Raw genomic sequence first — 144179 nt, 5'->3', positions numbered from 1 at the left:
GTGGTATGGTCCCTTGTTTATTTTCTCTAAGGTACGAGTGTCCCATCGGAAGTAAGCAGATATCGCAAGGATTTGTATAACTTGGATTGGGCTTCAATACGGAAGTATTTTGGTTGCTCTTAACTTCGATACGTGTCATGAATTTGGTAGACACGACGACCCGCTATAATCTTTGAAGCCTTATTATGACGATCCAGAACGCCTCAGAGTGGTCTATTCGAGGATTGGCTTTCGAGTAGTCAGTAGCCCCCGCTCTCCTTCCCTTTGCTAACGACTGGGCTACTAGGGTATGTGCTTTAACCTAGCTAGCGGCTACATTTAAGATTTCTTCTGGCACACAATCTATGGGAGCATACCCATGATATCACGCTTTATAAACAATAACCAGGACAGGAACGACGTTTAACTTTTACGCCACCTTCGCGCCCCCTAACGTATATCACGGCGACTTTCATGGTGGTGTTTGCACACAACACCAATGATTGAGCACCCGGGGAATATTACGGAATGTGTATAAGGGATGCCAGTTTACCTTCATGTAATTTTCAGCGCCCATTTAGTAACTATATCCAATCATTAGTGAATTATTCCAGCACGTAGTTATACCCTACGGGGCAGATGTTCTTCTGCAGGATGATTATTTAACCTTTCTAACGCGCAGCATTGTTCTTCTCTTCAGGTGCCATTGAGGTGGAGATGTTAAGCATATATTTAGCGTTATACTGAGGAGCATATGATGTTGAGGGCATTAAGAAATACATATGCCCTATATATATATAAAAATAAGGTAGGTCCAACTCACGGAAGTAGTTATTGGACCATTTATTTCATTTCCAAAACGTGTGAATCCCTCGTTCTTACTATCTCATGGTTGTCCCCTTGCAGCCAATGAGACAGATGCTTGCATCTTGAACTTGTACTGATCTTATGACGTGTTTAGAAGGCCACGCTACAACATTTGGGGTAAGATATGTTTCTACTACTAAATAGTTTTTGGCCCAATTATGAGGTGACTTGATACCAATGGTTGACATTTTGGTCTTCCAATTTTTAGGTAGCTCTTCCTACACTCTATAGGCCTATAGACTGTATACTATAGCGGGATCAAATCACTGAACTCTATGATTTTGGATAAGAATAGTTGCTTTTTACCTGAAGTAAGTATTGAAGTGTTCATTAATTATGTAGGCTATGTGTTATATAGAAGATTAAACTCAACACCTTCTGGGCATATGGTTGTTATATGTATTTTTCTATTTATGTTTCTTTGCTTTTTTCTTCATGTTCTCTTATATTTAACTCTCATTGAGTAGGTGTCATTTATGTTGGCTGGTCACATAGGGAAGCTTGTGTTGTTTCTATGTTAATTATGGTGTTTTAAATTCCTCCTCTTTTCGGAGATCATATGTGGTGACATATACTTAATGTATTTATAGGTCCCCTGGGCAAGTGTGGTTGTATAAATCTGGAAGAGGTCCTGAGGAAGGTCGCTTTGTACCACCGAAACGCTTGTCGCCCAAGTGCGGAATCTCATACTGTGGTCTGAGATTTGTCTATGGGCAGAGACTTCTCTGCTAATTAGATCTAGTCCTTATACAGATTTTGTCTGAATGAGTGTAGTGAGGGTAGGACTGTGTGAGAATGACTGATGAAGAGTGGTGCTATCCAGGGGTCATAATTGCTTCATTATATGCAATTTGTTTTGTATATTGGTTTTTATTATGTGTATATTTGAATGTTAAAAAAAACTTCTCTTGTATGAATTTGTAATGAAATTTCATGCTCAATATTTATGAATTGCTTATGAACTTTGACATAAGGTAATACAAACCTTTATGAGAGAAAAAAATATATACATTTTATATGAAAAGAAATAAAAAGGAATATCCTGTAAAAAAATAAAAAATACTTTTATAAAAAGGATAAAGTAATATTGTGTGTTTGTCACCCATGTTCTGTTTACATATATGGTTAAAAGTATATTAGAATTATATCTTTACTAAATTACTATGGTCAATGAGGGAAATGTGTTTTTCTTGTGTTTCTTCATTCCCCTCTTTCCCTGACCGGCTTTAGTTTTGAGGGGGTCCCATCAATTTTGCTATTCACACAAAGCCACCACCCTATGGCCAGCAACGCACTGAACGTCCTAATAAAAACTTACAACCTGGATACAGCTCATTCTGTCCTCTTAAAGAACAAACCCAGGGCTTTCGTCGCCCCAACATATAAGAATCATACAACAATTGATTACATCATTTTAAGCGACAAATTACAGCCCTTAATGTCAAACTACAAAGTGCATCAGCGAAACGAAAGCGATCATGCTGCCTTAACAATTACACTAAACCTGACAGCAGAAATTTGCAATAGGATACAATGCATTGGGGTCTCAACTGGGTATGAATTGACAAAGCTTCCTAGAAGAATCAAGTGGGGGCCGGTATCAATCACCACGTTTGACAAATGGACAAAAACTCGGGCAGGCTAGCCACCGAACACCCACAAGATGGGCGCAATTGAAGAATGGGATAGAACCGCCGGGACCTTACCATCTCTACTCTGAGGAGGCAAGCAAGAGCCAACCGCTGGCATCCACCATCAGTACTTGGATTCGTTTTGGCAATCAAAGAAAGCGCCAAACATCTGAACGCAAAACGAAAAGCATACTGGAAAAATGGCACATCATCGGACAAAAAACCTCTACAAGAAGCAGCAAAAAGCCATTCTAAGAATGTGTGGGCCAAGAAACGCGAGTATTCCGAGGGGCAATGGCTGAAAATCTTTGATTTGCTGAGACCTTGCAAGTCGCAAGAGTTTTGGAGTTATTTAAACAACCTCACTCAAGGCAAAAATCACAGAGAAAACTCCCTCGACGCACACACCTGGGTCGCCCACGTTAAAGCTGTATACAAAGAAGATCTAACCAGACCTCATTCAAATAAAGCAGCCGCAGCAAGGGAAGAGCTAGATCTTACAGCACACACGAAGGCCGCTCATGGAAAATACTCAGTATCCAAAATCCTAAAAAAAATCTGACAAAATGGTGCACCGGGCCCCAATGGCCTCCCGGGCTCATTGTTCAAGGCGAACATAGAATTCTTGAATCAGTTTGTTTGATGGATCTTCAATGAAATATTTTTGCTTGTTCTTCAGAAATTCTAATAACAGCATTTCTGTTCCACCAACAGCGACCCTGTAACATCACAGCCATTTTTGAAACATTCAAAATTTTAGCAGGCACTGAAAATTTTGATTTACCGTTTGTAACTCTTATTGGTTTCTTTATGATTACCCAATCACCAGGAGACAAAGAAGTAACTTTAACATGTTTTCTTAAATCAAAATTCTTTTCATGTGCAGCTTGTTTACGCTCAACCTGTTTTTTGACTTTGTGTAAATCTACATTCGGACTTTCATCTCCTACTTTACTTTTTAACCAAGCAGGATTAAGAGATGTAATAGGTTTTCTCCCTCTAAGGAATAAATAGGGAGAGACATCCGTGGTAGAAAGGGGAGCAGTGTTATAACTCCACACTTTCTGACTAAGATCCTTGCAAACATCTAAATTATTAGAAACAGCGGTTTGGATACCTTCTTTTAGCAACCGGTTAGCTCTTTCCACCAGACCATTCGAAGAAGGACTGTACAAAGGTACTAAAACATGTTTGATTGAAACTTCACCCAAGAAACTTTCAAACTCACTTGAGACAAAGGGCCCGATGTAGGTCGGTCGGTAACGGCCGAAAATCGGTATTTTCGGCCGTTACCGATCGGTATACATGATTTGACATGTAGGTGCACTATTTTACCGAATCGGTAACTTTACCGAATCGGTAAAGTTACCGATTCGGTAAAATACCGATTCGGTAATTTTACCGATTCGGAGCCACCCATATGTAGGTGGGACTCTTCAGAGTCCCAGGAGCCTTAACGAATCGGTATTTTACCATCAAATCCTATTTGATGGTAAAATAACGATTCCGGTGTGCATGCACATGTGTGCATGCACACCTATGCCATGTGACAGGCAGACCTGCCCTTAGGGCAGGTATGCCTGCCACATGGCACCCGTGCCTGTTTTGGGGGTGCCAGAGGGTGTCAAAGTGACACCCCCTGCACCCTTGAGAAATTCGGTATTTACCGATTCGGTAAATACCGAATCGGTAATGTCCATTCATTCCTATGGGCTTCAAAGCCCATAGGAATGAATGGGCATTACCGAATCGGTATTTACCGAATCGGTAAATACCGAATTCATCCGATTCGGTATTCCAGCACATCTGGAATACCTACATATCGGACCCATTGATTTACCGATTTTAAATTACCGAATCGGTAAAATTCGGTAATATAAAATCGGTAAATCAATTTTACCTACATCGGGGCCAAAGTGAGTTCCATTGTCCATCACAATTTCCACCGAAAAACCTTCAACCATGAATAAGTGTTGCAAAGAATTGACCACAGAACCAGAATCAGGCCTCTTAACAAACACAGAATAGAGCCATTTTGAAAAGTAATCGATGACTACAATCAAAATCCCTATTTTCAGAACTAAGCAAATTAAAAGGACCTGAAAAATCCAAGCCTAATTTTTGCCAAGGACCAGACGGCCAATCCACCGGACATAAAGGTGAAGTAGACAAGCGCCATTGCTTATCTGAACATAAAGATTCTGGACATTTATTTACAAAATCCTTAACTTGTGCATCAATGCCAGGCCACCAGTACATATCCTTTATCTTCCTGAAGTACCTAAATGCCCATCATGAGCAAGTGAAACGATCTTTGTTCGAATACCCTCTGGAGGAACTATTTTGTCTTCCCTAACCAAAATATTGTCTACAACAGACAAATCTGCCGCAACCTGCGCAAAACATCTATCTTGCATTGACATACTCCTATCACAGGGCCAACCTTGCACTAAAAATGTCTTAACTCTTTGAAGACAAAGATAATTTTTATCTGCAGTCAACCAGTCATTTTCAGAAATTTTACCACATTGTGTCAGATCACTTATGTTAAAAACAACATCAAAATCATTACCTTTCACATCAGATGTAGTATCTGTTACTTCCAAAGGAATACGAGATAAACAGTCCGCCCTAACATTCTTTCCCCCTGGAACATATTTAATCTCAAAATTATATTCCTGTAACCTAGCTAACAATCAGACTAATCTAGAAGAAGCTCTATTAGAAAAGCTATCCCTAGCATATAAATCAGAGGCTTATGATCAGTAAAAAGTTTAAACCTAGAACCCCAAATGTACATGCGGAACTTTTCAACTGTCCAACAACATGCCAAAGCCTCTCCTTCTATTGTGCTATAATTAGACTCAGCACTATTTAAAACTCTAGAAACAAAAGCTATAGTATATTCTTGGCCATCAATCATTTGGCTCAACACTCCTTGCATCGAATAAAAAAAATAATCCAAATATTGTAGAGTAGATGTAAGATTTATTCCATACAGAAGACCCACGACTGAACACATCTCGAACTGCCACTGGACTGAAAGATGCATCTTAACAATTCTAGAATACAGAATACATAGATACAGAGCAACATACCTTCCTTAAAGGAGTTCACTCTCTACATGTGTATTCAAGGGATTTTCAGCAGCAGAACCTACATTTGATTTGCAGTGCTTTGTCTGTCACAGTGACAGGCACACCTTCATCAGGATAACCGCGATGGTATTGGCATATTAATACCATTTACGTATTGGCAGTGTGAGAGCAACAGTGGCATTTTTGTTTTGGGGTACTTTCAGTGCATAGGTATTGCGCTGTGTTTGTGACAGTGAAATGAATGGTTTCATCAGGAACAGCAACGGTGTGTTGACAGTGCAAGAGAGCAGTTCAGGAGCAACAGGGTGCAATTTTACACCATATAAGAGCAGCAACGTTTACAAATGCTTTTAGAGGTACCTCTAACAGTCATACCTTAAAAGGTTTCTACGAGGGGTACTAGCAACCCGGTGATCATTGTGTACACTGACGTTGACATATAAGCACAGCAAGTAGAGGGAAAAGCTGCAAATGTTGTTAATCACAGTGACAGACACACCTCTTCATCAAAGCCTGACACAGTGACATCTTGTTTCAATATTTTAGATCTTTGATGTTTGGATTGCTTTTGACTGGATATTTATAAACATTTGTTAAAATATCTAAAATTAACAACAGAGTAGAACATAACAAAGGAGCATACACAAAGCAACATATTAACACAATTAAATATAACTGAGAACGTCACAACAAAGCTGTGAACCACAGTACAACATAACAAAATCACATTGCAAAAATGCAGCACACATTCCTACCAGCACAAACCGAACACATCACTAACATAACAACATGTCAGGCAAGAAATGTGCTCAAACTTTCTCATCACACATTAACAAAAACAATGTAAGAGGGATGTTTGGATAATATGATGGTGAAAAGGTCCTTTGGCAAGCATTGCCTTAAGTTACCATCAAGGACATGAAAATCGCCGGTCAAAAAAAAAATGGAATCGGGCATTAATTCTTATTTCACTTTCTCACAGGACAGAAATAGGGAAAGTTGCCTTATTGTTAATGTTTAAGTTCTGTGTTTCACCTCATATTGTTTCCCTTCGAAGAGACACTGGGATTTCTAAGCATATCTGTAGTCCGGACAGGTGACAAGAATGAGTGGGTTCTCTGTGGACAGTAGTTCATCATATGTGTCTTGTTATGTTTTTTTTTATTTCTCTGATGGGAATTGTGGCTGTAAGTAGTTTCATCTTAACAAATTACATTATTTCTTGTTGGGCTCGAATCCCGTTGAGAGAAAAACAAGTGTTTAGCAAATGTACTTCATCCATGCATTACAGGCTTTGCTATTCCATCCCTGTCCTCTTTCTTACGTTTGGCAGATAGACCTCTAATCAGTTGTGTTTGTCTGGGCAGTGGGCTCAGGCCGCAAATGTAAAGGCCACTGGATAGCTGAAAGAAAGGCCGCATTTCTAAAAACATCTGGACGGGGGAGGCTGGAACAAGTGGCCTAGATTTGTGAACACTATTCAAATTGTGTAAGTGCGTTAAGAACTGGGTGACTCATCTTGGTTATCTAAATGGTCTTATGTTTTTCTATAAAAGAAATGCTTCTCACTGTGAGTAAATCCTGACGGCAGCTTCTAATGAACATTGTAATTTCAAAGAGGTATGGCAGAATACATAAGACGAGAATTTTTCTTTCATTAATACATATTGATTTTTTTTGCAAAAAAAAAATATTTGTAAATCGCACTATACACCCACCTCTAAAAAAGCAATTGCATATGCTTTTGAAGAGCTGCATACCACATGTCTCTGCTCACATTTGCATTTCAAAATGCCAAGCTCCCCATTGGAGTCCGTCGCCATTGCACCACTGAGAGTGAGTTAGCAGGAAGAAAAAAACACGCCATTGTGTTTTCCGTACAGAGTCCTAGGACGAGAAGCGCCATTTCTTTTTTCATTAAATAAAATATGTGCGACAAAAAAAGCAGCGTCTTTTCAAAATCCACAATCGGATGCAACGACGCGCCATTTTGCCTTCGACAAATGTACCATTCAGTGCTTATAAAGAGGTGCCCTGTGAAGAGCACGTATGGAAGTAAGGTAACTTGCCTCTTTCCTGTTATCTTTTTGTTGAAGAAAATGATCGTGTTATCCTTTGTATGCCTCGCGCATTTGTAGCCATAAAGGAGTGTCCATTCACAGCCACACAATTATCCTCGGCTCTGACATGAACGGTTCTGCTCCTGTTGGCGAGCTAAGGTCATTCCTGACAGTTCTCTGCCAGGCAGTAAAAAGCCCTATTTATCCATCAGGGATACTTCATAACAATGTACCAAAAGGCCCAGAAATATGAGAGATTGGGGTGAAAATGTCAACCCTCCCTTTATTACTGCATAACAGAGTTAATGTAGTACATCTAAGGGTTTTACTTGTGCAAACAAAAGGAGTGCAGACTGCAGAGCTCAGCAGTTTTCGGCAGCTGTAACAAGAAACCGACTTGTACAATATTTCCCCATGAGAAGAAAGTACTTCGGTGCAACGTGGGATGTATTTAAAATCAATAAAGCCCGCTGTACGTTTCGAACGTGAAGCCACCGAGGTGGAACAAATGCAAACAGTCCTGCCTGCTCGTAATATGCGCCCGTTTTGCAGATGAGGCAGGGCGGCGTTAATAAAAATGTTTCACAAGAGTGTAAGCAGATTTATTCGCATCCTTTTTTAATCTTGCATTTTGCAGTTCTTACCTTACGCTTAATTGCCATCGTGTTATGAAGCACAGCAGGAGGGAGTCCGTTATAGAGAATGTGCGTATGTGCGGAAAAGAAAATAGGAGGTATGGGAAATGCCCCAGTATCATAAAAAACAAAATTAATATTCTAACTTTTATTAACTGGTATGAAACAGTGCTTTGGCTTGTGTAATCTTATACTTTGAATTGCTAAAAAAAGATATATAAAATAAACCTCCAAAGTTAGCTACAAGTGCATTTTGACTACTTCTGAACAGCATCGCTTTAGCTCTTGGTACCACTGAAGTGAATAGAGATAAGCAGCACGGAAATCAATTTTGAAGAAAGGTGGGTCTTCATTGATTATATGTACAAGCCATTCCACTTTTTATACACTTTAAAGTTTTGGCCACAACTTCATTCCTGAACTTATAACTATAATTGCTCATCAGCAGTCCCCAAATAGATATTGCCTTTTTGGTGCTGCTTATGCTGGGAATACGCGACACATTACTGTAATTACAATGAAACCATTAATAATTGCTGTTGTGCATCGTAGACATTACCAAAGAGTAGTTGAAATAGATCATCCAAATGAACATAAGCAATTTTAAGAAATGCTCATACGTAGTCTGTAATGTTGGTATTAATTGATATTGGGTGATTTGTTGTACACAATCACATATCACTGCAGCAAACAATAGCCCAACAGGTCCCAAGGCATTATCAATGTAAAATGCACTTTGTGGAATAATTAAGATGTTCATCAACTTCTCTCTGTGAACGCTTTTGACGTGCTAAGCTTTCCTATAAATAAAATATGGTACAAATAATAACTTATCACGTATTGTCAAGCCGTAGAGCGCCTTAAAATGTGCCCGACTAGGTCTACGTTTTCATGAACCTCAAGTCCATGACGGCCAAGTAGTTCTAAGAAATTATTACTTTTGATTAGGCTGATGTGCTTTATCTTCACCAGCATTGGTCTTAAATATGGTTGTTGTGTTCACACATGTGATCTGATGGGAGTCTCACTGTTAGGGTGAAGGTAATTGAAAACAACACAATCTAGGAACCAACTTTCAGCAGCTTTTTTTCCTTTACAAGGACCATCTGCTCTAGAACTGATTAGTCTCCGCGTAGCGTGGAGGAGTTTTATGGTCGCTTGTCAAGAAGCAACTTAGAGTTCCCACATATGGATAGATGTTACAAGATAAAATATGGCCACTAATGTATGTTAAGAGCTGAACAAGGCTTTGCAGGCCTGCACCAAGCAAATTTAATGACTAAACCCATATTTGTGGAACAACACTCACTGTATTTCACTTGTTTTTGTGAACCATTGAAAGAAAGCAGGTTATTGGTTGGGGGGGCGGGGGGGGTGGAAGCCACACTTAGGCAACAACTAGAATACTTATTAGGGTGAACCACAAAAACATTAAATCCACCTGTACTTAATCCCCTGGTAGTTTAGCACAGAAGTAGTCGAAGTGCAAAATATTTTTGCAGCACTCCCACAGTAATAAAGTGAAACACAAGACAAGGAAAACGCCTCACCAATTTAGAAAAATAGAAAACATTTTTATAAATAATTTGATACAAGAACATAAAACATCCAATCAACTGAACCTAGGATATGCAATTTAAAAGTTTCAGGTAAGTATAGCACCTAAAATATTAGGGAAAAATTACAAGTGCAGGCTGAGTGCAATAGAGCATGGGTCAAATATAGGAACTAGGTTAGCCTTGCTGAAAAAGTAACCTTCTCAAAGTCTGGCGTGAAGAGTCTAGTTTGTGGTGATAGAGGCCGCGAAGAGCAGGGAAAGTGTCATAGATGGTCTTTGCTGGAGTGCGAAGAGAAGGCCTGGCATCACAGATAGCCATTGTTGTAATGCGAAGCTCCAGTTGAGCATCGCAGATAGTCATTGCTGGAGCTTCGAGTTGGCAGCCATCGTGGGCTGTTGTTACTGTAGGGCGAAGTTCAGATCTCCTGTTGCTGGTCATCACTGGCGGTCGCTGTAGTGCCAAGAGTCAGGTTCAATGGAACGTTGCATTGGCTCTTGTTACGGGCAGCAGAGTCTTGGCATGAATGGGTCTGTTCAGAGTTACAAAGAGGCCAAAACCTTAGGATTTTACCTTTCTTCACACAGGAGTGCACTCTGATTCGAGCCAAGGGACCAGGACCTTATGATGCACCCCTTCAGGACCAGTGTCTCACTCTAGCAGAAAACAGCAGAGCTCAGGCAGGTCCAGTTGTAGATCCAGGAAGGTCTGATTGCTTGCAGCAGGTCAGTTGGGCTGTTGCAGGAACGCCTCTGAAGTTTGTTGTGTCCCTGTAGCTCAGAACAGGAGGTTAACCAACTGACACTTGGAGTCCCTCAGGTTAGCCTGAGATGATGAGAGCTGTTCCAATGTTCCTTCTCAGAGAGAAGGAAGGCCTCAAGCAGTAGGACATTCCCCCTGGAGAACATGGCAGGCCTTTAGCAGAAGTAGGGCAGTGCTTTGGTAGCAGTAGGGCAGTCATCTGAAGAACAAGGCAGGTAGCAAGCAGCAGAGCAGTCCTCTGGGGAACAAGTGAGTCCTTCTTCTGTAGTTCACTGGTGCAATAGTGTAATGAAGAGGGGCTCTGGTAGTCCAATATTATACCTGTTGCCAACCTTCGAAGAGGAGGGGGCATTCCCTATACCACCCTCATATCTGGTTCTGGAAAGTTCTTCCCTTACCCTGCAAGGCTCCAAGTAGTCTGGGGTGAAAAAGACTGATCTCAGCTTTGTTTGTGTCACGGTGGCAGCTCTTTGCAATGTAGGTGGACAGGGACTAGCTCCCCCAACCCATCCAGGCATGGAAGCCCATCCTGTCAATATTTTCTCACCCCTTTTTCCCACTGTCTAGGAAAAAATACACAATAGCCAACTGCCAAGATATTCACAGTTGTGTGACCTAGTACACAAGCAGCAGTAAATGGTTAGGACAAGAAAATGTCGATTTTCTAAAAGTGCCATTTACAGATTTGTGACTTAAAATCCAACTTTAATAAAGTAATTTTTTTCAAGATTTGAAACAAAATCCACATGAATAGTTAAAACCAATAGAGAGATAAAAACATATACTATACATTTCATCACATGATGTGATAAAAAGGGGACTTTGACAGATAATATTAGGGCCTATTCATAACACATTCATAACACATTTTTCAAAAACATGAATATAAAACAATTCATTGGTTGGAGTGAACATTAAGTGAAGGGCTTGAGTAGTTGTTGGGCATGATATTTAAAAAAAAAGGTTTTAAAAACTTACAGCGATACAAAATCAGTGCGGGACAGACAAAAAGGTAATGGTTCAAATGCAGGACATCATTATTACATATATTGTCAATTTTTACTGATTTATGTCTTTTTGCAGTTAATACGTTGAAAGGCAAACTATTTATGCATACTAGAGTCCAGAAGCAACTGACCCCATGGTCCATGTTCAATGTCAAGTATTACTGAGGTTTTCTCGGTGCAAAGCAATTCATTTTGACATCATATCTCTTTTTTATTGATAGCATCCATATCCAAATGCATGCTTAGATGAAGAGAAGCTTGGGAAAGACAAGATTTTGACTGATATTCCCGACCAAGCACATACTCCCAGCCTTAGCTCAAGCCTTTTATATTCCTTTATAATAAGGACTTGACTTTTTTTTATTTCAAAGATATTAATGCACATGTCATTCCGTAATGTGTTCATATCACTTCACAAAAGCTGATAACCCCATTGAATTACTGCCACAAGACTGTGCACAAAGGCACTTTTTAATCCAAATTCTAATTTTAGGACAAGAATAGCCCCCATGGGTGTTAAAACTGCAGGATATCCTAATGCGTACAGAAAGGTGGAAGGTATTTTAGCCCTATAAAACAACAGGAGATGGACAAAGTGATTTCCGCCAACTGCTTTATAGAATGGACTTAATCCATTAGTTTGTGATTTGGCCTTACAGATGCTGAGTGACCTATGTTCAGAAGAACAACTGATGGACAGAATGCTAAACAATGTCATGCATTCACCCAGGTACAAAGATTTGGGCCTAAAGCCATAATTAGTTTTCTCCCCATGCCATTTCAGTTTAGACCCGGCTATATCCAAATCAGTCTTGACCCTGTTCCCCATGGGAATAGTCCTGTCGGAACTACCAGGCCCACTACTCCCTGGACTGGAAACAAGAATCATAGGACCGTTTTCGTAGTATCACCCGTCATCACTCAGGCTAGGTTGTTTCTAGTGGCATGGAGAGCACGGAACCCTCATCTGGGCATACCTGTCCCACTTGGGGTGACAAATGCAAAAAGAACAATTGATGGACAGGATGCTGTACAATGTCATGCATTCACCCCAGTACCGAGATCTGGGACGAAATCCATAGTTTTTTTGCTCCACATGCCATTCCAGTTCAGACCCAGCCTTGTGCAAATCAGTCTACACCCTCTTCCCCATAGGAACAGTCCAGCCCAAACTGCCAGGCATAGTCCTTCCTGGACTGGATACAAGCATCCTAGGGCCGTTTTTGGGGTATCACCCTTCATCAGCCAGGCTAGCTTGATTTCAGTGGCATTGAGAGCTTTAGAACCTTCTATTGATAAATTATGCAGAATCATTTCAGAAGCAACCCCATCACATGGTACTGTCCATAAGCGCCCAAATAGTCTACAGTAGCACACTCATAGCCCTAAAAATCCACTTTACTGCTCAGAAAGACCCCCACACAGTTTTCTGTTATTTTACAAAGGCCTTAACAGATGCACGTATAGTTTCATAAAACCAGCACTTTACTCCTTAAGCTGCCATCTGCGGAGACAGCACCTTTTCCACAGTGATGTGTTCTTGGTAATGTGAATAACCCCTAATACCACAGGTTTTGCTAAAACATTCAAGTGACTTGGGTCACTGGGCATATAGAATGTCTTTGTATACTAAAGTATCTTCTATTTTGGGACAGTTCACATACTCAGAACATTACAGAAACTCTAGAAGCAAATAACACAGGTCCATCCAACGTCATTGACAGACCTATAATGGTCTGGTGTTTTTGGTAGTGGTGCAGTGGGCAGATCGGCTGACTCCAGAGTACGGGGCTCACGGTTCGAATCCTGGCACCCACAGCAAGTCAGCTCAGCATCATGTGACTCTGGGCAATAGTACACTTAATCTCCTGGACGGCCCCTAGCGCCTTCAAACCTTTAGGGGATGGTATATTAGCACTTTACAAATAGGAATTATTATTATGGCAATCTCATCCAATGCAAAAATGTTCGCCTTCTGTCTCCAAACTACATGGGGAAATATATGTGACACAGTTAGGGCTAATGAAACCATATTCCTTTCAGTTATCAGTTTGTACCATGGCGTACCTCTGCTAGGTATATATATGTCTTCTATGATAAATAGCTCTGTTTGGAACCATGAGACACTGTGAAACAGAATTTTTTTTTTATTGAGGTACATTAGGGACCCAGAATCTAAACTAATTTCTAAAATTGTACATAAAACCTTCCTTAACACCTTGGCTGCTAGGCGTTTTCCCCCTCCTGTGCTGGAAATTACTCTTTTGCTATATTCATGACGAGCTCAGCTCGTCATCAGCACAGCTCAACTGTGCATCATGACGAGCTGAGCTCGTCATCAGCATCGAAAGGGTTAAGCAAACTGGCTAGAAACCTGAGGAACTGTTGTACGAACTAATTAGTTAGATTCTACCATGTAGAATAGCTTTTCTCCCCATTTCATATAATGCTTTGATTTTCTCTATTTAACTTAAAACTATTGCAGTTCATGTCATTGTGATGTCTCCTTCTAGTAGGATGAGAATTTCTTCCCGTTCCAATTTGACTGTATGATTTATTTTGTTGACCATTGTGTATATTATTTGACTGATTATTGCAGGATATATGGAACCAAGAAGATCACATAATCAAAGCCGGTCAAACAACAAAGACATGGACTACACATAGTTCAGATGATGGTCCGTAGCTAATTAACCCATATAGGCTAATACAGAAATTCAGACATTCACAGACTATGAGGATACACAAAAAGCACAGCACACTTAGGAGCACCTACCATACTAAGAGAAACATCCTTAACATACAAAGCCCACCTTACAAGTAGCATGAAAGCGGAGGATTCATCAGCCCAATAGAAATGATACCACAGTCATCGCTATTCATTGAATCTGAGAACAAAAAACTTCTATTATCGGTTATCCTCATCCAAATTGAAAATAAAAAGCACATTTTGGTCATTCATACCATAATTTGCATGTACTGATATTTATTGTGCATTTCCCCTAATACATTTCAGGCAAGCTTAACCTGAAAAATGAACAGGGAAAAATTTAAGGTGATATGTTATTACCACTAAACACGTAAGCCTAGATTTACAAATGGTTTGCAATACTTTTCTAATGCTTCTCTGAAGCAAAGTGTTACGGTTGGAATGCCAATTGCACAGGATAGTAACCCAAAGTAACCGAAAAAAACGTGAAGTTGTACTATAAACTATCTTGCATTACTTCCATCAAAGGGGGTATGTGAAAGGTGCATGGGAATTCCTATGCAACCACCCATTGATTTTGACACGAAGGGGCCGAATACGATGTTGTTTGGAAATTGTTCTGATCGAATCTATTTCAGAATCGCCTCAAACCGAATCCCGTTCTGCGAGTCCAACCTTCCAATTACAATGCTTCCCAACATCATTAGGTCGAACTCGCATTGATTTCAATGTGCTCCGAACGAGAACACAGGTTCCCATTGAAAAAAGAGGTGGTTGGGGAAAAACTTGCAGCCTGTGGCAGGCATCTTATGGTGCCGCCACACTATGCATGGTTGGAAAGAGGGGTCCCATGGTACCCCCAGAGGCCCCTACCGGAGGCCTACAGGTGAAGGGAGGCCTGCTACGGGCTCCCAAAGTCAGATTCTGACAGCCGTTTTGTGTCTGGCAAACCCATTCAGAACTGCTATCAGAATTGGCCATCTTAATCTCTCGGTCGGTAACTGTGTCCATTGAGCTGTACGATTTGGCTCCGAACGACTCAGGCTGTCTGAATGTCGATCAGAACCGAATCAGACAGCCTGAATGGTTTCTTTGCATAGTAATCGGTCATTTGGAAATGTATCCGATTCAGTCAGAAACATAGGTTCCGAATCAGAATTGGAGAATCAGAATTCCATTCAGAGCCTTTCCGAACAACATCACAATTAGCCCAAAGTATTCTCAAGGCAGGTGTAGCAGGGAGAATGTTTTTAAGTTCTTTTCATTTTTCCCACTTTTTATGTATACTTTATTGTGCAGCACACACACCAAGTGGGAAAAATCTAAAAGTATAGTTCTTGTACTGGAAGAAACACCATCCAGTACAAACAAATGCCTTGGACAATACAAAAAATCTTACAATATGATTCAAGCTAGTCTGCTTAGGCACATGCCTGCCTAAAGTGTACCAGCTCAGAGACAGGGCAAAATAGTACCACATGTTAGAATATATGATGCTATTCTGCTCTCTCCTTTTCATGCAACTGTATTTGCTTACCTGCGTTGCATGACTTCTTTGTAAATCTGGTCCATGACTACAATTCCTGAGCAATCAAGCAGGAATAAGAAATATAAAGAGCTAGGGCTAGTCTCTAAGTGAAATCCAAGGGCACACACGCACATGAACGCATGTTGGTGCACGCACACACACACACACAGATCAACCATGAGCTTTCAAGATGACTGGTGTAGACCACATCACTGATGAAATCCACGCATGCAGACAACTACAAATGAGAGTCACAAAAGCATCAAGCAGAAAAGTAATTTGCGGTAACACACTATACAATAACCACATAACCGAGCATAAAAGTAATAAAATAACAATAAAAAGCCTTTAAAACGGAGATGAGTAACATAATAGAAAACGTGTCCTGTAGTCCGGACTTCATAGAGAATCTGGAGAGAGAAAACTAATGAAGACTCATCAATTTGACTTATTAATGTAAGAGAATGAATGTACTTCCCGGTTGATAATTGTCGCTTGCTCTGTGAAATTAAAATTCTGTTTAATATAGATCCTCATCTCAGCAAGTTAATAAAATGCCTTTCAAAAGTGCAAGTTAACTAAGTATGCATATGCCTATATGGTAATCAAGATGTTGATGTCATTATTAGGGCAATAACTTTAATTATATTTCAGGAGATGAATGACAATTAGGAAGCACATAATCTCGGAGAAGTATGTCTTGCCACATAGCTTTGCCCTGAAGCCAAGCCAAAGACGCATTCATCTTCGTGCATTTTAATGCCTGGATAAATGCACACCTAAAGAATTATTAACTAAAAAGGATAACAAGCACGGGAGGCTAATTTTAAGATGGAATATCATTTCTTTTAGGAGGTTAAACTAACACTCAGTAAAGTCGGGCTATTTTGTTTATTAATTTTACAATTGACCAATTTTATCTGGTTACCCTGATGCATCAGAAATCTTCATAAAATATTAAATTGTGTGCCTTTTGGTGGAAAGTTCCATTATGTTCTGAGAACTTTGATTACAATTTTGAGAAGATGTATTGGCCAATCTTTATCTAAAGTTCAGTAAAAATAAAGGTACTTGGTAACAACCGTGATAAAAAAAATTATAGTAATTTCTTTTCTGGAATGGTCTGTTACTTAGCAACTTGAACATTGTTTCTGGTGCAGAAGAGCAGTGATACAATAACCAATAGGTTCATGTACTCCACTACACATTTCAATTGTGGATTGTAAAATTAGGCTTCACACAGCAATTCTGAGGATTTTCTTCAAATGCCCTTCATCCCTTAACTGAGTGCCTACCGTGAATATTATTAGATTGTAGTCATAATTCTCCATTCTCTAAGAAAGACAACTTATCTGAAACTCTAAATATGATTGCAAACAGACCCTTAAGCATGCTGCCATCTTCCCAACTTTCTTCACATTTTCTTGTTCCTCAATAAATGTTAAATCTTTGACAGAAACATTCTACACCACTTCTGGTCAACCACATATCCACTATTCTCCAAAGCATACCACACACCAGTAACAAAACACGCTATGCGCCATGCTCATCAGACAGACTGACCACACCTTCCCACCGTGTTAACTTTTAGCATAGTCTTCCTGGTTTCTCTGTCACTGACACCCAACAACTTTCACCACAATATGTGCTCATTGCGCTGGGAGTGAATGTTATAGTTTGCTTGTGCTTCTCACCATACATTGCTAATTACAGTGGTTTTTAGTTTTAAGTTGTAACCAGAATTGCACTTTATCTGAGATTTTCAGATGACTTTCAGAATTTCTAAGGCTTTTTTAAATGTATGTTGAGCTGTTATAACCAATGCTAACCATGTAAAGATGTAGATCTAGATATAGCCACAGTGATCGTCTCCATTGTGTAGTTATGATTTAGACACACTCTCCATTTGAAAGGTATTTTTGATTTGCCTTTAGTGCCTTTAGTTTTTGACCACCTGGACCGAATTGTACAAAATTTGGCAAATCATTTGGCTAAGGTTAGGCATGCTAATTTCCATGTAGATGGCATGAAATAAGTATGTTCTTGTATTAGCTCCCCTAAGAAAATTTGCTCACACATTTAGCCCAAACAGCTGAACAGTGTTTGCCAAACTTGGCATGAAATTAGAAGTTTACCCAGAAAGCATGCTTTTGTTAGCTTCCTATAAATCTGTTCTGTAGTTTTGGGGATATAGGCATTAAAACAAGCTGTGGAGCAGTCTTTAAAGGATTAAAGGATTACCAACCTGTTTGTATTCATGTTGTTTGGGGTTCGCAAATTGTTTGCAAATCTGTGAATTAAAAAAAAAAGGAATCTGATTGCATGAGGTAGCTTACTCTCCCATAATCCCTTTCGGAAATGTTATTCCAAAGCACACCAAGTTACAAACAGTTCCTATTGGCTGCCAATTCAGGAAGTGGTACACAGTCCCAGTGTCCTGAACATTATCCAAAAAGGCTTATAAAGCTACAAGGTAGGCACATCATGAACCTCAGACCATAGTGGTAAAACCTTCAAAGGATCGCCCAAGGAAATTCATTTAAAAAAGCAATAACACCTGCAGTAGTCCCATTTCAAACTTTTGAGTCCTCGTCACCCAAAATGGTGTTTGGGGACCTCTGTCCAATATTTGAGGTTCTAAGGATTCATGAGTTATGAATTTGAATCTCAAGTGTGAAGCAATTTTCAGGGCATGAAGATTGTATTGGGTTTAGATATCCAATTTAGGATTCACAAATGTGTTTTTTGTTTTTTAAATGAAAGGCCCAGGCAAAGGCCAAGCACTGTAAGTTAACTTTTCTGTTTAGTGGGGTTTGTCCACCCAACCTCTGCTGCACACTGGTGATTGCCTTGAGGATCAGAGGTTGTCTGCCTGTGAATGGTTGGGTGCTTAATAGCACTTCATGGTCTCTGAGAGGGGCAGTGTCACCTTGGTGGAAGCAATGCTGCAATTACGGGATTGATAAAGCGCGGTTAGTTTCTCAGAAAAAACAAACTGAAGTTTATGCGAGCGGGCAGGTGTTTGGAGCCTTGCTCTCTCATTTTTGATGGGAGAAATGGGTTGGTTCACTTACTTCCTACTCAGCAACGCCGCAGATTTTGGGCTCATTTTTTTTCATAGTATGGGATTAGTCACCTAATGGTGTTAGTGTGTCTAGAGGAAGTGGACTACAATGCACATATGTTAAATATGCCCCTATGGTTATGTAGCATGTCACTGCAACATTTGGTACATGTTTACATATTTCAAAGGCTATACTGCTTTGCAGAGTATATTGAGTTTCAGCATTTTGGATGATGTCATCTGTGATGTTATCAATGTTGTCATCAATGATGTAATTTAAGATGATATCAATTATGTCATCAATGATTGCATCAAAACTCTCAGTAGTGATGTATCATGTGAGGTGATAAGCAGTACATTGCGAGGCTGCAAGTTATACTTAACTAAGAAAATCCTAACTGGTGTCTTTAATTTAACATGGTATTTTGTTAAATTACTTTTTCACCAAACTATAGCTTCACTCTGACCTTTGCTTTTTTTCAGTACTTGCTAATAGCAGTCTCACTATAGTTATAGTTAAGATTCTGAAACATAGGATTGCCTTGACTTTATGATTGGTAATAACTGTGCAACTATTTCACAAGTCTCCACTAAACCTTGCAGACCTATGCCTTTTTCCTGCAGTTGCTGATGATGAAAAGTTTGGTGGTGACTAGTTAAGTGGGGGGGACAAAGAAAAAGGCGAGGTAGCAACATACGTTTTTCCACCATTACACTTGCCATGCACTTTTTAGACAGACATAGTGGCACACTTAACAAATAGAGTTCTATACAAATTGGCAGGAATCTAGATTATGGAGGGGACAGGTTCCTTTTGTTATTTCATGAAAATTTGATTAGTTTTGAAGTAATAAGGGACAAAAATGTAGTGAGATATTGGCGGTATTATGCAGTGGTAACTTTGAGGCACACTGCAGTATATGACTATGACAAAACACAGTATTATTGACTAATGAGACCCTTTAAAAACTGTAAGGCAGCCATATTGTCTACACCCCACTTTGCCTTTGTTGAGGTTTAAGTCTGAAATATAAGTTATTAGTGTAGTTTTAGTGTACAGGATGATATGAGGCAGTTTGGTGAAGATAATTAACAATAAACTTGAGCCTTCCCCATGCGCTGCTTGCATCCTATCATGCTACATCACTTATAGCATGTTAAATCATAGCTTTCATAAAAACACTCGCAACATCTCAAATTACATTATTTATGAGAACAGTATGCATGGTAGAAGGCAGAGTTATAGTCCGGGCTCAAATTATAACTTTAAGTCATAATTTTAAGTTGTAAATATAACTTTTGAATTTTAATGCCTGCGTAGAGTAGGTTGGTTTTGCTAGGAAATAATACATGATTAAGTTTTTCTAACTATAACCTTACTTTACCCTTATATATGTATATATAGCCCAGATGTCTGAATTGAGACCAGCACTAACTGACATACTAAGCAGTATACTGGTATTGTCTGTTGTAAATTCATGACTTTTGATATTTTCCTGGGTTCTAGGAGACCTGGAATTTGTACATTACTGAAATCACCTACACTACTGAAGCAAACGCAGGGATTCTTTCCTTGTGGGAAATGTAAAGCCTGCCCCCACAGTAACAAAGTCCATACATTTCAAACTCCAGGTCTCCTATAACCCAAGAAAATATAACAATTCATGAATTGAAACACACCATGCACCTATACTGCTTAGTATGTCCCTGTGGGCTAAGTTATGTGGGAAGCACCATGCATCCCACAATAAGTAAACAAGATGCGTCCTACCCAATCACAAGACACTTCAAAATTCACCATCAGAGTAACAGAAAGTTTTTCTTTGTGAATCATGTACCACGCAACATCATATTTATTTATTTATTTATTTAAATGCCTTTAGAGCGCCAGAATCGAACCCAAGGGTTATCTCCGCGCTATGGCCGCAAGCACAGGTGACTGAATAGCAACAGTACCGGTGAACTGATGATGCGTAGTGAGGAGGTGGAAGGCTTATAAAGCAGTGAACAGATTGGTCTTTAGTGCTTTCCTGAATGTAAGGTGGTGGGAGATCTGTCTGAGGCTAAGGGGCAGATTGTTCCACAGAGTTGGCCCCACTGAGGAGAGGGCGCGGCCACCTTGTCTGGTCTTTTTAATGAAAGGAGAATTAAGCAGGAGCTGGTTGCTGGACCGTAGATCACGTTCCGGTCTGTAAGGATGAAATAGTTGGGCTAGGTAGCTGGGGCCATTTCCAAAAAGGCATCTGTGGACAGTACAACAGATCTTGAATTTGATCCGTTGGCGTACCGGGAGCCAGTGAAGTTCTCTCAACAGGGGACCAGAAGGAGTTCTAGGGGGGGCGTTCAGAATCAATCTGGCCGCCGTGTTCTGGACCACCTGCAGCCTATTGATGGCATCCTCATTGGCTAGTATCAGGAGCCCATTGCAATAGTCAAGACGACTTATTACAAGGGTCTGTACCAGTGTCTTCCTATAGATGTCAGGTAAAAGAGGGAAGATACGTCTGAGTAAGCCAATGGTATGGAAACAGGCTCCAGCAATCACGTTCGCGTGATCCTTTAGGGTTAGGTTTTGATCCAGTTTCACTCCTAGGTTTTTTATAGTAGACTTTGGGGAAGGTACTGGTCCCAGGTCTTGGGGCCACCAGTCGGGAGACCAGAGCATGCTAGCTTTACCGAAAAGCATCACCTCTGTCTTCCCGACGTTGCACTGGAGGTAGTTGGAGGCCATCCAGTTAGAGATGGCCCTCATGCCTTCCGCAAAGTTTTCCCTAACATTAGCATTGAGGGCATGGAAAGGGAAGAGGAGTTGGGTGTCGTCGGCATACGACACTGGTGTGAATCCGTACTTCCTCACAATCTCAGCAAGGGGGGCCACATACACATTGAACAATGTGGGGCTTAGGCATGAGCCCTGTGGCACCCCTTTGGTGAGCTCCCTAGTGATGGAATGATAGGGGCCCAAGCTGACAGATTGTGTACGCCCAGATAGGAAACTCTCCAGCCATGCAAGCGCCTGGCCTCTAATGCCCACTCCGTGTAGTCTGTTCAACAGGATCTTATGTGACACAGTATCAAAAGCTGCAGACAGGTCTAACAGCACCAGAATCATTGATCCTCCTCTATCCTGTGACATCTTGATGTTGTCGGTCACGGAGAGGAGAGCAAATTCGGTGCTGTAGTTGGGCCTGAACCCAGATTGAGATTGGTCCAGGCCCCCTGTCGCTTCTATAAAGCTGGAAATCTGAGAGTTAGCAAATTTCTCAGCCAGCTTAGTCAGGAGGGGCAGCAGAGAAATAGGGCGAAGGTTGGAGAGTTCCGTCCAGGGGGAGGTGGTGTTTTTGCGTATCGGATTCACAACTGCCTCTTTCCACCGTTGCGGGAGTTTACCCTCTGTGAAAGAGAGATTGAGGATCTTCATGATGATAGGACATAATAAGCTGCTCAGGTTATTAGTTACTCTGGCAGGGAGAAGATCACGAGGGGAACCAGATTTCACATTACTCAGAAGGGTAAGTATATCACTTTCTGTGACTTCTGGGAAGACTTCAAGGGTCTCGGTAGGAGTTTCTTTGCACAGAGTGCTAGGGACTTCCAAATTGTTAGGATGTTTGATAAGAATTTTATTGTAAATGGTGTCTATTTTGTCCTCAAAGAATGTGGAGATGTTGTTACACAACTCTTGTGTGAAAGTGTCAGAACTTTCACAGGCCGGGGGGTTGGCGAAGGTCCTAAGAATTTTATACAGTTCCTTAGTTGAGTTGGCCGCTCCATCAAGCTGAGACAACAGGCAGGTTTTCCTTGCCTTTTTAATGTTTTTATGGTAGGAGGATAAAGCCTGCTGATAAAGTTCTTTGCTCAAAGTTCATAGCTGGTGATAGGGAGTTGAAATTGTGCAGGTTAGAATCCAGGCATATAATAGACATTCAGACATAAGCACCGTCTATGATCACAATACACTTTGAGGAATGAGGCCATTGAATTAGAAAGCCCATTCAGGGCAGGAATATTAGATACACATTGTGAACATGCATTGCGAAATGCTAAAACTGGTAAATGAATTTGAGAGGCATAAGGTGGCTTGAGAGGCCAATTCAGGCAAAAGTTTCTGACATACACAGTGACCCTGCATCGGAAAACAAATCTCTTTATTCAATCCTTAATCATAAAGATCATAAAAGTTCAAATATACAAGTAAAAACCATACATCATTATAAAATATATCATAAATTAAAAAATCTTATTAAAGACCATGGAATAAATAAGACATTCTGACACAAAAATAGACCATGCCATAAAAACAATTTAAAAAACGTATAATTCATTATAAATTAATATGTAGTCCCCTAGTCCTTTGGGAAAGACATAGAAAGGCCTCAACACAATACCATACACAGAGATCTGACACCTGCTGTAAAAAGAACATCCCTAGGCGACATTGCCTAAAGTTTCATTTGCACGTAATTGGGAGTATGAATCTATTACGCTGTTCCAAATAAAACTTATGGAATAAAAAAATGCAGGTTAGATTGTGTCGACACACCATCACATGGACATGGTGGGAGCTCTTGCATAGACACAATTCCAGCTGGAGAGGCCAACATGCAGAGGATAAGATTTAAACAAAACCTGAGTAATATAAATCTATTACGTTGATTTGTCATGGACAGTAAGTATGGGGCTGTCCCTTCATCCGTAATCAGTCCCCTCAACATCTTGCTTAGGCTGAGATAGCCTGTGCTGCTTAGCTTGACAACTCATCAGGGGCGTCCACATCTTTTCAACCTGGTGGCACTGTGCCTTCCCAGGTAATCACCGCTCAAGTAGATAATAACCCTGCTTATCTGAATGGAACCTTTTTTGTGCTTATGCAAGCAGAATTTTCTTTCTTCTGAGACAAGCAAGGCTGCACAGGACAGGCTTTCCCAGGATCATAAATGCCCTCTTGGACCGTAATTTATTTTGTAAAAACATGTTCCTAGTTTTTTCTCTCTTCTTTGTTTAGAAAGAGAAGTTGGGCCCGATTCACAAAGGCAATCTAAGACAAAAGTCTAACTTTACAACTTTTGGTATTCACAGAGGTCATTTACGAGTTCCATCTTTGTGTCCACAATTGGGAAGAATGTCCTGCTTGGGATGTATTCTCCCCACCCGGCCTATCCTCTCCACACCCAATCCGTACTCTCCAGCTTGGGCCTGATGAAGTGTAATCAATGGGCCGGAATGCAATTTTTACAAAAAGGAACATTAGAAACGTGTAATCAGTTTGGACATGAAAAAGAGTTTTGGCAGTGCATGCCAGGAAGGTTTGCTCCATTGTATCATGGTACATGCAGTCCACAATTTGTGCTCCCTTCAGTGTTGACTGTAGTGTTACACCACACTCAGTGTTGACTGTAGTGTTACGCCAAACTATGAAACAATGACTACTGTACAGTCAACAAGTCCAGAACTCTCAATTACAAAGATTGACAAAGTCTATGTGAATATGCTACAGATCAAGTCATCTCCAGGTTCTACAAAACCTGCTGCGTTGCCAAGAATAGACTGTACAGTGTCTGGTTACTTCATGCATTATGATTACTTCTCATCTGAATCAAGTGAACCTGAGCTGCCACCACAGCCTCTCCCTATCAAGCTACAACAGTCTGCTCTCTATCTTTGGCTGAAAAAGACTTAGGGGCCGATTATGATCGCGGTTTTCCCGCATCCTCCGGGTCGGCGGAAGCCACCGCCGGCCCGGAGGATGTGGGAAAACCGCTGCGGAGCCTCCAAAGACCCACCGCCAAATTAGGATGGCTGGTGGGTCTTGAATTCCGTCCGCAGCTTTTCCGCCGCGGTCGCCTTCCGACCGAGGCGGAAAAGCACTAACATGGCTGGCGGTGTCTATCAGACACCTCCAGCCATATTAGGATGGAGGGAATCACATGTTTTTCAACTGCGGCTTTTCCACCGTGGAAAAGCATACGGACATTCACTTTGGGGGCCCGTTGTGGGCCCCCTGGGTGAAGGCGGTGGAGGGTGCACATGGGGGGTACCTATGGGACCCTTCTGCCTAAAAGCCGAACGGAGCCAAACAGCAAAGCGGAGCAGCAGCGGCTCCCAGCTCCTAGCATTAGGCACGGTAGCGGTGAGAGGGAGGCAAAGGGAGGAGGAAAAAGGAGAAAGGTGGAGGCGGGTGGGCAGCGAGAGGAGAGAAAGTGGTTCCCCTGCCTGCAGCGCCGCGGCCGGCGACCCCGCCTCTCACCTCTGTCAGTGCGGTTGAGCTCAGCGGAACCCAGCGGGTTCCAGTGGGGCCCGAGGGCAGGGCTTATTTCAGGAATCCACCCTGCCTTGTTTCTTCGTCCCTGCGCTCATCTGCGCACACTATATTTGCATATTACACACCATTATTAGCCCACTGCCAACTGCCTCCATTTTGGTGCACTTACGACCTTTCATCACACTTCTGCTGAATGACTGCTTGTCCGCCATAGCTGAGAAGCCTAAAGTAGATCAGTGTTTGACCGCCGCCCACTTGCAGCAGAAATCTTAAAGCTTAATTCTTAAAGAAGAGCAGCGTCTAGCACCAAGTGCAAAGGACAAAGTTTGAAGGAGCACATCTTTCAGCATAAAGTAAAGGAGAATAGCGCTCAGCCAAAAGTACAAAGGAGAGTAGCGCTTAGCATAAAATCACAAAGGAGAGCACCGCTCAGCCAAAGTAAAGAGAAACAGCACTCAGTTAAAAGTTTAAAGTTTAAAGGAGAGTAGCACTTAACACAAAGTCGATGCAGCTCACTGGGCGAGGGGCCGTTCAGGCCTGCAGGACGTACTACTTCTTAGCACGCCGGGTCGTACTCATGGATCTGTGAGGGGCGTCGAGTTCTCGGGCAGACGGGTGCAGCACCAGGGTTCCGGTACCACGGTACGGGGAGGCCTTTCTTGAGGTGTGGCACGAGCCTTGGTATGCAGGAGCACAAAGCGAGACAGTCGGGTATGTTACGACGTACGGACCGTCCAAAGCTATGGAATGCTCTTCGTGCAGATTCTGGCTGGAGAAGATGAGAGGCACACCGCGCGCTCTGTAAGCGGCGAGGTGACAGGAGAGCAGGCGGCCCGGCACTGAAGCGGAGAGCGACTCTGGGATGAGCGGGGCTCTCTACGGCGGGGCGACTAGGCTCCGAGCTGTCACGACCTGGGAGGGGGAAAAGGCACCCGAGTCACAACTCTGGCGAGGGAATAAGAAAAGAGGCCCAACAGCAGACGGGCACAAGCAGATAGAACCCAATAGTCCTGGGGTTCCGTTCAGGGGGCAAGCTCTCGACCAAGCCCTTGGAGATTGTTTCAGGCACAAGTCTACAAAGTCCTCTGTGGTCCTTTCCTCTCCGTTCTCAGCAAGGCACCACTGCAGGCCAGTCTAACAGGATACAGACTGGTTTCCGTCCTTCAGCTTGTCTTGGTCCTTCTAGTCAGGCAGAGGTTTGTCGTGGTCAAAACTGGATCTGATTGGTAAGGAGCGGAGCTCCTATATTTATATATTTATACTGCATTTCTTTTGTCTTTGCAGGCCAGGGGGCCTGAGCCTGGTTCAACCCGGTTTTGAAGTACTTTGTTGACAGGACGCTGCCGTCTTCTTTCAGGGTGCAGGGCAGAGACAACAGACGCTCCGCAGGAGGTGGAGCCAGCATTGTGGTGGTGGATCACAACCCTATTCAGAGTCAAGGACTACTCCGCCCACCCATCCTGGTGTAAGCACCCCATTCACCACCTGGAGCACCCGACTATCCCCGGGAATCTCCCAGCCCTGTCACTCACAAAACCCATACAGCAGATACACATCCTGGCAGAAGCGGGCTGGACAGTTAGGCGAGCAAAGGCTAACTTTCTAAAAGTAGCATTTGCAAACACAGGATATTAAAATAAACCTTACTAAAGGAAGTATTTTATTATTCTGAGTTCAGGCATACTAAACTCGACCTGCTACCGTGTTCCCTGAGCCTGCCGGGACTATAGCGTGTAATAGCTCCGACAGCTCATATGGCCTAAGAGAACAGGTAGCCCTTCAATAGTGAAGAACGAGAAAGGTCGGTAATTCACTACTAGGACATGCCACATTCTAGGCTTGTCCTACCTTACGCTTACAATGCACCCTGCCCGTAGGCCTACCATAGGGGTGACTGATATGAAGGTGAGGGAAGGTTCTGGGACTGTCAAGTGTGGGCACTTGCATAGTCAGCGTGACAGTACGAGACTGTACGCGGGGTCAGCAATGGCGGACCCGAGACATATCTTACGAGGCCGCTTCTGTGGGTGGCGCAACCGGCGCTGCAGGCCCACTAGCAGCATTTGTATCTACAAGCCCCGGCACGCCTCGTGCACTTTACTGGGGACTGACAGTAAACCAAATAATCCAATCGTGGAAATCAATTACACATATGCTTTACATTGGGAGCACTTGCACTGCGGCACGGATCGGCCGTGGCGCAGTGCCCTGAGCATCGAACACCAGCATACATCTGAGGCACATCAGCAAAAAGTGAAAGGGAAACTCACGCCAAGGTGCCAGGTCTAACAGGTAGAGTCAAACAGCCAAGGAATAAATTCACCAGATAGTACGGGGTGCCTTAGCACTTCCATGCAAAGCAAACAGATGTCACCAGAAATCATCCATAAGAAATCAAAGAGAGACCAGAATGTGGGAGTACAAACTGCAAACAATATAAAGGTAGAAAAAGAAATCAAGGAAAAAAGGTCAGCATATAAACCAGTAATAAAAAACATGAAGGAGAAACAAGATTACTGGAACATAAATCAATACCAAAAAACCAAGATGGAATAATAAACAGGGAGCAAGTAAAAACAATCACAAGGAAATTAGACGCTCAGATATCAGACCAGTCAAAAGGGCATCTTCAAAACCATTGGAACTGCAAACAGAATCGGCTACAAGTATCGATAACCAAAAAATAATTACCCTGGACAAAGAATGCAGGGCATGTAATCTACCAATTGGCCAGATATAAGTCAAAGAACAGCAAAGATAGAACCAGAATAAGCAATGAGGTAGTCAACACCAAACACTCCCCCACAAGAAAGGCCCATTGTAGAGTCAAAATACAAACAAGGTCCGGGAATCTTTAATGGACAAAATTGGACCAAATCAAAACCAGAACCAACAAATCGATTCAGCGGAGTCAGGTTATACATTAATATTAGGCCATAATATTCAACTAAAGGTAAAGTGGATACATTAAAAAGGGGAAACTTAATGTAAAGGGAATTCCGAAATTAAGGAAAATTACATCAGCAGAACTCTTGGCTGTAGAATTCGTACAAATGAATAAAGTCACAGAATTAGAAGTAACCAGCACAACATGGGCGTCAAAAGAAATAACTGAGTTGATATTCTCCACAAGCGCGGTCTTTGCAGCTTGGGGCATAACGCTAGCATACACAATGCGGAAAAAATATCCATACCCGCTACTAAGCGATGAGGTATACCATCCAGCAAACACAAACAAAAAATCTACTTCAGTTTTAAAGACAGCAAGAAGTACGAATGTAACCCAACAAACAAGCCTGGATTCACGTTTAAACAGCACAAATACTAGACAGTCGAATCATCAGTCTGAAGGAAATCAAGATTGGTCCTGGGTACCTCATATTTTGAACTTACATCGATCCTGATGAAAACATTAAAGACAGAAGGGAGCAATGTACAAAAACCGAAGCAATTATACAAAAGGATGAGATAATAAGAATCTGCTCCTGGAACTCCCATGGTTTTAGGGAAATGGAACAGGACCAGGAGATCATCTCCTTTCTGGGAAAATTCAACATAATCCTCCTACAAGAAACATGGAACTTAACATCAAGACACCTAGCAGGATATGAAGAAGTCCATGTCATGGCAGAAAAAGTCGCAAAGTATGGACATCCAAGGGGGGGGCTGTCCACATAAATAACAATAGAATACGATTGGAAAGTAGAGGAACTGGAACCCGGAGAAAACTGGATACAAGTCATGAAAATGGAATGTAAGCGTCCTTCTAACACAGCTTGGTGGAAGTTACTGGTTTTGGGGCTCAGCCACATTACTTACCGGTGCAGCAGGGGAGATACTGGAGGCTCCCTGTTGTTATTTTCTTGTGCCTGCTGGTCCCTTGACGCCGCGCCACACTCTCCAGTCTCCCCCCGCTGCCGTTGCCTTTGTGATCTCGGCACGGCCGCAGAGAGGGGGGGACTACACCGCCCAGCATTCCTAGCGCCAGGAAGACCCCTACGCCAATTCCGCGCCCGGAGGCGCATAAGAACCACCGAGAGCCCCCGCGTCACGGGACGCACGCAGGCGGGCGCCAGGCTAAGCCCGGGCAAAGGGCGGGCTGTCTGTGGCCGTCCGAGGCCAGTAGAGGCTGGGCTGGGCCACCCCCTAAACATTTCACCAAGAGACCATATGAGACTTGGCCACTGATGACTATATTACTAACGCTTTGATTTATTTTTACGCCACAGTGTATTATACTGTATCATATCCCCCTGTGAATTGCTACTAGGGATCCCGGTACCATCTATACCTCATTGAGCCTCTGTACATGACTGCCTCAGACCCATTCTGATATATTGTGACTACATATAGCCCTTGGCAAACCTGGGCAGGGGTTAGCAACTAATTTTGAGTATTATTGGTCAGAGGCTGTTATTTGTACCTTACCATCAGGTGATTGGTTGACTAGTGCTGCCTTCTTGAGTCTGATTGAGACACTAAAACTCGGGGGAGTGAAAGCCCATCTCAATCGCATAATGGCAACCCGTCTTGGGAGAGTGAAGGGGGTGGGGGGCAGTGTAAGTGGGACACTCGATCAATTTATTGTTAGAGCTACCTCTGTGCATGAAAGGGAAATCGCACTTACTGAGCGCCGCTTATCAGCTGAGCCTATGTACAACAGGCTCTCTAGGCCCTATAATGTTAGTGCCATCTCCAAACCAACAAGAGGGGAATCCTGTAAAGAATTGTCTTTTGCGCCCAGCACAAATCCCTGAAATTGTGGAGGAGAATGTGGCAGACACATCTGGGTCAAGTAGAACTTCCACTTCTGTGTCAATAAGTCCATACACAAGTGTAGATTTAAAAAAGATTGTAACCCCAGATCCCCCAATGAAGGCAAATGTGGGGAAGAAGTTGAGCGCTGTCAAACGGAAACCGGGGGGGGGGGGGGCACAGAAGGGAAGACGCCCCAAAATCTTGAAATTTTCTAGGACACAAGCAACCACCACTAAGGAAGTGCTGACTACTAAACCGAGTTTACAACCAACAGTGGTGCAACCCCTAGCTTCTCTTACAGCAATTCCAAACAAATTGGAGGGAGATCTAACCACCCCTCTTGCCCAATTGTCTGAAAATTCCTTCGACCAAATAGGCCAACTGGTTAAGTCTCTTATTCTACACCTCCTCGAAAGAATAAGGATAATTGGCGAGCGGTTGGAGAGGTTTGAGCAATCCTCTGAGGAAAATTTTGAGGCTTTAAAATCACAGGCAGAGAGAACCGTTAGCAATAACACCTCTGGAGCAAGTTCCAAGAAGGTATCTGTGGTATTAGCTCCTATATCCCATTCCCTTGCCCTGGATACCCCCATTCCTCCGGTCCCCTGTGATAACCGTCCATCTTCTAACTTGGAACGTGAAAGGGCCAACTTAGGGGATAACCTTTTAAGACATGGAACGGAGGTTCGTATTGACGCAAATAGGTTAGACAAGCTGTATAAAAAGGCCCATACAACTGATAAAGCAATCACCAATGAGGCTCATGTAAAAACCTCTATAAAGCACATTCACTTGCCTCCAGAGTCCTTTCCTTATGTTGCTGTTCTGACGGGCAACCCAGAGCTACAAGATGGACAAACAGAAAGCTACCAAGAACTAAAGAACAAAGTAACTTTCTGGTTAAATAAGAACAGGCCCCTCCCAGGACATAATATGGGGAAGTTTTGTTTGTAAGAAGGGTAAGCTGGGTGGGACAAACTCCTAAGGCCATTCCTGGGGATTCAATTGCATTGAATTCTAGGGATCGTCGAGTTGTAGGCTTTATCACCAATGATTACTTGCAAAGGGACTGGAGGGATATTAATGTTTTTGATTTGAGTCACTTTTATCCCCCCTTCCCCGTGACTCATGGACAATACAATCTGTCGAGAATGCAAGGTCTGGGGGATCTGCAAGGGTTTAAAGCCAGCTTTTCTGTTCCTACTTTTAATCGCTTCTCAGAACTGTATGGGATGGAGGGAGTAGACTGACTCAGAGGACATGGTATGGGTCAACCCTTGTCGCTTGATGAATTGCTACTAGAATTTGAGGAAGATACAAACAGGAGGGCTACCAACACAAAAGAACTGTGCTTATCAGGGTGTACACAATACTAAAAATTATTTAGAGAGGATCTGGAAGAGAATTGTGAGACAACTGGGGGGTCCAAAGACAATCCTTTATATAATGTACGGCCCGACTTACATTTTAAAGGAAATGTATCCAAATTGGAAGATACTTCCCACTTTCTGTAGGGGCTCAGCTAATTGAGGTTAATGATACTGATGTGCTGTCCCTTACAGTAATAGACATGCGGGGGAACAAGACTATAGGCAGTCACTTATCAACTAGGGGACTAGCAGGGATTCCAGACCAGGGAAGCAATGAGGGTGGGACAATTTTGTCCTGGACTATAGCTGGTCTCATCTCCAAACTTGACCAGCCTGACTGGGGGGACTACATTGATACCTATGATATATGCGCCATCCAGGAAACGTGGGTGGTAAAACCAAAACACAGGGCAGGTTTTGTGACTTATTGTGAGGGGGCTGTCAAGGGCCCAATGGGTAGACCATCTGGAGGGCTCTGTGTTTGGGTTGCTCTAGATCTTGGATACACGGTCAAGCGAATTGAGACGCATTCACCGGACATAACCTGATGAAGTACGGTGGGATCTCGACGACAATCCATTGTTTGACCAATCTTTTAGCAAGACTTGAAGGTGACTCTAAGTTTGTAATTTGTGGCGATTTTAATTGTTATTTTGAGCCACTAGGAGGTGATATATCTTTGATCACGAGGAAGAGGATTCTACGTGGTCAATTCCCCCTCTGAACATGCTTTCTACTAGCCGATCTACTCTGCTAGCCTTTCAGATAACATCCCTGACACTAAACTTCGCAATAAGGGCTTGTAATGGCCGCTTCCCGGGTGATAGCCCAGGCCGGCCGACGTTTGAGTGACACGGCCAGTCGTCGATTATCGATTATATAATGATCAGCATCGACCTATGGCAAATGGTGAGGGACTTTGATATAGGAGACAGATGCAAGAATGATCATAATCCCCTAGTTATGACTTGGGATTGCAAATGGACCAGAACTAATAACTTGGATAAGGAGAAGTTCCAAAATAATTTGACTATTGTTGAGGGAGGGAGACGGATAAGATGGACTAATGTAAACGAGTCGGTGGTATCAGTGCCCAAACTTTATGCTAGTATCATTTCAGTACTAGAAAGGGTCAGCGATCTGGTAGGCAAATGTCAGTATACTGATTTTGACATTGGAATAGGAAACCTACACCACACACTGACTGAGGCTTTGGCTGTTTTCTTTTATAAGAGTGGCAAGAATAGTTTTAGAACCAGAGACCCTAGGAACTCCTGGTACACAAAAGCATGCAGGCTAGCGAAACAGGTTCTGTTGAAAGCATTGAAGGGGTTTGATCATCACAGTATCAAAGAAGCTAGAAAGGCCTTTAAAAATATTATAAAAAGTGAAAAAATTGAATGGGAAACCGCTAGGTGGCAAGAAATCAAGGGGGCTCTTGAACACAAAGATAGCAAAAGCTTCTGGAATCTTGTCCACCACGGGAAAGTAGAGGGCACGCTTGATCCTAAAATTGATAAGGGTACCTGGTTCACATATTTTAAAGGACTGTATTCTACCTCCATTCCAGTCCTGCATACAAATAATATTTCTGTTGGTAATTTCAACTTTAATCCACAATGTTTATTTGATGCTCCCCCGTTTGAATTGGGAGAGATGGAAACTGCCCTGGCGAAATTGCAACCCAATAAAGCACCAGGACTGGACAAAATCCCGGGTGACTTATTTAAAAGTGAACAGCTAATTTGGGCACCCTATCTTCTAGCACTTTTTAATGCAATCCAATACGGTCATTCAGCGCCGCACACTTGGGCCGGCGCTGAGATCGTTCCAATCTACAGAAAGGGATCCCCACTGGAACTATCAAATTATAGGCCTATCAGCCTTATTGATGTGCCCAAAAAATTGTATGGGAGGTTACTTCTGGGGAGATTACAGGGATGGATCGAAGATCAGTCCATATTGACCCCTCTCCAAGCGGGATTTAGGGCCAAGATGTCCACAGTGGATCAGCTGTTTAGGCTACAGTTGATTCACTGGAAACATGTCATACTGGAACAGGGGAGTTTGTATATTACATTCGTTGACTTAAAGTCAGCCTTTGACATGGTTGACCAAGATCAACTTTGGAAGATTCTACACACTATGGGGGTTCCTCCGTACCTCTGTCTACAATTGCAACGCCTCCATGAAGGCACTTTCGCCAGAGTGAGGTACGGAAAGAATGCACAGCTGACAGCCCCATTCCCGGTCGATTAGGGAGTCCGTCAGGGCTGTGTACTGGCACCAACCCTTTTCTCACTTTTCCTCAATGGTCTAGTGGAAGATCTATATCAAGCTAAAGATCTGTATTCCCCAAAATGAGGTTCTCGCAAATTCCCTGCATAAATGTTTGCAGATGATACCCTGCTCCTCTCAGGGACACCTATGGGGATGCAGAGAGTAATAAGGGAATTCACAGACTTCTGTAAGAAGAGGAAACTTCAAATTAATGTTAACAAAACAAAATATATGGTGTTTGGCACCAAATCGTCTTCCTACCCGGAACCATCAATGAATGATACCCCACTGCAACCTGTCAGGGTTTTTGAATATCTTGTACTGACTTTGAACGACAAAATGGCCTGGATCCCCCAAATTGAAAAGGCTAACCGAGGCTCACACAGACTATAGGCGGGCTAAGGAAATTCAATAATGGCTGCTCATCAAAGGCAATAAGCCCTCTATTGGAGATTTACAAAGTGCAAGTCCGCTCCGCAGCTCTGTATGGGGCGGAACTTTGGGGGCATAACAAAACTAAGCTATTAACGTTAACTGAAAACAAATTCCTGCAAAGCATCGCAGCATTACCAACCAATACGCCAGTGGTACCGTTAAGGATGGACCTAGGCGTCCCCCCTGTGGCGGATCTTATCTCAAACAGGCCACTGTTATACTGGCGCCGGCTCTGGAGTACAGAGGAGTTAAGCCACTACAGGGAGGAACTGAGGTCGTTCCTACAGTTACCGGGAGCAGTCAGGAGTATATCCTGGCTGTCTTTCGTAAGGGATTCCTGTAAGGCAATTGGGAGAGAGGATCTCTGGACAACCCCGGAAGAAGCTTGCTCGACCATCTCGAAAAAAACTCTATCTAAAATTCTGAGAGATTATAACTTGTTGACCCTAAGCCAGGTGTACTCGACAACAAGTTTGACCTGGGTGTCTTTGAAACATAAAGATACCTATTCTTTTGAACTAGCTCTGGATATTATCTATCCAGCATTGACAAGGAAGCTCTACCTCCAATTTAGATATGGCACCCTTCCACTATTTGCACTAACAAACAAATGGAGGAATGATTCACGCTATCTCTGGGTGTCACATTGTTGAAGAAACAGAAGCCCATGTGTTTTTTTTTGCCCGGCCTACAAGAAGGCTAGGAAAAAATGGATTATCCAAGTCTGTAGGAATCTGGGTATTAGGAACTATCAAGCTACATTAAGAATTTTAAAAACCGAGACGAATCCATTAATTGCTATTGTAATATCCAAATTCTTGCAGGAAATGTGGAGAAATACTTTTAGAAATTGATGTATAATCTTGTACCTTTATCCGAAGTCTCCGTTCGCCATTAATCGGCCCCAACCCAAATGTTTAATAGATTTTTAATGGTTTTTATACTAAATTTTTTTTTTAAAATATCTTGGCCTAAACACTATTTTGCATTAACTTTGTGAATGTTCTGGACCTTCTTGTTATACTGCTTTTTTACCCCCACACTTATAAATTAATTCTTGGATGATTAACTTGAACTGCTGTATTTTAATGTATGTACTTTTATGACTTAAATAAGTTGAAATAAAGTTGCTATGATGATGATGATGAAATATATACATCCACCCTGAAAAGAAAAAGAAAATTGAAAAACTGTCAAATCTGATAAACTTGATAAAAACATTGTAAGTAACATATCAAAATTATGAGACGATTGTCTCAAAGCACCCGAAATAAACAAATGGAAGCAAGACCTGGAATCTCTAGGTTTTGTTATTCTAAATGGAAATACAAAAGGAGACCAACCAGCAGGAATTACCTTTTTAAGTGGAAATAAACAAACCACTATAGATTACACAATAATCAGCAAGGATCTTGTGCACTTAGTTGATTATTTCTGCATTAAAACCGGGGCAGAGAGTGACCACTTTCCTCATGAAACAGTACTAAATTTAAACTTGATGCAAAAAAAGAATACAGCATCCTTAGCCGTAATGGCAGAAGTGTATAACCAAAGGAAACTTAAATGGAGAGGAACAATCATTAAAGAAATAATGGACACAGTAAACAAGCATGTAGAGAACACTGGGCCACTTGATGTCCATTTATTAGTACAGAAATGGGAGAATCTGTGGACGTCTTTGTTAGATAAATTTCCAGCAAAACCAGTAGGCAAAGGGTCGTCTGGAGCCAAAAAGGAACCATGGTGGAACATACAGCTGAGAGACCAGAAGAGAAACATCACAAAGGAGGTAAGAGTAAATGCTGTAGCAGCCAGAATGGGAATAGAAAGAGACAATAGTAAGATCATAAAAATGAGAAAGGAATACAAGGAAAAGTACAGAGATACAAAAAGGACACATACTGAAAACCTTTTGGAGAAACTACTGCGGGCAAGTAAATTACTGAACAGCAGTGATTTTTAGGGAGTAATAAATAAACTAACAAAGGGAACAGGAACCCAACAGAATGTAGGAATAAGTGAATCAGCTTGTTCACAATGTATTGATAAACTGTATAACATACAAACAGGTACTCATATGTGGGAAGAAGTAAGCATAGATGAAGCAGAAGACATAAAACCAAAATTACCGGCACTTACTCTTGAAAAAGAGGAACCTTACGGGGACCAAACGACTCCTGAATCATACGACCTTAAGCCATTAACAACAACAAAACACAAAAAACTATTGATAAAAAAATTGAAATCTGAAGGTGCCGCGGGGACCAAATGGGCTTCCAAATGCCCTTTTTAAGCAAGACCCTGAACTCTGGGCCAATTATCTTACCCCTCTTTTTAAGCAACTGTTTTGTGAAAATAAGATGCCACACTCTTGGAGAGGAAATCTTTTCCGCCCAATTAATAAAAACGGTAGCCAAACAGAACCTGGGAACTACAGGCTCATTGCTCTTATCGCAGATCGCAGACATACACAGCAGTTTCAACAACCAACCAACGCACACCACGACAGACCAGCCACCCCCCCCCACCACCACCCTCCACGCCTGGACCCCGATCAGCACAGAAGACACCATCCGCACGATGAACTCCATCCACTCCGGATCACCAACCGACCCCTGCCCTCACCACATCTTCAACAAGGCCGACGCTGTCATCGCACCCCACCTGCGAGACATCATCAACACATCCTTCGACACCGCCATCTTCCCCGAGAGCTGGAAACACGCCGAACTCAGCGCTCTACTCAAGAAACCAACAGCGGACCCCACCGACCTCAAGAATTACCGCCCCATCTCGCTTCTCCCGTTTCCAGCCAAAGTCATCGAGAAGACCGTCAACAAGCAGATGGCCGCCTTCCTCGAGACGAACGGATCCCTCGACCCCTCACAGTCCGGCTTCCGAGCCAAACACAGCACCGAGACCGCCCTCATCGCCGCCACCGATGACATCCGAGCCCTGATGGACAATGGAGAAACAGCGGCCCTCATCCTCCTAGACCTCTCCGCGGCATTCGACACGGTCTGCCACCGCACCCTAATACGGCGCCTCAGCAACATCGGAATCCAGGACAAGGCGCTGGAATGGATCATCTCCTTCCTCGACGGAAGAACACAGCGAGTCCGCCTACCACCGTACAAGTCAGAGGCCTCCGAAGTCATCTGCGGCGTCCCCCAAGGATCATCCCTGAGCCCCACCCTCTTCAACGTCTACATGAGCCCCCTCGCGGCCATCGTACGCAAACACCACCTCAGCATCATCTCCTACGCCGACGACACCCAGCTGATCCTCTCCCTGACCAACAACCCCGCCGCCGCCAGAGCCAACCTACACGAAGGGATGAAAGAGGTAGCCGAGTGGATGACGACCAGCCGCCTGAAACTGAACTCGGACAAGACGGAGGTCCTCATCCTGGGCTCCTCTCCCTCCGCCTGGGACGACTCCTGGTGGCCTCCCGCCCTGGGCACCGCACCCAAACCGACTGACCATGCACGAAACCTGGGCTTCATCCTGGACTCCTCCCTCTCCATGACCAGGCAAGTCAGCAGCGTCTCCTCGGCGTGCTTCAACATCCTACGCATGCTACGGAAGATCTTCTGGTGGATCCCCACAGAGACCAGGAAGACCGTCACCCAGGCCCTCGTCACAAGCCGACTGGACTACGGCAACGCCCTCTACGCCGGGACCACCGCCAAGCTCCAGAAGAGACTCCAGCGGATCCAAAACGCCTCAGCCAGACTCATCCTCGACATCCCACGATCCAGCCACATCTCCGGACATCTCAGAGACCTTCACTGGCTCCCCATCAACAAGAGAATCACCTTCCGCCTCCTCACCCACGCACACAAAGCCCTACACGACCAAGGCCCGAGCTACCTCAACAGCCGAGTCAACTTCTACGCTCCCAAACGCCACCTCCGATCAGCCAACCACGCCCTCGCCGCCGTCCCCCGCATCCGAAGAGCGACTACAGGAGGAAGGTCCTTCTCCTACCTGGCCGCCAAGACCTGGAACTCCCTCCCGTCCGACCTGCGCCTGACCCAAGACCACCTCTCCTTCAGGAAGAAGCTGAAGACCTGGCTGTTCGAGCAGTAGCAGCACCCCCCCCCCCCCCCAGCGCCTTGAGACCCTACGGGTATGTAGCGCGCTTTATAAGTGTCACTGATTGATTGATTGATTATTGATGTAGAGGCAAAACTTTTTGCATCTTGTATTTTACAATATCTACAGGAGTGGATGGAGAAAAATAGAATAATTCCAAAATTTCAAACAAGTTTCAGGCAAGGCATGGGTACCATCACAAACCTGGCAGCATTGGTGATTTTAATTGAAAAAGCTTTAAGTAAAAAAGCAGGATTATAGGCATGTTACAATGACTTTAAATCTGCTTTTGACAGAGTGCCGCGTGACCGTCTTTGGCGGAAATTGGAAGCATGGGGATTACCCCAAAAATTGATTGACACAATAACATCTTTATATAGCGAAACTTGAGCCAGTGTAAAGCTTGGAGACGGAAGCAGAATATCCTCCAAGATAAATATAACCGATGGATTAAAACAAGGCTGTGTCCTCTCACCATGTTTATTAAATTTATATTTAGCAGACTTAAGCAACTACTTGCTGAAAAGAAACGATCATCCGCCTAAACTGGCAAATGAGTCAATCCAGTTCCTGCAATGTGCGAATGATATTGTGGTGGTGAGCCAAACACCAATAGGGCTGCAAAGAGTCATAAACAAACTGACTGACTACTTCAATCTTTTAGGCTTGGAACTAAATAAAACGAACACCAAGGTGGTGAGATTAGCAGGCCCTAGGCCAGGAAAATATAAATGGTTTGCAAAGAATACACAAATTGAGGAAATTAGCTCATATAAATACCTGGGCATTAAATTGAGCAGAAACTTGTCCTTTTTGGATCAAAAAATGGATATGAAAGCGAAAGCCCAATCATTAACTTTCGCCTAGAAACAACTTTACAAGAAATTGGAATGTCCTTCCCATGGGCACCTGTTGAAAATAATGGCAGCACAACTGCTCCCAACTCTGGCCTATGGCCTGGAAATATTGCATGGCCAAGAAATTACCATTTTAAATGAACTGCAGACGAAAGTATATAAAGCAGTTTTTAACCTCCCTAAAGGAGCATCCCCAGCACAGATACGCTTGGAATTTGGTCTCCAGAACCAAGAATATCAAAGAAAAGCAATGTTTGCAAAACTGTGCTGGAAATTCAGAGCATCAGAACCGGGATCGCTGAACAACTCATGTTGGACGGAAATAAAGACTCAATTTGACCACAAAAAAAACACTTGGGGTGATTATCTGTATTAAGCCCTGGAGGTATTAGAGATTGATGAAGCCTGGAACAGCAAGCTGGAAAGAACAACATTTAATAGAGTGTGTAACACCATGGCTAAGAAATTATCCTTCGTGGAAGATAAAAGAAGACTGGCTAAATGTCGTCACGCCTGGGTGGTAATAAATTCATATATAAAGCCAAAACCGCAACCCTACTTAGCGGTCCACTTTCACCTATCATTAAAAAGGAGGTCTATGGCGTACAGATTAGGTGACCATAATTTGAAGGATTTGGTCCCCACCTGGAAAAGCAAACAGCAAGAGTAGAATTGTCGTCTATGTGGGTATTGTACAGAAAGCATATGTCACTTGATGTGCATTTGCTAGACCGTAAAAGTTAAAAGAAGGAAGTTGCTAAAAGCATCCTTAAATGACTTAAATATTCTCACTTGCAGACAGGCGGTAACAAGCTGGATGGGGGGCTCATCAAACATTTTACTATGTCGTGGGGTAAAATGCATGACACTAGTGGACAATGTCCCCTCCTATTGAAAGCAGACAAAGAACAAATGCTTGGGGTTGGAACAGGTCTGGGAATTTTATAGAAACTGTAAATAGTTTTATTGAAAATATGTCACTATTAAAATTCTGATTGTTCCAAAATGTATTGTGTGCATTATGGTTGTGATAAACCAAATAAAGTTATTTTTTGACTGACTGACTGACTGACTGTGGTTTACAACTGTCAAATTATGACCAATGAAAGTTTATTTGGTGATCACAGTGACAAGGTTTAAAGACAAGAGAGTATGTAGGGTTTTCAACAGATATACTCTCATTCATGTGGTCAACATGTTTCTGCCAACAGGCATTCATCAGTACCTGTACTCTCAGTCACTGTGCAAAAGTGTTTAAGTGAAAAAAGGGGGGAAAAGGTATACAGGCCACCACTGGAGCTGTGTGGGCCGTCGATCAACATCCCTCTCCTTAGTAATGGGTACGTAAACTGTAAAGAGAAGGTCCAGTTAATGTCATAAGACCTTTTCACAATAAAAGCATAATACACCCAGTGCTCTATTGTAGATACAACATTGTGGTTACCTAAAGTGCAAAAAGGTAAACTGTACTCTCTCCATGCTCTGCAACATCTTGCTGTGCCCAGCTGTAAGTGCATATAATAAGAAGGTTTAAAATCAACTTAATGAGTGCCTACCATTTCTAAAACAGCATACAAGTATGAAGTCAAAAAAATAGATCGTCCACAACGGTTAGAAAGTTATTCATTTACACTATTTCTTCTGTGAACCCCTCTTGTAGTGTCAGGCCAGTGTTTAAACCTTAAAAAACACCATGTGGATTCCTTCCAACCAATCTTTCTCTTGGTCGGTTTATAACCAACAATGAGGAAGTGGCAGCTGCCCACAGGAAAACCCTATAACAATAATAAAGGTCTGAGGACGGGGAAGCAGTAAACAGATGGTCTATCAAAAATAGTGCCATCCGCAGAAAAGCTCAACCTCAATGTGGGTCGGTTCATAGCCAACAATAGGGGGCTGGCCGCGGGATAAACCATATAATCCACAGAATCATAATCTTTATAGCAGTACCTCATGCTACCGGTGTCATTCTTTGTGTTACAGGTATAAGAGATTGCATATATAAGCCACTGTTCCTTTAAGATTATATCTAGAAGGGATGAACATGCAGTGCTTATTATTGTTTTTATCATTTCAGGTCTCCCTCCATGCTTTGCCCATCCTTTCCGTCCTTGCTTGATCCTCCCATTGACCTGTGCCATTACAGATATTGTGGCTTGGGGATATCAAAAGGTGGACCCTTCTGAGCAACAAACCAATACTGAGGACAGACCGACATGACACTAAATAACTTGGAAAGGTACACCTAAGGAATATCATCATAATGACCCTTACTGTCACTCTTCAGACGAAACACCGATCTTTGCTCTCTATTAAAGAGTACCCTTTCTAGTGGGCCCATGTCTGTAGTGTAGTTGGGTTTGTCAAGGAACAGCCAGAAAATGTTATTGGCTGAGTCTCCTTTGTCTAGAAAGTATCTTGTGAGTTTGGTATTAGTTTCCCTACTTCGGATGGAGCTCTGATGTTCTGTGATCCTATTGTTAACCTTATGTGTGGTCATACCCACATAAGTAAGGTCTCAAAGACATTTCAAGAGATAGGTCACTCCCTCTGTGTTACAGTTAGTGTGTTTCTTAATCGTCCATGGTGTACGTAGCCCTATATCTATGTCCTGTATAGGACGTGTGTATGATCACACAACACAGGAGCCACACGGGAAGTGACCTGTGATGGAAGGAAGAGACCAGAGCAATTAGGAAGCAGTTGTCATGATATTATATGGTGGTCTGGTGTGTACAACCATTTCTTGTATGCTCCTCTTGAAGGCAAACAGCAGTTTAGGAAGTCTCCTATTACCTACATTCAAAATGTTCCAGTTCTTTCCAATCACCTTATTGACTGTGGCTGACAAGTGGCTGTATGTCAACACACATACCAGGCGATCTGAAGTACATTTGGGATATGTTTCTAACATGGACTCTCTGTCGTTATTGAGAGCTCTTTTCTCCGGTTGCCTAACAAGGTATGATAGATACGATTTCTGCAGTAAGTTGGTTTTCAATGTGCTTGCATGTGCTTTATACCTGGCAAGTTCAGTGAAATTCCTCAGCAGTCTTAGGAATTGCCCCACAGGTAAGTTGTTCTGCAGGGCACACAGATGATAATTGTTGTAACAGAGCAGGGAGTTCTTTGTCATGGGTTTCCGATACAGTTTTGAACACAGAACCCCATCCTTAGGATATATTAGTAAATCGAAGAAGGGTAGTTTGGTTTTATTGTACTCATACGTGAAATGAAGACTGTTACCTCTTGTGTTGAGCCATTCTGCAAATCTCTCAAGGGAGAAGCTGTTACCCTCCCATATGACCAGAATATCATCTATGTACCTCTTCCACACTGCGATGTTCTGTTTGTATGGGTTATGCTGAGGGTAGATGTGAGAGGTTTCAAACTGGTGCATGTAGAGATTCGCCATGCTTGGCACAAACATACTGCCCATAGAAGTGCTGGTTGTTTGTCAGAAGAGGGACTCCTTGTATTGAAAAAAATTGTCTTTTAAGGCTAGAGTCGCTAGGTCCATAATGAAAGCAGTCGGTGTCATCTCATCTCCAGGTCTTTCATCAAGAAGTGTCCTGAAAGTGTTTAACCCCTTCGGGACTGATGACGAGCTGGGCTCGTCATGGCGTAGCCTCCTCGCACGCTGATGGCGAGCCCAGCTCGTCATGAATAATGGGATTTAGAAAATCTGAGCGTGCGAGCGGAATTCCGCTCGCACGCATGTGGTTAAAGTTCATCCTGAGGTATGTTTGTATGGAGAGACTCTACATCAAAAGAAGCGAGGTAATGGATGTCAGGATCAAGGGCCATCTCCTTTATGACATTTAAAACGTGCTTAGTGTCTTGTAGGTACGATAGCATCTTCACTACATATGGTTGAAGAAATCTGTCCACAAATTGCGAGAGGGGCTCAATGACCGAACCAATCTCTGAGACTATGGGTCTCCCCGGTGGTGGTCTCGTAAGCTTGTGGATTTTAGGAAGCACATAAAAGAAAGGTGTCTTCGGATTTTTTTAATTGTAGAAAAGCACACTCATTCTTGATGATCCATCCCTTATCTTCACCCTGTTCTGCTAAATGTTTGATTCTCTTTTGTAGTCTAGGGGTCGGATCTGCCCAAAGTTTGTCGTAAAGTAAAAGGGGCATGGACTCAGACCACCTCTCAGCTATCCCACAGTGTGGGGATTCCTGAAGTTACCTGGTGGGCTAGTTGGCCCTCAGGATTCAAGGGGACTTATTCCCCCAACTTAGAACACGCCAGGAGGCGCATTTGCACAGTGGTGCAGAGATGAGGCAGGGCCTCCGACGAGATGATGACTTTTCTTTTTATCAAATATTTTTAGAAGGCAGCTGTGTGCCCCCCTCCTTTTAGTATTTTGTGGGAGCACACGCTTTGTTCTATTTTCAAAATTACGGCCGGATTCGCGCACCCAGCGCAAATTCGTCTGATTCTTTTTTTTAAAATGATTTTTGTGGCCCTGGGGTTCCTTGTGGGACAGCCTGAGCAGGCGTAGGGGTTCAAGGTGTTTTTATCCTGCCCCTTTTGTTGTTTTTCATCTTTTCTTTACTGTTACAGAGTCACAAGATGGTTGCCAACACTACCTGGTTTGGAGTGTTGGCAGCCAATCAGAATGAGCTCATGCTCGGGAGGAGTCGCGAATCCTCCCCGGTGCTCTGATATATACTTTTTTATTTTTTTTATTTCTCAGGAACTTTTCATACATATATATGTACATATGCACACATAGATAGATAGATAGATAGATAGATAGATAGATAGATAGATAGATAGATAGATAGATAGATAGATAGATAGATAGATAGATAGATAGATAGATAGATAGATAGATAGATAGATAGATAGATAGATACTATACAGTGGCACAGTAGCAGTCACATTTATTGTTTCACTTATACCTTTGACACCACTTGGCTGGGCAAATATTTAAAAGCGGTATAGCCACTTCAGCTTCTTTCGATAAGGATTTGCAGCAATCCATCAAGCAAGGGGCAATAACCAAGGAGGGTACCAAACATTAATTTCCCATGTTAATTCCCATAGAGAAATTTGGGAAGCAATACACAAAAAACAAATGAATGGAAGTACACCAAATTGGAAAGAACGTTAAAACTTTACCTGGAAGGTTTGCTTTTTTTGCTTTTTGTAATTTCGTGTCAATCAGTCCAGCCAGTTTTGAGAAATACACATTAAAAATAGGTTTGGGTTGTTCATGAAGGGGTTATAAATCAGCGTAACTGAAGACGGGAGTCCAAATATGCACTGATTTGTACTTTAGAGGGGACTAGTCAATCCTGATTGGCTGGATACAACCTGAACACTATGTTGTGCAGCCATTACAGGACTCAGTGGCATGGTCCCTGCATCATGAAAATGATCAAAACTATAAATAAAGGGGCAGGTTTAGCACACCCTAACCTCATAGGGCCTTTGGATCAAAAAGGGACCCCTCTTACATTGGCTGGCCACAACATGTACAATATGTTGTGGTAGCCAACCAAGTTGTAGGATCATGGTACTTATAAAAATCCATTGTATTGATTGCCAGATTTGTACACACATAATGTGTGGTAGCAGGTATTTTAAGAATATAAATCATTTGTTGGAGGTACTATTTTAGTTTTTGGAATTGTGGTGTGTTCTAAGGTAATTTCACTCTAAGAAATGCTGGCATTAAATTACCCATATTTGAGATTAAAATGTTTTATCTCCTAATTTTGTCATAGAGGTTATGGAAGGTCCTCAAGAAGCCAAACTGAAATCCCATTTTCTACAAAAGCTCATTATCTTCCTCAGCCATATGAGAATAAAGTCTGACATTCTGAGTAAAGCCTGTCACTGTAACTGAAGCAAAAGCCTAACAGTTGATTCCCCAATGTTCTATTGCAGCCTTCCACAGTGTACTAATGAACAACTAGAGCACTAACATTCTATATTGATAACTGAAGTGTGGCACACCTGAACCCCTCTTGTTGGATTCAAAGCTTTAAAACTTAAAGCATTTCCTTTAGAAATTAACAAAAGAAGAAGGTTACTCTGCCACAGGAATTATGGTTAATGCTCTAAAAACTAAAATGGGGGCACATTTTCTATGAGTTCACAAATGTATTTCTCATCCATGCGAGCAAAACATCTGTCATGAATACTGAAACGTACACTTTGAACCTCAGAAGCAGTCTGTCAGTTATCTCATCAATGTACTGCTGCAGCTTCCCACAGTGCTCTTATAAAAAACTTGAGCTCTAATAATTATATTTATGATAAAAGTGTGGCACACCTTAAGCCATCTTGATGTCAAAGCTGTAAAACCTAGTGAATTTCCTTTAGAAATGAACAAATTGAGAGGGCTCATTTTGCTATAGAATTCATGCTTAATGCTCTATATAACAAGAATGAGAACAAGCAGGTGGCGAGAGCAGTGGCAGCACAATGGACAACAGAGGGCAGATTGTGGGGGACTGGGGCATGTACACAAAGAAAGTAGGGCAGAGGGGAAGTGGTCAGGCGCACCATGCTCACCAGGGTGAATAGGCTAGCTGGGGCAAGGGTAGGAAGCTGATCGAAAAAGTGCCTGTCGGAAAGGCCAGGGGCCTGGAGATGGTAATCAGAGAACAGACAAGAAGTGACCAACATCAGCATGCACATCTCACTACAGAAGGCAGGAGGGAAGTGGCAGGGATGAGAGCATGAAGAACAGAGGGCAAGGCAGAGGGGGCTGGGACAACAAGCTGTGGAGGAAGGCAGGCTGTCATGAGCAGCAAGCTGACCATAATGAGCAGGCCATCCTTGGCAGAGACAGCAAGCGGACCACAGAGAGTAGTCAAGCAGGGGATAGGTGCATGCAGATTCAGAAAGAAAGGCGGGCGAGAGCTGCGTGGGAGCAGGAGCAGTAAGCTGACAATTCAGTTCAGGCCTTGATTGGCAGATGTAGCACAACAGCTCATGGAGGGAAGGTGGGAAGAGATAGGAGCATTCACACAAAGGATTGAGGTCAAGGGGAAGCAGGGAGGGGGCAGCAAGTTTACCATTTATGGAAGGTTGGTCTGCCCAGGGAGTGGAAGCTGAGCAAGGAATAGGACACAAATAGGCTGGGGCACTTAGATAGACAACAGATGGTTGGGTGGAGGGCAACAGGGGCAGAACACTCAATATGGAGGGCAGACCGAGAAAGACAGGGTAAGGACAAAATAAATACAGGACAGGAGACACATAAAAGGGGACAGGAGCACAAAGAGAATGGAGGGCAGGGTAGAAGTTTCAGGGGTGGAAAACTGACCCTGCAGGGCTTGTTGCTTGGGCAGAGCAACACAACATTTCATGGAGGGCAAAAGGGATGAGGTATGGGCATGCACACAGAGAATGCAGTACAGATGGAAGGGGAACTGGGGCAGCAAGCTGACCACAAAGCTGGTCAGGAGGAAACAGGGGCAAACAGACAGAGAATGGAGAGCAGGCAGGAGTTGTGCAGGGGGAGGGCAGCAAACTGATTCTTCAGAGCAGGCCGCTATGGACAAGGGAAGCAAGATGACTATGTAGGAAAGGAGGGAGATGGAATGGGCAGGCAGACAGTGAACACAAACCAGGCAAGAGGGGGCACCATGCTGACCAATGAATGCATGCTGCTTTGTGTTGGTCACTAGCCAGTGGTTGCCCGGGCCAGCAGTATAATGTAACATTAGGCCTGAGCTGTGAACTCCGCTCAGATTGTGGAGTTTTTTGCACTCAGTGGAGCTCGCAGAGTGCAAAAAGCCGCACTGTGCATAGCGAGCAGAGCCGAGCTTCTCCCTCACTGATGCTCACCAATGGTAAGTTGGTGAGCGCAAGCAAGTAAACTCTATTGTGAGACCACTTCCCAATGAGAATTCTCAACGCATGTGGTCGCAAATGTTTGCTACCGCTATCGTTGCAAAACTTTCTGATCAAGTTGAGGAAGCTGCCACTCAAGTAGAACTTCTACTCGGGCACCAGAAAGAAGCAGCACCCTAAAACACTGCACTTGATGCTGTTTGTACTGATTTTACTCCGTGGGACAAACACCTGGGGCTAAAAATCTGCTAGAACAGCGCAAGGGAATGCACTCCACTGCTTATGGAACTCCGCATAGCTTGGCAATGTTTTTGTCACTCCGACAAGGCCTTTTCAACATGTCCCAAGTGATGCAGTATGTTAGGTAATAAGCAGGCCATGGCAGCAATAGTTAGCTCAGTAAAATACTAATGCATTTCATAGTTTATGTTTTTAGTTTGAAACATTACCTTATTTCAGCACTTAACTATAACATCACTTTAACCTTTGTTTTTCAGTGAATTTCTAGGTTTTTATTTTAAAGTAAGCTAAAACCTTACAAATGGGGACTGGTAGTACACAGTGTTTTATCGTAGGACATTTAGTATGAGCAACATTATGATAAATTTTGGAAAAGAAAAATCATTCGAATATTTGGCACGAATCAAAAAGATTGACAAAAATGTTGTCATACAATTTCATTTTCAGTCAATATCTGCTGTGGTCTAACAGAGCTTAACATCACTTAACTTATCAAACCTTTTATCACCAATCACAAAAATGAGGGAGACCATCTAATATTTGAATGAATAACCTAGCACTAGTGGTGGTCACATATATAAGTACCTTCTGTATATCAGAACATGATTCTGAGCACTATAAAGTTATGATATTCTTTGCTGTTTCACATGTCATCATAGAGAACTTCCCATAACCTGTACATTTTAGGTTAAGTATTCACTCAATAGCATTTATAAGTGAGGGGTTGATGTACAAACAGATAAAGAAAACAGTTGGTCCTAGACAATACTAACTATACTCAATCTGTGTCAGTAAAAGAGTATACTATGAAAACAATTCATATAAGCAAAATTATATAGTCTAGAGGCACATTAAAAAAAACAAAGAAATCATCAAATCATAAATTGGGGGCTACCGAAGATTCAATAATATAAATGTTCGCTTGCAGAAAACTGTATTTTGATCAGAGTTGAAACTTATAAAATCTAATGAATCATGGCCATAGAAAATGTCATAATAGAGATTCCATACTAAATTATTTATACATGACCAAATTGATCCACCCACTGTTTTTGAACTGTTCAATATTCACTTGTGAGAAACGACTTGATAATTAATAACTAATAATACAGCACAGTCTGTCATCATTCAGGGTGGACCCAAACCTCCTCTATTTGCTCAAACTGAGGCAATAAAGGCTCATTAATATCTATTTATCCAAACCACAATTGCAGCTCCCCCATTTTTTATAAAACTTGAATCCTATGAAAGAAGGTGATAAGGTCAAACATATTTGCAATGTAATTGACAGGAGCAGTGGATTTACATTTTTTATAAAGTTCTTTGTGGATTATCACTTTGACATATTGAAGCATAAAGGGTAGTTGAATCCTCTTTATGGGCGATTAAAGCACTTACACATCAAGCACCATTCCCACAAATAGACGTCCATTGCTTTTGAATGGTAGTGGTAGAAATCAAAAACGTAGAGCTTCACTCTAACCTGACACCAAAGAGATGCCAACTATAGGATGGACAAGGAGGTGATCATTTTGTAGACCCTCAACTCCCACAAGCAGCAAGTAAAAACCTTGCAATGATTGCAACTGAAGTGTGTCATCAAGGCATGGATTTACCTAAATTTTGCATTAGGTTGAGCCACATTTTTAATGCAGCCCGCCACAAAATATATTCCTAGATTTACTGTTCCCTGCAAAGCTCTATTTGTGTAGCTATGAGTGGCCTAGTAAAAAATAAAGTAATGCAATGCAAAGCACTGTTATGCATTACTTAGCATCAGGGAGGAATTCCATGGGTGAAGTATGTGCAATATCGTGCATCCACCCATGGAGTTTGACACAATCCCAGATTCAATAAAGGCAGTAAACCTAGATTTGCGACAAAATGTCTACCCGAGGCTGGTGTTGCAAGAAGAAATTTCTTCATCCCTTCTCGATAATTTTCCTTTCTCTGTATGCTTCATTCAATAGCACATTTAGAAAGAAGAATATGCCTCAATGGATTGCTTTTGTGCTTCAATGTATCCTATCCTGTAGAAAAACATTCTGCCCATAATACAGAAACCCATGCACCATGGTGCAAGCGTGCCTGCATTGATGCTAGGCTGGTTAAAGTGCGCCAGCACTATGAAAGAGCAGAAGTATGCCATATCCTAGTAGGTATGGCACATTTCTGATCTCCCCCTTTCGCGCAAAGCTTTACAGCAAGTTGCCTTGCTGCCTTACATTGAGGGAAACGTTAGTAAATCTGGTCCCATGTTCTTTGGTGGAAGATTGGATTTGGCGTGGTGGTGGTAGTACCTTCCTCCTCGGAACTAGTGGTAATCCCTGTTGCCTCACCTCACTAATCTATTGCAGCCTTTATGACTGTTTCTAAGGGCATGTATCCCCCAAAAAAGGGTAATGTCAAAGATTACCATGATCTGTTGTAACTTCTGCCCCTGGAAATTGGTCAGAACAGCATTAAAAAGAGCGTGGTTTACTCCATGTGAGACTCTTTTAACTGCAAAAGAAAAAAAATCATCTGATAGACTTACTTGTGTACTAACATATAACCCCAAAGCTAATAAAATCAAAAAAATCATTCTACATAAATGGAGGCTCATTGAGCAATTTGACATTCCTAAACCGTTATTTTCATTCCGCAAATGTAAAAACATACGTCAATACCTTGTTAAAGCAACTAGGGAGCCACCGCCCAAAAGTGGACTTAGAAATATACAGGGGCTCCCACCTGTTAATGGACATTTTAAATGTATCAATTTTGGGGTATGCATGTACACCACCAACTCTAAATTTGTACTGCTGAACAACGTGAAACATGTTCAAAATAACTTTTCAAACTGTAACACCAAAAATTTTATATATTGCCTGTCATGCCCGTGTGATAAGGTATATATAGGGCACACTAGACAAGCAGTGAAACATAGAGTGATGCAACATCAATCAAGAATTCGTTGTAGAAATCAGGGGGCCCCTTTAGTACAACATTTCTTGGAACACGGTCATAATGAAAATGACATTAGATGGTCTGTTCTGTTGATTGTTAAACCCCAAAATAAGGTGACTCTGAATAAGCTTGAGACTAGAATAATTGAGAAGCGCCACACTGCAACGCTTGGCTTGAACGATCATGATAAAATATGGGCGCTTATCTGAAGTTTTCTTTTTCCCTGATGCTGAGACAGATTAGGATCTGTCTAGGTGACCTACAGATTGAATATCTGTAAATTGCTTTGTGCATAGCTGAGCTGTTGTATGTATGTGTTCTCTCCAGTACTGATGTGTTACTCTGTATGTTTCTATTAATTTTGTAAATACATATGTGTTTTTGTTGATGTATGTATTCTTCCCTTAGGTCATTAATTGTATGTATGTACCTATCAGTGACATTTGATTATGTATTCATCTCTGTACTGCCCTTTGTAGTTTGGTGGTGCCACTTGGCACCATGATGGTGGAGGAAGATATAGTCGGACCAGCGACATATCCTGTGGGACTTGAATGAATGGTAAACGTTGAATATAGGTGTGTTTTGATCAGTATGTCATTTTATTATGACATCTTTGTTGCATTTTGTTTCTTCATTAGTGAGGACAACTTATTTATTTTTAATGTTATTTTCATTTTTATTTCTTCTTTATTTTTGGGTCTTTTAGTATACAATACATGGTTGAGTGGAAGTCCTCTTACTCATTTGGCTTCTACTCTTGTGATGCCGAGTACCGCGTTAGCTGATAGATACTCTGGAAGAGCGTTTTTTTTTCTTCATTTTTCTTGTTAACCCTTAAGGCTACTGAGTTATGCCCGAGCCGGGGGCTGTAGTCCCTTATTTATTTTTGTGGTACTGTTGGGGCCGATCACGTGATACGCCGGGTCGCGATCACGTGAGATGCCGAAAACTGCTTTAGATGAACGCATCTGTTTGAGCCAGGCATTTGCAGGGATGGAAGCAGCCGCGGATTTCTTACGCTTAAGTCTACTTATTTAACAAGGTATGTGGCTAACTCGATTTCAGGAACTAGGGGAATAGATAGCATGAAGAGAGTGTGGGAGTCCTTGTCTTTTACTTTGTGCCATGAGGACTTTTGAGATTACAAATGCTGATAACAGTGCCCTGTGTTTGCAGCATTGGTGGACACTATATGAATTGTCAGAAGAGGAGGGTGTTCCGCGTTTTAAGGGTTCACGATTAATGTTTGGTGAAGACTTAATCCTGTATGTTCCAGGTAAGAGAGTGTAGTTGTTTGTGTTCAGCCACTACTGTGAGACTTAATTTGTTTGCTTAGTAGGAAATGTTCCACCCTAATAGCATTTTTGTGTTACTTTCTTCATGTAGAGAGAAATTGATATTGTTCTGGACGGTTTTTTGGAGACTGCGCCTTGTTTGGAATAGTAGTAAGTGGCTTGTTACCCTCAACCCCTAGGTGGTGGTGCATTTACTTTGAGTAGGGACTACATGGAGTTAGTCCATAAGTGGGTGTCATTTATTTTATTTGTGAGTAGCTTTTCTGTATTGGCGCTTTCTTTATTATGTGGTAGTACTGGTTGATGTATTGACTGAATGGCACTATTGTGTGTGGTGTTCCCATTCGTCCTCTCTTCAGGTGTTGGTGGCAGTTACTATGCACTAGGGTGGCGCAGAGACGGTTACTTGTGAACCAGATAGGTCCTTTTTGTGTATTTGTAGGTTCTCTATTCACCCTTGTCCTGAAGAGGCCTAGCTACCTGGAGGCCAAAACACGTCCGCGTTGACATGCCATTCTCTACAAGAGGAGTATGTTGATATTGTGTACCTGAATACATTTTTTGCTTGAACACAATCTTGAATTTTGGTTCAGAACTTTGCAGAACCTATTGTATCTGTGCACGACGTCCTCTTAGTGGACCCCCTGATTGAGTAGGGGGGCACTCCGTTTGATTTAGTAATACGTCTTTGGGTGAAAACAGAATTTTTTCTTATTTTTTGTGACAGATTCCTTGCTCTACTTGAATTTAAATATGTGTATATAGGTGTTTTGCTGAAATAGAGATGTATGTATATATGTACATTTGATATGATAAATAATATTTTGTGTTAAAAAACAGTATTATCAATTGTGAAGTACAGATTACTACAAATGAAATTGTTAATTTTACAATAGTTTGAAAATTATTTGTAGAATTGTGTTCTCTTAGTTTGGGAATTGATTAACCCCGACTTATATAGGATTTTGGTATTGATCCCTCCCAACCATTTTTGCTCCTTTGAAGCCTTGGAAATATGAAACATTCCGGATGGGGTTCCTCAGAACTTAATGTATTTGAAAAGTACCTGTTCCACCACTTGGACCTAGTAAGTCAGCAGGGAAAACAGAGACATCATGAAGGGGTTTACAAAACAGCAGTTTTTTCTTTCATGAAATATGTTTATTTTTTTAAACAATGAGGCCTAGATTTGCTAAATTATCACACAACAGAGTGAAGCTGCTGAAAATGCTGCTCTGTGCTGCATGAAAAGGAGAGAGCAGGAAAACACCATCATTTAAAGAAATATGGCACTCTCCTCCATTCTCCCTAGTGTTGGTGCAGAAATATGCTGCTGTGCACCACAGACAGATATTTTCACCATAGTGAAAGGCTGTCTGCGTGAGTCTAGCATATGTTTTGTACTGAAAAGATACCCATACTGTACAAAATACTATGATCAGACTAACTTTTAAACTTTTCCCACCTTGTATGTGTGCTGTACAGTGCAGTACACAGGCAAAGTCGGAAAACAAAGGAGGAAAAAAAACATTTCACCACGATATCACCTGATTGAAGTGGGCTCTATTTTATTTGACACATCCTATCAACTTTTTTTTTTATTAAATTGGGTTTTGCATCAGAAACCTTTAGTGGTTGTATGGGAAAACCCATTCTTCACACACCAAACTCCCTCTAGGTGCTAAGTAATGTAAAGCAAAACTATGTGTTGCTTTGTGCTATGTGCTACTTTGTTCTTCTTTCAAGTGATTTTCCAGTGGAAAACAAGTTTTGTGGTTGAAAGTTTTGCTAGTGGCCTGTGTAAAAATTGTACCTGAGGGTAAGCCTCATATGCAAAAGCTGTGCAAAAAACTGGTGGGAGACAGGTTTGAGTAGACCTGTCTGTCAGCCACAGCACATTTTAGTTGTTACAGTTCCCTTGATACATCTTCTACACAAACCAGTGTTTAAAATATATTAGATTTAGACCAGACCATGTTGACCTAATGTATTTGCAGCTTCTGCCTGATAACTATACACTTTTTGCAGTAATTCATTCTGCACTCAGATCTAGAAATTGCAGATGCGATTGACGGCTGCTAGTATTTTGTGACTTTGCGCAATTTTTTTGATGAATTTTAAACTGAAATGTTGATGCATTTTATACTTTGTTTTTTATCTTTCATGGTTGTGACCACTTCTGAATAAAGATTATGGTAATAATACACAACCAGTCCTCTGAATATCAAAATTACAAAATTACAAAACAAATCCCAACCATTTTAGGAGAAAAATTAAAAGAAATACACGTCTACAAAAAAAAGACAATCATACAAGTGAAAAAAAATAGAAAATGTTTGCCCGGACCTACCCTAAGTCAGTGCCTGTGAAGCTGTGCTTATGCCTACTACCACACTGCCATTCTCCTGCCACAATTTTCTACGACCCAATGAAGGTGTAATAACATTGATGGTCATGATAGGTACGTGGCACAGAGGTGGGCATTAGGTCTCTGTGGAAGTAGTGCAGTCACCAGGTCTATCTACATACCTAGAACATGTTATGCGTATAGGTGCTAGAATACTAGTAAGTTGACTTAGGTGAGATTGCATATTTCTGAGTTTCACTGTATTCCAGTTATAATTATAACTAGCAGCCCATCCCAAAGTTGTCCGGGTATGAATTCCTGCCGGCCAGTAGTATATTGTTTTGTAGGATTTCGGTTTTATAGCATTTCTGTGACAGGCCTGTTAAACGCTCCGATTCACAGTGCACTTATGATGCACTTAAGAGTGTGCGTTCAGTAGTGTGTGAACTTGAGTTTCCCTACTTTATTTTTCCTTGTAATATTATATAGCCCGAACTCGACAACATGGCATGAGCACAATTTACATTACAGAAGAACACATTCATTTGTGGTAGGTACGGGGAGACAAAGCGATTTGCCTGGAATCACAGGATGTTGAGCTGATGCCGAGATTCAAACGTCGCTCCCCAGCTCTAAAGTTCGAAATTCTAGAACTTGTGGCGGGAGGTGTGTCTAAAAGTGTATGTCGGTGCTGGCCATCAATGAGAGAGACCTGTGCATTTTTCAAATGGGTGGTGAAAAAATATGAGTATGGTGCTGGAGATGTGGGCCGCGTGCCACCAATGTACTTACCGGGGGAGGGTAAACACCCATTAATCCACAACTTTCTTTCCGCGTACCATCACTCCGCATACTTTCATTATGAAAGTACCATGACTCCGCAATGCCATTATAACGCATGGCATTACACTTTATATGGTTTTACCACGCATACATTTACAACGAAATTCTTATAAATGCATGAATGGTAAAAGCATGTTTTTTTTTAAATGTTTGGATAAGGTAAGTATGGGTATAGGGGTATATGTTTTGGGGTACTGAGGTATATGTTTTGGGGTGTTTGGGTATTTTAAGGGTTCAGATATAGTTTTGGGATATGGGGTACAGGGGTAGTTTTAGGGGTTTAGGGAAAGGTATGGGTTTTGGGGTACAGGGGTATTTTTAGGGTTGAGGTCTAGGTTTGGGTTTTGGGGTACAGGGGTATTTTTAGGGTTCAGGGCCAGGTTTGGGTTTTGGGGTGCAGGGGTATTTTAGGGTTCAGGGGTAGGTTTGGGTTTGGGGTACAGGGGTATTTTAAGGGTTCAGGGCTAGGTTTGTGTTTTGGGGTACAGGGGTATTTTAGGGTTCAGGGACAGGTTTGGGTTTTGGGGTACAGGGGTATTTTTAGGGTTTAGGGGTAGGTTTGGGTTTTGAGGTACAGGGGTATTTATAGGGTTCAGGACTAGGTTTGGGTTTTGGAGTACAGGGGTATTTTTTAGAGTTTAGGGATAGGTTAGGATTTTGGGGTACAGGGTATATTTATAGGGTTAAGATGGGTTAGTGTTTAAGGGTGTTGGGGTATTTTAAGGAGTAAGGGTGGGTTATGATTATGGGGTGTAGGGGTATTTAAAAGGAGCAGGGTGGGATTAGGACACAATATGTGACATGGCATGAAGGGCGGAACGTACCACAAGCCCCCAGCGTTTGTCGCACCCTCAGCACACACCCACAGCACAACGCAGACACACCCACAAGGGACTACTTTGCTGGCACAGTTCTTTTACCTTTTAAATGTATATGGTGGGCGTCTGCATAGCCTATGTCCTTCTGCTGCAACTGCCCTTTCCAACGCTGTATTGGGTGTTGTGATTGGTGCTGTGGTTCCTGAGATTACCCGCCTCAAATGTTTGGGCTCTCTCTTTATTATATTAGTATGGATTGTGAATTGAATTACTTCATTAGCATGGAATACGCTGGTTTCAGATTTAGATTGACCAGATTTAAAGAATGAGCGAAACTGGGGGAATTCCTTTATTCAAGGAGAATTCTTAATTCCACCAGAATCTGTGGTTGCTTTCAATTAAGTGTTCGTGGAGCAAAACATATGTTGGCACCGTTTTGGTTTGCTCTTGTACATTGTTTGAAGATGATCCCTTATGGACTTTAGGAACATTTTGTGTGAAGACATGTTCATCGAGCTCAATATAGTTTCTATATAATGAGAAAAACCTTAGGGGCATATCAACAAGGGCCTTATCCCTGCTTTTTTGGCTTTAAAATCCCAAAAAGCGGAGATAAAACTATTGCCCTATTTTACAAGTGGGTGCTAACATGAATTAGCGCATGTTAGCACCTGTTTTCCCGACACCTCGCTTTGTACCTCTAATGAGATGCAAAGTGGGCGTCACTGGGCAGTACTGGTTGTAGATTATCGCTGATGTGCACATCGCAAGGAGGCCCACGCATTTTAGCAGACGTTAGTTTGTGGCGAAAACCGGGGTTTTCGCCAGAAAGTAACCTCTGCTAAAATGCTGAATTGCTTATACTTTACATTGGGGTGGATTAAGCTGATATGACCACAGGGTAGTTTCAGCAAGGTTATGGCCGTTTCCAATAGAACATCACCGGAAAACCAGCAATGTTTCATGGAAAACACCGCTATCGCTGGAATAATTATCGCCATTTTGCTATGCATTGTTAATACAGCGCTAGCTTGGTGATAATATCCAGCGATAGCCGGCGATAAAATATCTCACGCTAAGCGCGGCCAGCGATAATTATCACTGACGCTTGATGATATGCCCCCAAGTTCTCAAATATGAGTTAATAGTGTGCTTTCTAAAGCAAAACGGTGAATACATGTCTGAAAACACAAACACCTTTACGTGAAATCACCAGCAAATAAACATTTTAATTTTTATCGTCAGCAGGATCCAAAATTTCAGGTTGATAGTTACTGATTTATCACTAATACAACTGATTAAAGACTTGGAGAAAGAGTTAAATTATATCATCTGGAATCAGCTGGATGTAACAATGTGCAGCTATTGCATATTTACCCAAATACTCTTGTGGAAATCAAGCTGTTAATGTTTGCAAATGAAATAAACACCATTAACACCACTGCTGGTTTACTGGCACACTGTTTTTGCTTCCTACAGCTTGTAATTGAAATCCCTACTGCTTAATTGGGAAAGAAATGAGAGTTTAACCTAGTTTACAAAACCTTAAGAGATGCGCAAAGCAACGGTGTTCCTTTAAAAAATAAGATGTTATCCAACTGATTTAGCATGCTTAAACTCTAAAACAGAATATTGGTAAATAAAACTGTGAAATACAGAGTTCTTTCTAATAAATTATCTTCAACGGCATTTTCTCGACCCGTGCAACAATTCTTACTATGATCTCGCATGTGCTCTTTTGCCACAAGTACAATAGTTTGGCAAGAAGAACATATTTTTTTTGTGCTGGAAAAGCAAAAATAAATGAAGTCAGTTATTTTAATTCCTCCATTCCTGTACATATTTATTTGAAAGTTTATTATTCAGATTGTTATGCCTTCTTCTGTAAAAAGTAGATTGTTTTTTTAAATGTCAAGAGAAAGCAATAACATTTCGCAATCGTCCTCACTAGAGGGAAGTCATCAAACAACAGACAATTGCCTCGAAAAGAATAACACACAATCTAGTCTTTCATCACAAAGTATTGTGTGCCCGAAAATTGAAGACACTTTTGCAAAATGAGCATTTTTGTGAGTAAATTTCCTATCCTGTGTCACAGAATGTGAATTGGCAGAATTGTACCTGCACAAAGAGGATTAGGAAATGTGGACTTTACATCATGTTTGTTGATCGGCCTACCACAAAATAGTTAAACACTCAAATTCACAACTTTATAACATTCTTTTACCACTTATAGGGAGATAAAAGTGTCTTTTCAGAGTGGTAGTGGAAAAGGAAAATATATATGTAAGTGAAAAAACATTTCTGTTAGATTTACACATGAGGAACATTTCACCCCAGTTAAAATATGAATTTATACATTTAGGCATTGTAATACTCAAGGCAAAATATGACAGTTGTACAGTTACTTTATTCTGCTTGGCATCTACACATATATATATATATATATATATATATATATATATATATATATATATATATATATATATATATATATATATATATATATATATATATATATATATAGTTAGGATTTTTTCTCTATGGAACTTTTGAAAATTCTATGTCTAATATGTCTAAAACGCGTTTTTCCCATTCATTTTTCCATAGGGCCTTTGGCCTCACTTTTAGCTCGAACGGCTGAATGGATTTACACGAAACTTGGCAAAATTATAGGGACTGTTAGCCCGATGTGCCTTTGCTGGGTCTCAATATATGTGCTCCAGTGGATTTTGAGAAATTAACGTTTAAAAAAACAGATATATCTGTGACAGCGTCCCAGATAGCGCTCCAGATCGCGTACTTTTCGCGTAACGGAGCTTTGCGTAGCGAAGCTGATTGGCTCTCCGGTGTCTGTCAACACTCTAAACAGTCCGGTGCGGCCGCCATCTTGTCTCTCGGTAGGATCGAGAGACAAGGGGAGGAGAAAAACGAAGGGGGAATTTAATGAAAGGGGGCAAGGTAGACCCCTCTTGACCCCCTAGGAATGATGTTGGGGTTATTAAAGGGTCCCGTGGGGCAAATAAAAAAAATTTGATTTTCGCGGTAGAAGCACTTCTCGGTTCGCGAACCGGGTCGCAAACTGGTAGCGAAACATGAATTCGCCATTTTGTGTTTCGATTTAATTAAATTACTAGATGGAGGAAAAGCAATGTGAGTATTGGGTATAAGGGGGTCCTGACCCCCTATGTTTTCTGAGGGTGGTTGAGGAGGCTCATATATGTTGATACTTGTCTTCCAGCGGTTGCGCGTGAGCGTTTTTTTTTTTTTTTTGCCGCTTGACTTCTGTTAACGTTCGATTCGAAGGAAATTAGGAAGTGTTGATCGCCATTTTGACACTGCGAGTAAATATATTGTTAAAATAATTGTTATAAATTAATCCGTATTGATAAACATTGTGTGCGCCATCTTGCTTTTTTTCCAATGCCACACTTTTGTCGTGCACGGCAGCCATTTTAGATGCCTTGACCAGACCCACTCTCTGCACGCCGCCGATCCTCAGCATGGTTCCCCACCCTCGCAAGCATCTCCCCCACGCACTGGTCACCCCTGCTCCCTCTCTCATGCATGGGCCAGAAACCTCCTCCCATCTGCGCTGTTCTTCTCTGAGAATCACACCCTGTGCCCGCCCGACACCTCCCTTTCACCCTATTCACTACCGCACCCTCTGACACTCCTCTTCCTCTGTGTCCGATTGTCCAGGCTGGTCCCAGGCTATCACCTAGCCCTGCAGATGTAGTTTATGGCCCCAGCTGTAGAGAATCACCCCTCTTCAAAGGAGTTACAGTAGATCAAAGCCCCCACCCGATGAGATCCGTCACACCACACGCGTTCCTACTATCTGATAACCATCCTGTATTGTGCTTGGGGAGGGGATTCTCACTGTGAGGGTGTGTGGGTCCGAGCCTGAAGCGGAAGATTCCAGGGATGCCTCTTTGTACATCAAAGTTTTTACAAGTATGTGTCACATTAAAAATATATAGCACTCCAACAAAGTAGTAGGATTATAACACTTTAATAACTTATAAATATATACAACGCAACAAAAACAGTAAATACATTTAAATATTTTTTTGAAAAAAGAAGCAACAATGGTCAGTAGCTGTGTTTTGTGCGAATAGTCCCAAGGCAGCACAACGTGCTGAGTTCTGGACGGCACCCAGGTGATGTTACCTGGGTGCCGCACTGGTTTTTGGTATCCTACAATGCAGCTCCGAAAAACGGCGTGGGGCGTCCCCGGGGGTGCGGAGGGAGGCCTCGTCAGTAGCGGTCTGTTGTGCGAATAGTCCCAAGGCAGCAGAACGCGCTGAGATGTGGATGGCACCCAGGTGATGTCCAGTAAGTTGCCGCACTGGTTTTGGTATCCTACAATGCTGCTCCGAAAAACTGCGTGGGGCGCCCCGGGGGGGGGGGGGGGGGGTGGAGGCGGCGTGAACGGGCCTCCCCAGGTGGAGGCTCGTCTGCTGTGGTGGGGTGCCCCTTTACCGTTTCAGTTGTCATTCCGCCCGCTTTTGCTACACTGTGCCTCATCCGCCATTCAGCTGTTTATCGCCCGCTCTTGCGGCTACAGCGTCTCGCTCACCATGTAGTTGAGTTGCACCCACTCTTGCGGTGCAGCGATAGGCGGCTGCCACAGGACTCTTAAAATGGCGGACGGCTCTTCGGATTTGGGCCTGGTCCACTAAAATGGCCCTGGGACACCTTGGAACTCGGACGCTTGTCTGCTAGGTCTTGGACCCCATTCTCGAAAGCGTCCCCTGAGCCTTGAAGATTCTACAAAAGTCTTGGGGGCCCCCGACTCCTGCAGGCTTCCGGTGGGGAGCGGCTGCCATGATTGCTCGCGGAATGACCACGACGGAGCCACGAGATGGTGGTGCTCTCATGCTGACGCCAGCTTCAGTCTGAAACATCCAGAAACAAGGTGGGGCTTTCATCGTTTGGGAAAAAAAAATGTTTTAATCCAATGAAAAGTGTTATTTTTAGGTCATATGATCAAGCCTTCCATCATTAGGAAACCAAAAGTAAAATGAACCAATGAAAAGTTTTATAAACAAGTCACATGACCTGTTATGCGGCATAGGGCTATAAAAAGCGTAGAAAATCCGTTGGCACGTGAGGCGGCGTCAGTAGCGGACCGATGTGCGAATAGGCCGAAGGCAGCACAACGCGCCAAGATCCGGATGGCACCGAGGTGGTGTCCAGCAAGTTGTCGCACTGGTGTGGCCATCCTACAATGCTGCGCCGAAAGTCGGCGTGGGGCGCCCCGTTGGCCTGTGAGGTCGCGTCAGTCAGTGGGGGCTGTTTGAGGATCTGACTGCATTGGAAAGCAATGTGATGCTGTCGTCGCCCCCAAGATGGAGGCTCCTCGGCTGCAGTGGGGCGCCCCTTGGTGTTTCACTCGCTATCCAGCTGAGTTGCGTCCGCACTTGTGGCTACAGTAGGCCGAAGGAAGCACAACGCGCCGAGATCTGGATGGCACCGAGGTGGTGTGCGTCGCCCCCAAGATGGAGGCTCCTCGGCTGCAGTGGGGCGCCACTTGGTGTTTCACTCGCTATCCAGCTGAGTTGCGTCCGCACTTGCGGCTACAGTAGGCCGAAGGCAGCACAACGCGCAGAGATCTGGATGGCACCGAGGTGGTGTCCAGCAAGTTGCCGTACTGGTGTGGCCATCCTACAATGCTGCGCCGAAAGTCGGCGTGGGGTGCCCCGTTGGCCTGTGAGGTGGTGTCAGTAGCGGACCGATGTGTGAATAGGCCGGAACCAGCACAAGGCGCCAAGATCCGGATGGCACCGAGGTGGTGTCATAGTTGAGAGTTCTGAGCAGCGCTTGTAACACTGTCTGAAGCTTATTTGCACCTGCTGCAGTTTCACTATTGCCCTGGTGTGGCCAAAGATCGCCCATGACATAGGCGGCCGTCTCCCGGGGTCCGGCGGAACTTTTTTCCTTTTCCTTTCTGCATCTTGTCCCACAATCCGTTTGACCTGAAGACACGACCAGGTCCCTGAATGTGTGCAAGGGGACGCTATTGATTGAATCAAAATGGCGGCTTCACACAAAGCTGACTCAAGCGTTGCTGCTGATGCTATACAGACAAAAACTGGTTTTCAGTTTGTACATTCTTCAGGATTTTTCCATCCAAGGCTGGTTGAGAGTTTGTAGAACAATGGCTTCAGATCTTGCCCTCCCCTCTTTTGACTGATGGTTCTTGTTGCCTATCTCTTCTGTTGTCATTTAACTGAACCTTTTTTGACTGCCGAAAGGGGTTCTGGTCCGACCGCTGGTTGGTGGAGACATTTTGACTATATCCTGGACCTGCCCGGACTCGCCCAAAATGGCACCGGTATAAATGGGACTCGTAACTCCTTGTTGTGTACTGGTTGCACAACCTTGATATCACAAGATACGTATGCAGTTTTGAAGCACATGGCGGGCGGGGACGAGAATTGATTGAATATTTCGACATCTCTATTGATATTAAGTTCTGATGTGTTATTGATTACTGTACTATTGAAAGTTCGAATTAACGTCACCCATGGTACTTGCCCGCAAATGTATATCTAGATAATTTTATTGTAAGTGGCCCTGTCATATTTTAATTACAAAATGTACGTCCACCGATTCCGCAACTGTTAGACACCTTAGTTCTTGCAACCTAATGGCCCGCTCGTTACGTTCCTCTACAGTGTAAATGTCTCCTCATCATATACGATTCCAGTTTGCTCCGTGGCCGGCCCACGTGGTTATAGGCCCGTATTTGTATACTGACATTTTCACAATAAAGGTTTTTAAAACAAAACATGGTAGTAGTATTTACATTGGTAAAGTTTTTAATTTTAGTCACTGTTTTCGAATCAGTAAAAGGCAAGTGAAATAAAGCAGTCCAATTACATGACGGATAAAAGGTATAATACGCAGGAACGCAGTAAAGATAAATGGTCAAGGGCTGTTGTGTTTTCCACTCCTGCAACATAAAGTGATCAATAAGAATCTGATATTCAGGCATTTCGGCGACTAAGACAGCAGGCCGAGCCTCTTTTGCTCAACGGCTCCGTCATGGGACGAAGAAACGCCCTTTTTCTAGAAAAAGGAATATATTTTACTTGCAGGACAGTTGTAAATTTTCCGGGAAAGTACATTAGCCTGGAACATTATAACATATATGTTTAAGAAAAAATAATGTTCGAAAGCAATAAAAAGCGTAATTTTTAGGTCATATGACCAAGCCTTTCATCATTAGAATAACAAAAGTAAAATGAACCAATGAAAAGTTTTAATAACAAGTCACATGACCTGTTATGCTTACGTTACGCGCTGCGCGCCGCGCCCCGGATCGCTTCCGGGAAGCTGCGCTTCGCGCACCGGAGCACTTCCGGGTGCGCTAACGCAGCGTGTCATATAACGCATTACGCGACAACGTAGGTCCAGAATATAGTCAAAATGTCTCCACCAACCAGCGGTCGGAACACAACCCCTTTCAGCAGTCTAAAAAGTTCTGTTAAATGACAACAGAAGGGACAGGCAACAAGAACCATCAGTCAAAGAGGGGAGGGCAAGTTCTTCTCTACCGGGTCACATTGGGGCGCTACCGGAACTGATCGAATTGGTAGTGTACAGTGTTTCTGGATGTTTCAGACTGAAGCTGGCATCAGCATGAGAGCACCACCATCTCGTAGCTCAGTCGTGGCCATTCCACGAGCAATCATGGCAGCCGCTCCCCACCAGAAGCCTGCAGGAGTCAAGGGCCCCCAAGACTTTTGTAGAATCTTCAAGGCTGAGGGGACGCTTTCGAGAATGGGACCCAAGCCCTAGCAGACAAGCGTCCGAGTTCCAAGGTGTCCCAGGGCCATTTTAGTGGACCACGCCCAAATCTGAAGAGCCGGCCGCCATTTTGAGAGTCCTGTGGCAGCCGCCTATCGCTGCATCACAAGAGCGGGAGCAACTCAACTACATGGTGAGCGAGACGCTGTAGTCACAAGAGCGGGCGGTAAACAGCTGAATGGCCGAAGAGGCACAGTGTAGCAAAAGCGGGCGGAATGGCAACTGAAACGGTAAAGGGGCGCCCCACTACAGCGTGTCTTCAGGTCAAACGGATTGTGGGACAAGGTCCAGAATGGAAGAGTCATCAAAAGGCAAAAAGTTCCGCCGGACCCCGGGAGCCGGCCGCCTATGTCGGGGGCGATCTTAGGCCACACCAGGGCAACACGACTTGGGGAGGGGGCAGGAGCCAAGCGCCTCCTCCCAGTCCGCGCCACCACACCGTATGTTGAAAATCTGAAGCCATCGTTCTACAAACTCTCAACCAGCCTTGGATAGAAAAATCTTGAGGAATGTACAAACTGAAAACCAGTTTTTGTCTGCATAGCATCAGCAGCAACGCTTGCTATCAGAGTGCATGAGTTTCATGCTCGATCGATTGAGCTAGCCGGATCAGGCAACAAAAAGTATAAAATAGTTATGTAAATAGTTATTTAATAAAATGTTTTACCCTGTTACTTTGCTGGTGTGTTGTATATATTTATAATATTTGCATAGAGTTTATCGTTATTTTGGGCGGGGTGGGTGGCGGAGCCGAGCTGTCTTGCAGGCATCATGGTGTGGAGCTCAGTTCATCTCACTAGTTTCGTATTTCTCATGAAGGGTTGTTCCTAATGTTTCTATTTTAGCGAGGTCAAAAAGAGATCCCATTAGTGGCCTACTGATTTTGCTCGATTACTTTTGTTTTTTTACATGATTTTTCACTATCTGCAATGACTAAACAGAGTATTGCAACTCTGTGCTTGTTTGTAAATAGAGAATGAACCAAAGAGAATCAATTCTAAAACAGTAAATGCTTGGATAACAATCAATCAAATGGAGAGACAAGCAGGAACGACGGATTACAACGGGGGCAAAGGCCTGCGTTAACTACCCTTCACTATCTGCAAAGAGAGAGTACTACTAAGAGAAAAGAGGGGGGGGGCAGCGTTCAAAGCACATCAGCGTGCATAAACACGAAAATGTTTTTACCTATCACGTACTTGACATTTGACAGCTTTTGATATTTGTTATTAAAAAACCATTGAAATTCACTGAAAAAACCATAGGTTTTAGCCCATATATAGTTAGGGATTAGCATTTACAAAACCTTAGTTTACTCGCACAAAACCATAGAAATTCTCATATATAGTTAGATGCAATAACTATATATCGCGCACCCGCAACCCACTGCTGATGATGTCACATATTACATCATTCATGACATGGTCAGTGACATCACTGATGACATCACTGATGACATCTCAAATGACATCACTGATGACATCTCAAATGACATTACTGATGACATCACTGATGACATCTCATATATATATATATATATATATATATATATATATATATATATATATATATGTTACCTACTGGCGGTTGCCAGTAGGTAGTTATAGTTAGGACCTAGTTTCCATAGGAGATCTGCAATATTCTATTCGGATTAACTTTGGCGCCGGTGGGCAAATCTTTGCCAATTTCTCAAAGACGATGGCTCGGTCCTCTGCGCTCCTTCCCTGAAGGTTTTGAGGGGATTCGTCAAGTGGGGGCTGAGATAAAAGGGGGGTCCCAAAATGTGTTTGTGGCTATTTGCTCTGGAGTTTTATTCACCATTGTGACATCATCGTCCTCATTGGATCCTCGTGGTACTGCCGCCATCACAGCCGCTCCTTGTCCTGTTTGCCCTCTTAGGCGATCACATTTTCTTGAGAAGGTTAAAATGTGTCCTTTCTCATAATCAATATAGTCTCGCATAAACCTGCGTTGTTTCTTTTCTTTTATTTCTTTTTCTATGCGATTCAACTTGTTTTCTATTTTCGCCATGTCGCGGTCAACCTCCTCTGCCTCACACAGTGTCTTAAGTTGCGTTATAATATCTTCAATCAGTTCCGTTAATTTTTCACAGTCCCGTGTTGCATATTTTACAAGCAATTTTAACATCACCGTTGAATATTGGTGGTTGTTCTCTGCCCATTCTTCAATTAAATCCGGGTCCGGCTCACTAAATGTGGGGGTGATGAAGATGCGCAGCCCACGTGGCACACGGCCCGCATCCACATATTTCTGCAGAGTAGTGGATTCCCACCAGTTATTCTGTTCTAATTTCATGTACTTCCATAAGCGATCCCACAGGGCATTTTTCGATGGGCTACTGCCCGTTTTTGCGCTGGTGTCATTAGTGTCCGTTTGGGCTAGAGTTGAGATTTCAAACATTTTGTTTGCTGCTTCGCTCCGTTTCTCGTTTCTTGATGTCGCCATTTTAAACGCCAAATGCGCGTGTTCACTTTTCAGATGCTGACCGCCGATCGGCTTTTACGTCCTCCGGCGTGTCCCCAGGTGCCCGTATATTTCTGCTTTTCTTCGTGCACGAACTCCGAGTAATTCAGGCTCGCTCCAGTCATTTTACCACTCCTTCAAAGTTATCAAAACCCCGAGTGGGTTACGTGCTGTGCTCCTTTTCACGATTTGCAGTTAGGGCGGGCACCGGCTACTTATTTCACAAACCGCACCAATGGCGAATTGAGTCCGCGCCGCTTTCAACTGGCGGGCCTCAACGGGGTTTCTCCTTACCCCTATAAATCCGTCGAAAACGTTGCCATATCATCATCAAAAGACAACAAGTTGAGGCCCATATGCATTTCACAGTGAAGTTTTATTTGCGCTCACACCCAACGCGTTTCGCAGCCGTAGCCGCTTGATCACAAGTGAGTTCCAGTGTTCAGACAATAAAGTTATATACAAGTGAAAAAACATTCATCATGTGACATAAATCAACAGTGAAAACATACTCTCTCACATCTGATTGTTGCTGATACATAATCCCTTCTGTATCATATTCTATGTTATTTAATCAAAACATATGCATTTCTCCAAGTATTTCTGGCTTCTCAATATCATTACATTCTCGACCGTTTTAGTTGATCGTTTCAATTAGGAACTATAAGTCCCATAACACCCAGGCCGGTTACATCATTAGGCTATCTTTTGAGCAATCTTAAACAATCAAGTTTTAAATTCGATGGCACTTTGTATAAATAAAGTAAGTTCTCCTTGATGAACCCAAATAACCGGTTCCAAATGTCTATTGGTTACGACCGCTGTCGTCAACCCCTTCGTCATTGCGCCCCAGTGGGCTTGCACTCGTTGTGCCTTTGACTTCATTGGAACCCCTTTGGCACATTCCAAATACCCATTATTAACGTCAACTGTCGTCCACTCATTTATCGTTGCGCCCCAGTGGGCTTTCGTTCATTGTGCCTTTCTACCTCATTGGCACAATAACCGGGCATCCGGCTAAATTTCAAGCATAAATCTTTCTTCCGAACTCATTATTCCCTCAATCCATTGTTCCATCCAAGGGTTTATATTAACCCATATTTCTCATTGGTGCCATCAAAAGAAAATTTAAACAACAAAATATCGCCCCAGTGGGCATGAATCAATTTCATCTCATTGATTTTAATCATGATTGCCTTTAGTAACCGTGCTCAATCACCCAGTGCGTGAAATCAGATATTTTTGCCTTTAACATTCAGGAATGCTCACATCTTCCATAACCTGTAAATGAGAGAGCAACCCATTAAAATATGTTTTTATATCAGAACACATAAAAATTGGATTTCCAATATATTTGTCTTTTGCAGCTATTTTAAAACAATCTCAACAAAACAACTCTAGCATACTCTTCAACCAAGATGGACCGCTAGTTCCTCATCCCCATTATGCCCTGATAGATACATTGTTTGATGTTTAATTATCATTCTGGAATCCAATTGCCTCAATTCCCTCAACCTGTCACCTCCTCTCTCTCTTCGTGGTATACAATCTAATACCACAAATGAGAGGAGACTCGTATTCTGTTTGTGTTCTTTGAAGAAATGTCTTGCAATGGGATATTGCTTGTCATGATGGTTGATTGCCCTTAGGTGCTCCAGGACTCTTTTTTTGTCTTTATGAATAGTACTACCAATATAGTACAGATTACATGGGCACCTAAGGGCATAAACCGCATACTCAGTATCACAGGATACATGTTTCTGGATTTTGAAGGGACTACAATTGGCTGATAATTTCACAGATTTGCAACTGGCACTATATTTGCAGGCTTTGCATTTCCCACAAATATAAAACCCTTGCACTTTTCCACTAGTCATTTTAACTTGTTTGGGTAACATTGCTGGACTGACCACATCTTTAATTGATTGCGCTTTTCTGAATGTTATCTGGGGCAAATTACTTATCGCTTTCTCTAAGTCTGAATCAGTTCTTAGTATATTCCAATGTTTCTCCAGGCATTTTCTCATCTCACATGCTTTGTTACTATAAGTAGTTACAAATCTTACTTTCTCTTGTGAAGAGGTACTCTCCTTGACTTTCAGTAAGTCATCTCTCTCTCTTATTTCTACTTTACTGCAGGCTGTAGCTATGCACTGATCACTGTACCCCCTCTCCTTGAAACGTTTGACCATAGTGGCACATTCATTTTTATATCCTTCGACTGTACTGCAATTTCTTTTTGCACGTAATAGTTCTCCATAAGGGATACTTTGGATTAGGCTATTAGGGTGACAGCTCCGGGCATGCAACATGCTGTTGCCTGCTGTACTTTTACGTTGTAGGGCTGTCTCAATCTTTCCATTTTGAATTTCAAGCATAACGTCCAAGAATTCCATTTTTTTCGAGCTAATCTGATGGGTACATTTTAAATTTAGCTTTTTTGTATTCAGGATTTCAACGAACTCATCAGCTTCATCTCTTGTGCCCTCCCATATTCAGAAAATATCGTCAATAAATAGTTTCCAACTTTTGACGTGTTTTTTGTATAGTTCATGGGTACCGGCCACCTACTCCTCCCACCAGCCAAGGTAAAGACACGCAAAGCTGGGGGCGAAGCAGGTGCCCATCGCTGTGCCCATGATCTGTCGATATATCTGATTGTCAAAGATAAAGTAATTCTTCATCAGGCATGTCATTATCATATCAATTAATACTTCAGTATGCATAAGATAAGAAATTGATCTTTCACCAAAATAGTGTCTGCATGCTTTTACTCCTAATTCATGAGGAATACTAGTATACAAACTAGTCACATCCAGACTAAGCATCAAGCAATTGTCATTCCATTCCACATCATCAATCATACGCAAAAAGTCTTCTGTGTCCTTAATGTAAGACATTAACTTTTTCACATAGGGCTGCAGAAAATAATCTACATATCTTGAGGTGTTTTCTAACCCCGACCCTCTGGATGAGACTATTGGTCTCCCTGGGTTTTTTTTTTATGTCGTTATAAGCCTTCGTTAGAAGGTATAGGACCGGTGTTTTCTGGAATTTACAATATAGATATTCATATTCATTTTGTTCCAACCATCCCTTCTCCTTCCATTCCTGTAATTTCTCATGATATTCCTTATTGGATGTGTCATAGTTAGTCTTGGAGCTTTTCTCATACTGTCTTGTGTCACCTAGTTGCCTTAAACCCTCCTCCACATATCTGTCTCTTCCCCACACAACTACATTTCCCCCCTTATCAGATTTCTTTATGACAATCATGGGGTCATTCTGTAGATTTTGAATAGCCATCCTTTGCTGGAGAGTTAAGTTTTTTTGCCACAAAAAGGTGTTCTAGACAGTTTTCTAAAGTCATTTTTTACTCCTTTTTCAAAAATATCCAGCGTTTCATTTTGTATTTGTGGCAGAAATATGGATTTCAGTTTAAAGTGACTTTTATGACTGAGGTCGATTATTATGTCGTCATTAGCAAATTTAAAGGGGAATCTGGATTAAAATCACATTGCTCCACCAATTAATTCATCATATGCAAAGTTTAAATGTCATTAATGCACAGATTACTGACCTCATTTTCAGTTATGGGTCCTGTTCCGGTATTCACTCTAGTAGAAAACCATTTCCTTAATTTCAGTTTCCTCGTGAAGTGAAATAAATCTATTCGTGCTTGTGTGTAGTCAAACTCCTAAGTAGGGACAACATTTTTCGCAGTCCCGTGTTGCATATTTTACAAGCAATTTTAACATCACCGTTGAACATTGGTGGTTGTTCTCTGCCCAATCTTCAATTAAATCCAGGTCTGGCTCAATAAATGTGGGGGTGATGAAGATGCGCAGCCCACGTGGCACACGGCCCGCATCCACATATTTCTGCAGAGTGGTGGATTCCCACCATTTATTCTGTTCTAATTTCATGTACTTCCATAAGCGATCCCACAGGGCATTTTTCGATGGGCTACTGCCCGTTTTTGCGCTGGTGTCATTAGTGTCCGTTTGGGCTAGAGTTGAGATTTCAAACATTTTGTTTGCTGCTTCGCTCCGTTTCTCGTTTCTTGATGTCGCCATTTTAAACGCCAAATGCGCGTGTTCACTTTTCAGATGCTGACCGCCGATCGCTTTTACGTCCTCCGGCATGTCCCCAGGTGCCCGTATATTTCTGCTTTTCTTCGTGCACGAACTCCGAGTAATTCAGGCTCGCTCCAGTCGTTTTACCACTCCTTCAAAGTCATCAAAACCCCGAGTGGGTTACTTGCTGTGATCCTTTTCACGATTTGTAGTTAGGGCGGGCGCCGGCTACTTAATCCACAAACCGCACCAATGGCGAATTGAGCCCGCGCCGCTTTCAACTGGCGGGCCTCAACGGGGTTTCGCCTTACCCCTCTAAATCCGCCAAAAACGTTGTCATATCATCATCAAAAGACAACAAGTTGAGGCCCATATGCATTTCACGGTGAAGTTTTATTTGCGCTCACACCCAACGCGTTTCGCAGCCGTAGCCGCTTGATCACGAGTGAGTTCCAGTGTTCAAACAATAAAGTTATATACAAGTGGAAAAATATTCATCATGTGACATAAATCAACAGTGAAAACGTACTCTCTTACATCTGATCGTTGCTGATACATAATTCCTTCTGTATCATATTCTATGTTAATTAATCAAAACATATGCATTCCTCCAAGTATTTCTGGCTTCTCAATATCATTACATTCTCGACCGTTTTAGTTGATCGTTTCAATTAGGAACTACAAGTCCCATAACACCCAGGCCGGTTACGTCATTAGACTATCTTTTGAGCAATCTTAAACAATCAAGTTTTAAATTCGATGGCACTTTGTATAAATAAAGTAAGTTCTCCTTGATGAACCCAAATAACCGGTTCCAAATGTCTATTGGTTACGACCGCTGTCGTCATCCCCTTCGTCATTGCGCCCCAGTGGGCTTGCACTCGTTGTGCCTTTGACTTCATTGGAACCCCTTTGGCACGTTCCAAATACCCATTATTAACGTCAACTGTCGTCCACTCATTTATCGTTGCGCCCCAGTGGGCTTTCGTTCATTGTGCCTTTCTACCTCATTGGCACAATAACCGGGCATCCGGCTAAATTTCAAGCATAAATCTTTGTTCTGAACTCATTAGTCCCTCAATCCATTGTTCCATCCAAGGGTTTATAATAACCCATATTTCTCAGTGGTGCCATCAAAAGAAAATTTAAACAACAAAATATTGCCCCAGTGGGCATGAATCAATTTCATCCCATTGATTTTCATCATGATTGCCTTTAGTAACCGTGCTCAATCACCCAGTGCGTGAAATCAGATATTTTTGCCTTTAACATTCAGGAATGCTCACATCTTCCATAACCTGTAAATGAGAGAGCAACCCATTAAAATATGTTCTTATATCAGATCACATAAAAATTGGATTTCAAATATATTTGTCTTTTGCAGCTATTTTAAAACAATCTCAAAAAAACAACTCTAGCATACTCTTCAACCAAGATGGACCGCTGGTGCCTCATCCCCATTATGCCCTGATGGATACATTGTTTGATGTTTATTTATCATTCTGGATTCCAATTGCCTCAATTCCCTCAACCTGTCACCTCCTCTCTCTCTTCGCGGTATACAATCTAATACCAAAAATGAGAGGAGACTCGTATTCTGTTTGTGTTCTTTGAAGAAATGTCTTGCAATGGGATATTGCTTGTCATGATGGAAGGAGAAGGGATGGTTGGAACAAAATGAATATGAATATGTCAAGTAACGGCTGAGGTTGGGTGTGCAGGAATACTACGAATTGAGACGAGCGGGTGGTACGGATACAGGGGCCCTATGTTGCTTTTGGGGACATGCATCCAACATGTGTGAGGAAGTTTAATAGGGCTAGCTGTGAGACTTCTCCGACTCTCGCAGTTGTTAGTTGGAAGGTACCAGATGCCGACAGGTGCAGCACAGCCAGCAGCTTTGTCTGTGTAAGGATGTTGAATGTCCGCTGTGTTGGTAGTACAGTCAGCTAGTAGACAATATGGCAGTGTACGCCAACTTAAGAATGGGGCGATAATTCTTTCGCCCCTTTTGCTGTGCTAAAGTGCCGATAACTCAGTGATAAGTTCCAACTGCTGGGTTATTGGGTGACTCTAAAATAAGCCCTTGTGTTTATTAGGACTTTGTTGTAGCTACATGCGAATCACAAGAAAAAAGATGAAAAAACAAGAAGAGTGGGCATGGTACAAACACCTTGACCCCCTACACCTGCTCACGGGATCCCACAAAAAGCACCAGGGCCCCAAAAAATATTACATTTTTTTTAAAGCGGCTGGTTGCACGAATCTGGACAAAAAACCCAAAAAATTATGGGGCGTATTCTCAAGGACGTATTGCTGAGTTATCGGAACTTTAGTGCAGCAAAAGAATTATCCCATTCTCAACCCGGTGAAACCTTCTGATATCGCCAGTTTTCCAGCGATAGCTTCCGCAAAAAACATTGCCACAAATGAGAGCGATAACAAACGCTAATGATATGCAGAAAGGGTGTTCCTGTGCAAAAAAAACATGAAAACACCATTTCCCGATATTTTCAATAACCAGCCAAATCTGTGATGCAATCCGAAAACAGGCGATATCCCACCTTAGCAGTAAGAATTTAACATCTGCCTTTTAATGGTGTAAAGCAGGACGACTACCGACAGTATGAAAGAGAGCCCAGCCCAGATCCACATCTGAAGAACAACACATGTCATAGAGCTACTGATCATGCAGCTATACCACCCAAGAAGGCCACAACACCCATCGCCACCAGCCCCAGGGCCTCCCCCTGGACCACTCCCCCTACCACCACTGAGGCTACGCAGGACAGCGGACCTTCCCAAAATGTCATAGCCCCTCAGCCACACAATAGTTGAATGTTTTGGAGACATGGAAACCAAGTGTAAATGAAGGAGGCAAGAGACCCAGCAATATCAATGGACACAATGCCAAGTGAAAAACAGTGATGTGCTGGACAGACCTCACTATGCAGAGCATAGACCTCTTAATTTGTACATATACTGCTGGTGCTTGTAGTGTTGTGGACAGTGGACGCAACCATGTTATCTCAGGCAGTGGGGAAGATCTTGGTCATGTAGTTGTGTTGTGCCCCCCTGTAAGCAGAAGTGGAAGTGAAATGGGCTGGTCCAACATATGCCACTCCAGCATAGGAATGTGAATAAATAGACCAGGGCTCTGGGCGTGGTTCACTTCTGGGAAGGTCAATGCTTCTGCCAGAGCGGCAGCCCTCACCCTGTCATGAGGCCGCCGCAATGACCGCCTGCCTCCTCGACACAGGCCCCATTTGAACCAAGTGGCACAGCAATGCAGAGTTATGTTAGTACAGACTACTGCCTTCAATGTACACTGTGGACAGCAGGTCTTACAATTCAGATCGAGTCGCGATTGCAGAAGACGCAGTCCAGTAGGCAACAGACATTGCTACCAGTGTGGCTCGCTCAGAGCACGCATCATTGCAGGATGAGCATGCCCTGAATGCTTCTGGTGCCACTAACTGTGCAGCTCAACTCAACACCACATGGCAGTGGGCCCTTGCTGACCGCTGCCTCCTGCCTACACTGCGGACAGCAGGGCTCACAATTCAAATTGAGTCGCGATTGCAGATGATGCAGTCCAGTAGGCAACAGACATTTCTACCAGTGCAGCCCTCCCTGAACACGTATCATCGATGGCTGTGCACACGCTGAGTGCTTCAGGTGGCACTAACCCAGTGCACCACCAGTCACTGCCACGTAGGCTTATTAATGCAGAATTCATTAGGCAAAAGACATTGCTCCCAGTGCGGCCCGCCCGGACCACGCCTCTTCACTGGCTGTGCAAACTCTGAGTGATTCAGGGGCCACTAACTCAGTGCATCACAAGTCACTGCTACATAGCCTTATTAAGGCAGAATTCATTAGTCAAAAGACATTGCTCCGAGTGCGACCCGCCCGGACTACCCATCATCTCAGGCAGCGCACACGCTGAGTGCTTCTGGTGCCACTAACTGGTTAACTCAACTCAACGCCACATGCTGTGAGCCCTTGTTGATCGTTGCCTCTAGCCTACACTGTGGACAGCAGGGCTCACAATTCAGATCGAGTCGTGATTGCAGATGACGCAGTCCAGTAGGCAACAGATCTTGCTCCCAGTTCGGCCCGCCCGGACCACGCATCATCGCTGGCTGCACACACGCTGAGTGCTTCGGGTGCCACTTACTCAGTGCACCACAAGTCACCGCCATGTAACCTTATTAAAAAGACTCTTATCTAGATGCACCAGAGTGACCTTATGACATGCTTGTATGTGTATGATAGTTTTGGGCGATGAGCATGTACTTTAAGGTGGATGTGAGAGGGGTCATTGCCACACAAGTGCAGATCATGCAGGCCATGATGTAATGTTTAAATGTACATATATGTAGATAATGTGAATGTAAGTAGGCATAAACAGTAGCCAGATTGCATATGAAGATGTGGAATGTGTTTACTGCAGCTTGCTGTCTTCCATTGAATGTTCATGACTGATTGTTGTAACCGGTCGATTGTAAGCTACCGGTAGCTCGCCAACCTCCTGGGAGTAGCCTGTGCCGGTATCTAATAAGGCTTCATTCTGAGCATTTATTTATTATCACATCAATGTGTTTTAGAGCTGTTATCAGTGCTTGTCTGCCCTCAACCACCGGCTGCTCAGATTGCCTGAACTGAGCTTAGCTGTGGCGGGACGAGACAAAGAATATGACATTCTTCCTGCACTCGGCACAGTCACGCACCTTTTCCAGGCTGACGCAGCACTTGATGCTCACCGAGTAGCTGCATAGGTAGGCAAGCCATTTGCCTAGCACCCGCATATTTTGTAAAAGCAGCTCAGTGCAGGTAGAGCCCTTTGATTTTACCGTCCACTGCCACAATTTTTAAATCTACCTTCAATAATAAAATGCGGCGGCAGATGACGTTTAAAACACCAGGTCTTTGCCTTCACTAGGCCACTACCGTGCTTTACATTGCCTTCTGCAGTAAAGTAAGGTGGCAGCCCATGTTAAAATTCAAGGTCATTGCCTGCAGTGAACTGCTTTCACTAACTACACCGCACTTTGCGGCATATTCTAAAGAAAGCGTGATAACCATCGCAAAAGTAACTTAATGCAACTGTGCATATCACAGTCTATCACGAGAAAATAACACCATCTTAACGTCCAATTCCCAATCCGGCGGTACCATGCAATAGAAGCATGATAACGCACCAAATGACTGCGCAAAATCCAATGCGAAACACTAATGCCCAAAAAGTTGAGATGCCCCAAAGAGCGATACCAAAATCAACGATAACCGGAAACAGCCCTGCAATACCCATGCATCATGCTGGAAAACGCACTATAAAAGCCAAAACAAAAAAACACACCAAAACCAATTCAAACATCGTAGCACCATGGATGCACCCGGACTGAGTTCAGAGGAAAATCCGAACCCCACAAGCCCCATGGAGGACCAGCCAGGAACCCCGTGTTCGGGGAAGGGCAAGGAGAAGAGGAAGAGAAAGAAGGGGTTCAAGCCGCAGGAAGACCGGATCATCGTCACGGAGGTGATAAAACACTACCAACAACTGTTTGTCACCTCCACTGCTTCATTGGCAACACAAATGGAAATATGTCAGACCATCGTCACCAACGTCAATGCAGTTGGAGAGGCGAGGAGGTCCATGGAGGAGTTCAAGAGGCGCAGGCATGATGTGCAAAGGCAGACCAAACAGAAACTTGCCACCAACAGGAAGGCAGCAAAGGCGACTGGTGGTGGGAGTCCTGTGCCACAGGAGGAGCTGGATGAGCTGGAGGAAATTGTGGCCACTATCACCAGTGTGAAGATGGTGGAAGGGGTCGGGGGCCTGGACACAGCACGATATGACCTGACCCAAGAGCAACAAGGTGAGTAATGACCAGGGACTGGGGGGACGGGGAGAAATGGGCGCAATGGCACCCTTGCACGATCATGTAAAGCACACTGCACATGCACAATGTCAGTGGACCATGTCCCTGATATCCTTGGCACAGGGCAGCACACATAGAAACACCAAGTAGGCCCCCGTCCACAATGTGCACATATGGGCCCCCTCCGAAGAACCAACGATACTACCAATTCATACACATGTGATGAAACCAGAAAAGAAGCAGCTGCGTGAACCACACTGAAGAAGCAAATGACACTGCGTGACCGATAGCATGGCAGCAGCCGCTCAAATAAATGAACTTGTGCACAAATCGACATGGAGGTGGCCCAGTACAGATCACATCCGGAAAGGAGCAGGTCACACTCTGACAAATCTACGTGCACCTACAACCCATACCGTAAAAATACAAGCAGCAGACATACAATGCACAAGGCCACAAAATCTGTGCAAGAGCACAAATGACCCAAGTCACAAACATCCCAGCCCGCAAAAAGCACACAATTCAAAGGCACACCACCTCAAAGGGAAAAGGGTCCACAAAATCAGAGCTGCAGGGCCGACAACCCCACAATGCAGCACACACACATAGCACCACAGTACAGCACCAATGATGCCAATGTGGGACAAAGTACAACACCTACACCACAGGACAGAGGGCACAACAGGTTGCGCTTGTGCGTAGTAACTGGCCACTCACATCTGGCATTGCCTGACACTGTGTAATGACAATGTACGGGTACCACCACACATCCGTCATGTAATCAGAAAACCCACTGTCTGCCATCAAATAGCCAGCTCCACCAAAACAGTCACAATGTGCATTGTCAAGCAGTCTGCATATACAAAGCAGCATAATACATGGGACCCTCTTATAACATGGATATACCATTAACATTTCAGGGGGACAAACAACACTTACTGCAGAGCAGACAACAAATCTCATCAATGATGATGAAGAGGACAGCCTGCACATCTGTTGAGACACCTTCCAATGGATAATGGATAGCCTCCTCACCCCACCCCCAGGAGCAGGCCATCCCAGCTGCCTCAAGGTAACCCCACCACCTGCACAGACCACACAGCACCACAGCTGTCTCCCAGGACCCCCACGAACAACACATGGAATTCCAACACTGTGTGTTGGGTCGCCAGGTAAAGTTGGCTGATCAGCGGAGGGTGGGTTTCGAGCTTGTGGCAGCCAAACTCGATGCCATATGTGGGTGTCTGAGTCCCATCAGGGACCACTTACAGTCCCTAACAGACATACATTCGCACCATGCTCCACGACAATCCTTGGCTGACATCGCTTGGGCCATCTCTCGGATAGAGGAATTGTCTAGTCAGACAGGCACCAGCGATGACAGAACAAAGTTGGCACAGAGGCGCATTACAATTGAGACCATGGAGCAGATGCAAGCTGGAAGTTTGGCTGCCACGGCTGAACACCAGCGAGATGTAGCTGGGATCTTCCATGCCTTGCACTACATCATCCTGCCATTGCTGCCACTGAGCTGGGCACTGATGACAGCAGTGGGAACTGCGACAAACACCTCTCCGACCCCTGTTCTGTCGGTGGCACACAGAGATGAAGCCCTATCACCATTGCATCCTGATGTGTCAGTGGCACCCAGTGATGCAGCCATTACCCCACCACACACACCGGACACACCAGACAATGTGGAAGTATCAGAGGACTAAGATGTGTATGGTAATTAGTATGTGAGTAAGGAGGTAGTAGCCTCCATCACCGCCGTATGACCTGTCGCTGCCTGGTTCATCCCTAGGCACCATGCCCTGGGACAACTCCTTCCACTGATCACCAGAACACTCAGCAACATACACTTGGACCACGACATGGACTGGCATATCTACACTGGTGGACAATAACACAGCACTCCTGCAGTGGACTGCACTCTCCCTCTCCCAAATCACTTACCAATCCCCAGTGGACTCTAGTTGGCACACCACTGGGCTACCATGTAATGTGTGCTTGGCATGGCCATGTACAGCTCCAGAATGCACCAGAATGTGAATAAAAAATTCAAAATCACATAGATGTATCATGACTATGTTCACTCAAGTATGAAAGTATGGATGTATGTATGGACAATGATTGCACAAGAAGGTACACCCGTGTAATTGACATCAATGCGCATGTTTAACCCTGAGCCACATGGCCAGTTGAATGTCTGTGAAGGTGAGTACTAGCTGTGGCCTCGTTGCACATTAACGATAATCTCGATACCCCCAACGTAGGCACACATCCATGTATTGAATAGGGCTGTGTGTAGGAATGACCAAATTGGTAGCAGGCGAGAAGTGGTGTCCTACATCACATGTGTCCCCTGAACTTCATATTGCATACCTACTCACACACATCTGTGTGGACACAATCTGTTTTGATTCATAGCATTGCTTCACATTGTCAGAGTTTGGATACCATTCTCACATTGCTGGAGACACGTAAGTGTACAGGCCTGCCAGCAACAATCCCAAACACAGTGTTTGGCTCAAAGAGGTGGAGCAGGCAAAAGGGACCCACCCCCATTGTGCAGGCATCACTAAGTCCCTCCCTGTAGGGATGATGCTCATTATGGCACACTATTCATACATCTAATTAGCACTCATCACATTTGGACTGTAGTGAAGTTGTGGGAACTTTATTGGCATGTGCGTGTCAGTATGGACAAGGCAAGGGCCACAGCATGCAGGGATATGCTTGAGACACTTACACGCAGCATGGGAACCTGTTGAGGTGCAAGGCATGGCGGTGCAAAAATGCAAAAATGTCCACAAATCATTACGGATGGCAACGCTCTCAGCCCACTTTGCCCTGCTGGACGAGTCATGTGATGTGTGTCTTCTGCTCATTGGCCCATGTCAGAGGAACATGATTCACACCCCATGGTGTCTGGATAGTGCTCTGTTGACAGTGATCAGGTGGGAGGGTCTGACAAGATCACATGTTGTGCTACATTGCCATGTGTGAATCCCCCCAGCAGTCTGTCCGATTTGGGAACGTTGCCAAACAACGCTGTGTTGCTCCGACCATGGAAGTGCTTCACCTTGCACAGGTGTGTGCACACACGCGTAGTTCCCCGCACATGCCTTCTGAGTCCAGACGAAGGCAGACATGTCCACTGTTGTGGTGGGATATGTGTGCATTCCCCACGATGCAACAAGGTGTTGGGACCTGTGCTGTGGGTGACAATCCAATGTGGCTGCAGGAACGTAGTTTCTTGTCCGTGAATGCCAGAGCAGCTTCATGGGCAATGTTTTCCAATAGTATGTTGTTGTCGGGTTCAAGGATCACCAGGGTGACCCAATCCATTAACTGGTCCGGGCACATGTGCTCAGTCCACACCGCAGCACAGTCCAATAAGGTAGCACCTCGATGTGGTCACTGTACATGAGGAGTTGTGCAATCTCCCATACACAACTGCCAGCAAATACGCCAAAGATCAGTGCATCTCATGCACGGGTATCCTGGTGACACTCCTCTTTGTGGGCCAACAGGGGGCGCACTGTCGTGTCATAATCCAATTCAGCTACCATTGCATTGGATAGGCAGACCTCAATGGGGCACTCGAATGTGCATGATCGACAGTGGAACCAGGGCTGGACGCAGGTGACATGGGGGGACGGAAATTCAGAGGGTAACTGATTCACAACACTGCCATTGGCACAGATCCCAACAGATGCAACATTTGTGCACGGTACAGTTCCATGTGACAGGGGTTGTGCATGTGCCCGGGAATGCCTGCCATTGCGTTTGTTGATTTCATAGGCCAGGCACTCTTCAGACCGGCGGCAGTTCTGTGGACGATATGCCACAGCTCTGGGCAATGAGTGGTATGTGTATGCAACGTTTGGACGTATGGGTAGTTTTTGACCAATGTGTCAAAGACATCCCTTGCAGCTGTATGTAGTGCAGGGACAAGTGTGTGTGGGGTATGGGCATATTAGTCTTTCATTAGCACAGTTCGAGGTGTGGGAATCATTGTTGGCTGGTTTGATATCTCAAGCATATCCAGCCGCATTAACGACCATGGTCGGAGGGTCGGTTGGCCTTCCGCCTTGTGTGTTCGGACAATGAAGCATTCATTCCAAATTTTGGTCTGACTACTGCTTGCATTTCGAAGATGTGATGTGGCCTTCGCGCTGACTTTGATGCCAGGCCTGTGATTTGGGGTGCACAAATTTCGAGACACAAGCAGCTGTTTGCATGTTTGCATGGGCCAAGGGCACCATTGGCATTGCGCTCCTTGTTCAGTCTCTCTCTATCTCTTTCTCTCTCTCCCTGTCCTTTGCTGATTGCCTGACACACCTTCTTATCTTGGAAATTGTCTTGCAGGCTGTGACTCACAGATTGTCCAGGAATGTCCCGCAATGACTCTTCACAATAGTTGTTTGGAGACAAATTAGTATGCAGTATTTTGTTTGGTCTTTTAATGGTGCATGAATGACTCAGAATTTCTGTACTCGAATGTGTGTTGATTGCTGCAACTGTGCGACATCAGGCAGGTGCTTTTTTCCATGTTTTTGGGCTGTTGATGTGCAGTGTCTCGGTCTGGTGGTGGTGGGGTGTGTGCCCCGGGAGTGGGGGGGGTGGAATGTGGTCCTGGGGTTGGTGGCGGTGGATGTTGTGACCCTCTTGGGTATCCGGCCCCCATAAAATCTGGAAGGCCTCCGGAGAGGAACTCTTCCCCACTCTCTGCAAGATCTGCAACCAATCTCTGCGCAGCGGCTCAGTCCCTGCTTCCTGGAAGCAGGCCCTTGTTTCCCCATTGCTAAGAAAACCCTCCTTAAATCCTGAGTGTCTACAGAATTACAGACCCATCTCCCTGCTACCATTCCCTGCACGTTGGGTGAGCTCATGTCTCTCCAAACATTTGGAGCAGTACCATTTCCTGGACAATTTGGTTTCCGCCCAGCCCATGGCACTGAAACAGCCCTACTCACCGCCATGGAGGACCTTCGAATGCGTGCAGACAGGGGTCAGGCAGTAGCTCTGATTCTGCTGGACCTGTCTGCCGCATTCGATACGGTTAATCATGGGATTCTGTTGGAGAGACTGAGGGAGGCCGGGGTTGGTGGCACGGCTCTGCATTGGTTTCGCTCCTTCCTGCGGGATAGGAAGCAGGCTGTGTCCCTTCCTCCGTTTCAATCGGCTTTCTCCCCAGTGTCCCACGGGGTGCCTCAAGGCTCGTCCATTAGCCCAATTTTATTCAATGTATATCTCAAACCACTGATCACGTTCATAAAATCTCATAGGCTAGAGGCGATCAATTACGCTGACGACACTCAACTCATCCTCTCTTGGGAGGGTGAGGAATCGATCCCTTTGGAATCCTTTCATGACTGTTTAAGAGACACAGCTGGCTGGCTACACAACAACTCTCTACAGTTCAACACCTCCAAAACCGAGGTTCTGTTCTGTGCCGGAAGTCGGATCCCTCGCCCTTTCCCGGTGGATTTTTGGCCCCCTGAATCCTCGGAAAAACCCCAACCGGTCACCACTGTCCGCAATCTGGGTGTCATGATGGACAATAAACTCAGCATGGAAGCCCAGGTTGCGAAAACAGTATCCACGTGCTCGGCCCTCTTTCGTTCCCTACGTAAGATCCTGCCACTACTTCCCTTACAGGCCCGGGCTTTAATAGTCAGGTGTACTATTCTTAGCCGCCTTGACTATTGCAATGCGCTGCTACTCGAGTCTCCGGCCATGATGTTAGATAGACTCCAAAGAGTACAATCTGCCGCTGCCAAACTAGCCCTTGGTTGGCCTAGGAGAGCATCGGCCACAGGGGCGATGGCCGAAATACACTGGCTCCCGTTGAAACAACGAGTGGCCTTCAAGTCCCTCTGTCTGGTTTTCAAAGCCCTGCTGGGACTTGGGCCCTGCTCTCTACAAGCCATGTTTGACTGGTACATTCCAACCAGAGCCCTTCGCTCTACAACGGCTTGCCTTGTAACAGTTCCGAGATTTAAAAAAGTTAGGACCGGAGGCAGATCTTTCAGAGTTGCGGCTGCTAAACTATGGAACAGCCTGCCCCTAGACATCCGCCAAACAAAAGAACTCATCCCCTTTAGGAAACGGGTCAAAACCTGGCTGTTTCCTAAATGTTAACCTCCTAGCCATTTATCTGCTGCCACCGTGCTTCCCCCTTCTGGAGATACCTCAGCGCCAGGATGCCTGTAAGGCGACAGCCGCGCTATACAAATGCTCTAAATAAATAATAAATAAATAATAAATGATCAGTAGCTCCATGGCATCTGTTGTTCTTCATGTGTGGTTGTGGGCTGGGCTCTCTTTTGTGGTGCAAGCTGTGGTCCGACTTTGCACCAGGTCAGAGTAGGTGTTAGTTTCCTGCTGCTAACATGTTTCGTGGTCTTTTCGCCGATCTGGCTGGTCGTTGAGAATGTTGCAGAGTGATGTTGTCTTGCTTTTGGCACGGGAACGCCTACTTTGCATCTCATTAGCGATAGTTGCTGGGGTCATCTGTGGTGATGTTTTTTGCGGCTACTATCGTAGGTAAACTGGCGCTAAGGGCTGTTAGCACCAGCTTGTGAATGGGGTGATAGATTTATTGTGGCTTTGGCTGCAATAAAGTGCCGTTAACTCAGCAATAGCACCTTGAGAATATGTCCCTTCATATTTGCATGTGCATAGTAGTCAATCAAGTGCTTGCAAGGTCTGGAAAATATGTGAGACTCTTGAACAATCTCTTTTTACCCTCTCCTGCCCTGCCCTTCCAGTTCCTCCCCCCTAAAAACTTATCATGGACTTGTTTCGCCACCTGTCCTAGTATCCCTGTACCAAATTATTTTATCCTTGGCTTTGGAAACCTGTCACGTGATTATAAAAGTAACTACAAGACTGCCTTGTCAGAAATATGTATAGGAACTTAAATTTGATGTTTTTCTTTGTTTTTGCTTTTAACGTGGTAACAAAGCTTTGATGACATTTTATTGCAATGATTTTAATTAACTGTGCTAATGTAATAAACTAAAATAGTAGTCAGTGAAAACGGCTCAGTACATGCAAGGACCTTTGATTTGAACATCGGCTGCCGCTGCACTATATATCTGACTTCAGTAGTAAAGCTAGGTGGCAGCCGACATTTAAATCAAAGGTCCTTGCCTGCACTGAGCTGCTACTGTGCTCTACATCTGCCTCCAATTACAAAGCACGGTGGCAGCCGACATTGAAATACAAGGTTCTTGCCTCCACTGGGCCACTTTCACTGACTGCACTGAACTTTATATTTGCATTCGGATAGTAGTCTGTAAAAGCGGCTCAGTGCAGTTTTGATTTTAGCTTCAGCTGCCATGCACTTTAAAGCAAACTAAACCCCATTGATGGACGGAATGAAGAACAAATCAAAACATTCATCCCAGTCAAGAGATCTGGGTTAAATCCATAATTCTTTTGCTCATCATGCCACCCCAGTTTAGAACTGGCCATATGCAAATCAGTCTTAACCCTGTGCATCAGGAGAACAGTCGAGCCCGAACTGCCAAGCCAGATCCCCCCTGGCCGGAAACATGCATCCAAGGACCGGTTTCAGGGTTTCATCCCTCATCAGCCAGGATAGCTTGATTCCAGTGGCAGAGTGAGCCCAGGACCCTCGTCTGGGCATACCGGGCGCACTTAGGGTGAGAAAGTAAAAGACACACAATTGATGGACGGAATGCAGAACAAATCAAAACATCCACCCCTAGACAAGAGATATGGGTTAAGTCCATCATTCTTTTTCTCACCATGCCACCCCAGTTTAGACCTGGCCATATGCAAATCAGTCTTGACCCTGTACCTCATGGGAACAGTCCAGTCTGAAATGCCAAGCCAGGTCCTCCCTGGGCTGGAAACAACCATCCTAGGACCGGTTTCGGGGTTTCACCCCTCATCAGCGTGGATAGCTTGATTCCAGTGGCACAGTGAGCCCAGGACCCACTCCTGGACATACCTGGTGCACTTAGGGAGAGGAAGCAAAAGACACACCATTGATGGATGGAATGCAGAACAAATCAAAACATTCACCCCCAGTCAGGAGATCTGGGTTAAATCCATCATTATTTGCTCACCATGGCACCCCAGATTAGACCTGGCCATATGCAAATCAGGCTTGACCCTGTGCCTCATGGGAACAGTCCATCCCGAACTGCCAAGCCAGGTCCTCCGTTGACTGGAAACAAGCATCCTAGGACTGGTTTTGGGCTCTCACCCCTCATCAGCCAGGATAGCTTGATCCCAGTGGCACAGTGAGCCCAGGACTCACTTAGGGCGAGAAAGCAAAAACAAACAATTGATGGACGGAATGCAGAACAAATCAAAACATTCACCCCCAGTCAAGGGATTTGGTGTAAATCCATCATTCTTTTGCTCACCATGCCACCCCAGTTTAGACCTGGACATATGCAAATTAGTCTTAACCCTGTGCCTCATGGGAACACTCCAGCCCAAACTGCTAAGCCAGGTCCTCCCTGAACCAGAAACAAGCATCCTAGGATCAATTCCCGGGTTTCACCCCTCATCAGCCAGGATAGATTGATTCCAGTGGCACAGTGAGCTCAGTACCCACGTCTGGGCATATCTGGCACACTTAGGGGCGAGAAAGCAAAAGACACACAATTGATGGACAGAATGCAGAACAAATCAAAACATTCACCCCTAGTCAAGAGATCTGGGTTAAAGCCATTATTCTTTTGCTCATCCTGCCACCCCAAATTAGGCTTGGTCATATGCAAATCAGTCTTGACCCTGTGCCTCATGGGAACAGTCCAGCCCGAACTGCCAAGTCAGGTCCTCCCTGGACCGGAAACAAGCATCCTACGACCAGTTTCGGGGTTTCACCCCTCATCAGCCAGGATAGCTTGATTCCAGTGGCACAGTGAGCCCAGGACACATGTCTGAGCATACCTGGTGCACTTAGGGCGAGAAAGCAAAAGACACACAATTGATGGACGGAATGCATAACAAATCAAAACATTCACCCCTCTCAAGAGATCTTGTTTAAATCCATCATTCTTTTGCTCACCATGCCAACCCCGTTTAGACCTGGCCATTTCAAATCAGTCTTGACCCTTTACCTCATGAGAACAGTCCAGCTCAAACGGCTAAGCCAGGTCCTCCCTGTACCGGAAACAAGCACCCCATGACCGGTTTCAGGGTTTCACCCCTCATCATACAGGATAGCTTGATTCCAGTGGTACAGTGAGCCCAGGACTTACACCTGGGCATACCTGGCATACTTAGGGCGAGAAAGCAAAAGAAACAATAATAAAACTCAGTGCCAGCTGACATTTAAAATCCAAGGTCCTTGCCTTCACAGGGCCACTACCACGCTTTACAATGCCTTCCACAGTAAAGTAAGGTGGCAGCCCATGGTAAAATTCAATGTTCTTGCCTGCACTGAGTCGCTTTCACTGACTACACCACACTTTATATTTGCATGCACATAATAGTCTGTGAAAACGGCCAATACATGCAAGGCCCTTTGATTTTATTGTCAGCTGCCACTGCGCTTTACATCTGACTTCAGTAGTAAAGCGAGGTGGCAGCCAACATTAAAATTAAAGGTCCTTACCTGCACTGAGCTGCTACCGTGCTTTACATCTGCCTTCAATAATAAAGTACGGTGGCAGCCGTCATTAAAATCCAAGGCTCTTTCCTCCACTGGGCCGCTTTCATTGATCGCACTGCACTGTATTTCTGCATTCGTGTAGTAGCCAATGAAAGTGGCTCAGTGCATGCAAGGCCCTTTGATGTTAACGTCGGCTGCCACCGTACTTTACATCTGCCTTCCATAGTAAAGAGTAGTTTCAGCCGAGGTTATCATCAAAGGATTCTGCGTACACTGAGCAACTTTAACTAACTACAAAACAAAGACAGATATAAGGCATGATGTTCATGAACAGACAATAACTATGTGCATTTTCTGAGAATGAACTTTGCCAACTTAAGGTATGTGTTATAGTAGAGAGTGAAAAGCTTTTTTAGAGAGAGTTGAACATTGGCTTGGTGAAGAAAAACAGTTTTTTAAATTTTTGCACAAAAATGCAAGATGGTGGGCATGTGCAGAGAGTGCATGGCCTTTACGTGAGCTTTGAAGGGAGTGTAGGAGCTACTGTACTCCTAACGCAAAGGCGATATTTACCATGAAGGACAATGATTCCTATATGGATGCCATAGATTTAGCCAAAATATTTGAGAAACCCCGGGGGAAACTCTTGGCCATTTACGTAAGAAAAAGCAACAGCATCGGCATCTGCTTACAAGTCCTAACTGTCAAATATGTTCTATAGTCGTGCTGTAGAAAACTACACAAAACCACTAATACTGTCAACATTTAAAAGTAATGCTTTAGAGCGCCTAGGGTTTAAATGTGGTTTTATAATAATATTTAAGTAATGGGGGATCTAGACTTAAAGGCAAAACTGGTGCAATGAAACAATACAAATAGTGGGGGGCTAGGCTGCACACAGTGATGCCTCTACTTATTATCTAATCACAGTATGGGCTCCAAAGAAATTTGGCATAAAATCATTGAAGCTGGGTGTAAGGTGCTCTTGCTCAGAAAAATGTGCGAGTTGCTTGGCCTTTGGTAGCTCACAACCAATTTCACTGTTCAGAAGTAGCTCTCACTGCAGACAAGGTTGGACACTCCTGTTATAAAGGCTGCCTGAGTACACTAATTACAGTAATAAAAACAATGTGGTCGCAGCAGTAAACAATTTCTTCTGTGCAAAATAAATGATAGTAGCAAAAACACAAATTTGGTGTGGCATGTATCAACATTAACCCCTTCCATTCTCATGATGAGCTCAGCTCGTCATGCTGTACAGTGCTCCTGTGCTCATGACGAGCTCAGCTCGTCATGACCACACCCGTTTTTATTGCTGTCCAGCACAGCAGAGGGATATCTCAAGCAGCGATGTGGTTAAGTTGTTTTATAACAATAAAGAATATCTGATACAATTGTATTCAAAACATTTACGGATAGAGGCAATGGAGTTACTCGTTGCAGCAATAGTGCAATAGCATACAGTGCTCTTGGTGAGGTAGGGAAGAGGGGAGGAAATGGGTATTGAGTGTTCACATGTGGGTAGGGGACAAGGAAATGTATACGTGACATATATGTATCAACATTGTTTGGTGTAAACGTTTCCACCTGTGAATATCAAATGTTTCCAGTGTTAAGCATAACTCAAATGGACCTAATTATATTGCACTATTGCCGCAATGAGTAACTCCATTGCCTCTACCTGTAAATGCTTTGAATACAATTGCATCAAATATTCTTCATTGTTATAAAACAACTTAATGTTGATACATGCCACACCAAATTTGTGTTCTTTTCTTGCTACTATCATTTATTTTGCACAGAAAAAATTGTTTACTGCCGCGACCGCACTGTTTTGATACTGTACTTATTGACCCAGGTCAGGTAGTATATACGGGTTACCCCCTTTATATACAATGCTCTGAGTACACTGGCATATGCAAAACCCTATTGTCCTCACAGGGCAATTTGCCTCCACCTAGCCTTGCCTTTTCTGAATTGTGTGTGGGCAGCTGTGTGGAGTTTCCCGTTGAAGGTAGTTGTAGTCATTGATTGTTCATTCTTGCCATTGCTTACAGCCTTTTAAAGGAGGTGGTTATTGCTTATATGCAAATGGCATGATGCTGGAAACATGGATGACAGTCCATTGCTTAGAGGGCTATAGTCCCCTGAATTAAGAAGTCAATGATGTGTATTGTGCCACATGGTGTCAGACTACTCCAGATATGCATCTCCCCACTTCACAGTAGACTACACACGCAGGGTTGTGATTGGCATCCTGACATTGTAAGTTCAAGGTATGGGGACACCAAGGGAGATGGACTCATTGTGATGATACATCAGGTTGTGCTAAGGGAAAACAATTGCACTGTATGCAAACACACATGTGACACTGGAACATTACACCCTGTTCCAATGAGTATTTGCATTGTCAATATTTTACAACCTCTAATCAGGTTTTGCAAGGGTAGCCCTTGTGTGTGTCCATGGGTGCTCCTATTTTGCACACTAGACACTGCCCTAGAGCGTGATGTCAATACATCTTTGAGGAAGGTCTTTTTGACATTTTCATATATTTTGTGACAGTGTTTCAGTGATAAATGGGGACATAGCAGACTTCATTCTGCACATATCTCTCTCTCATCCTCACAAGATGTACACATATCCCTGGCTTATGGATGGCTATGTTGATTGCTTGCCTCAACATTGTTTGGGGTCGTTGCCCCACAACTCCCAAATTGCCTCAGCATTGCTGGGGGTATTTGCCCCGCATCCCCCAAATTGCCTCAACATTGCTTGGGGTGTTTGCCCCACAACATACAATTCTTGCTTCCACATTTCTGGGGAGATTTGCCCCCAACACACAATCTGCCTCAACATTGTTGGAGGAATATTCCCCCAAACTGGTTGAACATTGCAGAGGGAATTTGACCCCCCCAACCCCACATTGGTTAGACTTTGATGGGGGTATTTGCCCCCCCAAACCCACATTTTGTCGAACATTGCAGGGGGTTTTTGACCCACCACCCCCACGTTGGTTAAACTTTGCTGGTAGTATTTGTCCCCAGCCCCAATTTTGCCTGAACTTTTCCTGGAGTATTAGCCCCCCAGCAACCCATTTGTGTCTTGATTTGCAGGAACTATTGCCTTCCGAAAATTCCCTCTACACAGCTGCTAGTATTCTCCCCACCCCAAAATTACATGTAGTTTCTCTTATGTTGCCTTTCGTGGGGTAGTGGCGTTATTGCGTAGGGGTAGATGTCTGACTTACCGTCTGCGACTACCACATCGGTAGGGGTTGTAGGTTGTAGTGTTGATCGCAGATGTAGAGTATAGGGATGATATGCACAATGGGATAAATGGTTGCACAGTCTTGGTCACAGGAATTGTGTTGTGGCAATATTCGCAGCTTCTGGAAGATCTGACGTATTATTTGTGGCAACCGATTCGGTGCATAGGAAATATTGGGGCATTCAGAATAGGACTGGGAAAATGTCTCCAAACGAATCCATTCTGCATATCTGGGTGCTTCTTGTTAGGAAAATGAAGACGGAATCGGAGTGACCAAGTCATTTGGTAAGTTAAGGCTTTTGGGCAACGTACTGCGTCATTTGGTAGAACTGGATCCCAGGACGAGTCGGTTGGAAGATTTGACTCCGGATGGATCTGGGATGGCATTCCTAACAACATCAAAATTGAGCCCTTTGTGTGGCAGTCACTTCCTGCCTATATGAGTGGTTGGTACATAAGTGTGTTTTATGGTAATATAACTGGGTGTGTAAGTGGCTACATGACGGTGCTACTCAAGGTGAACCTACTCAAGGTGAACATTACATACTATTAAATTACTTACTATAAGCAAACACCCACATCTAATTTTAAACACTTTCCTTCATATTGGCAAATACAATTACTGTATTTTCAGTGGCCCAATTCCTCTTTCTCTTTTCCTACTCACTGTATTTTTTGTTAATGTTTTCTTCTGTTACCTTCTATTTTGCCTTCTAGTACCGTGTCTAAAAGCTACAATATTTTTTCTATCTTAAATGCACTCATTCATCTTCAAAACTGTATCATTCTACTGCATCCTTCTCTTCCGTGCTACTCCCCATTCCTTCCAAAATGATCATAGTGTGGATTTTGTGTCATACCAAAAGCACACATTCAACACATAATAGCAACAGATTTCCCTCAATCAAAACCATTTTTGTAAAGCAAAAACACATTTATCACAGTAGGCATATAACTGGCTACATCAGTACCTGAGAAAGTGTTGCAGTGGCTGTATAGGTCTGTGATTAGGTTTGTCAGTGGTTTTAATTTTGTTTGAGTGGGTTTATAAAAAGCTGCATGGGTCTCTAACTGGATGTGTGAGTGGTAGTATGGGCCACTGAGTGTGTGCGTGACTGGATGAATGAGTAGGTGTTTAACTAGCTGTGTGGGTCTTTGAGTAGGTGTATCACATACTAGATCAGTGTGTTAGTGGGTGGGTCACTGAATGTATGTGTGGTAATATGTGTATATGAGTCACTGTGTAAGTGGTTGTATGGATGTGTGAATGGGTGTGTAGTAGGTGTATAGGTGTAAGTCACTGTGTCATTGGTTATGTGTGTGAGTGAGTGTGTGAGTAGCTCTGTGGGTATATGAGTGGGTGGGTGACTTTATGTATGGATGTTTTAGTAGGTGTGTGATAAACAGTTTTTTAGTTAATGTTCTCATTTAACCTACCTTCTATTTTGCCTTCTAGTACACATTTTATCTCATCTTACATACACTCATACTGTTTTATATCAATGTACTTTTTTATACTGCAACCTAATTAACATACCTTTAAAAACTATTTGCTGTTCTACAACTTTAATTGTGATCTCTGTTAACATCTTTTTAATTTCAAAGTGAGTTTGGCAAACCTCTTCCACTATCCACTATCAAAAGCAGCTAAAATGGCCAACCTTCCCCATGTGCTATTACGTATAGTCCTGTAGTTAACCCATCACAGGCTTCCTTTCATCAACTACTTTTGTTATACCACTTGCTAATGGGCAGTATTTTTGTTAGCCCTTTTCATGTTTCCTTGAAAGAAGCCCTATTTGGTAGATTATTTCTGCAAATCCATGGATACACCATGATTCTCAGCGTAGCCCCCGTGTAACTTCGCTGTGGAACCACATATCCACATGGAAGCCCATAGAAGCATTTAACAATATACTATTAATCATTTGCATTTATGTTTTACTTTGTAAAAACTACCACAAAAGCCAAACACTCCATAATTACCAATGTTTCCACACCACTCTTTTGAGTTTGACAGTGTAGTCATTTTTGTTCCCTTGCCCCATATTCTTTTAGCTCTATGTCCATGGTGAGCATGTTAGAAGAACTCTACCCCTTTCTGTAAACAGCATGCTATCTTCAAATTAAACTGTAGCAGTTGTGGTTGACTAATTGGCAATTTCAAGCATCTCAACAGCATCATTTGTTTTCTTTTCAAAATCAATCACAGATGTGGTTACTTTTTTTCCAAATCACTGCATAATTGTACTTCCATGCTTATCTCAATCATCCAATCAAATCTGTTCTTTTATATTCTACTTACTGTCCTCCACTCTAGCTCCTTTTCATCTTCAAAACTGTCTCATTCTACTGCAGCCTTCTCCTCCGTTCTGCTCTTCCTTCCTTACAAAATGGTCACAGTGTGAATTATGGGTCATAGTTTAGTGCTTTGAGCATTGTGTACCCCAAACCAAAAGCACACATTCAACATAATGCCAACAGATTTTTCTCAACCAAAACCCTTCATGTAAAGCAAAAACGCATTTAGTACAGTAGGCATAGAACTGGCTACATGGGTATCTAAGAGAGTGGCGGAGTGGCGGTATAGGCCTGTGAGTAGGTGTTTCATTGGTTTTGGTGTTGTGTGAGTTGGTTCATAATAGGATGTATGGGCCTCTAGCTGGATGTGTATGTGGCAGTATGGGTTACTGAGTGAGTGTGTGACTGGGAGAGTGAGTAGGTGTTTATATGGCTGCGCAGGTGTGTGAGTAGGTGTGTCACATACTATATATGTGTGTGAGTGGGTGTGTTAATGGCTGTGTGAGTAGTAATATTTGTGCATGAGTCACTGTGTGAGTGGTTGTATGTATGTGTGAGTGGGTGTACAGTGGTTGTATGGGTGTGAGTGACTGTCAGTGGTTATATGAATGTGTGAGTGAGTATCCCTGTCAGTATATGAGTGGGGGGACTGCATGTATGGCTGTTCTAGTAGGTGTATGATTAACTGTGGGGGGTGTGAGTGGGTATGTGAGTAAGTCCATGGCTATGCAAGTGGGTGTGTTAGTGCTTCTCTCAGTGCGTCATTGGCTTTGTGACTACCTGTGTGGCTATGTGAGTATTTGTATGGGTCTGTGAACGGGTGTGTGAGTTCTATGTGGATCTGTGAGTGGATGTGTGACTGAGTCTGTTAGCCGTTATGTGCATGTCTGTATGGGCCTATGAGTAGGGATATGAATGTGTAAGTGAATCTCTGAGTGGATGTGTGAATGTCTGAATTTTGTCTATCAATGGGTCTGAGAGTGAGTGTGTGGGTGTGTGAGTGGGCCTGTGAGTGGGTATGTGACTGCCTGTGCGGGTATGTAGATGGGTGTGAGAGTACCTGTGTGCATGTCTGAGTGTTCTAAAAGTTTTTTGTTAAAGTGCTGCACAATTTGTGGCTCTGGTACAGAATTACACAGAGGTCATGCTGAGTATCATAAGGACCAAAGTATTCCCAAAGTAGATAAAAAACAGATAGACCTCAATTTTGTACCCAACATAGGTCCTTGTGTTTCTTCTAACACACCCATTGGTCAGGGTATCTCTAACCTGCCCCTTTAATCATTTTCCAGAAAAACTTAAGAGGCTGTTACCCTATACTTAAAATGGCGCCTGCAACTCCTGGTCAGTTTGTGGTCAGCCAATCTTGACGCTGCTGATGGCAAGTGACTTTGTGGATTCACCGGGGAGGGTCTGCGGTAAATCTGCAGGGTGTCTGCGGGAAATCTGCAGAGGATCTGCGTCCAAGAATTTACAATTTTTTTTCCTTTAATAACGCAACAACCACTACATGGATTTACACTAAATTACAAAAAAGCTCTAATTCTGGACCAAGAGTTACCGCTCTGCCAATTTGGCGTAATTCCATCCAGTAGTTCAGGCTGTAGTTGTGTTCAAAAGCCCTATGGGAAATTGGGTGGGAAATGAACATTTTGTGACAACCACTTTTTCTCACCCCTGCTTCACAGATCACCCCAAAACCTCCCATTCAGAACTACACAAAGTGGGCCACTTTTATGGGAAATTTTGTGAAAATTAGTCAAATGGTGCCAGGAGTACACCACATTTGGCAGAAATCTAGAGCTTGGTCAAGAAAGAGGACATTTTGGGGATTTTGTGTAAATCCGTTCAATAGTTTCCAAAAAAATAAGGCTCAAAGACTTGTATATTCCAGACCCGGGAGGATGCATGTGGAGCAGGCAGATCTTATTGATTGCCACCTTATCAACAAAATTGTAGCAGCAGACTTTTGGAGCTAAGGAATTGAGTCCCATGTCCTGAAAATAAGGTAAAAAACATATAAGGGTCAGGGTAAGAATACCCTGCCCACCATAACCGGGTGGGGCACTCCCCCCTGGTGTCTAAAACAATATTTTTAAGAACTTTTTTTATCACAAATTCACTAAAGAGTCTTAATCCATGGACAGATGTATCTGCCTCCCCAAAATAAAAAACAGCTCCAGATAATGGGTTACCCAGGTCCCATAAAAAGTGCAGGGAGGAGGGCAATATGCCCCCCTCTCTATATAATAAAAAAAACTGAATGTGAAATAAGTTGAGTAGCTGCTTATTTCACATTTATGGCTCTACCTCAAGAGCACCCCATCATGCCATAGTGCATTGTTTAAATTATTTTGTATTCCTCGTGGTGCCCATGGCATGAGTGTTGTAATATGTGAGGTCATAAGTGGTGCATGGAGTGTCCTCAACCACCTGCAGCTTTGCTTTGACCGTGGAGGGCATGGGCTTGGCCGCAGGGCCTGGACTGCAGCAGGGCCCTTCACTCAACCTCCTGCGGCTGGCCAACTCCTGCCTGCACTGCCTAGGGCTGTAAGCAGCAGCAAGCTGTTTGCCGAGCAGTCATGTCACAAGACCCTACACACAATCTCCCCATGTTTGCCAAGCCCTCAACCTGAATGGCCATCAAACCCCCACTTTTTTCAATTGTTTTCCCAATCCAGCAGGAGCCATCTTTGAGGGCCTGATTACGATGTCAGAAACCCTCCGACCAACAGTTGGAATCTCCTAGACTGTGTGGGAACCCATCCGCCTGACCCGGTCGGAAACATTTCTTACTGACAGATTATGATGCTTGCGGTCAGAACGGGAGCTGTTCAGTCATTCCAAATTGATTCCGGCCCGCATGGCGGTGGCGATCCGCCCTACATCCTAGCGCACCCACCACCCATTTCCCCCGACATATTAGTATGGAGGGGGGACCACAGTGGATGGGAAGACCATCCCCTGCTTTTCCACCCGGTCAAGAAGTTGACCAGGCGGAAAAGGGTTTCATATGGTGGCGGTGTCTGCTAGACACCACCATCCATATCAGGATGCAGACGAGAGGAAGACGGAAACACATGAGGATTTTGAGGTTGGGGGACCGTTGCGGGCCCCCAGGATGTTGGGGGTGGGGGGCATATGGGGGGTACCTATGGTATCCCCCTACATGTGCATGCACAACATGGCAGGCGGCTAATATGGAAGTTTCATCTCTATGTGAGCGGACCTTTTTACAGTGCGGCATTCAGCAGCTAAGGACAATTTCCCCTGCATGTTTATACCATCTACATAGAACACAATAGCCTGCCCACATGCCATGAGACAATATCTGGCTTTTATTGACATTAGAATCCTTCATTTATCCATTATTAAGATAGAAATACTGTATACATTTTCTTCTTACCATTTGTCGATACATCAACTTCGAATTGCAACACCTCCTATATTCTCTTCTGAGGCCCAGCTCTCCGCTAATTAGTTTTAGGAGCCTGTTCATCTGTGACAGTGTCCACCTTTTGTTCCAGGCGATTCCGAGCAGAACGTGAGGAAACGTGGCTTCTCTTCTTTTTTCTGATGAAGGCGCGACATACGCCGAAATGTGCGTCGAAAAGTGAAAAGCAGAAATATTATTCAGATTTTGTTACAGTATTAGATAATTGCTTGTTTTTATAACAATATATTGTGTTTTTTATATATGTATGTGAAATTAATTGTGTATTTACATTATGTGTTGTTAACGATATGAATAAGTTCTGATGAATAAAACATTGTCATTCTTGTTTACATTTATTGTTTAGTTTACTATATACATATTAGCAGCCTTACATAGACTAATTTTGACACATATGTGATATTGATTTTATGCATTATTAATTGTCTAGGAATTTTGTTTACACATAGAAACCCTCTGACCAACAGTTGGAATCTCCTAGACTGCGTGGGAACCCATCAGCCTGACTCAGTCGGAAACATTTCTTACAGACAGATTATGATGCTTGCGGTCAGAACGGGAGCTATTCAGACATTCCAAATTAATTCCGGCCCGCATGGCGGTGGCGATCCCCCCTACATCCTAGCCTGTCCACCACCAATTTCTCCCGGCATATTAGTATGGCGGGGGTCCGCAGTGGATGGGAAGACCGTCCCCCGCTTTTCCGCCCGGTCGACAAGTTGGCCAGGTGGAAAAGGGTTTCATATGGTGGCTGTGTCTGATAGACACCGCCATCCATATCAGGATGCAGGCAGGAGGCAGCTGGAAAGGCATGAGGATTTTGAGGTTGGCAGACCATTGCGGGCCCCCAGGATGTTGGAAGTGGTGTACACATGGGGGGGTACCTATGGTACCCACCTACATGTGCATGCACAACATGCATTTTTGGCATTGCGGTTGGCTCACTCTCTGGACCCCCGCACATATGACGGGCAGTCCCTTTTACCGGCAGGATGGCGGGCGGACAAAGCCTGCCCGCCATCCTAATAATACCCTAGGTATTTAGGGTGGGGAAGTTTATTAATACCCAAGAAATTATTTTATTGATTGTTCAGGAATTTTATCATAATAGTACATTTACATTATTTGTATACATTAAGGTAAAATATTATGAGGGTTTAACATTTACAATTTGGCATGGGATGTTAAAGAAATAGTTTATTGTGTAGGGGTGCTTATTATTTTTAAAACATTCTTTATAAATATTAGTTGATATATAATAAATTAATAAAACATTTAAAATACGGTAAAAATGGTTATATGTACACTCAAATAATGTAATACAAATAGAATAAATAAGATAATAATCGAAAGAAATGTATTATTAATTGGTAATTAAATAATTGAATAGGACATATAAACATGTTTAATTATACATTACTTCTTCAAAATAATAACGGTTCGAAAGGAGTTTGTTAAAAAAATTCAACATATTTGTAAGATTTTCCGCCACATTTATGCATTGAAGTTAATGAGTGAATTTTATTTTTTCTTTCTTTTACAAATAACGTGTGCAGTTATGCATTTGTTTCTACAGTCGGTGGAGTGGTGCAGACAAGATTAGAAGCAAGAAAGATCTGCGGTCAGGTAAGACACATTTTATTTATTAAATAAGATTGTGGTTGGGATAGTTTATTGTAAGGAGTGAGGTGGGAGGTAGTTAGATAGATGTTCGCATTTTGGTGAATGCTTTAAAAATTTTAAACAACATTTTCATTTCTAAACAGGTAGCGGTTGATGGGCCATGTCGGGTTGGTTCCTTTTTTTACACTTTTGTTTTAAAAAAAAACAAATTATGTTTAAAGAATTATGAACTTTTCTTTTAAACCACTGTGTGAAGGAAGCAATATTTATTTTAACTTTTTGGTGCATCGTGTTTTTTTTTTAAAAGTCTAGCGTATTCTTGGATATTCGAGTACCTGGAAGTTTGGAGAACTAAGGGGTCCATTAGGATGGCAGACGGACTTTGTCTGTCTGCCATCCCGGTGGAAACAGAACGGTCCGCCACGTGTACGGCGGTCCCGCCATAGCAATTATGATGCACCTGCCACAGTGGCGGGCGCATCCAGCATTTTTAACATTGTGGCGGGCGGTGCTCTCAGCACCGCCCATCGCAATGCAAAAAATGCACGTTGTACATTTCAATGCACAACATGACAGGCACTGCACGGTGCCTGTCATGTGTGTACATTGAAATGCTGGGGGGTACCATAGGTACCCCCATGTGCACCCCCCACCCTCCTTTTCACCCTAGGGGCCCACAAAGGGCCCCCAAAGCAAAGACTGTATGCCTTTCTGTGCCAGCATTGCCACCACGGAAAGGCATACCCCGAAGCTATCCTAATATGGCTGGTGGTGTCTGATAGACACCGCCAGCATATTAGACCTTTTCCGCTGCAGTCGCAAGGTGACTGGGGTGGAAAAGTGGCGGACGGTCTTTCCGTCTGCCGCGGTCCCCCCGCCATAGTAATATGGCTGGGGGTAAATTGCTGGGGGACGGTGACGGATGGCGCAAAAATCGCCACCGCTTGCATGGCGGTGGCCATCCGTCCCCATCGTAATCGGCCCCATGGATGGCATGGATGACCAAATGGATGTTTTGGACAGTTTGGAATTTTTTCTAATGAATTTTAACTTAATGCAGGATATTTTGCAGCAGTGTGTTTGCTGTAAGATATGGCAATGCCAATCTGTATCTCTTTTGATAGTTTTTCACGGGCTTTGAACTCAAGAGTGAATTCTGGAGTGGATACTTTTGATATTTGGTGAGCTGCAGACTCTTGTCGAACTCTGGAGTTTTACAAAAGAACTAGAGTGAAGAAGAAAGACAACCAAAAGTAGGCACCCAAGATTTTTTCCTAATTTGGATTTCCTTTTTTTAAAAATGTTAATTTAATTTAAAACAAATTGCAAAAACAGGCAAGTAAGATAGTTAGAAATACAGTATGTATGCAATATTGTCTAGGTAGTCTAAAGCCGCCATTATAAAAATGTTGGAATTTGTCCCAATAGTCTCTCAGACATTTATTTTGTTCTTTGAAAATTTTTGGGTTCAGACTACCAGTAAATGATTGCCCAATTCTCATTTCATGGAAACTTTGCTCCTTCTTTAAAAATTTTAAGAAATGATAGTTTGGGTGAGGTTTTTGATTGATTTACTGAAAGAGTTGTGCCGTCCCTCTATGGGATTATTAGTCTTTGCTCCTCCCTCTAAGCAGGTTATGTAACAGTTCCACAACTTCACATGAAACATTGGATTCCTCCTGTGACCCAACCTGCTTAGAGGGCCAATCCCTGTGTCGTCAAAGCAATTAGGTAGGGTGCCCAATTTGTATTAATTTGTAGTGAAATAGATTCATAATTGATGTGTAGTATTCATCTACACAGTCAGGAGGAAAAAAGCACAAAGCAATTAGTTTTTTTCAAACTCAATTTGCAGTTTACTGTCTGCTATGTAATCCTCAACTTTGGATGTTTTTTTAATTTTTCGCCAATATGTCTGTGAAAAGTGAAAAAAAACTTGAATTTTGGAATCAGGATACAGTTTTGGTATGGAGCTCATCACTGATAATTCAAAATCAATTATCCCTTCTATAGGACTTACATGTTATGGCACTAAGGTAACTATAGTGTTATTAGTGTAGGCATGAACAGCGTATATTTGGGTGAATGGATGGGGTGTGGGTTTAAACGTCTCATCCTCATCAAAATATCACTAAGTTCTAATTTTGCAAGGTTACGGGTTATGCTAAAAATCTGTATTCTTTTCTGAGGGTTTCTGTTGTCATGCAAAAGAAAGGTTTCATTAGTAACTGTAACAGGAAGTTCATGAGGAATGCTAATATTAGGTTATGTTCAGGGTGTTACATGTTGGGGTTACTTGTCTGTTTTTTTCTGTATAATTCTACGTAAGTTTGGAATTGAGGGCATACAACTCTCTAAATGTATAGGAATGTGGTGGGATGCCTCCCTCAAATTGTGTTTCAGCGTTCATTGGAGGTGGATGCAAGTTCTTTCATTTAGTTAATGCTTTCTCTAATCTCGATCTCCATTGCAGAGTCAGAGTGGTTATGCTCTGGTCCATTCAGCAGTGGCATCAAGAGTAACTGCTCTGCCTGTGTAATGGGATGAGTAATACTGCACATGCCTCCAATGACCCCTGGGCTGAGTTAATCTCTCCTTACAATAAAGGTAGCCACCATGCTTTAGGAGTCGATAACCTCTTTGTGATTTCACATGGCTTGTCTTCCTGATGCCATTATGTATATGTCTGTAAAAGAAGGGAATTAAAGAGTTTGTGTGGTATATTTTCTAAATGAAAGTTTCATCTGCAAATTAACTGTTAGTTTTACATGTTTGACACTGTATATTTCAGAATACATGTTTTTATAATGTTTTGCTGTTAATATGTGCTTTTCTAATTAGACATTTTTGATTATATTCTGCAAAAAAATGGTTAAAAGTTAATTGCTTGGTTAATAAGTTTTCTAAGAACAGCTTGTTTATTACATTGTTTGGATTTTCCCTGCTGTGATTTTCTATTATGGTTTGTTGTTGAGTTTGGTTTCTTCAGCAGTTTTTGGTGATTTTGTTTTCTCCTTTCTGGGTGATGTTGGGCAGGTCTAAAAGGAAGAGTGGATTTTTAATCAATGATGTTTACTTGGCCTTTTGCTTTCTAAAAAGAAATATTTGTGTTAGTTTTGGTTGCAAATTAAGGGTCTAATTACGATGTTGGGCAGAATCTGAACCGACCGACTCATGGTCGACGGTTCTGCCTGACAGATTACGGTGCAACTGAAGACTGTTCGTTCGGAGTCCCATTGTTCCCTATGGGAGCTTGTGTTCCACCTGACAAACGGCCATAACACAGGCCCCTACGGGGAAATGGGATGTGTGTGTAAAATCCGGCTCCCTGTCGTGGGCACCCCATTGAGCCTGCCACTCTGGGAAAGGGTTTTACAGTGGGATCCCTTAGGTACCCCCACGTCCATCAACCATAGACAGAGGAGGCAAGGGGGTCCTACTTGGGGCCCCCAAAGTCACTTTCCAAATAGCCTTTTCATCTTGAACAGGCCGACTCGGAAAGGCTGTTGGAAATCAACATCGTCATCAGTTTGTCAGAAACGCTGTCCATAGAGGTGCACAATTTAGTTCCGACTGACACAAATACTCCGAGAGCCAGTCGGATCTGATTCGGAATGGCCATATAGTTTACTTTCTGACCGCGAGCATCGTACCATTTAGACACGGTCGAGGAGATTCTGACTGTTAGGAGGAGGATTACCGCCTGACATCGTAATCAGCCCGTAAGTTTTTTAACTATTTTACCTGTGAAATGCTTTCAGTTTGTTGAACAAGGATATTTTGTAGTCCAATTGATGGATTTGATTTTATTCATTTTAGATGGAGTTCATTCGAACTGTGTAAAAAAAGGATAATGATTTATGGATTCACATTTATTATGTTTACATTTAAAAAAGCAAGAAGTGACCAGCACCGTTCATGAGGCAAGCACCCTGTGGAGTTAGAATAGTAATTTGCCCACCAATACTGACCAGCACCTTCCCTGATGCAAACATCCTGCTGAGTTAGAATGGTTAGTTTGCCCCCACCACTGACCAGCACCTTTCCGAATGCAACAACACAGTGGAGTTAGACCAGTAATTGTGCACCCCTAAATTACCTGCACTTTCCCTGATTCAAGCACCCTGCGGCGTTCAAATAGTAAGGTTACCCCAGCTACTGACCAGCACCTTTCCTGAGGTAAGCACCCTGCAGAGTTAGAATAGTAAATTTACCCATCAACATTGGCCAGCACCTTCCCAGGGGCAAGCACCCTGTGGACTTAAAATAGTAAGTGTGCCCACCACTACTGCCCAGCATCTTCCCTGAGTCAAGTACCCTGCAGAGTTAGAAACGTACGTTTGAGCTCCACCACTGATGAGCACCTTCCATGAGGCAAGCACCTGGCAGAGTTAGAATACTCATTTTGTCCTACGCCACTGACCAGTACCTTCACTGAGTCAAATACCTGGTGGAGTTCTAATAGTAATTTTTCCTCCACAACTGAGCAGCATATTCCCTGAGGCCAACACACAGTTGATTTATCATAGTAATTTTGTCCTGAGAACTGAGCAGCACCTTTACTGAGGCCAACACTCAATGGAATTATAATACAAATTTTGCCCCTACCACTGACCAGCATCTTTAAAGAGGTAAGCACTCCTCTACTGAGTTACAATACTAATTTAGCTAATTTAATACTTTATTCAGAAGATTAGTACTGTTTTTCGTTATCTGTTTCTCCAAGATTTCTTCAAGATTTGTGAATTTACTATATTTGGAAAAATAGTTTTAGGTTTAGCTTCATTAATTATTTGATGTCTATCTAATTTATTTGGTCTACAACTATCACTTACTTCAGTCAATAGATGGAAGTGTTTTAAGTTGAAGTTCTCACAATTCTCTTGCTATTGCAGATGCCTGTGGTCACCAAAGAAGTCAGTGTACCATTGAGTACATAATGGTGGTTGGCTGAATTTATATGCTTGTTTGGGGTTAATGAAAATGTAAAATAAAATCTGTATTGAATTCTATTTTTCCGTGTGATTCAGAACCTGACAGAATTTGTTTTTTTTATGTTGTGTGTAAAATGTTCTTTTTAACGTTCCATTTTCAGAGTAGTCACCATTTTGAGTAGAGGATGGCTGGGTGATTGTAGTGGAAATAGTGAAAGGACATGTTTTTAATGCTTTATATGTAAATGCTTGTTTTACCAATAAATGTGCTTTAAAAAAAGAAGAAAACGTGATTTATACCCAGGAGAATTATTTATTACTAAAGATATTTTTGAGAAGTATTGAACTTTGTTTTTTTTCCTACTTTTTCACACGTAATATCTGTGTACTTTTAAAACAGTGTAATTATTGTGCATTTTGATGGTGTTTGCTGCATTGGTATACATAGTAATATTATTTGTTTTAATGGCACTTTTTATGTATCCTTATAGACATGGATTGTAATGGTTCTAGTTGTAAATACATGCCTTCTAATGGTATTTGAGTTGTAAAAAAACGCGTATTCATTGTAACATCATATATTCGATGACTGTGGTAATGGGTTAGCCAATCCAGCATTTTGTTTGGACACCAGGTCTTACAGCCAGCCCCCCCATCACGTACAAACAGAGTCCGTTTGGCTTTACGTATGGTAATAAAATATTACTTCACATTAAGAAAAGCCCTATGAATTCACTAAAGTAACGTTATAAGTAGTTGAAAATGTAAGTGACAACATAACTTTTTAACCTAAAATAAAACACTAAAATGCACAGGTAATAGTTATCTTTAGCAACTATATTTTTATTGCCTAAAGTACCTATAACACATGAACTTGCCATGCACTGCTAATTACCTCACATATTACATTACTCATAACATTATCAATGACATAACTGATAACTTCACTGCAACATCTGAAATTACATCATTGATATAAAGATTGCGCACATAGGTTGTGAGTTAGTTACTTTAGGCACCAGTTTTCAACATTCTGAATACAATGCTTTACAATCCTTAGGAAGGGAATATAATGTAGTTCAATATTGCTGCAGCAATACTCAGCGTGTTTGCATAGTGAATGGGGTGAACTGCTTCTTCAGCAAATGTTGCTCTTATTCACCATCTGAGTTATAATTGAGGCGTACAGAGCTCCCAGAAGGCAAAGGTATTTTGCAGATGATGCATTATCAAGTTACCAGAATCCACAAAACAAAGCCTTGTAAAACAAGGAATCTATGTTTCAAATTTAACAATTGTGCTGAAAGGTGGTGTGCATATATTCTATGACCTCTAAGGAAAAACACAATTTGTGAACTTAGATCTGTGTCATCACCATCTATTCGTTTATGAGGCAATACTATCATACGATCATTTGCTTTCTTTAAAGAAGTGAAACTATGAACATTTCCTCCACCACAAAAACGAGTCCGCCATTGAGGGCCAGAGCTGGGACTTAAAAGCAGCCCTGGCAAAATTACTCAAACCAACCCTGTTCTGTTCCTCTCTTTGTTATATCTCTCTTTTCATCCACTTCTTCTCTCCTTCTAACCATACATGTATTCACCTCGTTATTGCCCGCTCTTCCTGCTGCAGCTAATTTTGGTGATTTGGGGAAAGTGGCAGCATCACCAGGAGCAGCCATGGGCTCTCAAAACTGGCCTACAGGTTCCAGCCCACCAGGGAAATGCCTGGTGGAATAAATGCCAGTCCAGCTCTGCCAGCATCAAATCTGTGTGCTTTCTGGGATCAGAACTTATTTCTCACCAAAAGAAAGTGCAAAATCCTTACTTCATTCCGGATTGAGGCTCTCTCGGATACAATTAACTGGACATTATTTCAACTATTTGGTTGCTTGACTGTTGTGTGACAAGTTGACTTGGGGAGATTTGGGGCAATAATTAAGCAATATGTGCATTGTTTCATGAAAAAAGTAGGGTACGACTTCCCATGTCCCTATAATCTGCTCAGAGACACACTTGTGCGCTGTGTGCACCTTGGGTTGCTCTAGAACAGTTTTTGTTAGACAGTTTCGCAGTTCAACTTCCCCATACTAATCAACCATCAGGGGTCATGTCTCAAAACCATAATAATGAAAGCGTTAAGTGATTACTTGTTAGCGGAGGAATTTCTGAATGTGACAGTAGAATGGCAGAATTTGGTGTATTAAATAAGATTGCCATAAGAGTGATTGACTGCTTTGCTAACAGAATATTATGGCGTTCTGAAAAGTGTTCTAAAGGAGAAAATGTTATCCGTAATAGCTTTTTTTCTTGTTAAGTTCTGCTTTTTTCTCCATGGAGAATGAATTAAAAACTGATTGCAAAGCTTGGGGACTGGGAGAGTAAATCAGAATGTATCTCCATCCATAAAGAAAAATGCTTTGAAATGAAAAGAGGAGCGCATTTTCTTCCTCTAGACAGGTGAGACACATTTGGTGCTAAAATGTCACATACATTTTTCATGATCCTACTAAATCAGTATAGTGGCATTCATCAGCTAGTATAGCATTACTCATCCATCCAGTTGGGGATACAAATGATTGCTCTGAAATGTTCTTCAAAAATAAAATTGTGGAAAAATACATAACAGTATATTAAGTTTTCTATAAAGTACAATATTTAAAAGCAGCCTTATGGCATGACTGTATTTAACATGACTTTTACATCAAGTTTTTAAATAGGTGACAACATGTTTTAGAAAAGTTGGTAGTTTATTGCAGGCACACCATTTGTATTTTATTGAACGTGTTTGGCAGAGTAATGTTAATATTGGTGAATACGATGCCAATGACATATGCAGGCACAACAGCTGCAATACTAATAAATACAATGTCGATGTATGTCAAACTGTACACGCATAACAGTGTCAAAACTAGTGAAAGCAATGTCGATGTATACTATGACAACTTTATGCACACTAATGAGAATGTCGGTAATTATGATATCAATAACCGCCATGACTTCTGTACACGCAATAAGGAGTTTGTATCGTTGCTGTCAAATTCATCCAAGATGACTTCCCCATCAACCCCGAGTCAGAGATATGTAGTCAGACAGGTCCTGTGACCCACACCCAGGCTTACTGATTGATAAGTCACAAGTGGGTTTATACTCAGCCTGAAGACAAACGCGCAACCAGGATACACTCTGATCAGTCCCACAGATAGACAGCTGCACCACAAGGACGTCTGAGGAAATTGCTCCCAATAAAACACGTTTGACCAAAAGCTCACGTTCCTAAATTACCACAAAGTTAGATGCCACATGTAGTTAGGAACACTCAGCCAAAAAGAACACAGCACACACACCACATGTAGTGATCACACTTTCCCCATTGCAGACCTCTGCACACATATACACTGGCACACACTAGCTCTCCCTGAGGTCAAGAGCCACCTGTGTCCCCATTATCAGATGGTTATACTTAAAATTTCTGACTAGGCCCGGACCCACATGATTTCTAAATATGTGAAATCAGTTCATTACACCTCACAAACTGCATATGATTGGCCAAAACATCTGTACATTGAGACTATCTTCAGATGCTACTTTGTCAATGCTCTCTCAGACCACGGCCTTTAATTAAACCAATGTGTTCCTGTTTTGCCAAATGCCTCTTGTCTTTTCAATTTTTCAAGGTAAATTCATATCCGAGCAACAGTTTGGTGTAATACATTTTTGTTAACTTGCAATTTGATGTGTGGAAACCTTCTGTGGGATAAGACGTATCTTGGAAAATATGATCAAGGCATTTTGCCAGTTCTGCTTTGTGCATTTGCGAGTGGGTGAACATAAGCCAAATGCACTTGGTTTCTGAGTTCTAATATATTTGCAAAGTTTAGGGCACACAAGAGAGGTTAAATACAGGCATGAGCATTAATGCAGGTATTAAAGTAGGTGTTTGATGGAAACCTCAGATTGCTGATATATTATATCCAGACGTGCAATACATTTTGTTTAATCTGTGTCCAACAATAAAAGACTATACCACAACATGTTTTTTTCGGGGCTAGGTTTTACCTCATTGATTATGAACGTGCAATATTAAACAATTCCCATGGATGCTCTTCAATTGGGTAAGTAAAGAGCTGTCTTTAGTACCTGAACGTTTTCGAAAAAATAAAGATAACATATAAATACAATTGAATTTAGAATGACAATTTTTTATGAAATCATGTCTTTTCTAATTATTTTTATTGAATGATGTACCTCGAGGTTGCTGGAACATACTTTGATTGTTAAATGGTTTAGGGCGTTTGCAATGGTCAATTCCATCTCTCACTATCATTTGGGAGGCAGATTTACAACTTTTTCATGAAATACAGCTCAGGCACCAGATTTACTATGCTGCATTGTGCAAGGGTAAAACACCAGCGCAGAGGTATATCTTCTGAGATTATGCTGCAGCTGTTCCATTCCCCTTCACTGGCGCTCTAATTAGAATGACTTGTACGATTCTCAGCGTTGCACCGTGGTGTAGAGGTGAGTGTGCTGCCTGTAGCTTATAATTTTGTGCTGGAAACATACCCTTCCAGTACACAATTCCATGGCAAGATAACATCAGAAGGTCCCCATGCATTAGATGTCGGCTGTGCACTTCGGCACACATTCAAAATGTCAGTGTTTGAGAAATGAAAACATTTCCCCTACTTCAAGGCGGTGTTAGTTTTGAATGTTGGGCCTTTCATCAAAACCGTTGGTTGTGTGTGCTGATCTGCCCAAGTAAGGTCCCTGTATCAAGCAATCAATCATATAACGTTATACTTTTTTTCCAAACCATCAAAGTTTACCAACAAGGGATCAGTAATTAAAATACTCTTATACAAATTCAGTTATTATTGGTCACAACATTCTACATTTAAAATTTGCTATTTACCAATAAAAAATAATTGATAGTAAAAACAGTTTAGATACATGGGGGCAGATGTATCAAGAAACCATTTTGCACTTCTCTAATAGCGATTGTTAAGGAATCGCTATTTGAGAAGTGCAAAATGGTATGTATGTAGAATTTCGCTATTTTTTAGCGATTCCTTAAAATTCCTTAATTGCGATTAGCAAATTGCTAATCGCAATTAAGGAATAATTTTCCCATTCATTTCTATGGGCCAGGAGGCCCATAGGAATGATTGTGCAGTAATTCTCAAATTGCGAATTCGCAATTTGCTAATCGCAATTTGAGAATTATTTCAAGGGTGCAGGGGTGTCTCATGGACACCCTGCTGCACCCCTGAAACTTACATGTGTGTGCATATGGCACACATACATGCCCTATGGGCATGTATGTGTGTCACATGCCACCTTCAAAATAATCATATTTTGTTTTTTAAAAGGATTTCGCAAATTAACACGAACCTCAAATTGGTGTTAATTTGCGATTCCTTAACCCAAATTCGCAATTTAAAAAAGTTTCATACATGCCATTTAAGGAATCGCAAAATTGCGATTCCTTAAATGCATAAGCAAAATAAGGAATCGCAATTTTTTGCGATTCCTTGTTTTGCTAATGTGTGATACATCCCAAAAGATGCAAAATGTCGGTTTGCGATTCCTTAAGGCCGAAATTCGCAGAATTTCGGCCTTAAGGAATCGCAAAAGGCTTGATACATCTAGGCCATGGCCTCCAAAAGAATTTCACAGACCAAAGAACTGATAGTCTCACTTATAGTAAAAACACTGGACACATGTTTCTCATCTCAATAATTAGTCATAATAACAATTGTCACATAATAGGCATCCAGGTTATCCAGCACTTACTTGTGTATCAGGTAAAAACAAAAAGCCCCCTAGTTAGTGTGAGTCACAAACGTCTGACACCGGAAACAAGAACTCAGCAAAAAATCAGCCTTGTAATTTCCCTTTGAAGCAAATCTATGCAAAGTGCTCTTTGCACAGACAAAAGAGCTTCTGCCCAGCACATAATATCTTTTAGGATGGAAGAGAAATACTAATATGTTGCATTTCATCTCTTTGAATCACTACGTGATGGAGCAAAGGTTTAGTAAACCTAGGCCTGTGTTTTCTAAATGTTTTCATTGTCTCTGTAGTCTGAAACCAAAACGAGACATCGGGTGGGAAGATCGCGTAATATTACCAAATGTATTATCAGGTATAGGAGACTTGAATAACAGTGCAACTCCTCCAGGTAAAGTGAGATTGAGACATGTCACCACCCAGTAACTGTATGCTGGTTCTACTGAGCAACATTCATTTTTTTATTTCTTGTATGTCTTGTGCATCTACTTACTGCCTGTGTCATCCATACTCTGTCCCACTCCGGCCACTCTAAGGGTATACAGCTAAGAACACACTGCAACAAAAGAGTATTTTATTTGTTGTGATATCTGGAAATATCGGATGAATAGGCTGCTCGCTCAATACCTCATATCACCATGGAGAAGATTTAAAAAACATTCAGGTAGATGCATCAAGCATTTTTGCGAGCGCAAACAGTGCGAATCACAACATCTGGCCATTTGCGCCTGCAAAAATGGCATTTGAGATGCATCAAGGGTTCATGCACTCGCAATTTAAGAATTCGCAAATAATTGCCAGTTCTCAAATTGCGATTGCATTTAAGGAATCGTAATTTGCGATTCCATTAATGCAATGCATGAACCATTCCACGATTGCGGAATCGCAATCTGGGGTCGCTATTTACCGAGAATCCAAACTACGTGGTAAAAAGCAAAACCTTAGAAATATGCACTTTAGTGCAATTTTCTAAGTTGTATATTACACACACACATGTCCTTGGGACATGTGTGTGCGCAACACCAGTGATGCAGGGGTGCAACAGGGTGTCCCCCTGGCACCCTTGAAATTGCAGCACATTTGCGATTCGCTAATTGCAAATCGCAAATAAGGAATGGCTTTCCCATTCATTCCTATGGGCCTTAGGCCCATAGGAATGAATGGGAAAGCCATTTCTTATTTGCGATTATTTTTTTTTTAACTTTATTGTTTAGTTAATTAAAACCATAACAAAACGAAGATAAAGAGAATTTAACATTACAATAAAGTCAATACAATTCTACTTAGTACAGTTTAAAATACAAAATTTAAGATGATGCTGATTCGGAGCTTTATCCGATTGCTCGTCGTTAAAATAGTTAAAAATACTGAAAATCTTATTTTAAAATATCAAGAGCTTTCAGCCGCTTTTCAAAGGCTATCAAGAACTTTATAAATTTGCAATTGATTTTTGGGTCTGTTGAGCCTAAGGCACCAATAATGGCCGATCTACAGGTGCGTAGACCTTTGGCCTTAAAAATGTTCTTTAGAAAAAGTGTTCGCTCCCGGGTCAGTGTTTTGCAGTGGCATATAATGTGGATAATATCTTCTTTTGTAATGTCACATAGTCGACAGGTGTTTGCATCCGAGCGTGTCCAGACATGTTCGTCATCCAGAGATGGTCGTTTGCCGAATCTCACTGCCATCAGCCTTTTTTTTATAAATATGGAGTACGTTGATGCAAGGTAGGTAGCCGGGATGAGATTGTTATAACTGTTAATCACGGTCCATGAGTGGGAGCGGGAGGCAAAGATGGCTTTATCCGTAATTAATGAATGAAATTTGTCCGCTTTTTTTAGAACCTGTTTAAAGGACGTGAATGGTAGGTTTTTTTACCACAAGGTTACCGTGCAAGTTTGCTCCAGAGCCCCAGACAGATATTTGTTTGCGGCAGAATTTTGTTGATTTTCTAATTCCTGCCACAACAAGCTGTCCAAGGTGTTATTTGTAGAGTTCGTTTTAATTCTATACCAAACTCTAATGCTTGTATAGAGTCTTCCCAGTGTCTCGTTCATCAGGCCAAATTCTAAACGCATCTGGACGGGTGAAGCTGAGCGTGGGAATTGCAAGACCTTGTTGTAGATTTTTGCAGTAAGGCTTTTTAAGGTAATATCATCCTTGCCCTGCGTGGCTATTCTGGCATAGGATAGTGTTGGAAGTACTTTAGTTGCCATCACTGTTAGTAGAGGATTCAGGGAGGGGCCTTGCAACTTTTTTGCCAGTGAGCTAAGTGCGAATGTTAATACTCCGGCTCTCTGCTTCATATATTGTTGTTGTGCGTTCAGAGTGAGCTTGTCATCTAGGTAGTATCCTAAGTATTTATAGTTTGACACTTTTTCCAGTGATTTTCCCTCAAGATCTTAAGTTGGACTGTACGACGGTTAGTTATTGACAGAGTAAGTTTATTTGCCGTCAAAAATTGTGATGTTACTGTCAGTAGTCTGGACAGGCCCACTTTAGTTAGGCTCATAAGCACAATGTGGAGAGGTGTGGCTCACTGGTTAGAGCAGGCAGACCTGGAAGCAGAGGTCAGCCTGGGACCAGGGTTCAATTCCCGGCTTGGCGGGTCTTGAGTCCTAAAATGTCCATGGACTCGACAATTCTCGCTCCGGTGCCTACTCCATTCAAGGGTTCACACTCTGCGTCTCTGGGCAGTAGCTTGCTTAATCTCCACAACGGCCCCTCGCGGTGGGATGCCTGGCTTTCACCTTGCGGATACACTGCCAGGGTTATCTCACAGGGGAATACCAGGACGGGTTCCCTAAGCAAGTGTTTAGAAACCAGTGGTGATTTGCGCTATATAAATTCCTGTACATTTACATTTACAATGTCATCGGCGTAAGCCAAATGGGTAAGATGAAAATTACCAAGTTTCGGTGCGTGCGCATTACAGATGTTTAAATTTCCCAAGAGGTCTGATATGAATAGGTTAAAAAGCTGTGGTCCTAAAACACAACCCTGTTTTAGTCCAATCGATGTGTATACTTTTCTTGATAGATGTGATCCGTCCCCTAACTTGATTTGTGTCCAAGTATCTGTGTAGAATAGGAGTAGCCCCCTCAGTATTTTCTCGGGAATGGCCCAAGCTTTCAGCTTCGCCCATAATAGCGTGCTGTCAACGCTATCGAACGCTGCCTTCAAGTCGATAAAACAGAGGTTCAGGTCCTGCTTCGAGCGCTGGCATTTTTCCGCTATCATGTTTATTGTTAATATATTAGATGTAGTTTGGTTTATTGAGATTATTGCTTTATCGTCTGCCCAATTTACTAGGTCTTTTAAGAAGAGAGAGGCAAAGTATTTAGCTTCGATGTCTTGGAGTGTTATTAGGCGGTAATTTAAAGGGTTGGCTCTATCTCCTCCTTTGTGTATTGGGGTGATGATAGAGCCTTTCCAGCTTTCTGGGATGTGGTTGTAACTTTGAACGTCTGTAAAAAGCTCTTCGAGATGTTGTGCCCAAAAGTCTGGTGCATCCTTAAAGGCAATTTGTGGGATGCCATTCGGGCCCGGCGCTCCATTACTTTTTCCCTTTCTAATGATGGTGATAATCTCGTCAGCCGTGTACCAGCCATCTGTGGCTTCAGTACACGTATTTGTCCTTTGTGCAGTTGTCGTGCAGTCAGTGATGTGATGTTCTTCGCAGCTGTTTAAATGTGGTTCAGCTGGTTCCAATATCTGTTCTGGAGCTTTCCATCGGTTTCCTTCAAATTTTGTGTACAGGAAAGTTGACCATACCGTTTCTTGAATATTTGAGGACAGAACATTTTGTGGCCTTGTCAACTGGTTTACCATGGTCCAAAATGTATTCGAATCCTGTAACTTAGAGCTGGCCAGTAAGTTAATCCAAAAGTCGTCGTTCGCCTTCTTTTTCAGCTCCCAGATCCCTTTTTTATATAATTTTCTGTGGGCAAGAAACGTATTCAAGCAGCTCGGATCGTTCACTTTTAATTGCAGATTTGTTTGGCTTCTCCGTAAGGCCCTTCTTAGTTCATTTAGTGCCCAGGGCAGTTTCTTAGTCAGGTGCTTATTTTTTGCCAATATTTTTGTTGGTTTCATATTTAGCTTTAATTTCGCAAGAAAAAGAGACCAGGCTTGTATCTTGTCTTTTGTAGCTCTGTTTGCCTCTTGGAGAGCGTCCTTTATTATTAAAGTCCAATTCTGTTTAGGCGAACTGTTCCAGTGTATTCGTTTCTGGTTGATTGTTCCTAATTGGCCCTCCAGGGAATACACCTGTTGCAGTGTCTCTGAAAAGAAGTTGAGTTTCAGGTGTTGCATGCTGTGATTGCTCATTGTTGTATATTCAATATAAAAAGTGAATAATGGAGGAATCAATGGAAGACTTATTATCGTAAAGTCCAATGAGGATTGACTATCAGGACCGTCGAACGTTTTCTTTGGTGGGTTGTCTTTCTCTGTCCTGCCATTCAGAACTTCCATACCTATGTACTCTAGGTCTGTTACTAAGTGAGTGGCTAGGCTGTCCTGTTGGCTCTTTGTTGCACCTGTTGCCTGTTGGGGGACGTTCCAGTGTATGTTATCTGAGGTTAATATCTCGTCTTCCTCTGGTGTATGAATGAGGTTGGAGTTAAAATCTCCCGTTAGAATGATGTTCCAAGTTGGTTCAGAGCTTCGAAGTTTTAGTATTTCCTTGCATAATAAAGTATAATTTGTCTTTTTTACCTGAAGATTCGGTTGAGTATAGTAATGGATCAATATTATGGTTTTATGACCGTACTTTTTCTGGCCTGACATTTTAATTAGCTGTAAACTTGGATCCGGCGATTGGAGTTGTTCTGTCTTGATATTAAGAGCAGTAGACACATATACCGTTAGGCCTCCGATTGCTCTCCCGTAGGTTTTACATTTTTTCGCTGGCACCGTTTAGTGGATGTAGCCCGCCAATGCAATTTCTACCTGCATCCATGTATCTTGCATGGCTATTATGTTGGCGTTGTCCCATTCATCCAAGTCGAGACCATCGTCCAGCAGTCTTTTTGCGCCCGCTTATTTGCAATTAGCAATTAGCGAATTGCAAAAAATGAATCAGTAGGAATCACAAATAACATTGCGATTCCTACATGCATCCCGTTTTGCAAGTCTTTCATAGCAATTCCTTAAAATTCGCTATTAAGGACTCGCAAAACATAACTTTGATGCATCAGGGGAATTACTCCTTAATGCATATAGTTGCAGATTCTTAGGGCTCGATTAAAAAAAGTGCACTGAAAAAGACTGAAATGTGTATAAATCGGCTTGCAATAGTATTTTTTGTAAATGTATAGGTGTGCATTTGTGCTTGCAGGAAGATGATTTTGAAAGTGTATTTTTGATTATCCATGCCAATACTACTCGACCCCGTGAAGATACACCTTTCCCTGCACCCATCAATTTTTCTTTTATTTCTTTACGGTTCTCACCATGAAAAGATGTATTCCTGTTATTGGCCTGACTCCAAATGCAATTTGTTTCAGGGTGGAAAAAGCCCTGCAAAGGGGATTGTGACTATACAAAAACTGCCTTTGTGGTCATTAACATCTTCGATGCTTATGACGGAACGGTTCCGTCATCAGCGTCGGTTGGGCTGAGCTGATGACGGAACCGCTCGGTCATGACCACACCCGTTTTTCGAATCTTCAGCACAGCTGAAGAGGTTAACTTTTGCAGGATTAAGAATTGGAACTTGATAAGTCCGACCATTTTAGCAGATTTGCTCTCACAGTAAGACCACTACACTTGCACTGTATTTATAATTGCTACTTATATACAGTCGCGGCCGGCATGACTCGCGGTGGGGAGTAGGCGGTTGCGCAGGGAGGGGGTCGCACAGTGGGAGAGTTTAATTTAAAAGTAGAAAATAAATATAGCTTACCTTTGCCGGCCCGGACTTGCGTCATCCCTGCTCCTCACAGGAAGCAGGCAGCCTCCCTCTCCTCCTCTAGGCAATCACAACACTGCAATGGCAGCATTGTGATTGGTTGGGATGCCAACCAATCAGGCGTCTATGGGGAGGCCATTTCCTCCATGTAGGCTGCTCACTCATTTTCATTTCCTTTGAACATGCCTTAACATTGAACAACATTGAACAACTATTGCTGGAAGGATGGTCTGCATTCTCTACAAAATAACTACAAACACTACCTCAAATCTATATCTGTAGTCATTACATTGCACAGTAGTACATCAGGAGTCACTACAGTGCATGGGACATTACTTGTAGGTAAGTATCAATATATATTTTGTAATGTACTTATGCTTGATCTCCTCTCCTCACCCACACACACACACATGCACACACACACACATGCACATACACACGTTTCCTCCTTGATACAGAAAAAGAAAGCTGGACTGATTACACTTAAGACCATTAATTCATGAAGTTCAGCGAATGCAGTTTCGTTGGTCTCAGCAAATACAAGAATTAAAAAAAAATACTCAAATCCCATTGAAAGAGAGAGTTTTTCTCTCATCATTTCTTTTTGTTGCTGGGATCCCTGAGGCAGGTGTGTGGAACTAAAACCGTCTGATTTGCTAATCAAAAAATCAGAAAATATGTTGCGAGATGAGGGAACCTGATTCGCTTTTTTTTTTTCGAATGCAGCTAAGAATTAGCACTAATTAGAATTAAAATGTTTAGTTTGTTTTGGTTTTGTTTAGGTTTCATGAATGCATTTCTGATAAAAAAATATGGCCAATGAAGAAACAATAGTGGACTAATGCAATTCTGTGGCTACAGCATTTACAACAAATTACTGAGTCACTTCAGTTACCACAACATTTTTAAAGAAAATTTGTGGGTTTACCAAAAAGAGTTGTTTTTACCTCAAAAGAAAGAATCAAAATAATATGGCTACAGAACGTGCTGCATAAGTGGCTCTTTTTGCTGCATAATTAAGATAACATCGTATAAATCTATGCTACACATTCATATTCCATGCCACACATTCATATTAGCTCTGCCAATGATAAATATATTCTGGGCAGTTTATGGGGTCATGTTGGAAAACACATTTCACTGGGAACTATGATATATTACAAAGGGATATATGTCACTGCAGTTTGTGTATGTGGAGCAACACAAATTACATGACATTGACCACTGTGTAGTTACAGTTAGGCCAGAGTTCCCAGTTTATCAAATCTGCACACAACATTCTAAAATACCGGTTCATACACCTTAGATCTTTCATGGAAAGTTTTGCACTGATCCAGCAATAAGGGGCCGAAAAGGGGATTCCAAAACATTGATATCCCATGTTATTACTCATGAAAAACTCCTATCCTCAATACTGAAAAAAGCAGCTGAATGGAGTTACATTAGATTTGGCAAGCTAGAACTTTACACAGAAAAATCATTGATGAAAATCCATTAAACTGCTCTTAAGAAATTTGCGATTAAAGACATCCTCAGATGTCAAAAGGTGCTAAAAATAGATATACTTGGACGGTTGGTCCCGTGGGAGTCCCACAGTGCCAAATTTAAAAAATAGGGCCCTCTTATAAGCCGAGAGAGTTTTTACACCTATTGGTCTGTTTTGATACCACATGACTGAGACCGGTCCTGTGGTACTGAATGATTTGCGTGTCTGGCCAAAACCCAGAGAAAAATGTTGCAGCCTTCATTACAGTACTTGGGGACTTAGTTCCATGTTCTGAAGTTGTATAAAAACACACACACATAAGAGGAAAAGTTAGAAATGCCTGACTCCTTGTCACTTGTGAAGGGACTCAGTAGAACCCCCAGGGGGGAATATAAAAACACATTGTTCTTCAGGTCCCACAGTCCTCCCAAAAGACCAGGGTAGACTTTCCTGTGAAGTCCCACAATCCTCCAATGGAGTCGCATTCAAGTTTGCACCCTGTGGTACCAGGGCTCCTATGGAGTACCATGGAGTACCATGTTTCCTGTGACAATTTAAAGAAGGTATATAAAAATGTAATATATGTTGAGTGTCTGTGGGTGATTGGCTGCACCTGGTGGGTTGGGTGCAATGACCAGACCCTACACCCAAGCCCCCACAGTGCTGAGTTGAAGAGCATGCTCAGTGGGGTTTGGTTGTCCAGAGGGAGTGCACATGTGGGGTGGGGTAGTTGTGGGGCATTGGGCACCTGTGGCCAACTCTCCTGCTGCCAACTCCTAAAGAATGGCCAGAGAATGTGTTAAGTAGGTGATTAAATGCCTACAGGGCATTGGCCACCTGTGGGGTTTAGTGGGTGTGAGTGTCAGTTGGTTGCAGGAACTGGCCAGTGGCCAGGCCCTGTGGCCTTTCCTTGCCAGAGCATGACTGAAGACCAGGTGCAGCACCAATAATAAACAAATAGGGTCCGCTGATAAGCAGGAATTTTTTATCATGTCGGACTGGCACAGATTCTGTGGAACTGTATGATGTGTTTGTCTGGTTACAACCAAGAAAAACATGTTACAGCCTTCATTACAACACTCAAAGTCTCGGTACAATGTCTTGGTGTTTTAAAAAACACACACACATGAGAGGACTGGGTAGAAACACCCCGGCCCCTTGACACTTGGGGGTGTGCCCAGTGAGATGCCAGGGATTAAAATCAAATTTAAAAAAACATTGTGCTGCAAGTACAACAGTACTCACACTGGGGCCGGAGAAGCCTTCGTGTGAAATCCTGTGATACTCCTGCAGGAGCGAAACTCAAGATTAGACCTAATGGTACCTTGGCTCCCATTGAGTATCATGGCACCCATGATAACTTAAAAAAGGTATATAAAACACAATGTGGATTGGGTGTCTCTGGGTGATAGGCTGCAGGTTGGGTGCCATGGTCAGGGCCTGCACCCAAGCACCCTCTGCGCTCACCTGAAGACTGTTCTTGGCGTGGTTTGGCTGCCTGCATTGAGTATGCACATGTGGGGTGAGGTGCTTGTTGCGATTGGACACCTGTGGCCAACCCACCTGGGTGTAGGACCTGGCCAGTGGCCAGGTTGTATGGCCAACCCTTGGCTGAGCATGGCTGAAGATCATAGGTTCAAAGGTTGGCTGGCAATGGGTGGCTGGGCACGGGCAGTGGAGGGGTTGACCACCCACAGGTGCTAGAACCCAGGGCAGGGGAATGATGGCTTGCTGTACAAGCATTGAAGGTGGGGGATTGTGTGTTTAGCCTGCTTACAGGATAGGCCAATCCCAAACACCCTCATGGTTGATAGCTGGGGTTGGTGCTAAGTCAGGTGTAGTGTGGGGAGGTGATACAATTTTGGGGAGTAAGGTTGGTACTGTGCTCCTCCCGTAGAACCAGAAATGGAGATGCCTTAGAAAATATGGCAAATGGATACTTGCTTATCTTGCTTGGGTATTGTGCTACCAAAACATTTATAAAAAAAACATTTAAATGGAAATAACATGTACAATAGTGAGAATGGGGTGGATCTGGTTAGATCAGTTATGGTAATTGTGTTTGGGCACACTTACAGGTAGTACTGGATACATGACTTTATGTTGTTTAGGAAGATCCTGTTAATTACTGCTGGGAAATGCATTCTGTGTCTTAGGAAATACTAGGCATTTCAAGGTGAACGTTATGGTGGTATATGGAGCCAATTTAGATCTTGGAGGATGAACCATTCTTCACCAGATCAATGGAGTAAATTAATCCCTCACCCTGACAGAGTTTGACAAATTTTGAAACGTGCCTTGACTTGACTGACATGTCAAGCATTGACAGGATCCGTTGTCAAGACAGTTTCTGGCAATGCATTGTATCTTTGCCAGACGGCTCCATGAAACATGACTGAGCAGTATGCAAGGCAGCAAAGTTCATTTTTTATTTATTTTCGAAACTGAAATCTCAAAGTGGTATTTTGTTTTTGGAAATAAAAATAGACCATGCCCCCTTGGCACAGGGGTTTCCTCCCATCACAACGGGTAAATTGAGTACTTTTCAATGCCCATAATGACAAGTTTCAAGAAAGTGACAGGCATTGAAAAATGATTATATGTTGGCCCATCTAAATAGGAGGGTGGACATATAGCCAAATCTCCAATAGCCCCTACTTCGACTGATAAATTTGACCACAGCAAGGAGGGAGTAGCCTCTGCCTTTGTCCAACTGTGGTCCAACCAAATCAAAACAGGGTGGGAGGACCATGTTGGGGGGCCGGGAACTCCTTCAAGTAAATAAACATTTTGGTAAAATAATTTCTTTCAATTCCTTTGCCTATTACATCACTAGCAAAGCATACATTACAAAATTACAAAATGAATTTCATATAGGCATGTCATCGGTAATATATGGGGGAAGAATTTAGATTTTTGAAGTTTTCAACATCATTGCAAAACTACTTAACTTCCATGTCCCACTGTCCTCAAATTCATTTACCTGGTGGAGTCAAAAGATACATTCTCAGGTAGATGTAGGGCAAAAATGGAATTCAGCTACTTTTTTAGCATCTCATTGTGGATTTGAAGACTGTGATTTGGCCACTATCATCACTTTGTGAGCGTCTCATTGAAACACTGATTCAGGGACTGTAATGAGGCAGACCCGAATGCGTCTCAGATATTGTCCTTTGCAAAGCCAGTACATAGGTTAACCTATTTGTTTAAAAAGCAGCATGTATGTATGTATGTTTGCACATATGTGGTATCTGTATAGTGTGCACCTGGTCAAAAAGGTGGCTGAGTGCTGTACAGAGTAAACGCAAGCATTATTCAATGAGGAATTAGAGAGGAGGCGGGTTATGGAAGTTTAATTCTTTGTGATGTTGTGTACTTTAAACTGCACGTGTTTCCCTATTTCCAAAAATGGAACAGTGTTGAGGCATAGAAGAAAAAACATGATGCCTTGTTTTTCTTTTTTACACTTCTTTGTCTCCCGTCTGAACATGACCTAGTTGCAGGTATGCAGACAGCCACCAGAAACGGGGCCCTTGTCTGCAAAATAGGAGGGAGTGCTGGGCACAATGGCTTTTTAAATGATGGAGCTGGGTTTTAAGATGGTGCAGGTTGGCAAAGGAAGCCAATGAATTCCCATCAGGATGGGCCCTGGATAAGACATGCCGCAGCATGTAGGATGCCCTAAACGGGTACCAGTGTGGAGTCAGGGAGGCCATGGAGCAGGATGTTACAGCCATAAATATGTGAGAGTTTGAGGGCTTGAACAGTTGTTCTGAAGTCCCTTTCAGTGAGGAACTGTTTAACTTTCTTTATAAGAGAAGGGTGCTACCAGGCTATCTTTTTTTGGCAATGTGTTCCTTGAGGGTGAGGTTGGAGCCAAGGTGAATCCAAGTGACTTGGTGTTTCATTAAATAAAAGGAATTCTGCGTTGATGGGGTTGAGCTTCAGGGAGGTTCTGGACATCCAAGTCTGAAAGAGGTGCAGGCCGTGTTTGTGGCAATGGATTGCTGCAGCAGAGGAGACTTTGAGATAGAGTTGTGTAATGTCAAAATGTTGGTGAACCTTGATGTTAGTACCAGTGACTAGAACCCTGAGGGCTCAATGTAGAGCATGACACTGACAGGAAACTGCATGGAACTCTGGTAAACTCTGCAGGTGACAGGGATTTGTTATGACTTAGAAGTGCCCAGGTGAACAACCTATTGTTGATTGGAAATGTAAGAGGAGAACCACTGGTGGAAATTGCCTTTGGATTCCATTAGAGAAGGAAGGCTGTGCCTAGATTAGAATAAAACTCCTTGGGGTTGCGTTGTGCAAAATGGATGTGGTTGAGACATCTAACATACATGTGATGTAGGGAGGTTTGTTCTTCCTTTTCTGTAAGTGTCATTTAGAAAAACCTCCTATACCTAGAAGCTTTCTTAGTTAGTTAATTAGTTTAGAGAAGTTTGGTCTACTTGTCCCTCGCATTTTGTATAGGGAAGGTATCTCAGCGTGTTTAGTACCAATGATTTAGAAAACCTTGCTGTGCCAGTCTTGTGTCTGCGTTTTGAGCAGATTGGCTTGTGATGCCTCACTCTACAGTGGCCACAAGACCTTCACCCAGCTCCTCCCAATGGAGAGAAAACACATTCACAGCACCATTTGTAGTTTTGCACCAGTGCTGAGCTCCTGGTTTAGTAAACCCTGTTCTGCCTGTCCTGTACTCTGAATATAGATAAGGTTGACATACTTGTTGTAAGCCTATGGTTTAGTGAAGCTTTCTCTGTCCGCTCTGCACCTATAGTTTAGAGAAACTTTCTCTTTGTATCCTTCACCTACCGTGTCTACCTCCCTTGGGCAAAATGTTGTGCTTCCTTCACTTGTCTTACGCAAATTATTTAGAGAAGTTAGTTCTCGTTTTCTGCATCTTTAGTTTAGAGAATATAGCATTGCCTGTCCTGAACATGTAATGTAATGTAATGAAAGCTTGTTTTGTCTATCCTGCACATGTTGTTCAAAGAATCTTGCCTATGATCTAACCAAGTATAATAATGTTACTTGCGCTCCCTGCCCAAGGTACATTCTTTTAATGTGCTTCTTCTGCTTTATCTTCAACTTTGGTTTAGGGAGGCCTGTTCTTCGTTTGATCAGCCCAGACTCTTCTGGGCAGTGATGGGCGCAGGATGGGCCCGTCCTTGGCCGGGGCTTCCTGCAGGCAGTGCCTGCACGCGTCCCGTGTCATGGGAATACTTCAAGCACTTTATAGTGCAAGTGATGGCAATGGGTGATGGGAATCTCTGGCTCCTCCTCCAAGGGCCTGTGCACTCTGTGTTCGAGAGTCCCATCCATAAGTCCTCAATGCAGGCAGTAGTATCCTGTATCATCGAATTACTTCAAGCAATTTATAGCATGAGTTGCGGCAGCAGGGGATGGTGATTTTCAGCCCCTCCTCCTAGAGCATGTGCACTCTGCGACTTAGAGTCCCCTCCAGAAGTCCTCAATGCAAGCAGCAGTGTCCTGTGCCACTGGGGTTTTTGAAGCCCTTGGGTTTTGGCAGTGGGGATGAGACTTCCAAACCCTTCCCATATTGGCTGTGCACTCTGGGACTAGGAGTCCTCCCAAGGATCCACAATGCAGGCAGTAGCATTCCGCACTGCGGGATTACTTCAAGTGCTTCATAGTATGAGTTGGGGCAGCTTGGGATGGCGATTTCCGGACCCTCCTTCTAGCGCCTGCACATTCTGGGACTTAGATTCCCCTCCAGAAGTCCTCAAAATAGAAAGTAGCGTTCCACGCCGAGGGATTAATTCAAGTGCTTTATACTGTGAGTCGTGGCAGCTAGGGATGGTGGTTTACAGCCCCTCCTTCAAAGACCTGTGAACTCTCGTACTTAGATTCTCCTCCAAAAGTCCTCAGTGTAGGCAGAGGCGCTCCGAACCGTAGAATTACTTCAAGCGCCTTGCAGCGCGATTTGAAGCAGCGGGGGATGGCGATATCCGGCCCCTCCTCCTGGGGCCTGTGCACTCTTGGATGTAGAGTTACCTCTAGAAATTCTCCATGAAGGCAGTAGCGTACAATATAAAGTAAGTGTTCTACTATCAATTTGGTCCAAATACCCTTGGGAAATAGGGACAAAAATGGTCCGGATCATTACCAATAACACAAAAAGACAAAATGAATTGTCAAATCTAATCTAAACATAATTACATATTAGATGCACAGTCAGAAGCCAAGATCTGCTTTAAAACATTAGCAAAACAGATAATGGATCAAAAACATTATAACTGCAAAGGATCTGTCTAAAGCAATAAATAGTATGACAGAGCCCGTCAGATAAATACCAACCGAAATATCATAATTGCTACAAGTAAAATACACAGCGAAAAACATTTCACAATGACAATACACTTCTGAGAAGAAGAAAGTGGTGAGAGAAGCAATTAGGAACACAATATGCAACTTTTTGTACTGCATAGTTTGAGCAAATGTCACTACAGATAAAAAAGTTTAATGTGAGTAGTGTACAATCATAAACAAAACACCTTAATAAGCTCCAGCACAAGAAACTGTGCAAGGGTGTGAATCAGAGACTCTAAAGTGTGATATGTCCAGTTATAAATGCAGTAAAAACACAATGCAATACAATGCAATTAAATTGTTACACTTATTCCATCACAGAGGATGATTGCAGAAAAATAACGAGCGTGTAGGGCCCCAATGGAGTCAAAGAAACAATGTTGCAAGCAAATTTCAATCTTTGTTCTGGACGTTTATTACCTGCAAGGAAGGATTGTTCAGTCCTCCCTGTGTACGCAAGGGACCTAAGGAAGATCCTTACAGCTACCTGCTAATCTAATGCCATGATGGGATTGAGACAATTTGTAAATATAATATATTAAAGCAATTACAAACTTGGTCTGATAAAAGATCTATGGTGGCAATAGAGCAAGCAGCATAGTTTGATGTAATGACAAAAACGATAATTTAGTACTGTCAATGCTAACATATCATTGATGCCTCCAAATAGTCTGACAAAAAGTACTCTTAACAGGCGGGCTGGGGTGCAAAGTGAGCCTTTTAATGGTGAGATGGGGTCTCTTCATATCAGTCTTGCAATATTATGGGGATTTCGGATGAGGGAAACAGTACTGCATTACAGATCAACTGCACAAAAATCATTTAGAATGTATTATAATGAACTATATTGGTTTCATTAAAACGCCCAGCTAGTGTGGCTTGGGGCCATTTTGCACTCTCAAATTTACAAATATTAAAGTGTGTGCCACCCATGTAAAGCAGTTTACATAAACATCGGCAACACCAATGTTTCTTTCCTTATTGCATTCATATAATTCATGTCATTATAATTTAAGTAAAACAACATACCGAAGCATACCTTTGTTGGAAAGTTTTGGACACAGTTTTCCTCGTTTTTTCTGGCATTCCAAGGGTGTTGAATTTAATTTTTAAAATAAATCTAAACTTCTTTTTATAGGATCGCATAATTTTTTCTGCTCCACTTATGCTGGAAAGGAAGAGGCGTGACCCCCGACACACACACCTTTCAGCTGTCCCCCCTTTTCTACCTTCTGTTTATTTTTTATTTTTTTTGTGGAGTACCACATGTAACCCCACTTTTATAACCACCTCTCTTCACCCCGCTTCTTAAATCAAAAGTGATACTTCTTTTGTATGCCTCCACCATGATCCTTTACCCCAATGTTCTACCCCTACCCATACCATAGCACCTTTACCCTTACCGCAACATGGGGACTGTTACTTCTACTTCAACTCTACACTACTATCCATTCTTATTTACTACTACTATTCCTCCTTTTTGTCTATCCCTATCTATACTCTAATGCTTCTGTCTCGACCTGCATTCTCACACCTATTCTTTAGTACTGTTACCCATGTTGGAAAACAGTATCTACGAGAAAGAAGATTCTAGCCTGTAACACCACCCACAAGTTTTTGCTTTTGGACCTTCTGAGTTTTGGACTTCTGCTGTGAGAACCTCTCTCTACTGCAGTCTCACTCACTGTGAGCTCCGGTTCAGATAGTTTTGAGCTGTAACCACTAGTGCTCACATGTTAAACCCCGCTGGATAGGAGGCCTTCTAGCAGTGTCGTATGAATAGGGTAGCACAAGCATGCACACCTTTGTGAAGGCTGAGCTTGGGAGAATGTTGCCTGATTCAAGCTGGAATTCTCAAACAGGGAGCACCATGCAGATACGACCCAGAATACATTTGTTATTGCCTCGCATTGCCCAAATGTTCAAACGGGAATCCCCCCCCCCCAAAAAAAAGAAATGCCTCCTTTCAGGTTGTCTGAAGTGTCAAACTGCAATGTTTTAACTGGTGGACACCATGGGTAAAAGTTGCCTAAAAATGCAAGTTTGATAGGGATGATGTGAAAGAACATTGAGGTGCATTTGAATTTTTACATTTCTTTGGGTCACAAAAACCTATTCAGTGTCAGTGTGGACCTGTATGTGCTTATTAATGCATTTAAAATGTTCGATTATTTCCATGAGCCAATCTTAATAAGATTTACAGTTTTAAACTATCCTATTGGGTCAAGTTAATTACTCTGCTGGTTAGATGACTGCTCAGATAGTCTCCCAAACAACAGATCTATTTGAACGGGTTATCTTTTTTTTCCTAAAGGTATGGAGATAGATAGGGGAGTAATTTCCATAAGGTGAATAGCTGACTCTGTCTGACAAGCCTGGGCAGGGTGTACTCACAGAGACAAAAGGAGCAGGCACAACTCTGGCATTAATCAGCCCAGAGGGTCCCAATGAAGTCTTTCGGAGAAGAAACCAGTACAGACTGAGAAGACACCTATGAATGGGAATGGATAGCTCAGGGGCTACTCAGAGTAGGTGTGCATCCGATGAGGAAGAATGGCATGATAACTTGTATTAGGCAGGGGCGCCCACCTTCTTGAATTATCCTCTTCCACTTCCTACACAAAGAAAGAAACACAGAGGAGGATGAAATCATCAAAGAGGAATATGACAGACCCCAGCTGTTGGACCTGGCCCTCTCTGCAGGGTCACCCCCAAACGTTTTGCCTTTACCCTCCACTTTCTGCTAAGTTCGTGTTTTTTTCTGGCCTTAGAACTCTTTTCACTTTGCCACTGCTAACCACCGCTAAAGTGCTTGTGCTCTCTCCTTAAAACATAGTAGAATTAGCTTATACCCATTTGACATATATAATTTACTTGTAAGTCCCTAGTCATACTACATGTACCCGGGTTCTGAAAAATGAAATGCTGCTAGTGCGCCTGCAGCACTGATTGTGACACCCACTAAAGCAGCCCTTTAAGCAAGTCCCAAGCCTCCTATTGCAGCCTGAGTGTGTCAAGTTCTAAACTGCCATTTTGACCTGGCAATGTAAACCTGTTGCCAGGGACAAACCTTCCTTTGCAATACATATAAATCACCCCTAGTGTATGCGCTTGAGATACTAGATGGCAGGGGGAAGTGCATTTTAAGAGGTGGACATGTACATTTAAGTTTTACATGTTCTGCTAGTGAACAACTCTTAAAGTTATTTTTTACTGCTGCACGGCCTACCTCTCCCATGGATGAGAGTTTTGAGAATGTCACTTTAATAAAATTGGCATTTCCTGACTTAGCCATTTAGTAAATCCGAAAAAAAGAAAGAGAGATTGAGCCTTCCCTCATTTTCCCACCAATTTATAATACTCACATTACGAGAAGGACATGTGAACAAGGGTAATGATTGGAAATTTAGGCTACCCACTGGGAAGTGGGCCAAACAGTCCCACACCGGTTAAAAATATTTTTTTTATAGTATAACAATAACAGGAAAGAGTAAAAAACACATGATCATCAAGCCCTAAGAAGGAGGCAAATAATGGAGGTGACAAACCAATTTGGAAATCCCGAAGGGTTGTAAATACTGCATCATCATAGGGCAGCTGCAACCCCCTGATGCAGACAGACACCCAGGGAGGAGCGCAAAGAAAAAGAGAATATAAAAAATAAAGAAATCAATAGATAGGATTCCCTCACACAGCAAAGCAAATTCAAAAACTGTTTATGTGGGTATCTGACACCTTTATTATGGATCCCACTTGGCAAGATCAAAAGAAAATTCATATACAGGTGTATGAGAAAGTAACTACACTATTGCACTGTCTGCCGTATCAACATGTTTCTGCTGTAGATTGCCGTCCTGGAGGGTCGATGGCATTCATCAGGATATGGATCCTTTTAAGAAAGTTCTAGCAAGGTACCCTCCTAGCTTTGTCACTATCTGGTAGGGGACACTTAAATAGCTATACTTGCCCTTTTTGTAGACACACACCATCTGCATACCTGAGTTTCATCAATGAAGATCCCCACTTGGGGACCGATTGGGGACACCGTACTGTAGTCACACATACTCCAAGGTATGGGTGTCTCCTAATCAGCCACTCTTGTCTCTCTGAAGGTAGCCATTTAGTGCCTGTAGCCTGCCACTGGGTCACATGACTGGGTGTAGCTGACAGTTGAGCTTTATGTATTCCTCCTAGACAGCCACACACAATAGAGTGCTTAGGTGTACCTGGATGGGCCATCACTGGCAGGATGGAAGGGTGGAGGTGGACACAGTCCTACTCACACTTGGTTGTGTCCTGCCTCCACAAAGAGGGCTGCATACCCCCTATAGTTAGTCTAGAGTCAGAACAAGGAAGGCAGGGTGCATGGGGACTCCAAAGAGAAACCTGTCAAAGCTTTGCACCCTCTTCAAAGGCGCAATTAAATAAATATATTGGAGCTTAGACACCATCTCCTCTGTACACATCAGGACCCATGGAAACTCTTCCAGGAAAATGACTGCTGTGCTGCAGAAGGACTGACACACTGCTGAACTGCTGCACCTTTGGAATACTGCCTTGCTGTACTACTGTCTAGTTGGTCTAACCTTCTGCCTGCTGCTCTCTTTCAAGGGTAAGAAGGACTGGACCTGCAACTCATGAACCCATAAGTTCAGAGTGACTCCAAGACTAGCTGGCTGGCCTCATGATATGAATCCTCATGGACACCGCAAGCTTCCGACAACCTTGCACCTGCACTTGGACTCTGCCATCAGTGTGTCAGCCCTGTTAAGTGGTGCTACACCAGTACTGGATCCTTGGAAGTGGGCTAAAGGTGCTCTACTAGCATCTGTGGATCCGGCGGAACTGATGGATCTCCTCTGCTACATGGAGCAACCCCAAGCAGAACGGATGCCTCACCACTGCTGCATAAATCGGAACTGTCACAAAGACCCACATTGCATTGCATTGTTGACGGCAGCCTTGAAGCCACCACCAGAGTTCGCAACTCCTCAGAACTGACACCTCACCCCAACTGCGCAACACGTCCCAGATGTTAAAGAATTGTGGTTGCATCTTGATAATCATTTCATCCCCTCAACCGTTAACTCAATTTCTTACACAAGCATTTATGAATCACTGTCTGGAGTTGAGGAGCACATTCAGAAGTTCTATCCATGGACTTGTGTTGACCTTTCCTCTAGAGGCAGTTGCAATGGATCCTCAGCTGCCTCTTGGGAACAGTAGAGGGTGTATTTGGTTTGAAGTCTGAAGGAAAGATTTTCCCTTGAATATCTTTGGACTGATACTGGCTGTGTGTGCTTTTAGTTGTATTTTTCAAGAACTTGTTGTTAATTTCGAAAGGAAATACTCTACATTTTACAGCTTTGATTAGATCAAGATGGCTTCAGGTTTCTGGTATAATGAGAGTTCAAGTTGTTTTTTGGAATGCTGCAGTGGGCCACTGGACAGTTACTGGCAGATGGCTTCTCTTGTTGACAGTACATATTTCAGTTTCCATGTCATAACAATTCACTGACCTGGATCAGAAACATATTTGAGAACTCTAGAGAGTACTAACCATAATTTCTATGACAAAATAAACCTCCTCATTTGGTTCATATCTGAAGGATGTCCTTTAGATTTTGTTGTTTTGATTTTATCAAGATGACTTCATGTGTGCCACAGTTTTGTCATGAATACAGAATGTGAATTTACATGTTCAACTTTGTCAGTCTGAACCTGCAGGATAATAAATACTCATCCAGCAGCTATCTGGCTCTCGGAGGACTTCAGTGGATACAGCCTGCAACCTTGCCCGAGAGGACAATTTTGACTTCCAGAACATAACTCAGAAGGTTATGAAGGTTATAATGAGTAAGGCGGTCTTATGAGCCGTCATACATACAATGACGGTCCCACCACCGCCACACTGTGGGCCCGCCCACAGTACCACGAATGTGGTGGCTGGTCAGCCTCAGAAGCCACAATATGCTAGTTGTGCTGCCACAGCACTGTCGAGTATATTCTGAGTTGGCTTTCAAACGCACCTTTATGGCGGTGAGCCCGCCATGAAAACGGTGGTAGAGAGACACTTCAGGGGGACCTAAAAGGGCCCCCTGCCACTCCAGGTCATGGGGGTGCATGTAGCAGGGCACACATTGTGCTCCCCTGGTATTGCACCCCCAGTTCCTGCATGGTGTGGCATGCATGCCACATAGTGCAAGATCTTGTATTCTATACTCTCACAGCGGCGATCATCTATGAGCCTAACAGGCTGCAACTGTCAGATCACCCCTGCACCACCCGCCCAACCAGGATTACACTTGTAATCCAGCGACTGGGCACACCATAGCTTTGGCGGTTCTCCGGTGGACGGCGCAGTGCCACTACTGCTGGAGGACTACGTGACTCGTAATAATGCCCTAAATATTTGATCGAGCTGAACCTACTGGGTGCATCTACACCATGTTCATTTTTGTCATCCTTAATTTGGACACAGGTGCTGATCAACTGTGAACCATGACTATTGATTGGTGTGCCACTTAAAAAGTGTTAAAAATTCATATAATTGGCTCCCCTTGTTGGAGTAATATCATGCTGGTGTCATTTAATTTTCAAAATTGGCTGTGTTTTTTTACTGTGCTGTGATTTGACTTGGTAACTACTTAGTTTCTCCTCAATACATTATACATTTCCCTAAAATAACCCTGTCTCCTCTTTGCCATAGCTACCAGGGGGTTGAGCCAAGGTTTAAATTATTGAAACATTATTTACCCCATCACAGGTCTGTGGCCTTATTCTTTGTGGTGAACTCCCATCCACCGAGTGAATAATCTACTTTCTCACAGCATTTTAATCTGGCTTCAAATGCAGCAATTGAATGAATTTTGTATAGGCGTGGTCATAGGTTTGCAGAACCAGTTTCAGGGTAGTGGGTGAGGATTGTGGTAAATATGCTAATATGGTATTTCCAATACTGAGTTGAGAAATACCCAATGCATGAGCTTCAGCTTCTATGTGGATGGTGAAGATGAAGGGCCTTATTTTGACCATAATGGGTTTTCCACCAGCCCACCTGGTCTGCTTCTTCGGTGGAGGGCAGCTTACAAAACTGAAAGATCCTCACCAATCAGTCAGATACCTTTGTACCTTCAGTGCAGCTCCTGCAGCTGCATCTCCGATAACTGCACTGAAGTTCGTTAAATATGCAGCTCCCAATTGCTTTTAAAATTATGGTAGGTTTCAAGAAAGTTTTAAAGTTAGTTAATGGGCTGTTTTCAATATGTATTTTTCTTGATATGGGCATGATTTGCTTAACGTTTAATCATTATGAAGTACTCCCTGTGTGATTGGAGCATTGATCATAATAAGGTACAAATTGGTGGAAAGCAGAACAATGGAATTTATGATGTTGGTGGGACAGCTCTGTAGCTATCAGTTGGTACAAGGAAGTGTTAATCCTTTAGGAGAGTTCATCATTGCTGGTGGACTCAACAGCTTTTGTGGTAAAAATGGTTGTCTGTGTTTCTTCTTGGGACTTTTGCTTTGTAGTGAATGTATGAAATCTTGAGTTTTGTCAGATATGTTCTGTGCTGCTTACCTCTCTTCTCTCATCATGTAGAGCTTTCAAATTTCAGTTCAGAAGTTTTGCATTTCTGCTCCAAACAATGCTAATGTGTCTACTTCTGAGAATCATATTCATTGTCTGTGTGGTAAATGAACATTGCTGTACTGAGTTTGATCATATCAGCTTTATGAAAAGTTGTATGCATTATATTTTCATGGTGTATACTTGAAAGTAAATCGTGGGTGTTTCTAAAGGTTCTAGAGTGAGTATGTTTCTGTTCAGAATAGCTCTGGTTTAAGTAGCAGGTACACACAATTTCCATCTCATTTGCAAGGTAACCTGTGGTGATACTTCCTGGTCATACCTTGGTAAACTTTAGATTCGACTTTTAATATCCCGAAATGTTCTTTCACAGTATCTGCTATACTGGGACCAACCTTGCTTTGGTTAGTCTAGAAGAATATAAATTGCAAGGCATACAATCATTTCCCCGCATGTACAAGTCAATTAATTCCTCCCAGCTTGTCATAGGTTTCCGCTTCTTGAAGTGATTGTAAATATATGTTTGCTTTGGAGGATTTAGACCAACCTGATCCTATACCACACAGGCTTTAAATGGGCCATTTATGGGATTGTGGTAAGGCAAAGTTCCATATATAATGCCAGTAGGTGGGACCTAGACCACATCTTAGCAGTGCTCTTAAGAAGTTATTTTCAGCCAGCTGCATCATATATAGATTATCAATTTCTATCAGACACATTATTAAACAAATCTTCTACACCCATCCTCGACATACTGGTACCCTCAAACCATGACATCATCAGACTTGACAGAATTGATAAGCCAGGGGGTGGCATCGCCTGCATACACCTGAACAATCTCTTAGTGAAATGATCCCAGTCCCAGACTCTAGTATTCCCCTCATGTGAATACATCACTAGCAATAGCGAACCAGTTTCCTCTCTGCACACTGTCTATCACCCGCCGGGTGATAACCTTACTTTCATCGAACATCTCCTGGACATTGTCTCTGCTAATGTCGGACATCAAAATACCCAAATATTTCTTTTAGACCTCAATCTCCACTGGAATTACCCTAATGATTCAGTGGTCAATAGCCTCAAAAACTTCCTCCAGGACCTCAACCTCACCCAAATATGCACGAGCTCCACACATAACAAAGGATCAATCCTTGACTTAGTCATCTCTAAGGCTGATTCCATCCAGATAGATACAATCCTTCCATGCGATTGGTCCGACCATCATGTCATCACCTTCTTCATCAATGAAACAGTGAAACTTAATTCTGCTCAACCCACAAGATCTAAAATATGGAAGAGGGGTCTGAAAAATATTGATTCTGACCTACTCACAACCTCCAGCTCCAACATCCTTCTTCCCCCAGTAGGGCTATCAGATGTTCAAGATCTTACCAACCACTACTTCAATACTATGAACATGATATTAAACGAGGTGGCCCCCCTAGTACTAAAGAGAATCTCCACAAAAGATTCATAACCCTGGTATGATGGAAGACTCAATCAGGACAGACTGATTGAACATAGATGGAGATTGGCTCCATCCGCCAACCACCTCCAGTTGCTAAGAAGGAAGAGAAATGCCCACTACAGAAAGATCAGACAATCCAAAGCAGATTTTTTCACTCATCAACTAGACAAGGCCAAAAATCATCCACCAAAACTTTTTGAGGTAATCAAAACACAATCTAAGGATGCACCAAACCCTCCCAAGCTAACACAGGTGCACTACCCAACTGCGAAGAGTTTGCCTCCTTCTTCACTCTGAAGACCAAAAACATAAAAAAGGACCTACTCTACAACTTAATTACACATATGGACACACACATTGACTCTTCATCTTCCCTTCGAGGAGTCCCACACCGTAGCTCACCAAAGTTAGACCTAAAAAATAATACATCTTGGTCCCTCTTCCAGCAAATTGCACAAAAAACTTCATCCCACTGCTACTGCCTCTTTGGACCAAGATTATTAATACCTCTGTCCTTCAAGGAACCAACCCTGATATCCTCAAATCCGGGCAGGTATCCCTCATCCTAAAGAAGCCAACGGTTGACCTTGTGGACTTAAATAATTACCGCCCAATATCCAACATCCCTACCCTGGCCAAACTCTTAGTAAAATGTATACACCTCCTGCTTGGAAGATATATAGACCATTTCAACTTGTATAACAAATTCCAATCAGGTTTCCGTGCAGATCACAGTCCTGAATTAGCAATGACCCACATAATTGACGATGCACTACAAATCCTAGACCACAACGACGCCTGTTCACTTATCTTGCTCGACCTTTGCTCGGCCTTTGACACCCTCAAACACGACAACCTGCTAGACTTTCTGAAACACAGAATGGGACTATCTGGATCAGTTCTAAATTGGTTTACCTCGTTTCTCCAAAACAGATCGCACAATTCAAGGTTAATCACATCCTGTCTAAACACGTCCCAGTCACCTTAGGAGTCCCACACGGATAATCCCTCTCTCTGACACTTTTCAGTCTATTCATGGAACCACTCACTGAAATGCTCAACTCTTCTAACGTACAATACCATAAGTACACAGACGATACATAACTATACCTAAAGATCCGTTCACAAAAAGACATCAAATCTCTCAACAGAACTCTTAGAAAAACTCAGACCTGGCTGGCCAATATCCATCTAAAACTGCATATCCTCAAAACCGAAATTCCTCCTAATCGCTCCTCCTGCCTAAGCACCCATAATTCAGGATTGGATCAAACACCTAACAGCACTCAACTGCCACCCTCTCATCATTGACTCAGCAACATTGCTGAGAGTAATTCTGGACAGAAATCAAAATATGCAGAAACACATCAGCACAGCAACAAAAGGAGCAATCTTCCAGATGAATACATTGAGAAAACTAAAACATTTCCTGCCTGAAAAAGACTTCAAACTGGCAGTACAAGCTCTAGTTATCCCAAGATTGGACTATGGGAGTGTCTCTCTCTGCGGCCTTCCCAGATCCTCAATGGCCCCTCTAAGAGCCTCAATCAACGCAGCAGCTAGACTTATTACCAGCTCCAAAAGAAACTTCCACATATCCCCGGATCTAAGATCCCTTAACTGCTTACCTTTCGAAGCCAGAATTCAATTAAAAATCACATGCAGGATGCATAAAGCCATTCATCACAACACTCTCAGCTATCTGTCACAGAAACTGGTGCCTTCATGTGGCAACAGAGTGTCCAGAAGTGCCAACAGCCTTTTTTTGAAACTGCAAAGATTCAACAAGAAGAAAACATATAACTATCCCTTCTCGGGATGGCGCCCAGGATCTAGCATGCTTTGGCCCCCGAAACTAGACTGAATCCCTCTACTGCATCTTTAAAAACAGAAGTGAAATCTCTTCTCATGGCTAAATTCACTTTAGCCTAGGTTACTGTGATTATACTATTCCTGATTCATGTGGAACTATATATTATTTACTACTTACCTATGTATCTTCAATATTACTGTGATTGTACGACCCTTGATTTGTATGGATCTATATGTTATTTACGATATGCCTATGTATCTGGGATATTTACCTGTAAAGCGCTCCGATACCCACAAGGGTCTTGTTAGGTCTATATAAAACCTTCAAAATAAAATAAAATAAAACAATTACAATGCATGCCTGTGCAACGCTGTTTTTAAATCGCAGCATCCATTCCAATGCATAATTTTACAACGCATGCCATCACAAAGCATTTTTAGAAACTACATTTACAATGCATTCCATTACAACATATACCATTACAATGCATACCATTGCAAAGAATAATACTTTTAGGGCAAGAGTAGGGTAAGTGTTGGATAGTATAGGGGTAAAAATTACTATTCCCACTCCAGTGAGTGCAACAGTAGGGTAAGTGTTGGATAGTGTAGGGGTAAAATTCTATTTCCACTCCAGTGAGTGCAACAGTAGGGTAAGTGTTGGCTAGTGTAGGGGTACAATTGCTATCCCCATGTACCCCAAAACCCATACCTACCCTAAAACTAAAAAATCCCCATTACTTACCTTATAATGTGTTGTAAGTGCATGCGTTATAATGGCATACGATGTAACGGCAGATGCGTTGTAATGACTGCATTGTAAAGGTAGTGCATTATAATGACTGCGTTGTAATGGTTGTTTCCCCCTACTTCAGGTGGGCCCTGACCTGCATTAAAGCAAGAGATGAAGCACGCTTTTGCAACTGATAGTAAATGGGTCAATGAGGGGCACTCACAAATGTTTAAGACACCTAGCACAAGCTAGTAACAGATGTTAATAAGCTACATTTGTACTCCTCGCATGGATAGTATCCCTTATACTGGTATATGCAATTTGTAGTCATCAGCAGACTATCTTTTTTCCTGGTAGTGTACTACACTGCAGACTATCATCACCAGATAGGGCAGGACCGTCCCTAATGTAGCCTGCTGTGAGCTACAGTGGCACACACCACACTATTCAGACCTTCTGAAGGGGAAACCACTTGTGCATGTATGTGCACACCCTGTAACTGCCTGGCTCATCAACAATATGTATATGCTATATGCAGCCTAGCACCATAGTACATAGTGACACCAATCACAACGGTCACAATGAAATGGCGAGCAGGTGTCGCATGACATATACCACTCTGGTATGCTCTGGCCATGTAGACTACAGAAAGGGATAAAAATACAGTGTGTTACTGATTTGGAGTGGTTGCTACTACCATCACAGGACATAACCTCCTACCACATGTGGCACTGACACATGGGCGACATTAACAAACTTTAGAATACCCAGTTTTATATGTTGTATTTTAACAAGCTGCTGAACAACAAAGGTCAATTGTCTTACACATTAGCAACTACCAGGGCAGGCAACATGTCACATGAATATTAGGCCTCTACAATGCAAGCTATATGTATAGTAACAACACACCAGTGGAAATAAATGTCATGAGCCAATCAAATCACACACATCCACAGTGTGTGCCAACCTAAAGAATTCTCAGGTCAGGGGTTGAGCTTAGGGAGCATACAGAAAGCACTTCATGCACAGTCAATCATGAAATAGTAGTGAGGGGAATGAACTCATTTAGAAAACATCCAAGGATTTGCAGGACTAAATGGAGATAAACATGTTACTCACATTGTTGTAATCGAATCTAGGCCCCTAGTGTAACTTTCCCGATTCATGCCCTTATATAGTTATAATATATCATATCCTTATATAGGAATCGAAATCACTACCCTATTTGGTCTAAGCCACACTGCCCAAATACAGCATGGCTACTTCCACTAGGTTCCGAGAATTAACAACTATTTCTTTGAAAAACTCGCCTTCAGCAGCTAGGAACTTCCCCCTGCTTGAATATTAAGTTCTCTAAGAACTCCTGGTGTTTTCCAAGAATTTAGCCTTTGAATGACGATATTAAGTCCAAACATGCGTCAAAATCGGCACCTTCAAAGTATAAATATGCCCAGGTTTGCCCAGTCAAACACACAGTGGTTTGGAGCAGATCGACTTTCTACTTGCCTGACGCCCTGCAGCAGCAAGTGCCGAAGGAAACCGACCCTCCAGCTGATGCACTGAGGGAGACGCTGTCTTTTCTCTTGCTGAGAAATCCAGCTCCACTGTTTCCGGCTTACCCTTGCGGGTATCTGGGAAATCGAGTCCTGAGAGAGAGATACAAGACCTCCTTCATTCTAAACACCAAGGTATGGAGCTGATTGGACCTCTTTGAGAATTCTTGGAATAGATTCCTGGCAGAGAACTACTAAACTTAGGCTACTCCTCACTTACTACTTCCCTCGTACTAGACTTAGGTTAGGTAAACCAGGGTAGGCGTATTTTAGAAGCACCAGTTGAGTACTTTTAGTCATTATTTATTACTGTATGTATTGTATACGTTTTATGCACTTTTATAGATTAGAAACCATATCATGTTTTTACAGTACTACTTTATAATATTGTTAGTATTATATGCCTTGTATTTTATAACCAGTATTACAATTGCAGCAGTTTATTTCCAATGCTTGAGAAAGAAGACTGTTTAATAAATACTTTCATTGAAAAACGCCCGTCTCTCTATTTCTCTGCATCTCTGGTGAAACGAAGCATGCACGATTGACTGAGTAAAATAGTTATCTATTGTTTCCAAAACTCTAGAGATACGTTTCTTATCCTGGGGAAACAAAGTTGTCATCTTTATGCGGTTGTCAGAAAACTAATCCCTTCTTGTGAATTTGAGAACGTTTCTAGTGACCTCTGAGCTAGCTGGCACTCACTATTTAGTTTAATACATTCGGTAAAGACCTAGTAGACCTCAGTCCTATGTCTAAGCTACAGTATATATTATTCGAATGCGCAGAGCCTATTGGGAATATAGGAACTACAATACAACATGACCAACCCAAAGTGAGTGTGTTCCTCAGTCTCTGCCGTGGCCAATGATTGGCACAAATCTGCATCTATCCTTGTTGTCTGAAGCCAGTGTAGACTCAAACCACATTTACAACACTTACACAGCACTTCAAAGAAGATTGTACATCTTTTTTCCATGCTAAATGTGACATAACCTTTGTGTGGCACTCTGAGGGAGCTATTGTGCTATAGATATCTGCTGAAGTATACTATGACAACTACAAATGCGGCCTACGTTAGTATGATCACTGTACACATGGCTCACTTTATCCTTACCTGTTCATTAGAGGTCACATACACAGCACACTGGAAGCCTAGAAATATCCACCACCCTCTGCCAAGAGTTTGTAACACAAGTGTTACATGGCACCAATAACAGAATATATGCACAGAAATGTGCATACTATCCAGGAATGCTCTATGCCTAAACAAACGTCACAATGATGATGTGAAGTAGACAGAGTAAAGTGCTTCACTATCCATTACATGGATGCTTAATGTAGGGACACCAACATGAAACATATTTCATTTCATATGACATACTGTACACCAAAGCATCATTATAGCCTGGGAGTCAGGAAGTAATGCAGTCCAATAGAGTGAAGAAAGTATGTGATAAACTTACATGCTCTTCTGGTGAGTAATAGAGCTGGCCATACAGGGGGAGGGCATCTTCACCGTATTCTCCAGCTCCTCTTCAGAGAAGGCTGGAGCCCTCATCCCTTTTGTATGGGCCATGATAGTTCACAGTGACAGCAAACAACAGCTGAAGTCGAGGAGGTGCGGATCTTAGCAGTGTCAATAGGTAAGAGATGAGTTCAGTCCACCACTCCCTACATGTATGCCACATAGGTGGACTTAGGCATGCGCGGACACAGCCATTGGACAGCCACCTTAAAATAAAAAAATGGAACCCAATGGCTGTATCTGCTGTAGTCAACACCGCCTACCACACGGTCAACTTCCGCTGGCGCTAGCTGAGTATTGATTGTCCTATAAACAACGCCAGGCAGCCGTTATTTTGGTGGCAGGAAGTGGATTATACCTCAAGCAATTAACAGCCTCACATTCACTACATGTGGTACAGAAATGGGGGCATACCCAAAGTAGTCACTGGGACCTGGGTCGCAAGTGGTCCCAGCGCGGAACCATTGAGAAACGAAAAGAAAACAACTTGAGGATTTGGAAAAGAAGTTAGAAGAAAAAAATTAAGATTCAGTGTTAACCAATCACATAGAATCAAAAGACATTATATGGTTCACAATTGGGTGACTTCATTAAACTTAACTTCTTTTCGAAATCCTCAAGTTGTTTTCTTTTCGTTTCTCAATGGTTCCACGCTGGAACCACTTGTTACTGCATCACATTCACTACAAGCATGTAATGACATGTTTACAGGGGGGTGTAGACCAGTTCTCTGGAACTACCACTTCACATTCTGGATTCACTTGCATTCCTTCTGACCCACTGTTTCCGCCATAAGTGTGACCACGGCAATGACTAAAAAAATGGGATGCAAAGATACATATATAGTCCAGGTGGGTGTAGATGACTTAATTGGAGTATGCACAAGGTGTACCATGCTGACATGCACACATGTGGAAGCCCAATAGATCTTGTAATGGGATACAAATATGTCAAAGAAAAACCATAGGTGATGATGGACGGAGCGTCGACAATACAAACACTCACCCCCAATGTCATTCAGTAAATAGGTGGATAGAGGTGTTCTGCTTACATATCCAGAACTTTTTGTGCACATTAGGAAAATCGGTTGCTACCTCACAGATGTTGCTGTGAACACTGTGATCCTTGTCAAAATATGTGTCCATCACGCATATAGAATGTTTTTGGGCAGTAACTAGATGCCAGGTCTCACTGTCACTACCATTTCCAGAATTGAAACCATGGAAGTAAGAGATGTTGTTAAGTACTACACAACACAAATTAATTCCCCATACATGATAGCACTCACTTTACCTGAGACCCTGAGGGCCTTGGTCAAAGTCGATGTTGCACATGGCAATATTACAAACAACAGTCATGCTAAATATGAAATAGTGGAAGTGTAATTAGGCTCAACAACCATAGCAGAATGTGAATGGGTGGGACAGGAACAAGTATTAGGTGAAAGGCCAACAAACATATGTGCACATTTGCCCATTACAGCTCATACCACATGAGGACTACATATACACATCCATGTGTGGTGATCCAAGTTAGTTACTGCAACACATATCCAAATTACACCATCACAAGACCTTTCAGCCAAATGAGTCTCACAATGTCCAAGAGTATTACAAATACCCTTCATATGACACCCACCTCATTCCATGTCATCCACCTTCTCAATCATGGAATTGTTATCCATCTCCTCTGGTATACCATCACCAGTGCATATTGCTGGAGCACTATAGTCTATACCAATGGCACATCATGCAACATGTAGGAGGGTAAATTTAGTGGCACATCACAAACACAATGACTACTTCACATTCAGATAAGAAGCAGTGTCAGGACTCATCAAGCAAAATGTAATATTTGTATTTATTTCACAGATTTAAATACAGATGATCAGGCCATTGGCCAGTCCACAGTGGTGAAAGTGGCAGAAGGTGGCAGAAGGTGAGCAATAGGTTTGCCACAGATCTTGCCTACAGAACACTGCCAGGGGAACCTCCCCAGGAAGAGGGTAGATGGTGGGTATGCCAGGCACCCCAAGAATCTCATTTGGAAAGAGGGCTTGGGCTTTGAAGGGGGGGGGGGGGGTTAACTTGGAAGGGGGCTTGGGAGAGAAGCTTACGCTTGGGGGCTTGGACTTGGGGGGGCTTGGGCTTGGGAGGTGGGGCCCTTGCATTTGGGGGACCTTGGGGTTGGGGCCTTGTAATTTGGGGGGTGCTGGGAGTTGTTTTCTTTGGTTTGGGATAGGGCTTAGTTCTTCTTTTCCTTTGGGTGCTGGATTTGAGAGGAATGGCAAGTGAGGTGGGAGGATACGGGATGATGATTTAAAAAGGCCATCTAGGTTGAGGGGGGAGGCAGGGATGTTTTTAACAGGGCAAAGTCTAAGGGAAGGAAGTATTGGTCATGGGTAGAGGGTGTGGGAAAATACTAGGTGGGGTCAGGTTCAGAGATAGAGGGAGTGGAAGTGTCTGTTGTAGGTGGCTCTGATGTGGGTGCAGGTGTGATGTCTTGGCTGATGGTGGGTGGTGTTGATGGTTGTGTGGGTGCAGGCGTGCTGCCTTTGTTGTTGGTGGGAGGTGTTATTGGGTATGTGGGTTCAGGTATGGTGTCTTGAATGATAGTGAGTGGTGTTGATGGGTGTGTGAGTGCAGGTGTACTGTCTTGGATGATGTAGTGTGTTGTTGATTGTTGTGTGCTACATGTGCCTTTTTGGGCGGGTGCATGCACAGGTGTGTGTGCTTGGGGCAGGCAGAGGAATAAGGTCTTGGGATGGGGATGGGGTAGAGGAAGCATGTGGGCTGGAAGGCTGGGGTACATGGAAGGCTTCTGTGAATGTGTAGGCCAGAGCCTGAAACGATCCCTGTAGGGCACAGATACCTTTGTGGATGCAACTCAGGAAGGCAACCATCGAATTCCATTTTCTGTCCAGACCCTGGATGGAGTTAAACAGTGCAGTTTTCCCAACAGAGATCTTTTTGAGGAGGTCAATACCCTCCTCACCAAGGGCAGATGGGGGCACATGAACAGGGGCTGGAAGCAGAAGGGAGGGTAGAGATGGAAAGGGGATGGGGAGATGTATGGCATAGCACCAGGATCAGTTGGGTCTACCACTACCAAGGAGTGGCTACTGAAGTCCAACTCGGTGGATGCAGATTTGGAGTCTGGATCCTCTGTGGCACTCCCCTCACCCTCTTGGACACCTGGTCCATCTGTATCGGTGTCCCAACTGGACCCACTTGGGCCAGCTGCTTTCCCAACATCCTAGGCTCCGTCTCCTCTGTCTGCTAGGGTAGATGCTGAAAGGACAAATGAGCTTTGTTAAATTCAACAGTGTCAACACACAAGAGGAATATCTCTGTATACATGTCCAACAACATTGCATCATCACACCACCTACTAGGATGGCTAAATAGACTGCAACCTTAGCAGTAGCACATGGATGTTTGCAATGTGACTTTGCAACAGTTGCACACAATGATGTCTGTACCACAGTCTGCCACAATTGCATGAGTCCCCTTGTCAGTACTAAATCTTCCTGTATGTTGCAGGGTCTCAGTTCATTCTGTATACTTTACCCCTTTCACATATTACAGTGGCCATGTGACATCAACTAGCATGGTGATTACTGCCATTTAGTAACTGTTTAAATGTTAGACTTCATAACTATGGCAATATGTTATTGGGCATTTAAAAATTCCCCAAAAGTGTTCGAGTTTTTACCTTGCAAAATTGTACAATGTCTATTTATTATGATATTTCTGCTCTAAACTGTAAGAAAGAAATGTCACATGCCATCACGAACCCTATAACAATACCTAAAAGAATGCGCTGCCCAACAACATTCCATTGGCACACTGGTGCAGGGTGTCCAACAATACCATGCCATGGTTATTCACCCTCGAGAGATGTGCTCAAATAAGCAGTTTTTTACATGCGGGTAACATGCCTCTGAACAGTTCCACCAGAGAGCTTCACAATGTGTGAGGCGTCCTTGCATTACCTAGCAACGAGGAATGCTTAGCGGCCTGACGTCACGCGGATGATTGTCAGTGTGAGCGTTACCTTCCAGTTGTATAGCGACGAGGACACGCAACCACGGCGCCAAGTCAAAATGCGGTACTTTTTCATATGAAGGTATACCAACATATCAAAACCTCATTGGGGTTTAATCTTAAAGCAGCATTTATCTCTGTAAAGGGTGTTTCATCAAATTAAAATCTAACCTAGGTTAGAATCTTAACACATTCAACAACATGAATACGAGCTACCAAAGTTAGCAATATAGCCCCCGACCTGGTGGAGGAGCCATTGCCCCTTCAATTTTTAAATTCCTATTGGAAGAAGGGGCATACAAATATTATCTATCAAAGTCGACAGCATGGCCTACCCCCCGGGGAGAAAAATATTGTCTCTTTAAACTTTACCCCTCACCTGAAAGGGAAAAAAGCAGGGCCCCTTTAAATACGGAAAGGTAGATATAATCTCCTGACTCGTGACCGAAAAGGCACGTGTCAGACCATGTTTTGCCATTTAGAATGTAACATAAAAGATGGCGCTGGTAAAACAACAAACTGTTCCACACAAACAGGAGGGTGCCGCGCTTGGAGATATCGTATGCACAGGTAAGAGATGCTTTTAGTTAGTTTTCGATAGGAAAGGCATGTTACCCGCATGTAAAAAACTGCTTATTTGAGCACATCTCTGGAGGGTGAATAACCATGGCATGGCATGGCAGGCTATTCACAGGAAGCCTGTGACACTCATAGTCTATGAACAATGCCGCTCTTGAAGAAAAGTGACTTTTGCTATGCGAAAGTTGAATGACTTCATCGGATGATGTCCCTAGCCCAATCGCGTTTTGTCTTGCTCAAATACATGTATTCTTTTAGTTAGTTTTAGATAGGAAAAAGGTATAAAAATTGACCCCTTCGAAACAGCACTGATGGTTCGTTCCTGTGCTCCAGAGATGCTGTCGGACTTTCGTTTCACGTAAGATCCATTGAGACTTTGCTTTTACCCTTTAGGTTTTCCTTTAGCTAAGTTAGGGAAATAAGGCCAGGGAATTCTCCTAAATGTTTGAGCATTTTTCATGCTGCTTTGAATTCGAACTACCAGTCTAATGTGCCTTTCTAATAAATAATTTGCTTAATAAAATTGCTAATAAAAGAATGTATGCTTTAAAATGCAATCTGCTTTATAATAAAGTTAATAAAATGGATTTTGAAATGATAAGCTGGACTTGTTTGTTTCCTTGAGTTACCATTAGTTAATCCATTGCCATTGATATTGACTTAATTAAAGGTTTATAAATGTGTTATGATTAATTAGGTCATATGATTCAGTTGGTCAATTCATGTCTCAGTCATTTATGGGCCTAGTAACAGATGTATAAATTATGGTGAGTATTGACGTGTAGAGTTGTATTTATGAGACAGAATTTCTCTTGGCCCGCTGGATCAAATTCCTGGTAGCAGAGTTCGGTTACTATGGTAACTGATATGTTACATGGTAATTACATAGGATACATGTTTAACACATGTTAAGTTTTGTCTAGTTGTTATTTGTTGTTGAAAGGTTTTTCCAGCAGTGTGAAAAGCCTATGTGCCGGCAGAGTAGTGTGACAGGTGAAGTTACACAGTTCATTTGTTTCATTTCAAATTAGTGGTACAGAAATATCACTAAGTGTTGTGGACGTACAACACAAGTTTAGGGATTTAGATATGACAGATTGCATGAATAGTGAGGTCTGCCTATGAAATCGTAGCTCTGAGTATAGGGACTAGGAGCCCGTTTTAAAACTCGTTGTGAAAAGAGTAGTAGGATTTTTCCGAGCTTGTGTGAAGGGTGAGGTAGCGTCTATTCTTACTGGCGTTTCTGAATTTCTATTGATTAGTTAACGTCCTGCCGAAGATTTCATGTTTGCATGAATAGGTTTCTCTCGTATGAAAGTTGTAAAATTGTTTTTGTGAAAATAGCGTTGTCTATTTCACGAGAGTGGATTCTTGAATGATTGGTAAAACGATCACTTTGTTTAGCGAAACGGACAAATGGTTTGTTTTTCTGTAGTTATTAACTAAAATTCATTAAAAAGGATTGTTTTAAAATGGCGCTGTGAAAATATTTTGTAAGGGAGGGGTAAGTTTACGGAGTGACACTGATACGTGCAGCTTCACTGCAGCAGCTGTACACGTCACAGGGTTCGCGCTGTGATTGGTCGACATACGTCACAGCGAGTACACTGATTGGTTCACGTGATCAAAACGAGCTGTTAGCTGATTGGTCATTTCTGGAAACTGGTTTCTCATTGGTTGAGCAAGGTGGTGACGTGGCTTAACCTGATTGGCTTGTTGGTGAGTTTCGCGCACGGATTGGTCAGCGTAGCGGAACAACAGAAAAATATTTACGATCTTTTCTAAATTATACAAATTGGTCTAAAAACATTAGTTATTGGAATAGAGAAGAGAAAAAGCCTTCATGGTTTCAGAAAATTAAAAATGTATTCAACCCTGACAAAAAAATTGAAGCGCGCGGTGGAAAACTACTTCGTAAGTATAAAACACCTGCAGCATATATAGAAGGAGAATATGGTTATCATACCGTTCTCTGGTTTGAAAATTGGATGCAATACACTAGAAATTATGGTGTTTTAGCCTGGCCAGAGAATGGGCCATTTAATGTTAAAGTTTTAAGAAACTTAAGAGATAAAATGATGGCTCTTTCACCAAGACCCAGACCCACTCAATTTGAAGCTTTAGTTGAATGGGAAGTTGAAATGACTGAATTGAATGAAAATTGGGGAGCTCTGAGAAGCTTATATAGGGAAACCCACCAAGATAAAGTGCGTCGTTGGAGGAAAGGAGACATGCATGAAAGATTGTATCCGGTTTTGGAGATGGTTGTAGAATCAGGTCAAAAGAATTCTCAGAAAAAAGGTCATCTTGATCAAGAATTAGATGATGCAGTTTCAGAAGACATGTTGAATAGTCCTCCACCTTATCAGCCAGGTTGTTCACATTCCACTCCAAGGAGTCTTCCAGATATTTCTCCTAGTGCGCCTAGGGAAATTGAAGATTCACCCAGATTTATGAAATTACCTGATAGAGCGAGATCGAGAAGCAAAACAAATACCCCAAGAGAAAATTCTAACTCGAGAAATAATTTCCCGAGAAATGATAAGAGCACATTGCCTGAAGATATACTAAATATAACAGAATATTTTAAAGCAAAGGGAGAATTAATTCAACAATTAACAAAAGGCATGGAAGCAGTGACAGTCCCAGTCACAATTGGTCCTGTTATACCAGTTTTTGATCAGAGTGAAAACAGACATTCTGTTATAGCAAATCCTTTAAATGCAGAAATTAAAAAGGTGGCTGAAAATTTTTATTCTGAATTAACAGAAATTCATAAAGATAAAACAATGCCAAATTTAACTTTAAATCAAGGTTTGTCAAATGTCACACCATCAGCTGCAGAATCAGATTCTGGTTCCATAAATAAAACCGATTTAACACAAGTTCCTGAGTCTAAACAACTTCATGTTGCAAAATTAAAAGCAGATTTAGAAGAATTAATTATTGGCACAATGTACTGACTGTTTGAAGCAATATCAGGATGATGAACTGCTATTTATTTGTAAAAGCATTCAATGGAAAACAAAAAATAAATTTGAACAGTTTGAAGAGGTGGCTGCTGAATTGGAAATAGATTTGTCTCGCCAAAAGCAATTACAAAAACATTACAGAGTGGATTTTTCTGAGAAAGATATAGAGAATCTAAATACTACAGGTAGAATAACCCATATAAAAGAATTGATTGTGTTTTTAAAAAGATTGGGTGATTTAAGTAAATGGAGAGTGAAATGGACGAAGAAAAGAGAAGAAGAAAAGAGAGACAGGGGAGAAGTTTTTGGTGAATTTCCGATGAGGGAAATAGCTGGTGGGGGTTATGTTCATGTTCCATGGACAAGACAGGATATATTACTCTTCACAAATGATTTTCCTCCGCTGAGAGAAAAGCCGGTGGAATGGTATCGTCAGGTTGACAGATTTATTAAAGTCTCAAAAGTTCTGTGGGTTGATCTTGATTGTTTCTTTGACATTGTTGTCCCGTCAGATCTTTGCACAGAATGAGGCCATAATGAGTCTCAGCGCCAAGACGCCCATGGGCATACGTCGCGCTTTATAAATTTTAAAAATAAATAAATGTAAAATTTCTGTTAGCTGGCCCAAGGAGGAACCACAGCGACATAAAGTAAGAGGCGCTCCTTCAGAAATTGTCATGGATTTCTATGACAAAGTAATTGTTTGGCTGAAAGATTGGGTTAAAATTGACAGAACTAATCAGGAACCAAAAGAATCAGTTCATTCCTATTATAAAAGGTTACTCCTGGTATTTAAACAATACAGTGGCTATGAAAAATTAAGTGAAAGTGACTTGAGCCATTTCATTTACAGGTTTGTTTATGGCCTGAGACCTGAGATAGGGGATATGATTAGAACTGGAATTGTCGGTTGGCAATCACTCTCAGTTGATGACATCCTGAGAAAGGCAAAATATTGCAGTGATGAGTTAGATGCAAAGCAGAAGAAACTCAAGGAAAAGGCAATGTGGGCCCAAGTGAAGGTAGATGAACAGCAGATAGCAACATTAGAAAATAACAATTTTCAGCAGAATCCAGGGAAGTTCAAAGGGAACTTTTCAAATAAGCCAAAATTTAATATAAATATTGAAAGGCTAAAACAAAAGCTACCTTGTTTTAATTGCGGCGAGATTGGACACTGGAAGCGTGAGTGTAAAAATCCACCCAGAAATTTTAAAAATTCATCATTGAATCCACAGATGCAGAGTGAGGAAAATCAGCAGCAACAGCAACAGCTTCAGCGACAGTTAAATGAAATACGTCAGCAGCAACAGCTACAGCGACAGTTAGCGAATCAGCAGGACCAATTGATTCAGCAAAACCAAATTTCACAACCACCTTTGCCAAATTGCATGAATACACAGAGATACAATCCAGAGACGGGTTTCTGCGGAGCTGAACAGGTAAAAAGATCGCAAAAAGCAAATGTGTCAAATGTCTCTGTAAGAACTGGGGGCACCAGCTCTCAAGGGGGTAGCATGGCTCGAGCAGGAAGGCAGCCAGGGGCTTGCGTGTAAAGCAGCCACTTAACACACACATCCAATGAAACACACAGTGGCACAATAATGGAGACCACATCAGTAGTTGTATTCGAAAGAAA

The sequence above is a fragment of the Lissotriton vulgaris genome, chromosome 12, assembly GCF_964263255.1.
Source record: "Lissotriton vulgaris chromosome 12, aLisVul1.2, whole genome shotgun sequence".
Classification (NCBI taxonomy): domain Eukaryota; kingdom Metazoa; phylum Chordata; class Amphibia; order Caudata; family Salamandridae; genus Lissotriton; species Lissotriton vulgaris.
This window is presented reverse-complemented; position numbering follows the sequence as displayed.